The sequence below is a fragment of the Vanessa cardui genome, chromosome 15, assembly GCF_905220365.1.
Source record: "Vanessa cardui chromosome 15, ilVanCard2.1, whole genome shotgun sequence".
Taxonomy (NCBI): Eukaryota; Metazoa; Arthropoda; class Insecta; order Lepidoptera; family Nymphalidae; genus Vanessa; species Vanessa cardui.
In genome coordinates, this window is record NC_061137.1 from 4,151,089 (window position 1) to 4,272,984 (window position 121,896).

Sequence of the window (121,896 nt, forward strand, 5' to 3'; positions counted from 1 at the left end):
GACTTCAAACAGCTGTCATGAATATAACATTTTACACGCAGTAGAAGTGTGGAATGTTTTTGACTTCAAAAAATATTCTATACGTAACAAGCTATGTGCCCGCTAGGATTTCCTATTGGAACATTATTCAGAATCTATCTTAAACTTTAGGATCAATTTCCATATTTATAATAATAAAAGGAAGAACTATTTTACTTCTACTTACTATCAAATTTATATATTTGTGCTTTTAATATGACGTACTGATACTATTAATTATTACGGTAACAGCCTGTAAATTTCCCACTGCTGGGATAAGGTCAGGTTATTCCACCACGCTGCTCCAATTCGGGTTAGTGAATTCACTTGTGGCACAATTTCATTGAGCTAAGACATATGCAGATTTCTTCAAGATATTTCCTTCACCACCGAGCTTGAGACTAATTATAAAGACAAATTAAGCACAAATATGTTAGCACATATATTCAGTGGTGCTTGCCTGGATTTTAACCTGCAACCTTAAGTTGAGATATACGGGTTCTTACTGCTACGAAATTTTGTAAGTAAAATAATTATATTTTTCATTTCATATTAATAACATATACAAAGCAAAATTATACATATTATTATAAGGAGGTTGTATAAAACAAATACCGCTAGCTTTTGAATTTATGTTCACTCATTTACGTAAAACCTTCCTGCCGTTTTCTAATTAAATGACGTATATCTAAACGTCCGAAAAAATGAAATATTATAATGATAAAGTTGGAGGAAGATAGGTATATTTTATGAAAATTAACATTTTCACTTGAATGTACTATATTTCTATATACTTTACATATATAGCTAACAAACGGTGATCGTACATCAATTCTCGTTTTAAATTAACATTCATTCAAAAATACGCAGTTTATCTGAACGATACACCAGTGAAAGGCTTAATAGTCCAATCAGCATCAATATTAAAGGGTATCTGTTGTTTCGTTGGTATTAATCCACAATCACACACACACACACACACAAACACACATTTACACAGTTGTATATGAAGCTCTGTTTATAAAAAGAATGATTACTTTTAGACTATAGCAATAAATTCTAATTTTAGTTTTATCTGAAATTTTATGTGAATGTTCTAATTTTTCAATCAAAAAATATGTTCATAAAGAACGTATCTTCATAATTAAAAAGTCTATACTAATTGCTCTCTTTGTTTTATACGGGATATATTTGAATTACACTAGGATGAAATTGATACAATAGAAACTGAGTAAATAAAGGGTTTTGTCCATGTCATATGTGATAATTACATATTTATTGCTTGGCTTAATAATCACGAGAACATTAATTGAAAACACCTCGATAATAAACTGATATCGATATAATATGATATTAATATCATATGATTTTTATTATTCCATTATGTTAACGGTATGACACAGTATTTTTTCATCTGAATTTTAATGTTAAATTATTCATTAAAACCGCTACGAGCTGAGATGGCCCAGTGGTTAGAACGCATGATTGCGTATTCAAACCCAGGCAAGCACCACTATATATATATATATATGCTTAATTTGTTTTTTTAATTTATTTCGAGCTCGGCGGTGAATGAAAACATCGTGAGGAAACCTACATGTGTCTAATTTCATCGAAATTCTGCCACATATGCATTCTACCAACCCGCATTGGAACAGCATGGTGGTATATGTTTCAAACCATCTCCTTAATGGAAGACGAGGCCTTATCCCAGCAGTGGGAAATTGACTACTACTACTACTACTACTTACTACCGCTATGCAAGATTGATAAGTGATCTTAATATGAATATAATTGAATAAATTTCATTTCATTAGGTAATGACGTGTCACAGTGTATAAAAAAGGACTCCTTGAACGTCAATTGATGAAATTGAAGAAAGATTAGTGCAGATGCTGGAACTAATAAAATCGTTAAATCAATTTGACGTATGAATTATATTATAATTATAGTATAATCGGTGCGACAGATAATCTTAATCCTTTGACACCTAATTGTGTCTCTTTCATATAAAATGTTATATTGTTTTTATCAAAAAAATTATAATTTATGTGGCACAAGTAATGTTGATCACTACAATTTACTAAGCTAGCAAACAGTGAATCAATTAATTATAATTACGTATATATTCCATAATTATGTACTAATTTAAATACTTCATTATACTATTTGTTCTTGACTAATTAAATATAAAATTCGAATTATACGATATTTAATTAAGGAAATAGAGATCTAACGATGACATATAAATACCGTTCAGTATAATAAGAGGAAAAAGAATTACGCAACATTTTTAATTAAATAAAAAACGAATTAATTTCATTTTTTTGAAATGTTTGAATATGAAGTATGAGTAAGTATGGTATGGTTCTGGAGGTCATTTTGAAGCTGGATATGTATACGGATACATGAATTTAGAAAATTCTGGTACTGTTACGGATACGAAATTATTACGAATTATTGTTAGGAATAGCTTCGATTACGGATATTATATTATTTAGAAAGTCTAATAGGAAAAATTAAAAGATATTATTTTGACTCTATTTTTAGACTATTATACAGTATTATATAAATTCACAGAAAAAGCGCAGTTTTAAAATACAATACATTAAGAGAGTCAGTTGAGATAATAGAATAAATAAATTTCTATCGGCATTTGATAACGGTTTCGGAGCTCCATAACAATCCTTGCAATAAAGAATAAAATAAATAGACTAAATAGAGGAAATAATAACGATTAACGATGATGGTTATAAGATCAAAGTATATACATATATCAACTGCTACCAACTTTTCAATATTACTGACTACGAGCGGTAACGTGTCAATTGCTATATGTATTTGACATCACATTTTGAACATATTTTTTTTGATATATATAACTTGTACCTCGTACTTTAATATACATAATTTGTAGCTAACAGCCTTACAATTAATAGACATTTTACAAAGCGGGCCCTTCAACCTTGCATGACATTCTGTCAAATCATTTTCCGTTCATAGAGTAGAGTGCTAACTTTCGACGCAATTTGGAATGTAAAAAAATTCATATTGAGTTTTGGCTAGGCCACAAATTGAACAGCGCCGCTTAGTAAAAAGATTAGACTGCTGAATGGCTGAATAATCAAATGGCTTGCAAGAGATACTCCATATACTTTTCTATTAACACACACATTACTCTAAAAAAAAAAGTAAAACTAAAGCACTTGGGTTATGGAAAATCAGAAGTAAAGACGGTACCACAAACACCCAGACCCAAGACAACATAGAAAACTAATGGTAATCTACATCGGCTCGGCCGGGAATCGAACCCGGTACCTAGGAGTGGCGTACCCATGAAAACCGGTGTACACACCACTAGACCACGGAGGTCGAAAAATTTCTATTTCTATTATCATTAATGTATTTTATTAATTAATGATTGGTCATGGTTTGCCATCACAACGATTCACATCACTTTTTAGATCTGGGTCGTAAGTATTTTTTATGATGATCTGTGACGAGTCACTCGTCTCGACCAATACTATCAACATTTTATTAATTAACTCGGTCGAGTTGACTTGACCTCAAATAAAAAAAATATATATTTAAATATTTTTTTTAATCATACGTAACATAGCTTTGTGCATTGTAAATTCGCTTGTAAGAGCTCTTCAGAACTCCATCAGGTCGTGATAATTTCGTAATGAGGTCGTCGGAATGTTATTAAAACTACATTTCCATATTTATTTTCATTCCTCTTGTATCTTGCTTTTGTTACGACTTAAATATACTTAATTAAGACTTCGTTTCCAATTAATTATCTTCCGAGATAATTATTGTTTTTTTTTTATTATTTAAAGTAATGTAATATATATTAATGAACAGATTTCTAGTATTTTCTTATAATAAAGAGAATGAAAGAAAAAAATTGGATCGAGCAAACTTCAACGTAATGGTATCGATGTTTGTAATAATTAATTAATAATTTCACAAAGAGGAGTGGCGACTTATGAAGCCCTGGGTCCACTAGAGTATACATATCAATGAGCTCTTATCAAAATAAAATCTTATCAAGTGCAGACAACATTTTGATAAGTTAGTATGAATCAATTTTTGTATTGCTTTTAATTTGTTGTTTCTTTCTTGTTAGATTAATATGACATGTTGATTGACCACTTATATCATAAATCATAGATCCTATGAATCTATGGTCATTATTTATCAACCTACTACATAATACTGAGTTATTTATTTATTAACCTTACTTTAGCTAGGGCTTTGTGCGAGTTTCAATAGCGCCAAACAGTGATGTTTTGTATCAGAATTGTCGTGTTCCGATTTGAAGCACGACTACAACAGTGTACTACATAAATTCTTAGATTCCAAGTTTAATGGCACATTGGCCAAGTGAGAAATTTTTTATGATATTTATAAAAAAAATATATTTGTTAATTTTACTGAGGGAGCTAACATATATTTGCAGTGATTACTTACTATCACTTTTTACTACAAATTAATACAATGACATACCGGTACAAAGGTTTCAATGCAAAGAGTGTGTATATGGCTGCGATGGGTTTTTCGTGCCTTAAAAATCAGTACGATTTTATAACCTTGTATCTCTTCATGGTCTCAATAATAATAATACTAACGCTTCATACTTTTAGCGTGGTTTCCACCAGTATCCGCAAAATCTCAGACGGAGATTGTAAATAATATAATAATACTCCTAACTACAAACTTTATTTCGTAACAAAAAAAAATTACGAATAATTTCAAAGATATTTTTTTTAATCGTTTTATAAATTGGATTCCAAAATTCATGATAATAAGCTTAACTATATTCTTCGAAGGCATCAGGAAGAATATTGTTGGAAATACATTGTAATAAATTTTAATGTAACAAGCAAAATCTCTAGCGGTTGTCAACTACAACTTAACTAAAACCATATTTTTTTTAAGCGGATCAAACATACAGGAACACAAAATAATTCAATTAATTAATATACATTAAACTAAAAACTTTTTGCTCGGAGCTTCGATTAAGGTCATATAACAATGACGTCAGCGATGTAATGAATTTTTAAAAAGAGAATTAAACACGCCCATGGGAGTATGTTTTATTTCGTTTATGTTTATATTGTGTACCGCAGTCAGACGGGCCATCAAATATGCATGAACCGCGTTACGCATCCGAATGACAAATATTAAAGTGAAACTGAAGTCTGTACTTTGGTTTAAATTTTTAATGCTTTTTTAATTCGGTAGAAATTTAAAATACAGATAAAAAATAAATTTAAATTATGAAGTTTCCTTTTTATACTGTCAATGTGTCCACTGAGTTTTTTTTATAGCATTGATAAACGCTCTAGCAAATGGACGACGTGGTATGGTAATCGGTCTACAGTCCATCGCAATGCGCCACTTATGCCCGTAGTTATACTGACTTACTCATCCTTTAAGCCGGATTACTACAATATTAAATAATACTCTTTGGCGATAGCATATAAGTGGGTACCGAACCAGACGGGAATACACAAAGCCAAGTAAAATAATAATTAATTACGTGAGTCAAATTTGTCCAATTTCCTGGCAAACTCACCCAAATCAAAATACAATTATGGGAACTATTGGTGTTGAACCTTGAAATATTCTATTTTGGTGTTTACCCGCTTAAAAAAAGTCCTATCAAGTCTCGATATATATTTTATTACATGGCCAAAAAGGATAGGATTACGCTTTTTCTTCCTAGAAATCATTTATATAATCTATACATATAATAAAGTTGAAGTGTCGGTTTTTAACTTTAAAATAACCGCTTCTTACTTAAGGTACATATGCACGGCATTTTTACGATTTCTGTCTGTATGAATGTCTGTATGTTCGGACTAATCTGTATAATTGCTGGACCGATTTTAACAGGATTTTCAGATAGCTGATGTAATATGGAGTAACTTAAGCTACTTTATAATTAGTGTTAAATTGAAATATGCACGAAGTTGCAGGCACAAAATACTGATAAAAAGTACATCGATCTGGGACTAGACTAGACCGGAAGTGGTCTATTAATTCAGTTGTATCGAGGTAGTTAACCTCGATACAACTGAATTAAGTTATATCAATAATCCTCGAATCAATAGAAATGAAAACGTGATAGAATTATTGTATCGTGAAATTTAATTTACCGGAAAACTAAAAAATTGTTTCAACGCCCTCGTTCCACGTTTAAAGGTCAAACTTTCAATTCTTAACATTCCGGTAGAGTATAGCAGGCAAATACTAGCGAGGGAATAAATAAATCAGTATGTGGTACAAGTCTTCATAACATTTATCGATGTGATATAACATAGTTTATATTTATTTATTACTAGATATCAGACGCGGCTTCGCTAACGTTTTAGGGGATATTTGTCATGTGTTAGCCAAATAAGTAACTATGTCGGTCCTTAGAGTTCAAGTTTGCTTCTAAGCAAATTTCATCATTGGTTTGATAGTGAAAGAGCGAGACAGATAGACGGACAGAGTTACTTTTACATTTATGATATTTGTATTATTGAACATGTACATCCTGCAGGTATTTTGAATTTCGAAAGAATTTAATTTGTTTTTTTATTCGAAATTTTCGGTGGCCAGGACACGTAAACTGCATAATATAAAATATGCATTTTATATTGCATTTTCAAATCTACGTACTACTGATTTTTTATTCGCTTAATTGTTGTTTTAAATTTAATTCGGCGCTTAAGGAAAACATTCTAAGGAAATCTTGTATGGAATGTTGGTACGCGTAATAAAACGGGCCCCAAGTCCCAACTCTCCTCAAAAACAGGGAAACAACGGTGGAACATTTAGAGACACAACAAAACACAACAAAATAAATAAACACTGTTATTCCGCAAATTATTTGTGACTAATTCTGACACAAAATAAGAAGAGAGCAATAAAATAAACTTAAAGGGATGACATATGCTTTACTAGAAAAATTACACACAAAAATTTCTATTAAATCTAATTCTAAATTAGCATACCTTGAGTTCAAGAAAGTCGTATCCAGTAACTGAAGGTACTTACAGTAGTAAATCTCTCTCATAAAGTTAAGAATGAATCATTACTTTGCAGGAGAATTTTATAACTTTATAGTAATATATTACACTGCATATAAACTGGAATGTACTTTGTAACAGCTAACAGTAGTTTCTTTGAGTTTTTTTCGCCTTTAAACGGTGCCATTGTCTAGTGATTAAGTTGTAAAGCCGCAGATCAAAAGGCCCTGGACTCGGGTTTGATCAGTACAAAGAAGCGGGTTTTCTTCGCCTGAATTATTTCTGGTTGTAAGCAAATAGTAGATACACTTAGCAGACACTTGTGTACTATTGTTTGTTGTACACAATCAGCTAGACTCCATTGGGAATATTTATTGGAATGGAAAAATAAGTAAAGACAAGCTATGATCTACAAAATAAATTAACCTACGGTACCTTTAAGGTTGTTTCTTGTCAGTTCAATTATAAGTCTTAGCTAATACGACTAGGTTGATTTGCTTAAAAAAGTGAGAAATTTAAGTAATTATATATATAGATCAATATTACTATTGAGTATATATGATAATATGGATTAGTTCAACGCCCAAGTTCTACGCCTACTCTCAATCCGCCCACGCCTATCTTACAATTTTAATATAGACATAGTATTGGATTAGATTGGCTTGTCTGGAAAAGATGGCTAATTAGCCATAAGTCCGATCATTGTACAACACTTGAAATTACGTAACATTTGCATTTTTTTCTGTGTTTAATCCTAAGCTTTCTCTATTTCTGTTTGTGGTGTACAATAAAGCATATTTCATTCATTAAAACAATTTAATTAAATGATATCGCCTTTAACTTGTATCATACAACAGAAACATTCTACAGGCGTCAAAGAAAAATCGTAACAATTTATTAGGCGCGGCCGGCCCTGAAACGAATGGAGTGAAATTCGCTGTCCCGCATTAATGTCTATTTTTTACATGAATAGCTCGACTATAGTACGACACAACTTAGATGTAGCATCGACAAATTTAATAAAATTACTGCCGATTTATAAACCAATAGAAATAGCCCCCTATCGCGCCATTCAACGCTAAACGTCGCTATAGATTCTCACGTCAGTTCAACAGTGCATGTAAATGAGCGTGTCAAGTTGACGAATATAATATTAGGTCATATGATATAACATCTCATTTAATTTGTGTATCATATTCACATAAAAAATAAATATTGATAATTTGGGATAGTGTACTTAATTCGGATATGATCGGTTTTACGAATTTTGCCGATGCTACATGTAAGTTGTGTCGTACTACACTTAAGTGTTAAACTATTCCAAACAGTAGCTCACTTTGATTTGTGGACTTTTTACTGTTCTATATCCAAAAGTCACCCGCACTCTAATTAAAAAAATCAATGGACATATTCGTTGTAATTGTTGGCGAAATGTATGACTTACCGCACCCTGGGGTATCTTATTTGTCAGACAAACTTGGCGATTGCTGCCTATTGTTGTTTATAATAGGTTGGGGAAAAAGTTTCTTCGTATTTTATATGAAAATTCAAAAAGTTTTTTTTTATAGTTTATTTACATTTGACTAAAGTATGTAGGTGCCATTTTATTCCATAACTTTTTGCCATCTTGTTGGTAGTGACATGATCCCATTGCTGTAAAAATTTTGGGGCTTCTGATCGAAAAACTGCGACAAGTGGTTTTGGCAGTCCTCTCGTTATGTTAACCTGACACTGCCTAAGGAATTCTGCAGAGACCGAAACAGATGAAAATCTGAAGGTGCAAGGTCTCGTAATTTTTGTTGAGTGGCTAAAGATGTGTGAGGTCTAGCGTTGTCATGGTGAAAAATCACACCCCTTCTGTTGTTCAATTCTGGCCGCTTTCTCTCAATTTCTTGCTTCAGTCTCATCAATTGTTCGCAATACAGTTCTGAATCGATGGTCCTGCCGGGCGGTAACAGCTCATAATGAATGATGCCCTTCCAATCCCACCATACACACAGCATTACCTTGTTGCGAGTTAATCCGGGTTTTGCCACAGTCTGTGAAGCTTGACCGGCCTTTGACCACGATCTTTTTCGCACGTTCTTGTCGTATGTGATCCACTTTTCGTCTCCAGTTATCAGCTTCTTCAAAAATGGTTCGGTTTCATTACATCGTAATAAAGAATCACAAATGAGTACACGGTTCATTAGGTTTCTTTCAGTGAGTTCACGAGGCACCCATATATCGAGCTTTTTTGTGTACCCAGCTTTATTCAAATGAGTCAAAACCGTTTTGTGGTCAATTGCCAGTTCTTCAGCAACATCGTAACGACTAATATGCCGATCTTGTTCCACTTTTTCAAAAATGGCATCAATTTTGTCCGTAACAGGGCGACCAGAGCGAGATGCATCTTTGATATCAAAATTTCCGGCTTGAAAACGCTTAAACCAAACTTGCGCTACTCTCACAGATACTGCATTAGGTCCATAAAAATCACAAATTTTTTTCGCGGCTTGAGTTGCATTTTTACCTTTTTTATAGTAAAATTTTAAAATGTATCGAATTCCTTCTTTAGATTCACTCATTTTAACAACAATAAAAACAAATGAAAATCACACAAATTCCTGATTTGAATTTGGAAGTGCCTTCTTTAAAATTAAAACTTTTTAATGATACCAAAACCAGCCAGATACAAATGGTATAGCCAAAGAGATTTTATTACAACAAACTTTTTCCCCAACCTAATATTTAAAAACCTATCAAAAACTGAGCATTTATAGTCGCCTTTTTTTCATTATTTATTATAAAGTTTATGTACATTCAAATCACATCCAACATGACAACAGCTTGAAAATAAGACTTGTGACTTAAGCCATCTTTAGTCCAATGATATCTATAAGTTTTACAATTCAATTTATATTTCCGTAAACGTAATAAATCACGAATTTTACACTGATAATAATAAAAGGATCTTTTATAAAACAAACAAATTCATTAAAAAAAATTTTCCCTATATTTGATAATATTATTTGTAAGGAACAAGTGATGGTGTTTTCGTAAAATCATTACATTGTAATTACAATCAGAATAGCTCTTAAAATAACGTATAATTTTCCTTAGAATGTCTTGTACTTAGTTTATCATAGCAAACCTATTTCGTTTTCTTATCCGCTTCATGTCTAGAAATTTCCCTAGAGCTATTTTCGGCTTAGAATTTTATTTTATCAAAAGAAAAATAGTGAACAGTTGAGGGAGCTCCACACGAGCGTCGCCCGGGGCGCCGAGGCTTAAGGAACATGGTGTAGTTCACGGTCTTTTAGCAATAAAATTATTTTTATATGGAATTGAATATGAAGCCCCTTCGTCCCACCTCGCCTTCGAACTATTCACGATATTAAAATATCTCGGATGCCGGTTCTTCACTTATTTCTAAAGATGTATTTGAACACCATTATGAAAAATATTCAAAATATCATGCATGTACGAATAGTTTATTACTACAAATTAAAAAACAAAGTCCCCCGACCGCGACTGTCCGTCTGTACGTTCTCGATAAACACCAAAACTACTGACCGGATTTTCATGTGGATTCATAAGGGTTAGGTTAGGTATATAATTTAATAAGATTTTTGTGTAAATAAGTTGAAATAGAATAGTTTATTACTACAAATTATAAAACAAAGTCCCCCGACCGCGACTGTCCGTCTGTACGTTCTCGATAAACACCAAAACTACTGACCGGATTTTCATGTGGATTCATAAGGGTTAGGTTAGGTATATAATTTAATAAGATTTTTGTGTAAATAAGTTGAAATAGAATAGTTTATTACTACAAATTATAAAACAAAGTCCCCCGACCGCGACTGTCCGTCTGTACGTTCTCGATAAACACCAAAACTACTGAGCGGATTTTCATGTGGATTCATAAGGGTTAGGTTAGGTTAGGTATATAATTTAATAAGATTTTTGTGTAAATAAGTTGAAATAGAACGACATATGTTAAACATGTCGGAAGAAAGAAACAAAAAATGTAAATAAAAGGTAAAAATATCCACTTTGCCGAAGCCGAAACGGGCTGCTAGTTTCTATATTATGGCAAAAATGACACGAACTTTAAGTATCAAAATAACAATATACTTTTGCGATCGCTAGAACGGATTTGAATGGAAATTGCACTGAGAACAATCGGAAAAAAACTCTGTTTCATCAACAGCATATAATTATGATACAATACGATTAAATTTACGTATCCTGTGATAAAATTATATAATAATGTTGTCTTAAATTTTCGCGATTATTACACATTGTAATAAAACTAGTTTTAACGGATCTGTAGACTGGTACTGGTGGTAGGTCTACCCGTGACCACGAACGCTATAAAGTGCTCGAAACGTCGGGATGTTAAAAATAATTGATATACGCGATTCAAATCCGTTAAAACTATATACGTTTTATTTCAAATTACATAATAATATAAACTGATGGAATATTTTATTGCATCGACGTTTTGTCAAAAGTTACACATTATCAATATAACAGAGTAGTGTCAATAAGTACATAACCCACTTTCCTATCTATCCAGAATAAGAGACAAATCCTGAACAGTAAGCTGCTTTGCTAATTATCGGAACACAAACAAGAGCATCTGCCGCCAGCCGCTGTCGCACCCACGTCAAATCTTACACACCATAAATATGTCAATATATTTCAACGTAGCTTTAAGCACATACACAGAACTAACCAATCTATAAATTTATTTCAGTTATTAAATTGTCCCTGAAAGTATATTAATAATATTTTAAATTTTAAAAAGTTTTTATTTAATCCTATTGACGATGTTCTCCTATTAATAAATCTACAAAAATATACATTTGTTTTGCTTTTAATTAAACATAGTAAATGAATTCCACAAATCTAATGAGGTAAAATTTTACACACGTGGTTTGGTATAAATGACGGGAGGTAGACATTATTTTTTATTTAATTCAATATTAATATATAATACTCGGTGGTAGGGCTTTGTGCAAGCCCGCCTGGGTAGATACCACCCACTCATCAGTTATTCTATCACCAAATAACAGTACTCAGTATTGTTGTGTTCGGGTTTGAAGGGTGAGTGAGCCAGTGTAACTACAGGCACAAGGGACATAACATCTTAATTCCCAAGGTTGGTTGGCACATTGACGATGTAAGGAATAAATAGTTAATATTTCTTACAGCGTCATTGTCTATGGGTGATGGTGACCACTTACTATCAGGTCACATCAGGTGGCTCATGTGCTCGTCCGCCAATCTATACTATAAAAAAATATATTTAAATAGTAATTTGTGTAAGATGTTATTCAAAAATCACCCCTTGTAAATATTATGTCGAATATTTTATGTATTGAGAAAGGTTTTCAATAACAGTCTTTCCTGATTATAGGATTGAAATATATACTGGTGATATTATCTTAATGCTAAAATAATCAATATTGCTTATTATTTTCTTTATTTCAAGACACACAAACTTGAAATGAAATAAAGAGATGAGTTTACTTTCAAAGAATAGACCTCCAAATGTCTGTCAATTATCACCATCGTTTCCGGAATAGGGTAAAGACGGAGATCCATTTACGCTTTTTCATTGCGGGTACACAACATGTAACCAATTAAGTTCTGAGATAAATGAGCAATCTATACATACATGAGAATATATACGCGAACCCACAACAGTGGAGTACGATAGATAGTCTTTTGTTTAAACATTGAACACATTCAAACATTTTATTAGTATAGTTATCTCTTTCTTTCATTATTAATTTAACATTTGTAAGAAGATTACTCTTTATATCTTAATCATAAAATGTTGATAACTGACTAATATTGATAAGCCATTTTGATACTTATATTTTATTAATTTTAAAGTTAATACAGATAATATCGCATATCACATTCGGACATTTCAAACTTGGGTTTTGCAGTGAGTCCCAAGTTTCTTCATACCAACCCTTAAGCAATGTTTATAAGCCATACATTATGAAATGAAATGACATGAGTGGTATCAGCCTGGTTATTTAAATATTTTTTTTACTTTATTTTTATATGTCACATAATAATGAACCAATAATAGTTAGTAGTATATTTTGTTTGCGGTAGATTGATACATTCGCTATTCGCATTTCGTACACAAGCAATATTCAAACGTAACATCAGTTTCAGATAAATTAAAAAAAAAGTTTTTTTTTTAATTAAGAAACATTTCAAAAAAAAAATTTAATGTATATTAACTTTAAATAGATTTTTGATGCGTTCATTTTATTTCCTCTTTTCAATAATGAAACGTACGTAGTGTTAGTTGTCATTGACGAAATATCAAAAATCACAACAATATTCTCTTTGATACTGTGTAATATCTATTTTCAAGTTTTAACGAACACTGCTATTATACGTATTACATACAAGTACGTAAACTGATCACATTGTCAGGACGTGTTCTATGATTTGTGTTATCGATTTGATTGTGTTTCGTTTTGGTTATAGTTTGTTGGAGGTAAAATGTTTGTGCTTTCATTATCGAAGAAGAAAGCCGACCCAGTGGTCATAACGCGTGCGCCTTAACTCAGGATTGCGGGTTCAAACCCACTGCTAAATATTTATGTGAAGGAAAACATCGCGAGGAAACCTGCATGTGCCTAATTTCATGGAAATTCATATCATGCATATGTATCCGCCAACCCGCATTGGAACAGCGTGATAGAATGTGTTCCAAACCTTCTCAAAGGGAAAGGAGACCATTGCACAGAAGTGTGAAATTTACAGGGTGTTGGTGTTGTTGTTGAAGGTGAAATGTCTGTGCTTTTATTATCAAAGAACCCTTGCATGACCTTAATAATAACGGAGGCATATACCTAGGAAATACATAATTGTAAAATATACACATCTATAAAAATAATTTGGTAGATACCTCATTATATCGTTCACTTGACATGACATTATATATATTTAAAACAAAAAGTATTTACCAGTAAAATAATTAAATACTGTTCGTATTGTTTTCGTGATACATTACTGTTACGTAATAAAAGTACAACCTCGTATGCGACCTTGACGAGCATATCGTAAATATAAAAAATCGTCTGTTTGAACTACGACATAACAAGATAGAAAAAATATGCACATAAGCTTGTATAATAATTAAATTATTGAAATTGTCATTTTGATTATATTTTCCTAATTCGTTGTTAAAATGATGTCACATGTTCTGCAATAAAGATGAAACAACATTTTCTCAAAACAAACACAAAAAAGGTTACGTGTAAATAAATCCAAGTCCATTTAAACATCTAAATATTGCGCTTTATGCTTGCTTATGAGTTTTCATCTGTTTGAAGGTCAGCTATTAAGGCTATTTGCTAAATGCTCGAAATAAACCTTTATTTGCCGTCCTGAATGGACCGCTATTGGTCTGAATGAACATGCATGGCTATCTTAACTCGCTATCTCGATTCATAACTGTGAATACCCTGCGTCGGCTGACTTGCGTCTTTTAATGAGCTCGCATGTTGAAACAAGGTGATACAAAAGTTGAATACGGAAGGTCATCAATCTTTGCTAAAACCCATTTTCAGTATAAATTCGAACTTCGTTAATTTGCATTTCTTTAGTCTACTACTGGGAAAAGCCTTGTTAAATAAATACTAAATAGGTGTAAACTAGGTAAATATTCTCGGAATAATCAATGTCATATAAGCTCCATTAAAAAGAGTATTAAAAACATAAGCGTGAGAGTAAGAATAACATTAGATGTAATTAAAAACAATGCAATTAAGACGCACGCGTTATAACCACTGGGCCATCTCGGCTTTTTTCTTCGATAATGAAAGCACAAACATTTTACGTCCAACAAACTATAACCAAAACGAAACACAATCAAATCGATAACACAAATCATAGAACACGTCCTGACAATGTGATCAGTTTACGTACTTGTATGTAATACGTATAAAATAGGTGTCAACTAGGTAAATATTCTCAGAATAATCAATGTCATATCAACGCTCTATACAAAAAGTATTAAAAAAACATAAGCTTGAAAGTAAGAATAACATTAGATGTAATTAAGCTATCATTTTCATATTTAGAGATGTATGATAATACATGGATTGATGTCCTCCACAAGGTAGCGGAGAGGCTGCAGGATCATGTCGGTATAATGCATCCGCGGGCCTTTCTTTGCTCTGCTCCGCTCATGGCTAAATGGAGCTCTCATCAGAGGCGAAGGTTATCCTCCCCTCACCGCATCTCTCGCACTGTACGGGAGCACAAGGACTCCCCGTGGTCTATATTTATTGTCATTTTTACGCTTCAGGACTGTAAAACGTACCACAACCAACTCATGACTAATGTCTGTATAGGGATAGTAAGTAAATTAATATGAAACAACTAGGTATTTGCGTACTTTCGGTAGGACGCTGAACTGCATGCCGTGGCGGCTAATATCATGACGCTCTCTCCAACTGCTGCCCTCCCTTGTATGTACCTGGTGCGTTTGAAAAATCCTTAACACTTAATTCAACCCTAACCAAACGTTGTTTAAAAGAAGTTCTTAAAGCTATATTTTATTCGTTAGTATACAAAAGAGCATATTTGTGTTGTATTGTATTGTAAGCAACGTTTCCTGTTCCAGTACTGTATTTCGGTTTGAATAGGAAACGACCAAGTTTAATTACAGGTACAAATTACGTAGAAACTTAGATTCAATGGTTGCTAGTATATTTGCAATGTGACGAATAAGATTTACTTGCATTGCCAAAATGTATTGTTTGAAGGCCAATTATACACAATAAAGGACCTTTTCCAGAACTGAAAACTGCAAATTTTAAGATCAACTTTGATGTCATTCATGAACAGCATAATAATTTATGATTTCTAAAACAACGACAAAAAACGCCTTAAGGAAGTGATAAACTATACTAATACAAAAGGTAAAAAAAGGTTAATTTTAGTAATAAAAAAAATTGTTTATATAATGTATTGTATTCTTTATTACAATTCTTGAATATTAACATTAGAATTTTGTATATGTTAATGATTAGTATATATAGTAGTTAGAGAAAGAAAAGTCAGGCACATTGGCGCCGTAACGCGTTACGTAACGAAGAGGTTTACCTTCCCATAAGAAGTTATCACTTCAAAAATCGTTGCATATTACATACATTATATAATGAATCTATATAATGAACTGACAATTATCATCTCCTGTATATGTACAGCATCATATTAAGGGAAAAAAACCTGTGAACAAACAACGATATGACATTAATCCGTCCGAATTGGTCCAGCGGTTAGCATTGAGACCATTCATTTGTCTTCCCAACGGCTCTAACATTCTTTACGGCAATTGCCTATAGGTCTATAGATTTAAAGCCACAATCGAAATTCGAATATAGGCATAATTTATCATTTTTATAGAATACCCAAAGTGTATTAATTTTATATATCCCTACTACGGACACCTATAACGACTATTACGATAAAGAGAAAACTCATCACTATAAAATGTTTATTATTTCTTAAACATAAATAATTTAGAACATGTATTGACGATACAAAACGTTTAAGGTACAATACTTTGAAAGTTTTGTCTAAAATCTTGTGTAAACTTATTCAATATTTTCATAAATCTTCAAAGGTATTTACAAAAAGCCTTAGAACACAATGCCAAAACGATTTATGGAATTTAATCTTAAATCTTATGTTACATTAAATATCACAAAATATGTTTTACAATTCTAGATAACTTATTTAATCTTTCATAAATAACTTAAGACGTATTTGAAAACTTGGTATTCATATAAACGCTCACGCATTCATGCGTTGTAAATATTAAAGCTTAGAATTTAAAGAAAATATCTTCTAGTGTTTTGTGTAATAACATACCATATAACCTATATATATTATTCTATGAGCTGAGATGACCCAGTGGTTAGAACGCGTGCATCTTAACCGATGATAGCGGGTTCAAACCCAGGCAAGCACCACTATATATAATTATGTGCTTCATAATCATTCATCTTGTGCTCGGCGGTGAAGAAAACATCGTGAGGAAACCTGCATGTGTCTAATTTCATCGAAATTCTGCCACATGTGCATTCCACCAACCTGCATTGGAACAGAGTGGTGGAATATGTTCCAAGCCCTCTCTTTAATTGAAGAGGAGGCCTTATCCCAGCTGTGGTAAAGTTACAGGCTGTTACTCTACTTTACTTTTATATTATTCTACGGTTATATACCTTGACAATAAGTCTATATACAAAGGGAAAATATTGCCGGGTTTTACAATGCTATTAAAATATATGTTAAAACATCAGCAGTCTCCTTCCATCAGGAGTTATGTAACAAGCAGAGTGATTGTTATGTAAGGTCATCTAGGACGGGAATTTGAAACATTTTAATAATTTATATCCAAATTTCGAAGCGTGGAAATTATTTTAACACCAACAAAAACGGAAGTCTCACTCCAGTTCATAAGTTATTGTTATTGTAGTTAGTTTCATCTCAATGATCATACCTAGGTAATTCTCCCCTTCAGAAATAATGCCATTTCTTTTCTTTGTTTTATGACAGAAATACCAACTCATATTTCTGCATTTATATTATTGATAGGGATAATAAAATGTCAAATCCCAAAAGAACTGATAATGTTTTAGTAGTTCGCAATGTTTAGGAGATGTGCAATCCATAAAAACTGCTTAGAACGGACACACAAAAAATCAACTTATGTTAAGATATTAGTTCTTTTGTCGCGTTATTTTTCACCTATAAGTACGAGATTCTGAGATATGAAACGCTGAAAATGAAAATGACAGTGACATAGTGTTTACTTTATTAATCAAACTATATAAAAACTGAAAGTACATTAATTCTATTTGAATTTTATATTTTAAAGAACATTATCAACATTACATGTAAGAGGTTCAATGCTGGTAACATTAGTGCACGTTACGAAAAACCCAATGTAAATCGTAATGTAGATATCCTAAGTCGAAAATAACACATCGCGACTAGACAAATAGCGCGGCGGCCTTATAATAATAAAACTAAAGCCAGCTAAGCAAGGCACGGCCCGCAACTATAGAATTTCGATGTGCGTCAGCTCTAAAATAAATGCTAAAACTAATACTGCATTATTAAAACGTGGAAGGACAAATACAATATATTGTATTTTTATGTCGTTCCGTTCCGTTCGTTTAATTATTTTAATATACTTTAAAACTAATTGAAAATATTAGAAATATAAATACTTTTTTTGTTTGTAGTATATTTTTTAGTTTTTTATGGAAGGAACTTCCTCCAAATTAATAAACTGACATCGGTTATAGGCTGTTTTGAAGGGCATAACCTTTAAATATTATAAAAATTCTTATAGGTAATTTCGCATTTCACATACTAATTCATGATCATATTCTTTTTATTTGTACAGAATGCCAACTCTAGCTGAATTTCAAATCAAATCACATTCTACTATTTTAGTTTTTATAGACACAAAAAATACACCAAAAAATCGTTGAATGGTTAATTTGTTAAGAATAAATATACGGGAAATCGTCGCAATGGACGAATATATTTCGGGAAACGTCTAGAATTCCCGCGCGTCACTTTAAAAGGAAATAATGGTAACAGTTAACTTATTCAGATGTTTGCTTTCAACACTAAATACTGGACATAGTTTTAGAACATTTTTTAAAAATTATTAAACACATTTTATTCATTATAATGACTAATTTTGTATATTTATAAACATTATCAAAAACCTTTTTCTAAGCCTTTAAACCGCTTAACGCTTAAACATGTATGTTGTACGTCGAAAGACTTTTACGCGCTTATCATTTTTTATAAATTAAAGAATAATTTATTATATTTAACTATTTAATACAATAAAACTATTAGTATGTACTGCTGTGCCAATTTAGTTCAGTGGTAGAACTGGACCTAGTACACGGAAATCATAATCAGTGATAACGTGTTCAAACCCTTCAAAACATTTTTTTTTTTGTGTGCACGTATAATTAAATCTTAAATAAATAAATGTAATTACTTACCGATAAGAAACACACACCACAAACATATGCTAACAATAAAAAATATATAGACATCAGAGGTGGAGGAGACCTTCGTTGCTTTTCGGTTTACAGTAGTTAATAAGCTGGTAATGTTAGAATAGTAGCTTCTGTAAATTTCCAAAAATAATAAATTTAATTTAAAAAAAAAGGCACGGGCAACTTAGATCGCGTAGATGAATCGTAAAAAATAAATTAAAAAAATGTTTTCATGTGCCTTAATTTGTTTTTATAAATAATGCATAAAGTTTCATAAGGAAATTAGTATTTATCGAATGAAGTTCTGGTTCTATATTTATCTGGTTATGTAATTGTATCAATCTATAATAGTTTCTTAAGAGTGGAAATTCAAAGTTGTTTCTATTAATCTAAACAATATGACAAAACATGTAATATTTATATAAAAAACATCCTATATATAACGCTTTATCTGTCTTACTATATATAATAGTTGTACATTGTAAGTCACACACACTTAAAGCCGAAACACAAGGACACACAATATTTAATGTTACTATTGTATGGTACCTTAAAACACGAACATGCACAAATCCATACTTAAATTTACTAATATTATAAAAGGTTGGACGGACGTTTGTTAGTGGATTCCAGAACGGCTAAAACAATTTAAATGACCTACAAAGCTAGATAGATTAGATAGAATACTATAAGTATTAGATAGCAGTAGTTATTTTTGTATTCCAGATAAATAGACCTAAAGCCCAATACGCGATCGAGGCAGCGGAAACATATTCGAAAAGACATTCAAATATGAGTATATTCTGAAGTATAACTTGTTTAAAGAGAAAATGTTTGTAGTAAGCAGTGTTCCGCCTAGAGCATCCAGCCATACGTCCGCAAGCCGCGGTTGCCATTAGTTGCCGCTAAGAAGACGCGTGGGAATTCACGGAAACATTGTGATAAGTTTGTCTAGCGCAAGGAATCTTGCTTAATTAAATCTTTCGAGAACAACACTCGTGTAAATTAAATTTGTTTAATAACTATATGTTTTTCATAGTTGATAAAATAGTAATAACGTATAAACTTATACCAACGACCCGAGCCGGCTTCGCATACTGATACTAAATTTACTACAGTTTTTTTTTTTATTTATGACATCATATTAGAAACTTCTAAAATATCAGTGTTTCTTTACTATATTATCCATGTATCCAGTATAATAATACACAAAAAACTTCCTCTCGAATCACTCGAATCACTGGGCTATGGGCCACCTGATGGTAAGTGGTCACCATCATCCATAGACAATGACGCTGTAAGAAATATTAACATATTATAGTCCTTACATCATCAATGTGCCACCAATCTTGGGAACGAAGATGGTATGTCCCTTGTGCCTGTAGTTACATTGGCTCACTCACCCTTCAAACCGGAACACAACAATACTGAGTACTGTTATTTGGCGGTAGAATAACTGATGAGTGGGTTGTACCTACCCAGACGGGCTAGCACAAAGCCCTACCATCAAGAAATGTTGCGTTATTTAAAAGATCTAAGCTCATAGATAGGGACAGGCAGTGGCAAGCGAGGAGCAAGGTTTTTTTTTTATACAATGTTATGATAAATGAAAACATTAAATATTGTCTTATTAAAATAATAATGAACTTTTAAAAGAAAAAACGTCAAGAGGAAAATAATTTTATTAAATATTGTATAGAGCGGGGGGGCATTTAAGGCGACATGCGACATTATGACATTTTTATCTGCAGCCGCCGCAAGGAATCTTGCTTTTCATTAAATTATTATGTAGTTGTAACAATTTGCATAAAAACGTATTCAAAGTATTCAACACTAAGATTTATTATGTTTTTAATATAATTACATAACAAGCGTTATTCTTCTTTAATATTACGTTTCCAACTTTTAAATTAACAAAAATTTCACTCATCAGAATCTGTGAATAATTTACAATTTAAAGGCGTACCGTTATATTTATTAATTGTAATTTAATTTAATTGCATACAATTGCAAAATATGCAGTGTTTTCAATTTAATAGAGAACCGAAACTGTATTATGTTAAATATAAATCAACATTTTCCATTATATAAATTTATAATGCATCGATGTAACACCAGACCCCATTAATTTACCGATTCGTCCATTCAGACGTACATTGTCCGTCTGTCCGTTCGCTGTTGACAAAAAAACGCAATTTTCTCAAATACAATTGTAAGTAAATAACAGATTTCTAAGCATTTTGCTTCTGAAAAATTAATATTGTTTTCGGTTAAACAAACATTATTACGATTTTTATTAAATTACAAGAGAAATTAATCATGCCAAATAACAGTAAAATATTGAAACTTTAATAATTTTTTTGAAGAATCATCAAAAACATACGCTACCGCGAATTTATAGATTACTGAATCAATTTTCAATTTATATTTTAGTTATTCGTATCTATGTTAATTTCATATTTTTTTTTTCTTAAAAATATATGTAAATTTCAATTTACGTATGGGAAAATATCAGAAATTACAGTAAGAAAAAACAAAATTTTAATTTTGATAATTTTTTTTTGTGTTTGGTCGCAAACGAGCAGGAAGCTCACCTGATGGAAAGAATGAGTATCACCGCCCATGGACATCTGCAACATCGAGGGGCTTGCAGGTGAATTGCCGGCCTTTGAGGAAGGTTTACGCTCTTGTCTCGAAGGTTCCTACGTCGTATTGATTCCGAAAAACCGTCGGCGAAAGCTGGTCCCATAGAGTGATTGTGCGAGGCAGAAAGTGTTTTAATAATCAACCGTATACTGCAACCCGCATACTCTGATATTTATGATATCGCATGTTTTTGCAATAGGCAATTAAAATTATACATCTATGTTAATAATTACTTTAATTAGGACCTGTATTAAACTTTGTAATAAAAGTATTCTATTATGAAAACCATACAATATTTTTTATTATAATTAGTAATATAATTTTGACGCAAATTGCATTCATCCACAGATAGAGAAATAATTTAGATAATTGAACTTTCAATCGATATATCTCTACATATTGTTAATCAGTACACACGCAACGCATATCGCATAATCTATGGCATTGAATGTATTCGCTTAAATAACAAATTGTAACGTAGTTAAAACGTAATACACAACATAAATGAGTTAAATTAAGACATTTATTTCTCGCGTGTCACAATTTATGATAACGTGACACTAAACGGGCCCACTATTTACCTTTGCCAAGTTTGCATATTCATATGAAGTGCTTTGATGTTATCGCCAAGGTCAGGCTTATTTGCATAGAGGCCTGTTCGCAAAGGAACATTTCCGCTTGACCCACCTCAGTCGCTTTATTTGACGCTTTGAATAATTCTACACGCATTGATGTCTGAATGGAAACGTCTAGCTATCTTAACTGGACATCTGACTTCAGAGTGTTCGTGTTTTTCGTGTCCGTCTCGTTGAAAAGATTCATGTTTAAATGGGACTTCCATTTAAGTATGAATCCTTAGCCACTGTAGGTAGAGCTGTTATAGTGAATCTGAAGAAGACATATACTTAGATACCGTGTAAAGTTTAGTCTGCATGTTACATTTGTAAGGCTTTGTGCATACCATCCACTTGTCACTAATTTATTCTACCACTAAACAATATTACTTAGCATTGTTGTACTCCAGCTTAGGTAAAGGTGAGTGTACACAAGGTTCATAGTTCCAAGGTTTATGAACGTAACGTGGTAATGATTAATATAAAAACGATTAACTACTGAGTTTCTTACCGGTTCTTGTCGGTAGAATCTACATTCCGACCCGATGATTGCTTCACTTAATATACTTGTTAAATGACGATTCGAAAGTGCTATATATTTATATTGCTTATAGCCCCAATAGTGGTTCAAAGTCTTGTCCATCTATGTATTATAAATATAAAAAGAAAACAATCCTTATATCGTCACTATTTTCAAGTAACAAAATACGGACTATTTTTTTTTCTATAAATTTGGTTAAATTCTGAAAATTTTAAATTTTAATTCAATCGTTTAAAACCATTACAATAACTTAATATAAATATAATTATTACGTGTACAAAGAATATCTAATATGTAATAAATTTATTTGTTAAAATTACTTTGAAATTAATTAATTAATAATAATAATTAATATATTATTCTAGGACCGGCCTACTATGGGTACATTTATATAATATTATATTGTAATTACATGTCAATTTTCAGCACTTTAAACAAAACGAAACAATTAATTCATAAACTATATAAAATTTATTCCATGTACACCAAAAATAGAATCCTACCCTCTGAAGGATATTTCAAGTGTATCTGCAATATAATTATGAATATTTACAGGAAACCCAATAAGTAAGCCCCGTCGATCGAATTGAACGAAGGTAATGAATATGTAAAGTGGGAATTAGAAGCAGCAAATACGTTTCGAAGATTTTTTTGATAAATCACCTACTACATTAAAATCAAAATTAAAAATAACGCTGTTTGAACTGTTTGTACATTTTGTCAAAAGTTTAACATAGCCGAGATGGACAAGAGGATAGAATGCGTGCATCTTAACCGAAGGTTGCGTCTTCAAACCCAGGCAAGCACAACTGAATATTCTTGTGCTTAATTTGTGTATATTTTTCATTTCGTGCTCGGCGGTGAAGGAAAATATCGTAAGGAGACCTGCATTTGTCTAATTTCATAGAAATTCTGCCACATGTGTATTCCACCAACCCGCATTGGAACATATGGTGGAATATATTCCAAACCTTCTCCTCAAAAGGGACAGGAGGCCTTAGCCTAGCACTGGTAAAGTTACAAGCTGTTGTTATTTGCTGTTGTTTATAGCTTTAATATTTGAAATACTTCAGAAATAAGTTAATGAAAAAAATTAAATTAAGAATAATTGAAATTCCTTTAGTTTTATTTATATATTAAATCGTACCTACCAACTTAATGGCAAGGATGCTTTAATTATTTAAAATATAAATAATAAACGTTGGGAAAACATTTTAAAAGTTATGAAATAAAGTCTAATGGATCTGTGCATTCCACAGGGATCAAATTTAGACCCTTTTCTACTCATAACATGTATGTGCTTTTTTATGATTTGTTTTTTTAATATTAAAGGTATTTTTGATATTGTTGACCTTGTCATCACTAAGACAAAGTTGACTATATTTAGTATTTACGCGTTACATTACGTTTGGTTTTTGTAATAAATTTGTAATTATTTAGTAACGTAGTTTCTTCAGTGAAATGTATTTAATGGTCCGATATACTCTAGCTGTTATTTTAGGTTAATTTCATATGTTGTATCTCTTTGTTTGTAACGCTTGGCCCTTGGAGTAGTTTGTGCAAAAAGCTTCATTAAAAGTATAACGACTCGCCTTGTTGCCTCCACTGGTAACAGGAGGGCTGGTTCGTTTTTAGCTCAGAGGTTCGCAATTGCGATTCAATAGGGTATTGCTGCTAGCATTCTTGCCATCATTCCACGCAAGATTTATACAATAACTATTTTTATACAAAAGATATATTTAAGAACTAAATGTTAATAATTCTTATTATAACAAGATATAATTTGTATTATTTTTACTTTTAGAAATTTTTTAAAATTAACTTTCATACACTTGGTGGCAAAATATTGACAACAAATGTATGAAAGTTAATTTTGAAAACAACACAAAAGCCACGGAAAACCATTCTCAACTTTAGAACCAATTTTTTTTTTTATCTGTAACATAAATATATCAATTGCCTTTTGGTTATACAATTCTTCAACTAAAAACAATACAAAGTTCCTTGTATTTTTATATAATTTTAAGAGAGGTTAAACTAAATTATTTATATAGCAACAAACTATTGTAATAACGAGCCCCGTCTTTACTTTCCTAAGAATATTAGTTTCATAAATTCAGTTTGAGCGTGTCAAGGTGCTTCAAAACTACGATAATGTCAGACTTTATTAAAGAGGTCTCGTCACTATGTGCTGGCCGAGTGTTGCAAAGTTTTAATTAAAAACTTAACTTTCGCAACAAATGTTATAAATATTTATGCGCTATTAATTTCATCCCGAAAAGCTAAAGAAAACAGTAAGTACTAATTACTTACTTATGTATAATATATATAATTTGATGCTTGATCAAATACTATTATAAGGAAAATCGTGCTGTATTTTATTTACCGCATATTTCTTATAATATTTTATAGAATGCATTCATGAAAATATGACTTATATTGATGATATATTGGATTCAAAAATACATATACGTACATTAAAAACATAACTAATGATTTAAATTATTACATTAAATAATCTTAAAAATTAAGTTACCCATATTCTTTATATTCTATAGATAAAATGCATCAAATATTTTTTATGGAATAGAGTGGCGAACGAGCATATGGGCCACCATCACTTATAAACAATGACGCTGTAAGAAATATTAACCATTCCTCACATCGTCAATGCGCCACCAACCTTGGGAACTAAGACGTTATGTCCCTTGTGCCTGTAGTTACATTGGCTCACTCATCCTTCAAACCGGAAAACAACAATACTGTGTACTCTTGTTTAGCGGTAGAATATCTGATGAGTGGGTGGTACCAACCCAGGCGGGCTTGCACAATGCCCTACCACCGAGTATTTTATACTAGAGTTTAATGCAGGTCTTCTCGGTAGAATGGAAATACGAAGTAATTTCGAATAAGCACAATTATTTGATTAAATATAAGAGCACATGCAGTCTCGAATATTAAAATTATACAAACGTAAAGTAAATTTCATTAGCATATTAAATTAACATCTAAAGTATTAAATCTCCATAAACACTCAGTCATTTAATTAAGTAAGATTCTTGCAACGCTAGACAAACTTATCACGGTGTCTCTGTGAATTCCCGCGCGTCTCCTTAACGGCGACTAACAGTTACCGCAGCAACGCTTCTCTGATGTCTGCCTGAAATTCTAAACGACTGACATAATTTCCTTGTATTATTTTTAAATCAGATTACTTTCAGTATTCAATATAATTAAATTTTACTTTATATAAATATAGATCTGCACGTAGATTAACTATCATAAGCTTATGAATCTTTTTTTAAAATATTTTTTGTGAATACATATTGAATTTCAAGCGGAATATGTAACATACATATGTTTATAATATTTAATTAACATTCTGTTTTTTAAACATTAAAAAGAGTTTCTTGACGGTTCTTCTCGGTAAAATCTACTTGTCGAACCGGTGGAAGCTTCACATAATAAAGTTATTAAATGACGATTCAAAAGTGCTTGTAAAAGCCAACTTGAATAAAGTATTTTAATTTTATTTGATTTGAACATATGGAATCCTTAAAAACAGCCAAGCAAAATTTATTTGTATTTTATTTAACTCTTGGGCGTGAAAACATCATTTGAAAATCAGTATTTGTCGGATTAAATGATGCCTCATGTATCCACTAAGCTCCACATAGCAATTTATAGGTTCCGTATAAGTTCCGTAGCCTCTTTATGATAGGCGAAAGTGATTTCCTAACTGTGAAACATTCACACGAGTCATATGTCATGTCACTAATTCATTTTTGTTTCTTTCGTAATATAATATAAATCAAATCAATATTGTCAGTAGTTGTCAGTGGAAACGCTATCGCGCCAAAGTTTATGTTTTGGAAAATGAAGTTTAACTAACTTAACTTTAAACCCCATTTCCCGAAAGTGCCACTTCGGCGCTTTAGCGTATAATCTTCCACTGGTGATATGTATTACTAGTCTGATAATACAATATTGTCATAGATTTATTTACTAAGGTAAGTACACCTTTACGTGATTATTATTATCGGAGTGCATTAGTATGCGTAAGTGTAGTTCGTGCTTATAAGATATGTCAGTGTGCGTGAGGCGACTTAAAGTAAAGACGGCAACAAAAATACAAAATATAGTATATTTGCCAAGTTTATTTTATTTAACGTGTAAGGCAAGGATTGATGTGTGAAATATATGCATTATTCTTTTCACATTATCCAGCATGTACTGCAACATTTTCAACCGACTTCCAAAAGGAGGAGGTTATCAATTCGTCTGTATTTTTGTTTTTTTTTTTTTTTATGTTTGTTACCTCATAACTTTTTACTGGGTGGACCGATTTTGATATTTTTTTTTTTGTTTGAAAGGTAGTGCTTCCCGTGTTGTCCCATTTTTTTTATTTTTTTTTCCGATGATGGTATCCATGTGAAAACGACATAAGTCTTAAATTTGCATTATGTATATGCGCGACAAATAGGTGAATAACTGAAAATCACGTTAACCAATTTTGATAAGTATTTTTTTATTATAAAATATATACTTCAAGGGTAATTTGGTGAAAGTTTGGTAAGGTTCTGAGCACAGGATCCATGACAAAGTAACGGAACGGAAGGGAACGGAACAATTCTGAGGAGCACGTTAGCGATACTCGGTCGAATCTTTTATTTATAGGTTATTTGGATATTTGAGTCACCTTCCGTAATGTGGTTATGTTTATGTAATTATCATAGTCGAATATTATAATCAACTAGCTACCCACCCCGGCTTCGCACGGGTGCAATACTGATACTAAATATACTACAGAATTTGTTTATATACGACATCACATCGCAAACTTCTAAAATTATCAGTGTTTCTTTACTATATTGTTCATGTATTATATACACAAACCTTCCCCTTGAATCACACTATCTTTTAAAAAAAACCGCATCAAAATCCGTTGCGTAGATTTAAAGATATAGGGACAGAGAAAGCGACTTTGTTTTATACTATGTAGTGATGGAACTCCTATACGGCTCGCAGTTAGGGTGCGATATGGGGCAGAATTTCTTACTACCTTTAATCAAATTTTGTGTATGTGATGTGATGTCATATGATGTACGAAATATAGTTGGTCTTTTTCAAAGTTTTTTTGCTGAGTTCGATTACAGCTCTTTCGAGGGATCCTTGTAGTTTACGCCGCGTGACGTATTAAATCCGCATTTTCGAAAGTCTATTTTTGCTTTATTCGCAAGTTTCCTTTGAAATTGTCCTTGAAGTAGTTTCTGACTCATATAAACAGAACGCTTAATCTATCCATATTAAAAAAAATTAGTTAGTCAACATCAGCTTCACTTAAAATCAAAAAATAAATAAAATTTTAACAAAAAGAAAAACCGACTTCAAACAAAACACTATTTTAAAACAAATGAATATGCACGAAAAAGTAATAAAAATAATTGCGTATTCAACATATTTTTTAGAGTCTTCCTAAGTTAAATGAAATGAAAAATATTAGACTACTTAAAAGTCGATTAACGATTATATCATGTAGTTATAATTATTGTTATATTTGGAGTCGCTTCGCTGGGCATCAGTCGCAGAAAAATAAATTTTTAATTTTGTAATTAATTACTGATCATCAACAATGTACAAATAATAAATTAACAAATAAAGAAACATTCGAGATTTAATCAAATTATTAAAAATGATTTCATTTAATATTCCTCATCTATCGAGAACATCATTGAAGAAGATGAATTCTTCAATGATGTTCTCGATAGGTTGCAGATTGGTCATAACACCTATAAACTTATACTTATTGTTATATAGGTACGATGAAATTTTTAATTAAATTTCTATAGTCTGTAAAAGTTTGTATAAAACCAAAACGTCCTCTTTTATCAGTTTCTGTTGTATGTTATTAAATTTACAACCTTGTCAATACTTGCGAACGTACGTCAAAGCATCCTGAGCATATTCGTGCATATGTCTTGGACTTCCACTGTACGAAGATCTTTGTCCAATATCAGCAGCTACTTTATCTTACTTTATAGCGTACATGTCAACGATGAATTGTTAAAACAGTTGACGACATTTCAGAATATGTTTAGAATGACTATCAAAAAAATCCATATAACTAACTCTTCGATGTCACAGAGCCTGTCGTGAGAATATTTTGATGCAGTCCGAGATGATATCCATCTTCTGCTCGCATAAACATCATTGTCATACGATTGATGTGTTTCAGCGACACCTTGATTGTTTTTGTGTCGCTTAGTGACAACCATACCTCGTTTTGTAATTTCTGTACCGGCAACTACAGCTGTGTCTTCAGAAGCTACGGCAGCACTAAAACACCTTTCATGCTCTGAATTCAATGGCGTTCTATCTGCATTGATAATGACTTTGAATCATATGGTGTTTCACCTTCCAGAGCAGTTTTAAAATCTTTAACTAAACATTTATTTTCATAAAGCATAATCCTAATCCTAAATTTAGCGATGTTTTCTTGATTCGTTGTTTTGCTGAACATGCATTGAAGATCAATATTTTTCTACGTTGTCCATGAAATAAATTAATGGGGATTTTATTTAGATACTGGAAGAAGTGAACCAATCATATGATACACTTGAAACGTAGACGCGAAATTATTGTATTGTACAATATTTGTTGCTCCAAATGATGTCATTTCAAAGCAAGAATTGTAATTTCTGATATGCTTAAGGATATATTCAGACTCCTCAGTAGTTCGTAGATAAGCAGAGGTTCTGGTGGTTCAACCAGTTGTGGTAAATACATTTTGCCAGTGTAGTAGCACTATACCAACAGTTTACTTTAAACATCATAGCGTGAGAATATGGGCATCCTATATTCATTGAACCAATGATCACATCGTGATTTATTGAGATTGGTTCTAGTTCTTGACTTAGTCTATTTTAATCGTTGATCATCCAGTCGTTGGGCTCGCTCTTCAGGTTTTTCAGTATCTCTTGATGAAGATACTTGTTTGAAGATCTGGAACTTGATCATTACGTTGACTAACTGTTTTGGCAACTCTCAAAGTAGAAATTTGGATTCTATTTGTTTCTAAACGTATTTCTTGTTGGTGTGTTGTTTCCGTAGCTCTTTTGGATGACGCTGCGCATATATTGTTGATGTTCTGATCTTTTGTTTCTTCAATGGCATGGTGGTTTCTATTTATATCAATTATTTGATTCAATGATGATCAATGATTTTCATTTTTTATTTCATATTTTCTACTTATCGGTTGATCGGCATAGAAATGCATCGTGATACTTGTAAGGGCCATCTATTGGTTATTTTTAATGATACGGATGAAATAATCACTTTCTCCGTGAAAAAATACTTGTATGTACTTATTTTCGTGACAATCGGTTGAACGGTGTAGATATATTTATATCGCAGCGCTACCTGATGGCGAGTTACATCAATGGAGATGACATAATCTCTTTATTCATTTAATCTTAATGATCGATCAAATAGTTGCTAAGTTTATTGATGACACACACACAAACACTTCCACTTTGTATATAGATAGCCTATCATTTGCCCAATTTTTATAAAGATCGGTGCATCTGTTCTCGAGTTATAGCAGAACATACAGACAGCCAAAATGTCAAAAATGGTAAAAATTATGTCAGTCAATCATAAAATGAATACTTATAACGAATTTCAACAAAAGTAAGTATAGATTCAGTATTCACGTGCGATAGCTTTATTATTAGCGTATTTCATGCATTAGTTTGGTGTTTCTATACCGATTTCTATGTTTCTTTTTTATGGAATTGTTAATACTGTTAACTTTTTGAATTTGGGATGATTGAGAGTGTTATAAACGCAGGAATAGACAAATATAATCTCAGAAAGCTTCGAACTACTAAGCTGTTGGGAGTGATACGTGTTATTGTGAGTCAACCATAAAAGATAGACGAAGGCTGTCATGGGATATTTTTTATATAATTTTAAGGAGAACATTTCTGTAATACAATTTTTTTTTGTAGCTTTCACCCTTAAGGTTGTACACGCGACGGAAGCTTAAAATATGGAGTAACCTCTCCCGTTTTCCCGACATTTCCCTTCACTGCTCTGCTCTTATTGACTGTAGCGTAATGAAAAGTATACTATAACCAGCTCAGGAGAATGAAAAATAATTGTAACAAGTTTCGTTAAAATCCGTCGAGAAGTTTTTGTTTCTATAACGGTTATACGGACAGACAGACAGAGAGACAAAAATTTTACTGATTGCATTTTTGTCATCAGTATCGACCCCTGATCACCCCCTGATAGTTATTTTGGAAAAATATTTCATGTACAGAATTGTCTTCCCTACAGATTTATTATAAGTATAGATGAAGATTCTACCATCGTTATATAATTAATAATCAGTCTGGATTATTATTCTTTGCTTAATAAAATTTAAGCATGCCTTTCGTCCTATGATATCTTTAACGTATTTTTTCTTTTATAATAAATAAATAAGAAGCTGCACCGACTATAATATCATATATGTCTTATTTAGCTTCACAACTAACATTCAGCGCAGTTAATAAATAGCTATCCTTGTATGCTCTACAATTACATTCTCCGCATTCAGCTAGTTTTAGTCCTAATACTCTAGTACAGTGAAGCTAAAAATAATTATTGTGTTGTAAATTTAATCAGAATAAAAATATATAAAGTCTAGCAACAAAAACGCTATGTCTGTACCTTAAGCGAAGGTAGAGAGATGAACCTAATTTTGGTTTATAGTTCGTTTCGTGCTCGACAGTGAAAGAAAACATTGTAAATAATCATTTGTCGGGTAAAAATCTCCCACATATCGATCCACCAACCCTCATTGAATGAACGACAATCACAACGATGCTACATACAACCTCAATAATATATGGTGAATAAGGAAACATTTATTACAGAAAAAAAATTAATTACTCCTTAATTAGCTGACTGAAACCGTCATCATTCCGCAGAAGTTATAAAAAGTCGTCAAGATGATAAAAGAGCTCGGGTAATTTCAGTGAAAAAAACGTTACTTACAGCTCGGGTTGAAAGGGTCTAAGAAGGCGCTGAAAGCCGTTGATCCACTTGATCTCACTCCGGTCATGTCTGTTTGTCGTCACATCAGACTAATACAGTGATGGATTAATGCGCCTGCCTCGTCCCTGTTTGATAACAGGCGCCGCAGATCAAACATTCTCTTCCGTGTTGTCTTCGAATTTTAAAAACTGTATAATCAAGTTTCATACGTCTATATCTCGTTGAATCCGCCATTTTTTCTTTATAATTACTTGATGAATGAGCTTTGCACTTATCAGGTATTCTACCGGGAAAGTATTTATAATATACCTAAGAACTACGAGCGAAAGGGACAAAACATCTTCCCAATGTTGGTGGCGCATTGGCGATTTAAGACTTGTTAATATTTCTGTTAGGGCTAATGTCTGTGGGCGGTAATGACCACTTAACATAAGGCCCATTAGCCCGTTCGTCTACCTACTACGTAAGCCTCTTTCATTATTAATTGTAATTTAATTTGCAAGATTAACCTTTTATTAAAACATGATCATTAATTTATCAATTGATTCTTGTATGTAAACTTTTATATATATATATATAAGTGTAAGTATGAGTTGAAATACAGAAACATGTATGTTCAATGGGTAATAGCAAATATACTTAAATGTTACAATCTCCATGTCGGTGGAAACATTTGTTCTTCTGAGATGTTGTTTGTTTCTAAACGTATCAAATTAATATTTTATTAAATACACAAGAACAATTTTATTATTGACAGACGAAAATCAACCAGCATTTCGGAACTGTGACCCCACAAAGTAAAAGAAACTCGGCCAGATTTTTCTTAATGGTATTTGTTTTATGAAAATGTCTCAATGGAATGACATTATTCCATACGTTCTTTAGCACATATACGCTGAAAATAGTATTATATATAATAATTTAATTAAATATATAATAACCAACTTTAACATAACTAGGTTTTGAAGTACAAATCACAGGTTTTTTACATTTATAAGTTTTATTGTTGAAGAGTTTTAAAAAAAAATAACTATTAATAATATTTGAACATTAATAAGTATATCATTATTATTTTATGAGAGATAAAGAGATCATAAACTATAACTGTTCAAAAATCAAATCAATCTGTTCTTACTTGCTCGACGTCGCGTACACGTATAAGAAAAAACCTATAATTTAAAGCGTTCGCGTTTATAATATGAATAAGGATTATAACGCAGTAAAAGCCCGTAAACGTCGCGTAGAAAGGACACCCCTCCGCTTAGGGATAATTTGAATTGAAGCCACTCCGTATCACTGCAGGTTCGTGTTTGCATACGAGACTGAATTTTTGATGCACACAGTTTCCTACGAATACGAGATTAATTATAAACACAAATTAAGCACATTAAATATAATTTATTTTTAACATCTTCCCCCCGCCTCAATAGGCGCCGCAGGAACCAGGGGACCCTCAGTACCCTGGGAATTCCTCCTAAGTGTTGAAAGTCCGCATTGGCAGGCCGACTGTTTGGGCGGCACGGTATCGTGGCGCCCACCGAAAAGACGGAGAGGGTACCGCTGATTTTTTAGGGGGTATTCCGGTATACCTGGGCGCACTCGTCATCCAGGGCACCGGGGAGTCCCACATACCACCACTTCCATCACGTGGTAGGAAGCGCCTAAGGCGTTTTTCCATCGAGAAAAATAAAAAAGCGCTTGCATCATATTATACTAGCAAAGAAAAAACTTCAAGACTTTCGTAATTGACTGTACCAGTGTACTCGCTCATGGCGGCGGTCGAGCTCGCGTTTAGTAGAAATTTGTTTATTTCCGTTTGTTTGTTGAACGTTAAAACATTTTCAGTACCCTTTTAAATCTTTTTATTTTGTAACTTCTGTATCTACTTACTTTATAAATAATGTGTAAATATTGAATGTTTTGCCAAGGCAATGAAAGTATTAATGTACAAAATCTTATAACTTTACTCTATGCGAAGTAATCAACACAAAATCTATACTTCTATACTAAAAGTATAAATGTGAAAGTCTGTATATCGCTGTTTCACTACCAAACCACTGAACCGAATTTGATAACATTTGGTATGAAGTAAACTTAAACTGCAAGAAAGTATATAGGCTCCTTTTTTGCCTAACACATGACAATCAATCCCTAAAGTGCGAGGTTACAACTAGTTTCCTATAAATATTACAAAAAATTATTCAAATTTTATAACATATGCAAATGGCTTCTTGCAATTGAAAATAATTAATCATCACCGCTGATAAAGGTTCTCACTCACAATACAAAGTATTGTAGCGAGGCAATCGAATCAAGGCTAAGATGGTCGGTTTGTCTAATTGAATGATGCGATAAACTCCTATAGTCTCAAAGAAGACTACCTATCTATTATAGTGCACTACGCATGCGCAAAAGCCGAACTAATAAGGGGGACATGCAGAGGAAGCTCCTGATGGAAACAAGTTTTAAATAAAAACAAAAATTATAATGTATCTAAATTTTTAATGAAATCCTTATTGGACTTAAAGAACTTCATAACAGGCCCTTATAAATTCCGTTAAAGAACGGCCATTGAAAGCAATACACACAAAGGGGAGCCTAAGACGCATGTTATATGCATGTAAGGTAATGTTCTATGAGCAACAGCTGCAACGGTTGATTAACTCATAAATATGCAGTGTGTGTACCGAACGCGCCAACTCGTCTGAACAGTTTACGCCTAACATTTTACTAGATTTTTTGCCGATTGTATGCCTTGGAAAGTAAAGATGACTTGTATTACACTGCCATGAAAATAAGGAGAGCAAGACGCATATATTTTTTATATAGTTTGCATATAAAAAACATTTATTACTTTCTGTGCATTTTCTGGAATCTTTAATACCGGTTTCATTTAAAACGTATCTTCAAAATGGATATACTATTTCATCTTTTGTTACCGTTTTTTGTGAATAATAAATGCTTTTAAAAAAAAAACATCACTGCTTTATATTTACACCATATTACATATTAAAAAAGCCTCTGTCTTTACGTGATGAATCTAAAACCAGCCGAACAGTTTTCCAAACGGTTTCCACCTGTGGAAAGAGTGACTCATCAACTTAGATTTGGGTAAATTAACTGGTAAATTAATACATTACTATGATTGTAAATTGGACAAAAACATAACAGTACTTTCAATACCAGTAAAGGCTAGTTATTTAGCAAAAATAAACAATACTTTAGTATTAAAACCTCAATAAGGCGTTAATACTAAAGCGACAATCTCTTTATTGCTTTCGTTTATAACAGCGTCTTGAATAATCGTACATTACATTCTAGGATGTTACATTAATAGATTCATTTCAGAACCTCGCATTTGGTCCAAGTTTTTGTCAATCGATGCCTTCGCCAATTCCAGCGTCAGCTGCCCAAAGAAAGTGTCTAACAAGCATCTGTTGGAACGTTGCCACAAAACCAAGAAATACTTTAACATTTTTACTTACAAATAACAGTAAAAAATTTTTAGTTGATAACAATTTTGAACAAGAAAAAATAATTGTCTCCCAAACATAATGGGAGACTTGGTGGTGTAATTCTGTGCAATCTCAAATCGATAGGTATAATTACTATCCACTCATTTACATAAAGCAGCAATACTTGGTATTCGTATATGGCCCAGTCAATGACTATGTATGGTACCCACCTACCATTACTTCATATACTTCAACAACAACAACACCCCTGTAAATTTCCCACAGTTGGGCTAAGGCCTCCTCTCCCTTTTGAGGAGAACGTTCGGAATATGTTCCACCACGCTGTCCAATACGGGTTGGTGGAATACATATATGGCAGATTTTTTATGAAATTAGACATATGCGGGTTTCCTCACGATATTTTTCGCCGAGCACGAGATGAATTATAAATACAAATTAAGCACATGAATATTCAGTGGAGCTTGACTGGGTTTGAACCCGCAATCATCAGTTAAGATACACGCGTTCAAGCCATCGTCGCTCTTTATAATATACTTGCAAGTTAAAAAATGAATATTACGTCGCCAATGCACCATCATATCACACTGGCTCGCTCCCCCTTCGGTTGTTTAGGCAGGAATGACTGAACAGCAATACGGGTTTGAATGAATAACTAATATCAATAAAGTTAGTACATGTTATAATTCACCGCATTTACATTTAATTTTCAATAACCATGCTATCAATAAAAGCTGACGCTTATCTGAACGTTTACACGACCATTGTAATGTTTAAACTGACGGATATTTCATTAAATTTTAAATTATGTTAAGCCCTAATTGATATTTAGTTTCACATGTATACATTGTTTGACATACGCTGTTTGTATTCGAATGCAAATAAGATGTTAAGAGGTAAAGTAAATATTATTATTTAATTGGATATAAATTTTAACAAATAACATTTTAATACGAGTAACTGTTTGCAGTAATAATTTGTATAGTTTCATTGTTCCTGTTGAGGAATTGATATCGGATATGAAGTTTTTCTAGCATCCTTTATCATTTAAAATATAATGTTGATTGAGTTTATTTTATATGTTCTTAATATCTTTGAATGGTGTGATGGTTATATACATATTTATTTTTTTATTTTATGATATAGCTTGGCGGACGAGCATATGGGCGACCTGATGGTAAGTGGTCACCATCTTTACATCGTCAATGTGCCACTTGTTATGTCCCTTGTGCCTGTAGTTACACTGGCTCACTCACCCTTCAAACCGGAACACAACAATGCTGAGTATTGTTATTTGGCGGTAGAATAACTAATGAGTGGGTGGTACCTACCTAGACGGGCTTGCACCCTACCACCAAGTACCACATATATTTAAGGATTTATAACAAACATCAAAATGGAAAATTTGTATGTATGCTCATACAAGCTATTATATAGTAAGTCATTATACAGAATCTTTATATTTATTAATAGTCAAAGACAGACAGTTTAGTAGCATTTCCAACCAAACGAAATCACCTATTCTTATCAACAACGATATTATTTCTTTGTTTTTTTAATTCCTCTATTGACTTGCTTTAGCATCATGAACAAAAAATGAAAAATATCATATCATATTTTATAATGATTATAGTCCCATTACAGCTATTGAACGAACGTTAGTAAGTTTAAATGGTAGGTAAATATTACAATTTTAGAAAGAACATGCTATTGAGAATGAATGCCGAGAAACCGACTCCTTAAATGTATATATTTTTAATGATGATATGAATGTATGTCGAACGAATAATATGTATATAGAGGTACTTCTGGTATAATTGTAGGAACATAATTAAATGGAATAATATGCCATGTCATAGCAAATTAACTTCCATGAAAACGATTTTCATAATATATTTATGCATTGAAAAAAATATTCGGTAACTTTGATTTAATTTATTTACCGCACAGTTTTAATCCTTATCAAAATTAATTTCAATTACTGTTAACTAGTATCGCGTGTGGTCAAAATGCAACATATTTTTTTTATTATTTTGTGCGACAATATTATAAAATAGTATACCATAATATGGTACCTACTCCATCTATCGAATTTAATATTAATATATTTAATTCGTCTTCTTTTATAATAACTACTTCTAAAATGTCAGTTAATTTCCAATTTCGAGCCAAATACGATTAACTTGTGACCTTTTTAAAAGTTCAATAATTGTAATAATAAACATACCTACGTACAAAATATACTCTATCCATGTCCATGTAATATAAAATTTCGTAGCATCTAAATATAATCCAGTAAAATCGAAAAGCATTTACAACATATATCTAACTAAAGCTTTTATATGCGTAACAATGACTCTTGTAATTGTTATTGTAAACAATTATCCGAGACGACTCGCACGCCAACTATTGCACGTTAATGGTCCCATGCCAGAAACCTTTACACAAGTGCCAAAAACAACTTTTAACTCAATCGAAGCTTGAAATAATAAAGAAAAATACGGATACATTTTAATATATCAAATAATTAGTTTGAGCTCACGGCTTGGCTCGTAATTTGTAGGGGTGGGTTTTCAGGTATAAGGTTAAAAAGTAGCCTATGTCCTTCCTTAGAGATAAAACTTGCTTCATACGAAATTTCACCAAATTAAGTTAAGTGGTTTAACCGTGAAAAAGGTATAAGACAGACACACAACAAACACTGACAGAGTTACTTTAGCATTTATAACATAGTAAAGATAGTATCGACGATAACTTAATACTTATTTAATTTCTCTCTATTTAATAACCGAAAAGAAGCCTGTCTCCAACAGGTTTACGTTTAAATAACTATCCTTTACTTAATTTTTCCATTAAAATCATCCTAAATTACATTTGAACATTTTTCTAATTTATTTAGCCTACGCTATAAAAATAACCCTTTTATATAAAATTGGAACGAGATCGTAAAAGCTTTTACATAAAATATTTATCATAATCCCGTGTATTATATTTGAACCGGAAAAAATGCAATTGATCACCTCATAACGATTCTTATTAAGACGATTAATATAATTAAGCATAACTCTGTAACAGCATAATTAATTCATGTTTTTAAAATTAATCATTTAATAATAATAATAATAAGCCTTTATTTATTTCCTTGACTTAATCCTACTACATATTAAAGTAAGTATTCAAAATAATTATACAAAAAGTTGACCTATTCCTAATATAAAAAAGTTTAAAAAGTAATAGTAAAGTAATTTAATATTAAGTCATGGCCCCTCTAGGGTATAGGCCTCCTCCAACTGTTTCCAGTGTACTCTATCTCTTGCTGTATCCATCCAGTTGTCTCCTGCTACCTTTCGTAGGTCATCAGTCCAACGGTCTATAGGTCTGCCTCTAGCTCTCTTGCCTGTTGGACCTTTCCATATTGTGACGAGTTTCGTCCATCGTTCTTTCATCGTTCGTATCATGTGACCAGCCCATTTCCACTTTAACCGCAGTGCATGCGTTACCGCATTTATAACTTTGGTTTTGCGTCTTATAGCACTGCTTCTTTGTTTATCCTTGAGCTTTAGGCCTAGGATGCTTCTCTCCATTGAGCGCTGGCATGTACGTATTTTTGTTTTTGTGTATTTATTGCAGATCCAGGTCTGTGCTCCATATGTCAGGCATGGTAGTATACATGAGTCCATGATTTTCTTCTTAAGATGTAATGGAAGTTTTGATTTCAATGTTTCTTTCAGGCTCCAGAACTTTTTCCAAGACATATTAATTCTTCTGTCTAGTTCATCTTTATGCCGTGTGTTTTTAAATGAAATGAGCTTTCCTAAGTATATGTAGCTGTCGACATATTCGATTGGTGTTTGGTTTACTATTATGGGGGTTTGTATACTGTTTGTAGCTACTTTAGTCTTAGATGTGTTGAGTTGTAGACCAATGCTATTGCTAGAGTCACTTAGATCTTTAAGCATTACTTGCAGTTGTTTCGATGACGTCGAGAAAAGGACTATATCGTCGGCAAATCTTAAGTTGCTGAGAAACTTGCCGTTTATATTTATTCCTTTTCTTTCCCACTGTAAACCCTTCATTATATTTTGTAGGACAGCAATGAACAGTTTAGGTGAGAGTGGATCTCCTTGTTTCACACCTCTGCGAATATAAATTGTTGGTCCTAGTCTATCGAGCTTTACACGACTTGTGCTTTTTGCATATATGTTTTTAATTATATTTATGTATATATTTGGAATATTTTGGTTTTTCAGTGCCTGCCAAATGCTCTCATGTGATATAGAGTCAAATGCTTTCTCATAATCTACATACGCTAGGTAGAGCGGGGTCTTGAATTCTTGATATTTTTCCACTATTTGCTCTAGCGTATGGATATGGTCAATAGTTGAGAACCCGGGTCTGAATCCCGCCTGTTCTTTGGGTTGGTGTTTCTCTATATCTATTTCTATCCTTTTTTCTAGACACATTGCGAATAATTTATACATTGCTGGGAGTAGACTTATTGGACGGTAGTTGCCAATATCCGTTGGATCACCTTTCTTATACAAAAGAGTTATTCTTGATTCCGCCCATTTTTGGGGTATTTTTTGTGCTTCCAATATTTTATTGAACAATATGATTAGGTGCGGGATTAATATATGTTTTCCAATTTTTAAGGCTTCATTAGGAATATTGTCGAATCCCGGGCTCTTCTCGTTCTTTAATTTGTCAATTGTTTTTATTATTTCAGTAGCGTTAAAAAGTTGGACAGGACTATTTATTTCACAGTTATAACTCTGGCTCTCCTCTTGCATCAATGATTGTTCGTGGTTGTAGTTTTCATCATTGTACAAGTTTTTGTAGAAATCGGAGGCTATTTTTACTAGATCCTCACGTGTTTGTAAAGGTTTTGTAGTTGTATTTGACTGTAGGCTTGATATCCACTTTTTATCTCGGTTTAACTGTTTTTGTGCTCTTTTTTGACTTCCTGTTTTGAGGAGATTTTTCTCTATTATTTTTAACCTATAATCTTGGTAATCTTGTTTCAATTGTTTGTTTGTAGTTTTAAAGAGTGTAGATAGTTCCTGTCTTTGTTTCTGTGTCTTTCGTGATACATGCAATAGTTTTGATCGTTTTTTGATAAGTTCTTTCGTTTCATTTGATATTATATGTTGTTTCGGTTTTTCTGTAGTAATTTCGTTGCAACTTTGGTGAATACAAGTTTCTAACTTAAAGTAGAATGTCTCTATATTGTCAGCATCTTCCCAATGTATATTTTTTATTTTATTCGTTAGATTAGTTAAGTACTGTGTTTGGTTTTGTATGTCAGATAAGTAGGATGTGGCTCTACCAAAATTTGTTCTACATTTCTTTTGTTTTCTATTAATTTGTATCGTGGCTCTAACAAGTCGATGATCACTTGCGAAAGTGTTGTTATTTAAGATTTCTATATTTTGGAAAAGCTTAGGGTGGGTACTCATAATATAATCTATTTGGTTTCTTGTTTGTTTGTCTGGTGTGATCCATGTCCATAGGTTATTAATCTTCTTTTTGAATATAGAGTTGATTATAGTAAAGTTATTTTCAATTGCATATTGCACCAATCTGTCGCCTCTTTGGTTTCTAATGCCGTAGCAAAAGGGCCCGATGATAGAGTTTTCTTCATTTTTTCTTTGACCTATTTTGGCATTAAGATCACCCATAATTATTTCTTTTCCATTTGTAAGGCTTCTAGCATGATTTATTTGGTCATAGAAGGTATTTATCTCCTCTTCTGTTGCGTCTTGAGTGGGAGCGTAAACTTGTATGATGGCTAATTTTAAGTTTTCAAATTTAAGATTTAAAAGGCAAACTCTCTCGGATATTCCTATGTAGTTGTCTATATTCGTTTTGTATTTTATTTTAATTAAAAATCCAACTCCGTGTTGTCCTTTTGGTTTGCCTGTGTAGCAAAATATATAATTTTCATCTTCTATGATATCGTTTCCGCTTCGTCTTACTTCAGAGAGTCCAATGATGTCATGCTTGATATTAGTAAGGGAATATTTTAATAGTTCCATTTGTATGGGTTTTAATAGAGATCTAACGTTGTATGTACATATGTATATTTTTTGGTTTGTTGGAGGGTTGTAGTCTTTGTCTCCCGCGGTGACAAGCCGTGTTGGGAGGCTGAGAGAGGGAGGCGATAGTTGCTACTTCTCTTGATTTTGATTATCGCCTTGCATTGTGGTTGGGTTTTTCTTTTGATAGGAGAGAACAGGAGCTTTTATAAGATAGTTGTTCATGTTGTTAGTTTTATTAATCTTTTTTGGTTGGTTTGTACTTTGTTCTTTGTGTTTTCGAGTTTTTATTGTAGTTTCCGGTGATACAGATAAGTGTCTCTTTTTGTTTTGATATTCTTGTGGTACTTTGTGTTCATCTTGTTTTTTATCGTTATGATTATTTATTATAATAAGTTTGTCGTATTTGAGGAACGCTTTTCTCCCTTTTTTTCTCTCCTTCTCGGCTTCTAATTGTAATTTTTTCCGTTTTTTTAGGACATCCAGGGGGTAATCTTCTTTAATATAGTATGGCGTTGATTCTAGTTTTTTCTTATTTTGCTGTATTTTTATTTTTAATCCCATTGTTTGTAAAGTTACAATAATTGGTCTTATCTTATCCCCTTTTTTTCCTAGCCTTCTTACATATTCTATACAGTTATTGTCACACTGTATTTTTAAAGAATTTCTTATAATATCTAAAATGGTTTTCTCTAGGTTATGATAGCTTTTTTCGTTTTCTTCAACTCCAAAAAATATTAAGTTTTTCCTTCTGTTGAATCTTTCTAAATTGTCTATGGCAGCTTTTTGGTTTTCTATATTTTGTTCTATTTGTTCATTTTTTATTTCTAATTGTGTGATTTTGTCATTGACAGTATTAATTATAGTATTTATTAATTCTTCTTTCATGTTTTGCATGTCGACCTTGTTCTGTCTGACTTCTTCTTGTAGACTTATAAGTATATTCTTGATATCCTCCATATTTCACAGTAATAACAGTAATATAATTGAATAGCGCCCTCTTTGGGTGGTCTTCGGAGTGTTATCGATTGATAGTAAGGTTTTCTCTTGTCTATCAGGTTAAGCCAGTACCTTAGTATTTAGTTCTTCGTTAGTCGGATAGATGGCGTGAGTAGTTAAAATAAATAGATACTAGATGGCGTTGTTAGGCAGATTGGTCGATGACAAATACGTACGATGATTGTGCATATATTTTTTGAGGTTATTATTGTTTATTTGTTTTTTTTTTTTTTTTTTTTGAATTCTATTAAAATTCCACTAAATTTTGTTTTTTCACGGTTATTTAACAGCTTTTTAGTACTGAATTGTTCAGGGTTATTCTAAATTGTCCGTTATAGGCACTTCACCAGTTCATGTAATATTTTGTTGTTGTAGTCTTTTTCACTATTTTTTCAAGACACTTCACTTTAGATTGTGCGTTTCTTATTTCCACAGATTGTCTCACAGTTTATTTACATATTTTATGTACTTCTATAGCGAAAATTCACTTTTAACTATTTTTAAAACAATTAATTTTACGGAGTTGATGTTTACTATGACACAGTAGCGCCCTCTCTAAATTAATCATTTACCTGACCCTATTTATTAAATTAAGGACAGATAAAATAAACGATTCCTTTAATAACTACAATTAATTTAATTAATTAACATTCATTAAAATTTACGCGAACTGCCGGGTATTATTAAAACTAATTTCGATAAATTAATTTACAATTTTCATGATGAATGACTCAATTTAGTATGAATATAGTAAGTATAGTGGTTACAGTAAATCGTTTTATAACTATACATTTTTGCGGTGTCACTGCTATCATAGTTATGTATCGCTTTAAATGAGCCACGAACGTAAAAAGGCGGTGTGAATACGACAATGACATTCACAAAGATTTAAGTGGATAAGACTCCTACATTATGCAATTGGATCATCGTCATCATCAGCGGCCCATATTGTCCACTGCTGGACATAGGCCTCTCCAACTGCACGCCACTGTGGTATTTCTTCGGCTACTCGCATCCAGCTCCTGCCAGCCGTCTTGCGTAAATCGTCACTCCAACGTACAAATGGATACCTAATAAAAATGTGCAACTAATAAATATAGTGTTAAATAGCGTCTGCGATTGTATGAAATTGCTGTCCTATAGGATTTCTAAAGTGTACATATTAGTTTGGTGTTCTATGAGATGGACAACGACATCATAAACATCAACAGCCTGCTGATTTCCCACTGCTGAGGCCTCTTCTCCATTTGCGGAGAAGATTTTGGAACATATTCCACCACGCTGTTCCAATACACATGCGGCAGAATTTCTGTGAAATAAGATACATCTCTCCTCCTCAGGATGTTTTCCTTCACCACCGAGCACGAGATGAATTATAAACACAAATTAAGCACATGAATATTCAGTAGTGCTTGCCTGGGTTTGAACTAGCAATCATCGATTCACGCGTTCAAACCATAATGTCCGAAATCGTTTAGAAGGAAATCATCATACCAATACTCCATCCGACTCCAAATTTAACTCACTTTGACGAAACAAACCCACAATGTTTGCATTCCAAAAACATTCATATGATAATTCAATGTCTGCTATATTTTAAGATTATTTTAACAATACCTGTACAAAATTATGCATTGAATAATTTGGAAACTATAACACTAAGTATACGTAATAACGTAAACATTATGTATGTGTAACATTTCAAACCGAATCTCCTCTTGTATAGACAGAAATCATTGCAGCTTACATAAAATGATTAGGAAGCGCAGTTACTCGTAGTCTGGGACCGTTGCATAATTATTTGCCGTCAGTGGAACTAAAATCTCCACGAACATCTGACATTTGATGATGCAACGTCTTCGTAATAATTAAAAATTATAGATTTTTACAAATATTTTGTCGGTCACAGATACCTTATCGTAGAATCAGCTGTAGGGGTAGCCATTGGCGTTTTATACGAATAACATTTGTTACCTTATTTTAATTGAAACCTATCGATCGAATTACAAACATTTTCAAAACATATTTTGCCAAATGTGCGCAAGCACTTTTAAATCGTCGTTTTACATGGTTTATTTTAAGATTAATCTGCCACGGATTCTGAATATTGATTCTACTTAGTAAAAGCCGAGGAGAAACACAGTACTTACCGTATTACATACAAAAACAATTTACTCAGAGTTTTAAAAACTATTTAATAACCAGACTCCTCTACATTTCCTTCACATTACAATATGCCTCATTTTTATTCTTTTAGCATAACTTTTTAACATAGCGATGTCCAAATATTACGAAAACTGCCCCAGGTAGGACATACTAACTTTGACAAGCCAAAACCTTGATGTAACATTTTATCGACTTCATGTTATGATGTTTAAAAAAATACGTATCAAACTTTGTTGGAAGATGTTGTTGTTTTTATATGTTTTATACTTAGTACTGTGTTTCCTGCGAGATTAGATAGGATATAATAATTTAATTGTATTTTATACATGCAATAAATTGGTTAATATATTGGTAAATTTAATTTATTTCCACATTTCTCAATTTTTATTCCGAACCGTTGATAACTTATAACTAATCTTGTATAACGACCAGTCTAAAGTGCTTGTAAGAGCTACTTTAATAAAGAATACTTTGATTGAATTTTCCAGACTAAATTACTTAGTTTGAAGTGCAGCAAATATTATTTAAATACGAATATCACTTCTCGTATTAGGTACTGGAAAGCACTTCGAATCTGTCAATTCGCAAGTCAATTTGCAAAGAAGCCGACGCGACGGTCGGAATGTTATCTAGACACCATAGCCGGCAATGAATGTTAACTATTTTCTAAATATAACTTTCATCTAAACTTTAATATGGTTTCACAAACAAACTTGTACGGTAGTGTCGACCACAATTGTCTTCGAATATGTTTACTTCGGTACCGTAAGTTGCATTTGCAGTACTTCAAACTTTATACGAGCATCGCGGTTACCCTATATAGAGACTGATCAATAAAAACAATATCTATTTCTTCGTTTTAATCTATCTATTTATTCTTTTCTCATGTACTAGCTAACCGCCTCGACTGTGTACGATTGCAATGCTGATACTAAATATACTACATGATGTGCACAGTTTTTCATTCTTTCTCTAGTATATTATGCATGTTTTTTACGTATAAATATCTCTTGAATCTAACTATCTACTAATGCAGCTTCAAATTTCGTTGTGTATTTTAAAGATCTAAGCCTAGATAGGGACAGACAGCGGTAAGTGACTTCGCTTTATACTATGTAATGATTAGCCTTGTATTTTTATTTAATAATTTATTTATTATACAAAGGAAGCAGAACTCAAATTTTATCTTCAACTTAATGATTAATATATTGTTATAGCATTGAAACTACCACAGCTTTTTGATATATTTGCCAATGCAGTAAAGTTTAACTATCTATAAAACTTTTTCGACAATAACAAATAGATCAAAATTATATTCATATTCTTAGTTTGTCACAATTTATAGGCTGCACAGGAACAATACACAATTTGCACAATATTGGATTATATTTGTGAATTACAGATGTGGAATAGAAAATAGAAAAATAAATCCGTGTGCGGTTCGGGACGTCCGACAGAAGTAATAACTTTAACTCAATACAATTTAAGTAAATACATGAGGAGGGATAGAGAGACAGCCTGCCTATCACTAAGAGAAAGAGAAGTCAGAGAGACTGGCGCCGTAATGCGTTACGAAACGAAGAGGTTTACCCTCCAATAAGAAGTTATTACTTCAAAAATGAATGCCTATATATTTTTGCATCTTTCACTATATATGTATATGCGATTTAAATAACATTTATCTTATTTATAAATATCATCCTGGGCCCTAAGATGTTGACACTATAATTTACTAGAAAAGGTTATCTTGATAATAAGATTTTAATGTAATATTTTGTAGACCGCAATAGATTAAATAGATTGTCTCGTAAATTTTAGTATATAAAAAAATATATTGTATACTGTTATTTGTATTCTGTATTGTTATAACCATAAATAAATAATTACTAGTATATTGCTCCATATTTATATTTAACAAATAATTGAAAAATTACAATATAATTAACTTAATTACATATATACTGAAAAAAAACTGCAAGAGCGCATTGATTATGATTTAAATGGGAAGACTCTTACTACAATTTAAGAGACAAATCCCGTAAATATTAAATGAAGAGAATTAAATATGCACAAAATTTACAAAACGATTTCCCTAGTCGCTCACTATCAAAACTCGTGCACGCAAAAACTCCTTTTGGCAACGCTATGCAGGTGAAAAGTTGTAGAAAACTAAGGCAACCGTAACGCAAATTTATATATCATGTACAAAGCACCGCCTTTTGCCTGTAAGCGCTTTGTTGAAATGCCCGCGTATATAACAAAGTGAACCAGTATGAGTATTACGGGCGCGTAGTCAATTAACTGGTAACAAACATTTCGCACAATATATTTAATGAACTGAATGAAACAAATAAAAACTTCGTAACGGTCGCCATTTTTTTTGCGAATATTTTCGATAAGTTTAACTACATAACAAACAAATTAGACTTCGAGGAAAGTTCTGTGGTAATTTTATGATGCTGAAGGTCTTCTAACATTAAAACTTTGTATTAAATAAAAGTTTATAAATTAAGATAAATTATTTTTCATAAAGAAATATGTGTACGTATTTATTATTTTGTTTATTTATTAAATTTTCTGATTACACATTGAATAATGAAAGATTCAAAATCAAAAATCAAAGTATACTTAATTCAAGTGGGCTTTTACAAGCACTTTTGAATCGTCATTTAACAATTAGGTGAAGCTACCACCGGTTCGGAAAGTAGATTCTACCGAGAAGAACCGGCAAGAAAATCAGTAGTTACTCTTTTTCGACTTTTAAAAAAATACAGTCATGTTAATTAATACAATTATTTAAATTAATATATCCTGCCTGGAAGTCAAAAGGTATTAACTCCACGCTTTCTTATCATCTACAAAATCCTATATCGAGTAATACGCCCTTTTCACCAATGTATTTTTTATAAACGTCTTATCTTTTGAAAAACCGGATATCGTCAAAATTAAATTAAAAATAGATGCGCAAATTGATTCCTAATTAAAAATAGTACTTGAATACATACAAATAAGTAATTACACTAAAATAATATACTTATATGCAATAGCATTATAATTTATATTCCGTGAAACGTAATTTTTTTTTCAAAGCATATATAATAATCACAATTTAAATTTAAAACAAAATAAACATTGTAATATAAGGGTAGTATAAAGCTGTCGATATCGAGCGACTTGACTGACGGTGTAGCGAGTAACTTCAACGGGTAATTTTCATGTCACTGCACGAGCATCATAAAAATTCACTCGCACTATTTTTCATAATGCGCCACAAGAATAATAACTTTCAAAGTAGCCAAGACTTATAGCAGACACATATGATGTGTATAATTTGACATCTCACCTGGGTTATAACATTAATATATATATATAAAACTACTCAGTTTCTTGGAACTGGTCGTAGCTTCACTTAATTGTTAAATGACGATTCAAAAGTGCTTGTAAAAGTCCACTTCAATAAAGTCTAGTTTGATTTTGATTTTTTTTTAATGACTGATTCATCATCGCCAAACGTTTAAAGTTAGGGCTTTGAAAATAGATGAAAACGATCGTTTCATCGAATAGATACCCACTAAGGAAGGAAATTTGGAAATTATATCCCTAAATGGATGAAATAGGGTTTAGAATTTAAGGTTTTATAATCAATGTCCACGCGAGCAGAACCCCGGATAACAGCGAGTCATCCGCAAACCACATACTTTCGAAAAATGGTTTTGTACCATTGAAGTTCAACTAGTACCGCACGCTTTATTGGTCAAATGACACCGATTTTTACGACATAATTTCCACAGCAAAGCAAGAAAATCGAGAGGTGAAATGTTACATATAATGTCGAAGAGAGTAAAATTAATTTAAGCTTGGCATTTGTATATTTTTGTAGATAAAATTCCGTGCAAATCATACACAGCGAATCTGTCAGGGCGTTAGATTTACGAGTACTAACGTAGTCTCCCTCTAATTTATGAGAGAAAACTTTCTTCGTGCGTAAATAACACTGAAGTGAATTACTAAATACAGGCTTTGTGGGATTTAGCGAGTTTTGGTTTAACATGCCAACCTATTTGCTTGATTAGTTGAAAGCGAATACTTTGAACAATCTTTGTACGAAACATACGTATATTAGTAAGAAAATGTTTTGTACAAGTGGATTTAAAATAGAATTAAATCATAACGATTTAAAAATATTACTATATATTTCTTATTATTCATTTAAAAGGCATTCTAATAAATGTGTCCCCTAATGATAAATTGCCACCCCTAAAATATCTTCCAAATAGTCAATGCTTTACCCACCATGAAAAGTAATACAGATTACTATAGAAAATACATTGGGCGGTAGGTTCCTAATTAGCGGCCGTCTACAGGGCCCTACCACCATTTTTTTAAAATAAAATTAATGCGGGCTACAATACATTTTCAAATAATTAATTTATTCCTTAAAAATCTCCCTTACATATAATATATATAAATACGTAACATTTCAATACAATTTATATTTGCTACCTCGTCGTATATTTGGATGCTTGCAAATCTACACAAAACGGATCAATTAATTGTTCTAATTGAAATAAATCTAAACAATTTCATCATAAGCTGTACATTCAATCAAAATTAAACATGAAAGATCATTATTATTTCAATAATTATAAACTGTAATCCGTATATAAATATGGAAATTAATACTAATTTATTAATTCGTTATTTATATGACTACTATAAACATATATATAAATGTTCATGAAACATAAAATCTGCATATATTCATAGCATTACGTTACAAAATCCAATGCTTTTAGGCGTATATTTATCTCGTTTCTATATGGATACAAAGAGGTTTAATACACTAATAAAACAATTATCATAATAGAAACTAAAGTGTAATGACAGCTAGTAACAGTTATTCAGAATGTCAAGCAATTACGGGACCTAGTCAATTAAATATATGAAATTGATAGCATTATTAAAACACCATCTTCCTTAAAGGCTCTTCATGGAAAGGTGATGGAAACATCGTGAGGAAACTACCAAGTGTCAAATTTCATAGAAATTCTACCACATGCGTATTTCATCAAACCGCATTGTAATTGCGTGATGGAATATGTTCCAAACATTCTCATTGAAGGGAGAGATTGAACCCAGCAGTGGGAAATTTACAGGCTGTAATTGATTCTTTTTATCTATTGAGCTTTTGGTACATTCGCTCCATCGAGTTATTTCGCTTCAATAAGCTCGTAACGTATCGCGTTCCAAATCAGAATATGCTTATGTATTGCAATAATTTTACAATTCATTATTATCAAAGTGTGATTGTGTGTGACGTTTCCATGAGCGTATTATAATTGTCGTGTGTATGACGTTATTGTTGACTAATCAGGTTTCTCATTAATTGTCAGCGATGTAATTTCTCTATTCTGTACGATGATGAAAATTACTGTTTCCGAAACATGTCGAGCATTCCACGATAAATAGTGAAAGTTATATTTTATAATAAAGAGGAGATTTTTTGTTTACAGTTTTGACATGCTTTTAATATTATATGTATATTATAACAGATAACTCCAAATACTATGGCTATATTAATCTATTAGAAACGATTTTTCAACCGACTTCAAAAAGGAGGAGGTTATCAATTCGTCTGTTTTTTTTATATGTTTGATACCTCATAACTTTTAACTGCTAGTGCTTCCCGTGTGGTCCCATTTTACTTCAGTCCAATTGTGATGATGGCATCCATATGTAAATACTAACTACGTTATATAATCGTAAATCGACTTTTAAGTAGTCTAATATTTTTCATTTCATTTTACTTAGGAGGACTCTAAAAAATATTTTGAATACGCATTTATTTTTATTACTTTTTAGTGTATATTCATTTGTCTTTAAATAGTGTTTTATTTGAAGTCGGCTTTTCTTTTTGATATTTTTTTTATTTATTTGACTGCCTATATGGGGCAATGAATGAGACAGTTTTTTAGTTCAAATCCCCGGTCGGACCGATGAAATGTTATTACCCGGAGTCTGTAAGATGGATGTGTGTACATCTCATGTCTCGGAAAGTACGTAAAGTGCGTCCCGCACCTAAACTCCTTCCGGTTTGTGTCGGATTTCGCAACAAATTATGAGAATAAGGAGTGTATCTGTATTGAGGCAAACGTTTGTGAACTATAACATGACCCACGTAGTTGGCTTGTTTTTCTCTCCCTAAATCGATCAAGACGACATCTACTACATCTACTTTTTAGGGTTCCGTAGCCAAATGGCAAAAAACGGAACCCTTATAGATTCGTCATAGCTATCTGACGTACCGTCTGTATGTCACAGCCACTTTTTCCTGAACTATAAGACATAAATCGTAAAGCTCATTTTACCTTTCACTCAATCAACTCAAATATAAAAAATAAAATAAAACATTTAATTTCATTAACATAATACTTATCACTTGCTGCGACGGAACCCTTCATGGGCGAATCCAACTCGCACTTCGCGGCTTGTTTTCTATAGCACTTTCTTTTTTAAAACATATATCATAACACAGAAATAAATACGTACACAATGTTATACTTTTTTCTTTTACTATACCTACCTACTTACAAGTAAACACAGCTTCTTTGTTAAGCATGTCATTTTCACAAATATCTCATACAATATATACAAATCATGTCAGTTATAATAAAACAAGGTACGTTCAATCTAGTAGTAGAATTGCAAGCGAGTATCATCCCACCAATGCTGAAATATATCAATTTCGGAACCTATAACAATCTAGCTTCCTAAAACAAATAAACCGAGTCATGTGAACGCTTGGCTTAAAGAGTTTTATTCCATTTTTAAACACAAGCCACAGATTCACATAACAAAGATATATTCACGGTTTGAATTGTGTAACATGTGTTTTATTAAAAAAAATATCTTCACTAATGTGATTTATAGATTAATAAATAAAACGCTTATAAAAATAATCAAAAGCGAATTAATTACTTAACCACTGTAAATATACTATTAATGTATTCACGGCTCTTTCAGAAGATTAAAATAAATAAAATACATGTTTGTACTGAAAAAGTAAACAAAGGATTGTTTAAAAATTACTTTTCGTATTGGTGTTTTGTATTTTCGTTTTAATTACTGAAGTAATTGCTACGTGTTCTGAGTGCTAGACCATAGACTAAATGAACGAAAAGAAATAGAGAATGCATTTAATTAATATAAAGCAAAGAAGTCTTGTTGGTAGTAGGTGATGTGCCTAGAATTTTTATTTAAAAAAAAAAAATCATTCAAGTTTTAAATCGATTTTCAAAATTAAAGTTAGTTTAAAATATTGTAAATAATCATGTAAACAATTTAATTGGTTATAAAATGTCTTTGTTTTTCTTTTAACCAAAAGGTAAAATTATATAATTTGTTGTTCAAACATTTTAGTATTAAATCTATATTAATTATTATAAATGTTAAAGTACTTCTGTCTGTAGCTCTTTCACGACCAAACCAATGAACCGAATTTGATGAAATTTGGTATGAAGCAAACTTGGACTTCAAAGAAGGACATAGGCTACGTTTTTTGCCTTACACATGACAACCAACCCCTAAAAAGCGAGCGAAACCACAGGCGACAACTAGTTAAAATCATATGGTATTTCAATAGAATTTATGCTTTTCTCGAAGGAAAATCGAAATCAAACACAAATTCTTTACACATTTTCAAAGTTAATGTTTAGTTCGTTGCTCTGTAGTCCCAACTAATTGACCGGACCGCGAGAAGAATTCCATTATTCGAAACAACAAGAACTCCTAATGGAAATTAGCTCCCCTAGCTAATTGCCGTGAATAAATTTAACATAAATCAACGGTGTTATAAAAATATGATTCATGACGTGGTGATACCCGAAACAACTACAAGAACGATGAACGCTAAAATTATACGAGATGGTATTAATTTAAATATCATTCACTGCACTCGACCTAGATTAAAACAAGCTTATGTATACTACAATGTTTTTACATTAATAAATATTTAATATATTATTAGGATTACGTAACGCTGATGACAAATCGGAACCCTCATTGGATTACTCTTGTAGCTTGTTCCGTGATCATTTTATATACTAAATAAACATTAAAATTTTTATTATATTTTATTTTATTACTCAATGACAAAAAATATTTTTACTTTATATAACGTTATAATAAATATGAATTTATTTACGTAAGAGAGTTAAAATTATGGTCTTCACTATATACAAATAGAAATTAAAAATAGTTACCGTACAAATGATGACTGCGTGCAATGGTGGCAAGAATACTAGCAGTATCACACAATTGAATCGCAATGCCGTTCTTCTGGGCAAAGTAATAATTATACCTCCTATGACCACCGGAGGCAATAACATGATTTTATACAATGTACGAAACTGTATTTTGTTTACCATTAAATCTAAACTACAGAAACCGATTTGCAACGGAACCCTCTGAATGCGACTTCAATACAAGCATGACCGTTTTTTTATTAAAATCCTTAAGATTCATAAAATTACTTTAAGCTGATGTCATAAAAAGCATACTTAAAATAGATCTCTTACAGAATATATTATGAAGTAAAAATGTTTAAATTCAATAAATTAAACATTATACCTAACTTAATAATCCTTCCTGTTTTTGATCTTAGAAATATTAGTCTTATAATGGCAGGAGCAGCAAAGATAAACCAACCTTAGATATATGTACATATTCGATGCGATTTGCTAAAAGCTCGAATATATTATGTACCAACAGCTCATGATTTATATAATAACTTTGTTTAGTATACAAACACAGTTCCATTAATAAATTGAAATCCTTTAATTCTATTTTAGTATCCGGTTGAAATTAATGATTGTAACCGTACTTACAGCTTCTTTATAATTTTTCCAAATAATTATAAATAAATAGGAAGACTCGGTATACTATATGTCAGATATATAACATAAGCTTACTATTCAATCCATATAACAAAACAATAGAAAGAATCTCTTGCTGATAAGTTTAACTTCAATTATATTTTTTATGGTATAGGTGGATGAGCAAAATGGGACACCTGATGGTAAGTGGTCAGCACCGCTCACCGACAAAGACACTGTAAGAAATATTAACCATACCTTTTATCACCAATGAGCTACCAACCTTGGAAACTAAGATGTTATGTCCCTTGTGCTTGTAGTCTCACTGGCACAACACTGTAATGCTGAATGCTATTGATTGGCGGTAGAATATTCGATGAGTGAACAATACCTACCCAGACGGTATTGCAAGTAATTATTAAATCGTGTTGAATTGTTTTATAATTGCATGCCCTTAAAGTTATTAATAGTCATCCATAATAGGCACAGCTTAATCAAATTAGGATAATGATAAATGACAATATTACAGAAGCAACTGAATTATATAGTAATCCACGTTATATGTAAAGCTTAGCCAGGTAGCTGAGGCGACAGGCGGCAAATTAGTCAACCTAAGTTAGCTCTAGCCGGCGCTGATGAACTATGGACAAGACGAACGGATATATCGAATTATACTAATACTATGTAACGCGTTCCGGCGTTATATATCCTTACTAGTAGGCGCCTGCGGCTTCGTTTGCGTTTTAGGGATTGGTTATCATCCGTTAGGCAATAAAAGTAGCCCATGTCTTTTCTTGGACTTCAAGTTTGCTTCATACCAAATTTCATCAACTTCGTTACACCGGTTTGGTCATGAAACAGCGACAGACAGACAGATAAACAGAGCTATTTTCACATTTATGATATTAGTATACTATAGATTATCTTGAATTTATTTTCTCGGTAGAATCTACTTTCCGAAACGGTGGTAAAAACACTTAATATATTTGTTAAATAATAAATCAAAACTGCTTGTAAAAGCCTATTCGAATAAAGTATATTTAGTTTCTTTTTTTAAATCGAATTAAATATTCTTTATTATATTAAAATAAGCTTCTCAATCGCCTCTTTTTAAAATTACATTAATATAGCAAACACCAATACATAAACTAAATTCTACTGTGACTGTTACGGGTTACAGTAGATATTAGTATAGACGAAAATCCATACTATAAGTCATTTTAAATCTTGATATTTTATATGGATTGTATGCAAGTATAATAATCTAATGTTATAAATAAGAATCATTTATTTGCTTGTTTTGTATTCGTTGTTAAGCCATTCGATTGTGACGTAGCTTTGGTGATTTGTGAATGACTGTCCAAAAGTGCTTGTAAAAGCCTACTTGAATAAAGTTTATTTTGATTTTGTTTTTTACCATGCATATTATCAATATTATATATAACATATGTAAAACGTTACGCTTTCGGCCCCGTGTGTTATAGTCCGTCATAGTGTCATATTAAATATACATACACTAATATTATAAATGCGAAAGTAGTTTTTTCTGTATTTTTGTCTGTTAATCTGTTGCTCGTTTACGGCCAAGCTACTGTACCGAATAAGAATGAAATTGACGTAAAGCAAGCTTGACTTCCTAACGTATCTTACATCTTACAAATAACTCCTTAAGCAAAGCCATTGACAATAATAAGTACCCAATAATGGATAACTAATATTTATCAAATCTGAAGTACCTATAGATCTTAAAATAAACTATTGCCTTACAAATTCCTTTTTCAAAGCAATTTTTTTAATAAGGAATGTTTCTTTATTTGCCTTTTTTCAAATTATCGTTTTTCAAGTTATCACCGCCCATGGACATCTGCAACACCGGGGGTTTGCAGGTGCGTTGCCGGCTTTAAGCAAGGAAGGAAGGAGGAGGCCTGCCGACCGGAAGGAGTACGCTCTTTTCTTGAAGGTTTCCAAATCGTATCGGTTCGGAAAAACCGCCCACGGAAGGTGGTTCCACAGAGTGGTTGTGCAAGTTGTGGATTTTCGAACATCAGGGTAGTTTCGAAGAAAGGCTAGCGAAAATTCTGTCATCTACTGGTTAGTGATTTAAAGAGTCAATCCGTATGAACATCAATAGAGTGATTGGATGTTTTTTCGGATGGATATGATGCAACTACTGATGGTTTCACTACCAGACAGAAGGGCAAACCACACCTTGCTCGCACAATATTAATAGAATAATCCAATCACGCCTCTTTCAGCAAAAAATAAATATAATCTCCACTTATTTTTTAACCGACTTCAAAAAAGGAAGAGATTATCAATTCGTCGGAATCTTTTTTTTATGTATGTTCCCCAATTTCTCGAAGACGCGTGGACCGATTTTAAAAATTCTTTTTTTCGGACGACTTTGAGTGAAAAACAAAATGTAGAAATAATTACATACGATCAGCCGATTTCAACAATACGTGTTTAAATCAAATGATTTTATTACTTTTTTAGCGATCACTTTGAAGTCGGTGCTATTTTATAATTATAAATTTAATTATTTTAATTATTAATTTAATTTATATTTTATTGGTGAAAAGATTCATCCATTTAGTTTTGTTAAAACAAAATCTTACCCTTTCACATCTTGCTGTGTCTCCTCGAATTTCTCAGTTTTCTCGCAGAACTCTGGTAATAACGCAGCGTTATAATTAAAAGAGATAGTAACAAAACTTTCTTCATACATTTCACAAGAAATTTAATTCAAACTTGCATTAATTCTGATAAAACTTTATTCCAGAAAGAGACTGACTGTCATGAAGAAGATGGCTGCATAACGTGATTAATCAAATTGATAAACTTAAATTATATGTATGATCTTTTACTTTTTTTCATCGTCATAATTACCACCTTAATTATTAAAAATTAAATAATAAACCAAGTCCTTGCATTTCGTTTTGCTTGTTGTAAAAGTTTTAAAAGAACTAACGTATTTTGTTGCATTTTTGAATGACTTTAAAATTTCGTTTTTATTTTATTACACATTGAAATCAATTAAAAGACAAAATTGATTGAAAATTACCCACTGCTGAGCTAAGGCCTCCTCTCCCATTAAGAAGAGGCTTTGAAAATTCTTCGGAAGTATAAAATAAATATATATTATACATAAAGTCGTTTACCGCTGCCTGGTCCTATTTATGCTTAGATCTTTAAAATTACGCAACGGATTTTCATGCAGCTTTTTTTAACAGATAGAGTAATTCGCGTAGATAGTTTTTTTTATATTGTTTCCAGTATGGTGTCGTAAATAAACTGTATTGCACCCATGCGAAGTCGGAGAGGGTCGCTAGTAATATATAACTGAATGTATATTTTACTTTTAATCCTGGTACGGTTTTGTGCAAACCATTTATTCATTTGTATTTAATCAATCGAGATGCACCAATGACAATTGACGTAGACAGTTAATTATCGACTAATTCATACACAAACGAAATCTTTGACATCGTGTTTCGACAAATTGATAAAGGCTTCATTTAAACGAATGAGAAATTCGAAATTGCTTCGACAATTGCCGATAGGACTTTGTCTAATCCCCAGTTAGTTTACAGTCAAACAGTAACATATTAGAGAGCTGTATTTCGGTCTGAAGAGTGAGCAAAACCGATGTATTTACAGACGTAAAGAACATTACGTATCAGATTGTGTAAACAGTTGATTGCACTTTTGACTATTACATTGTGTACTGGCTGAAAATATTCAACCATTAGACGAAAATAAATACGGTTCATTGTTTACTTAACATGTATTATTTATAAACGTTGTTATTATCATACATCCATATTTTCTATCTGAGTGTCGAAAACTAAAAATAAGCATACTTTACACAGCTTTCTGAACGCACTCGTAAACGTCAAACATGGCCGCCCGTTGAATGACGTAATCATTGAATTTCACGGATTTAATATCGAAATATCTCGATAATACGAATTTTACGGATATGTGTTGTCGACTAAAAATAATTATTTTTTAACGATCCGAACGAACGAATTAAGGATAGATTTCGATCGAGATTTTCGTAGACCTGCACTAAATTATACAAACATACCGAGATTTGATGTGCAGAACTATTAAATATCTCATTTTTTTAGTTATCACGCATAAATATTTGCTTGACTTTACACAAAGCCGATCAAAATACATGGAAAATTATCAAAGGATAAACATAAATAGGGAAATACGCCAGAAATTGTTTTAGATTGAATATTCACAAGCTAAATACCAATTTTCTTAACACGTCAAGTTTCCAATTCGGATGCAAATGACGCAATGCATATCTATATGTAAATGGCCTGTGATTACGTTTAGAGGATGTCACATTGGCGTTACTTACAAGCTATTAAGGCCGCACAATGGTTGTGCGGTTTTCCTATTAAGCGCCAAAGCGTTCATAGTTCAGCTTAAGAACAATAGTGTGATTATAAATATATAAACATTACCTAAATATATTAAGAATGCTAATACGCACTTGAAGAAAATTAATCTTTCCTTTTAAATAAATAATAAATATGAGACAACATCACATACATTACTCTGATCCCAATGTAAGTAGCTGAAGCACTTGTGTTATGGAAATCAGAAGTAACGACGGTACCACAAACACCCAGACTCAAGAAAACATAGAAAACTAATGGTAAGCTACATTGACTCGGCCGGGAATCGAACACGGGACCTCGGAGTGGCGTACCCATGAAAATTGGTACACACCACTCGACCACGGGGGTCGTCAAATATATGTTAATGTATAAGTTTGAGAAAATTTATTTTCTATTAAGGAAAAACATTCCATCACAGTAAAAGTTTTGTCAGTATTCGTGTCAGAATTTCTTTCTATTCATGTAGATATTTTCTCACGAGGAATGCATTTCTATCTGACGTGGTCTTTATCTTGAATTGAACCCACAGTACATATGCATGATTTTCGTCGGAATAGGAAATTTTCAATGGATACATCAGGCCTCTGCGGAAAAATTGAATTATGTGGATATTTTACCAGCTCCTTGGACCGCTGTCTTCAGAGTGCTTGTGTTATTGTTTTCAACACCCCTTCCACACTACATTACCAGGAACTCAGAGTGTTATGGACATGCATTGGCTGTTATACAATAAATAATAATAAATAGCAGATTTTATGAAACTATATTCGTAACTTGAAATGTATATGTATACTGGTCGTTCTCTAACAACGCTAATTGTTGTAAATACGCACACTACGTAACAGTACCATACGTTTTGATTTTAATGTGTAAGTAAGTTAACTTTTAGTTTAATGTAAACTGATTTTAAATGTATGTTGCACTAAGTAAATTTACTGTATATATTCGATTTACATGTAATAATTGTCTTCGTTTTCGTAATGCATATCGCAGGACACTATTTTTGTTCATACCTGAGAAGATACGTTTTAAAGTGCGTCAATTTATCCTGTAGGAAGATATCTACGTAACTTTAAACATTTTCAATGTAAATTTTTATATTCTATTTGAGAATGCTCCTATTAGACATTCGATCAAATTAGTTGCTGTAAGTTTTTCTTTATTTTATAGAAGACTTTATTTTATTATTTATATCAGAACTGAACTTTATTCGCGCGCTATTTCTAAACAGCTGAATCGTGAAAATTGTACAGACAAAAATAGTGAAAAAAAATTCCGACTCGACTAAATAAAAACGAAAAACCACGCGAAAAAGTGACCTGTCGAAAATTCGGTAGTATTTTTTTTTCATCGACATACTTTTAACATTTTTTTAAAAATAGTTTTGCTATTTTATATAATTTTAAATTTAGAAAGTCAGTAAATCTGTCTGTCGGTTCATTCAGAGTCAAACCACTGAAACCAAAAAACATTGAATATATCCAGTGTTTGTGTGGATACATCTTAATTTTTTTACAAGCTTTTTACAAGTTTTTTACAAGCCCAACTTTTAAATCGCACAAGTAACTAATATTTCTTCTCAAAAAATCGTATTAATGTTGACGAAATTACATTAAAAAAAAAGCCGTATCAGCATCGGTGACATAACAGTCTAATTCAACAAAGGTCAATGAATTCTGTTGTTACGTACATTTAATACTAATAATAACATAAATTAATCAATCAATTTATTTAACGCTTAGCTTACATAACGTTACACAAACTATATTAGTAATTTACAAATTTTAGATATAATTAAGAAACTACCCTTAAAGCACTCAAACGTGTGTGTATAAAGCAGTCAGGATGACGTTGTAGCTATCCCGCACCCCGCGCATCAGCGATGCAACCCGTTTTCGCATAAATTGTCTGTGTGCGTTTTGGGTACACGCACATATACACAACTGAAGCACAACAGTGTCGGTGGAGGCTCAACATCAACCGGAAATCATTATTACAGCACTCGGAACGCCTAACAAGTCTTCTGCGTATAATTAACCCAAAAGCGCCACGTGTATACTGTATAGACTAACAAATCAGTAATTCTTATTAATTCAATTAAGTTTATCTTTATTAAAATTATTCATCGAATTCCTCACATTGAATGCGGGAAATCAATGCTGTTTCAATCTGTAATGCAAAATGCCTCGAGTATTACTACTACATACGTACTCGTAAATACTAAGCCAAATCCTTTGACTACGCCCTTATGTCTGGATTGCGCAGGATGTTTAAACAAAGCTTAAATCCTGCAGTTCTCTGTGTTGTATTTGATCAGTCAAAAGGCATCCTGAACGGGAAATGTTGTGTTGTCAATTTCGGCTTAGAAAGATTATGTACACAGGATTTTAAATTGGAATCGTAGAAAACATTTAATTGGGACGTTGGAAAATTTTTCAATTTCTATATTTAAGATGCAATCATTAGCGTAACGTGAGACACTTATACTCTTTTAAAGTACAAAAAGCCGAGATAGCCAAGTTGATACATGCATTAAATCTGATGATTGCGGGTTCAAACCCAGTCAACCAGGTACCACTGTTTTTTCATCGGTGGTGAATTAAAACATCGTAAGTAAACCTGCATATGCCTGTTTCAATGAAACACTACCATATGTGTATCATCCAACCCACATCGGAGCAACGTGATGAACTAACCCCAAAACTTTCTTCTCAAAAGATAAAGGGGCCTTAGCCCAGCAATAGGACATTTACAGGTTATTACTTTACACAAAGAGAAATAAAACATCCAATTAATTATCTAGTTACATTTTTCCATGATTTTTCACGGGGTCATTCCCAGAATAAGGCGGTTGCTATGACAATTAATTACCTTCTTAGTTTATTTCTAACGAGCTGAACTCACGCACTCGGATTGGAATCGTTGACTAAGATTCTTATAATTACTTTAATAATATATAACCTATGTTACTTCATCTATATTATATTATTATAACGAATGTGAAAGTAACTCTATATGTCTGTCTGTCTGTCGCTATTTCACGACCATACAATTGAACCGAATTTGATGAAATTTAGTATGAAGCAAACTTGTAATCGAAGATAGGATATAAAGTAGTTTTTTGCCTAACATACGACAACCGACACCACAGTCGAAGCCGCGGACGAAGCCGCTGTCGACTACTACTAGTGTATATGAATGATTACAATCGTTTCAGTAGTTTATCGATTATCATAAAAGAAATCCTTATTTGAATATCACTTTAAATAGATCAAATACCTACTGTAGCGATACAATTTCATATAAGTAAATATAATGAGAAAAAAATGAATCCAAAAACGAAACAACAAGTACACAAACATAAACGTCGGTCGTAAAAGCTAATTTGCGAATAAATTCGTGATTTACAGCAGCAGCTTACTTAATACCCGCGTTGGATCCCATTACTGCTACTAAATACGATGACGCTCGCGTATTTACATTTTTTAATGGAAATATATTCAATCTCGGGCGAACAAATGTGCAACATCGACAGAGGAAATTAGCTCTTATTTTCTCGTTAGAAACATTTTTTTTATTTTCGCCTTTCTGAAGTCTGTAGCAACATCTTTCAGTACAACTTTTTTAATAAATCGTGAACAGAAAAGTTTCACTATACATCATAACATCTCTAGTTATAAACTTATTCCACTCAGGATTTAATCTTAATAACATTTGAAATTCGACGTTAACAAGAATAACTTCGATCTTATTTCTTTAGAATAATAAGAGGAGGAATTAGCTTTACAAATCAAAATATTTAACGTCGCGTTAAAATTCCATCTTGTTTTAATATATCGTCAATTAATCACTTAATTTATCGCAGTTACGTCAATTAGATGCTATAAAGGCTTGTAATTGACAGCTATTGATGCAATGTGATGTCGATTTCCAATATCTATTAAATGAAAGGAATGTTTTATTCAGACGACAACGATACGACGTCACCGTAACCAAATAGTTTCCAAACAGATAAACCTTCGTGGTTAAAAACTTTTTGCGAAAAATCCCCAAAGGGTTAATTGTAGAATTTATACACGATATTAATTCAATCAAATAATAACAATAAATAAGTATTTATTTATCAATATTTAATTTATATATTTTTTAAGATGTTTATAATTGAAAAAAATAGTGTGTAGTTATTTAAAAAAAAATAGATTCGAAATTTAAACAAAAACATATCGTAACGTCGTAGTGTTCAATTTATCGTTATCTGTAATGAAACACCCTCAAACGATGAAGACCTCTAGACATGGTTGGATTAAGCTAATTTGAAATTAAAGTGTCAATCAACTGAACCATTACTACACAATATTAAATATCGATTAAACAAGATAAGAACTTATTTGCTCTCCGATAATATGTACTCGAACCAAGTCCAGTGTTGTGGGTAGCGTAGGTACCGGATTCAAATTCAGTATTCCATAAATAAAAGTTATTGGTATTTTCTTTGAAGGAGTTACACTCGACTCTCCAGTCTCTACAAAATCACGTAAAGTTATTAGTCGCTTAGAAATATTATCTAAGAAGCTTTATATTTATCGAAGAACACGAGCGGGAAATTTCAAAAATGAGATATGCGACATTAATTATAATAATTATAAAAAATATAGGATACAAGTATCAAAATGGCGTATCACTCACGAAGTCTATTCTTACAGTCGCACCGCTGTGCATCTCTCAGTAGTCATAACTATAAAATAAGAAAGCTTTATAATACCCTACGCTTTAAAGACCTTATTTGTAATCTTTATTTATCGTTTATTTGAATACTAATTTCTCTCTGTCTATCATTATTGATTTGACATCCGAAAGAAGAAGACAGCATAGTTTCACAAATCACCGCTTAAGCAACACTAATAGTTAAAGCTGTTAACGCTTAATCGAACACATTTCCGAAGAGACTGCCGTCAGTGCAATTGTGCTGAAACCTAATTCAAATGATGAGTATATACAAATACAATCAACTTATATGTCTATATCCACTATTATCCAATCAATTATATGCATCTGTCGCATGCAGTAAATTGTTCAATAAACCGTATATATATTCCAATTAACTGCAGGAGCTTCACGGTGCATTGGAGGCTACGGACTAATTTAAAGCAGTATCTCTTCAATCTTTGTCGACCATCGACACCTGGACAAAAGCCGATTTGGCCGAACGCCCGGCCCGCTCTTTAATCCCTAAAGAAGAATTTCGGGTACAGGCCGTTAGTAATTGCCAATGTAAGAATTTAAAATTCATTTTATTTGCGTTTCGTATCTTATAGGACGTTTGCGCTGGACACGAATAAGTACTGCTAACTTTAACGGCTCCAGACAAATCTCAAGTGTATTGTTAGTTTTAATCGTTTACGCTTGTGTTTATTAAAGAGAATTTATAATTTCTAAAAGTTTATCCAATCTGATATAGGCAACATATTTACTAAAGCAAGCCCGTGAGTGTATTTTTAAATTTAAAAAAATCTAATTTTTTTTGTTTTATTATACGATACTACTGGTGAGAGATGATTGTCAGATATACGATTAAAAAATCTTTAAAACTTGCAGGTTTACTCATGATGTAAACATAATACTCTGAATAAGAGCACAGAAAACTCTTTGCTGACCAGATTTTGGCCAGACACTACAGTTTTTTTTCCAAACGAAAGCCTAAGAGCCATGCAGTACCCCAGCATGGGGGGAAACAGTGAATGCGTATTTGAAAACGATCCCGAAGCCTCTCTGAACCGTGTCGAATACGTCCATCACAGGAATTTTAGTAGGTACAAATCCCAGGTGACGAGGGTTCGGGTATTATCCAACGATTTCCACTGTGTCTACAAAGGGTACCTATGCTTAGTTAATTACCATCGATTAATCCGATCGCAGTAACCCAAATATTTTCGATATGTTCTTAAAAGCGAATAATGGAGTAAATCGTCTAAAAAGGAATTTAAATTAAGAATACATTTTATCAATATATGCGATTACATAATAATCAAAAACGGTAATGTTAATGTGGATTTATTTTGTCTTTTCGTCGTCGGATGACGGCTAAACTGCTCGAATGATTGTAATGAAATTTAACATAGAAATACAAAAGAAACTGGATACGGAAATTGTATATATAAGAATTAATATTATAATAGTACAGATATAACTTCGAGAAAAAATAGATTCAAACGAATAAAGTACCTTGAACACAGTGGCGGATTTGCCAATAGGCTAAGTAGGATGGAGCCTAGGGCGGCAGATTTAGAGGGGCGGCAAATTTAGCCCAATTTTTATTTATCTTACAGAAATAAACATCATTATATGTACATTACGTCCGATGTAATGAGGACGAGAACACAAATCATAAAGTTGCAATTTCAGAATAAATGTAATGAATACGATTGTAAACTGAACTAAAGTATTGAATTCCAGAAGGCAATTGGGGCGGCAAAAATTGAATAGCCTACTAGCGGCAATTTTGTAAATACGGGAACATAATTGTTACACAGCATAACCATAAGCAAAAAAGGTTGTTTTGTAAAAAAAATGATTGTAAATCTTTACTATAATTTTATAAATAGATTCCGCAGCACATAATACCAAATTAGAGATCAGGTAAAATAAGATAAAACTACAAACTTTGTTTCATAATTTACATTTATTTTGTTTTATAATAAGTTTCAGTCTGCTGACGTTTCATACAGTCGTTAAATCATTTCATAATCCTTAATCATATACAGTCAATTATAAAGTAATTTTACAAAAAAAAATATTTTTTGTATATAGTCTGTGACTCTTAAAAAATATGCGAAATCCAAATAAGTTTGAAATAAAATTTTATTTTTACGAAGGAATTTCAAATTATAACAGTAAATAAATATACTAATACCGTTTTAGTAAATATTTTGTTGAACAGATATAACTTTCAATATAGGAAATATCAATAAGTCATTATTATGTGTTTCGAATAAAAAATATTGTGATCGATTTGCAAGAAGTTAACCAAACTGTATACAAATTACAAGTATCAACAGCAACTCTAATTTTCATCAAGAAAATAATTATCTATGAATGACATAAGTATCATCATATAATGTTATGTTGTTATGTTATGTTGTTATCATATAATGTTTATCAAAGAAATTAAATTAAAAAAAAAAGTTTTAAGTTAAGTTTTATATCTATGGCAGTATCACTTCTATTCAAGCTGAATGAAGTTAATAAAAGTTTTAAATTAAAACGACACTTCCATAACATGATACGGCCGAAGCAAACAGTATTTATATTAAATGCAACTACAACGAATGTTTTGCGTCACACGTTTTTATATCGTAAAATAAAACGAAAACACGAAAGTCGGTCACTGTAAATAAATCCAATCTCACAACCATAAAAAAGATAATTTCATTTGATTTATAAAATAAAAATAAATTAAACCTACATAAATTAAAAAAAAACTGACGGAAATTCGTATTATTTTGATCGTGTTATTTACGTCAATAGTATTTTAAGTACGACGCCGAATATTTAGTCGAATAATTTCTAAACGTACACGAAATTCTAGGCACCTTATTCTATATGCGATTTGAATTCGTGTATCCTATTCGAAATTTTTAAAATTGGAATAGATTCTAAAATTTTCAAATAATTATTGCTTGATTATTTTTACATCGAATTCAACGAAGCTGCAAAATGCATATATTACAAAAAAGGTTATATATAATTCTTCACTGTTTTTACGTAAAATACGTTTCACATTTTATGTTTTTTCTGCCTAATAACATTTGCAATTAAATCAGAATTTTACAATTACAATTAGTATTATCATAATTAAATGTCTTCATAAATACAACCAAAAGTGAAAAAAATACAATAATACCAGAGCAAAAACATGGAAAAATTTTCACCACATTAAATAATACAACAATATTTGTGTAAGTTTATACTATCGCGTCATGAAAGATTTTCCCACAATACTATTTTACATCTATATATAAATTATTCAATTAAATGGGAATGCAACTTAAGAGTGTAATCAGATCTTTACAATTAATAAGCGCTTATACAAAATTAAAATTGATAATTCGTTAAAAGTGGCCTGAAGAACTTTTAGTGATTTGCCTTTTTATTCCATTAAAAAAATCAATGAATAACTGACGAAAAATATGTAGCAAATTTGACATTTCTGTGACACTCCTGTAATGTTTTGTTTATACATTAAGAAGAGATAGATAATATTGCCAGCTTTAAATAATTATTACATTCTAGTAACGATAACTTTTAATCGTTCGATGATAAGGCCACTCTTGATTTAAACATTCATACAGTAATTTCGATACAATTCATGTTAATTAGTCAAACTCTCAGTTCTAAACAACTTAATTATAATTAAAACCTAAAACCTAATAAAAGCAAATAAATGCTGAAACACCGAATCCACACACCTCACGTAAAACATACACTAAAGAAGCAATAAATATATTTTTGTACTCTCGAGAGTCCACGCACTTTACGCGATCGTTATCACAATATAATTTTGAAGATATCCGTGTAAAACTACCATAACGGTAGGATTATTAAACTAGCGAATTAGAAATTCATTTGACAGTTCTTTTTGTAATATTTATAGTCCACTTTTAATTGAGCTCGTTTTACACATACTGTCTCGTAGAAGGTCCGTTTTTCCTTGGATGTGGTAAAGTGTCGTCGCTACTGGTTGTGTTGCCGCAGTTGTTGTTATGAAGGAACGACATTTCTACTCCACCATCACCGCCCTTCGAACAAGTTCCATATTTAAAATATTTTTAATTCTAGTAAGTCACAAGAGTCGCGCTTTTTGAGCGTAGAGTTGTCCAAAGCAATTTTTTATCATAAATATTTAAATATTAATAAGCTTAAGCTTAAGAACATTAAGCCGTGATAGCACAGTGGTTAGAATGCTTATCTTGACCGACGATTGCGGGTTCATACCTACAAGGAAAACATCGTGAGGAAACCTGCATATGTCTAATTTCATATAAATTCTGCCAAATTCCAAGTGCCAATTCTGTTGAATATGTTCCAAACCAGCAGTGCGAAATTTACCGAATGTTCTTGTTATTGAAAGAACATTATCAACAAACATTTATAAGTATATAATCCTCCTTGTTTAAAAACAATAATACTAATGCGTGTATATAAACTTCTCAAAAAGATTCATTTTAATGTCCTATAAAAATGAAAGTACCTCTCCATGCATAGGGTTTGCTGTAATGGTGATGGGCACTTTCGCTGGCAGGTAGCCGTTAGCACCGCCCTCCGGCGAGCCTTTCTCTTCTGAAAATTAATGTGTACATTAAGATTGACTCGTGATAGCCCATCTAAGATGTTTTATCTTTTATAAATCAATAAATGCTTTAATTATATGAATAAGTGACCCTTTATATTACATGTAAATAAAAGCGCAGTAAAAAATTATATATAAGTTCTAGAGTATTTTTCAAAATAATCTTTTGTTTAATTCGTCGAGACAATTCTACAAATGTACTTTTAATGAGGATGAGTTGAATTTTATAAAAGTAATGACTTTTTAGTTCTCTGAACACTTTGGGGATAATAATATGATCGCCTCCAAGCTATTACGAATAAAAAAAAATGTTTACAGTGCAAAAGTTGTAATTATAAATTATGAGATCAAAAATCTGGTGATTTTCGCCAATTCTTCTTAGACCCGCAATATATTTAGTATTCATTACAATTTATTTAATATTAAGTGTTATTTTAATATTTTATACATATTTTGGAAAACATAAAAGACTGCAATGTTTTATACAGTCATTTTTAGTAATATTATTCTTATTAACACTTAAAACAGCAAAACATTATATATTTACTTTACTAGTTAATGGTAACCTCATAAATGATAAGTTATACACGAAACGAGATATATTTTAACTTGCAACATTCTATGCTTGTTTAAATATTAAAATTCCCAAGTTAACTGCAATATGTGGAGTGGAAGGCTCATTGATATTCAGTATAAATAAAATTTGCGTATTTTGTGTTCGGGAAGAATCCTGGAATTATAGTCCCACTATCAGAATTGGACGTATTATAACTTAATAAATAGCGATTATATATTTCATGCTTCGAAAACTAAAGGAGTATTTTGAGTAATTATTACTTCAATTGTAATGTAATGGATGTTTGAATTTAAATCCGACGGAAGTAAAACCTCGTGCGGAAACCTGCATGAAATTTTATCATCCAAATTTGTATTGGGATGATTTCATAATGTCAAATATAATGGGCCCTAATCAATGACAATGAGATTTAGCGCAGATAATTATATTAACTTTCTTGATTAATCATTTATAAGAAAAATTTAATTTAATAGCAAGTTTTCAAAACAAATAGTTTGACGAGTTAAAAGAAATAATAAATAATATTTTAAGAAACAAGGCCTAATAATGCCTTGATGATTTCAATCTTGTATGAAAATCCCGAAATATAAAACACTTTCGTCATCTACGTTATCTCTTTACAATAACACGCCGAACAATAATATATTTTTACGTTTAATTTAAAAAATAAACTAAGAGTTATCTAAGACGTAAATTAAACGTCGACAAAGCTGAAATCCGGTAGAGTGTATCCTACTAAATGAAAAGGACTTCACAGACTTTAACGGCCAGTTGCCTGAATGATGCGAACATTCCCTGGAAGATTTTTTGCTAGTGCTAGTCCTCTTCCTCCATACAAATGGTGGCAATCACGTATTCCATAGACGAATGCGTTAAAAAATCGTTAGTGGGATTTTACGAAAATCACGAATTGATATGGGCTCTCTCATACTTCTGGATATACACGTCTTTTGAAGTAAAACCATGTATTCATCGATAGATATCACATAGTCAGTTCTAAATCCTAAAGTAAACAAAAGAATAAATGTCGATCAGATATACTAATTGAGTAATATATTTTTTTTTTTTTTCAAAAAGCCAGCTACGTACATATGTCCGTCTCATATCGAAATTAAAACACCATTTTAATAAGTAGGTAGTATTGTATTTGTAATGTACAATGCTATACATTTTTGAGACAGAACGTCTGTATCCGTGCTAGTATAAACTCTATAACACAGGCACCTTCCTCTTAGTAAAAAAAGAGTAAAGTAACAGCCAGTACATATCCTACTACTGAGATAAGGCCTCCTCTTCCATTAAGGAGAGGGTTTGGAATATATTCCACCACGCTTTTCCAATGCGGGTTGGTGCAATGCACATATGGCAGAATTTCGATGAAATTCGACACATGTAGGTTTCCTCCAGATGTTTTCCTTCACCGCTGAGCACGAGATGAATTATAAACACAAATATATAAGCACTTGTATATAGTGGTGCTTGCTTAGATTTGAACCCGCAATCATCGGCTAAGATGCACGCGTTCTAACCACTGGGCCATCTCAGCTCTTCCTTCCTCTTATCGTTCATTAACAATTTGCTACGCTTTGTAAAGATTAAGCTTAGTATTAAAACTTAATTCACCATAGATACTTAAACTTATTATAATCTATATTTGCCAGAAATGGGTACGTGTTGTGTGCGTGTGAGTGTGTGAGGTGTAAATTGCCTCGGCATGTGATGCTTTGGTAATAAAATTCAATCTGAGCGTTAGTTTTGACGTAAAATACGTAGACAGAAATAGCCACAGACCAAATGTGTGAAACATGATATAGGAAATCAAACATACTCGTAAAAACAAAATAAAAACATTTAATATGTCAGACGCGATTTCGAATGTCTTTATAGTACACTAGCGACGGGCCCCGGCTTCACACGGGTACTTGATATGTATCGTTATGTTATGACCAAATTACATAAAATCATTATAAATTGTAGCCTTTGTGTTATTCTGATGTAAAACCTATATTACTGTAAAATTTCATCAAAATCCGTTCAGCAGTATTTTCACGAAAGGGTAACAAACATGCATACATCTATCCTTACAAACTTTATAATATTAGTAGGATTTGGGGTAGGCGGGATATCAAACGTCGTGAGGTTAACTGCCTAAATCTATAACGAATTAAAGAAACGTTATTAATTATTATTAATTTTATCTCCAAATCTTCCTTTAACACGGAAGATTTACACATAAGCGTTCTGTACTATTCATTAACCAATTATAACATAATTATATGATACCGTCTTATTTCATTTTAATATAAAATGGTACATAAAAGACTTTTCTTCTTTCAAATAGCTTGAAGCAGTGAATGTAGTAGCGAGCACTAAACAATAGAAGTCAAGACAGAGGGGTCAAAAGCTATAAGAGCGATACTTTCGCGTATAAACTGTTGACCTCATTACTCGAAACTTGACACTTTATGGCGTCTATTTTCGTTAATTTTACGAGCGGAATGACTCTATGAGATTTTTCTTTTGATATCTCTATTTTAGTGATGTAATTAAATATCATAAAGAAATTATTTTAATATTTATGTGCATGAAAAAAAAACCTTTTTTTATCTAAAATTAATGTATACCTACTATATATTTTATATCGTTATAACAATTTATAAAAAGATATACATATATTCTATATAGGTTCTGTAAATGAAGATCTGAAAAACTATTTGTAAACCGATTCCAGCGATTGCATAAAAATTGTAAAGTGCTGCCGCGTGTAAGCGAAGCAATTTTTTTACAGTGGAAAATGAAAACCTACTCGTAACACTTAAACGTACACAAAACACGTCCGTTACGCCTCCAATCGTTCGTTTATCGAAACACATTCGTTCTTCCGGACGTTTATTACTCCCTGTATCGGTCGTTCATTTATTCATTCATTCGCTCCTCGCTTTACCGGTTATGAAATTCCAATATGGGCGAAGATTAATAATTGACACAAAAGGTATAGGCGTACTAAAGTGATATACAGGATTTAAACGAGAGAGTTATGGATGGGATAAAGCAGATACATACGAAATCCAATTCAAACGCTAATAAAGTTACGATGAATGGAAGCATGGCATTTATCTGGCTTTCCCTTCCCGTAAATTCAATACAAAAAACATTCGTGCATTTGCAGAAATTATAAACGATTGACTTGAAATACAAAACGCGGATTTGTAACAATTATTAAAAAAAAACTCCTTAATTGATATTATTGTATTCGATTAAGCGATAAAATTTATGTATGCGACATGACCATTCTTAATGAATATTTGTTTCTTTTTAAAATCAAATTTATTCCTCATTGTTACGTCACGGAATTAAAGTTATATATAAACTTACACAACAAACAAGTTTCCATTTATTGAGCGGAACATGAGCCAACTGTACCCTCCCGGTCTAATTTCCTTAGAAACAACTATATGAATGGTCGTGGAAAGCACTTCCCACTATAATCACAGTTCTTATCCCAAACAAACAATCCTATCCTAGCTTCAGTAAACAAGAGTCCACCGAAGCGACAGCGCCTAGGAACTTATATTTTTATTAGCATTTACAATCTGCTACTGAAAATGTTTTTATACAAACAGGAAACCGTGCAAGGAAAAGTTTCGTGTGTTAAAACCGTCACGACATGATGCGAGCGAAATGTTTATTTTTAGCCGCACAAACGTGGGAATGAAGTTTACAAGTGTAGTTGTGGGTGACAACAGTGCCAGAAGTGTTTCTGCGAAGCACCCAATTAGGCGAGCGTTAGTCGCGGCGCGATAACACTATGTTTAATTTCATGAATTTTATGTCTGGCGCAGACATTACATTGTTTGAGAGTATTCCTCTACGTATTCGGGCAGTCGCAATCAATACGCCGATTATAATCTTAGTCTCGCTAGATCGATTATTACAGCGATCATTTTTAACAATTACGTTTATAACTGGTAATTCGTAAAAAGAAAGGTATGTTACTTATAGGCACAGTATATAACAAGAAGTATACTCGTAAAATGGAAACGTTATGAGTAATTGACAAGAGAGGGTCACTTATCTAGTTTCTAAGCAAAACAATAGGTAAATATAAATAAATAAATAATAAATATGAGACATCACATACATTACTCTGATCCCAATGTAAGTAGCAAGTAGCTGCAGCACTTGTGTTATGGAAATCAGAAGTAACGATACCACAAACACCCAGACCAAAGACAACATAGAAAACTAATGGTAATCTACATCGAATCGGCCGGGAATCGAACCCGGGACCTCAGAGTGGCGTACCCATGAAAACCGGTGTACACACCACTCGACCACGGCGGTCGACAATATTCTTAGTTGACTTTTTTTTTTTTTTCTTTATTTAAAGAGTTTATTCGTTAAGACGAATATGCCACTCTGTAAAATTAACATTAGAGTAATTAAAGTTAAGTTACTTAATACTACTTATGATGTTACATTGTTCTTCCTATTACTAAGACCGACCTTAACTAATTTTATTAATTGAGAAGCTTTTTCTGTATCGGGTTCCGCTAAAATTGTATTTAAGTATCCCACACATGATTTTAATTGAGATACAAATGACATATTTTGTCTATAGTCCTCGTTCCGGGCACATTCCACGTTGCAAGCCGTACAATTCGGGGAATTAACTTTTCTCATTAAAAATGCGAACTTATTCAAGGGAATCTTCGATGTGCAAATGTCGTCAACATTCGAATTTCAAATTTCAAATTCGAATGGCACGAATCGCTGTTGGACTTAAGTGCACAGATAAACACTCACTGGGCGTGGGGCGTCGCGCGCGTCGGCACAGCAGCAGCGTGGCGGCCAGCAGCAGCAGCAGCGCCGCCACGCCCGCCGCGCCGCCCGCCGTCACCAGCGCCGGCGGCCCGCGCTCCTCCCCCTTCGGCGCCGCCTCCGTGCTGCTGCTCGCCGCGCCCGCTGCGCGCTGCGTCTTCGCGATCTGGCACACGTCACAATACATGGAATTACGAACTAGTCATAAATGTATATAGAGCCGAGATGGCCCAGTGGTTAGAACGCGTGCATCTTAACCGATGATTGCGGGTTCAAACCCAGGCAAGCACCGCTGTTTCATGTGCTTAATTTGTCTTTATAATTCATCTCGTGCTCAGCGGTGAAGGAAAACATCGTGAGGAAACCTGCATGTGACAAATTTCATAGAAATTCTGCCACATCTGTATTCCACCAACCCGCATTGGAACAGCGTGGTGGAATATGTTCCAAACCTTCTCCTCAAAGGGAGAGGAGGCCTTTAGCCGAGCAGTGGGAATTTACAGGCTGTTGTTGTTGCATAAATGTAATAGTTTTTTTTTATGGTATAGGTTGGTGGACGAGCAGATGGGCCACCTGATGGTAAGTGGTCACCATCACCCATAGACAATGACGCTGTAAGAAATATTAACTATTCCTTACATCGTCAATGTGCCATCAACCTTGGGAACTAAGTTGTTATGTCCCTTGTGCCTGCAGTTACACTAGCTCACTCACCCTTCAAACCGGAACACAACAATACTGAGTACTGTTATTTGGCGGTAGAATAACTGATGAGTGGGTGGTACCTACCCAGACGGGCTTGCACAAAGCCCTACCACCAAGAAAGAGTTTAACAATACGATGCATTTTAAGGAGGCAATAATGCTACACATATTGGTCACATCCAAACGTAAACCCGGGTTCATATCGACGTGTCGACCTTTATGTACTCGTAGCGCGACGGCTCGCACGCCATTTAACTTTATCAAACAATACTCGCTTTTGTTGTCTCGCACACAGAGAATCAACTGCGCGTGTATTAATTTGGATTTAGATTGCAAATCATTTCTTTTTAATTATATTATTATTGAGTGTTCTGTATTTTTTTTTTGAGTATTAAGGTCCTTCAATTGATATTATTTAATATATATGAAGTTCTCGTCTGGAATTTGGATAAGAAAATCATCGAACGAATTTTAACACTAACAGATTTTCCTATCGAAATTAAATTCTGATAAATTACGCATAATTTTTAACGTACATTATGAACGTAACGTACATAATATGAAATAATAAACATTCGATTTACATATTAAATTAATTAAGAAACAACACCATGAAAACTCATAGGCTGAATATAACGTATACATACACATAGAGGTTTCATTTTTATAACAAAAATGTACAGAAATATAAAGAACAATGAAACATACCGACAAATATTGGTTTTAATAGTAGTCTTACTTAGTATATCGAAAACTAAGTTTAACAGAAACGTATTTACCCTAATTATTTATTATCTGCGTAACATCGCTCCGCTGCGGTGCCGAGAACAAGCAGAGAGGTTTCAATTTCAATAACCTCAAACACATCGTGCAGTCCCCTAATTGTGCGTCTTCTAAAGTGTTTCATACGCTACGGTTATAAGTTCTTTGAACTTTTGTTCAATAAAGCCATGCTAAATGTTCAACAAGAAAATTAAGATCCCTTTGAAAACAATATATCACAAAATTAAAATGTTAGCGGTCAGAGATTACAGGTTGCCAGTATCAGTCGGAAAAATACTTATTCTATTTGATCTCATTGAATCAAAATATTGATTACAGAAAAATATTTTAATTATATCGGTCAAACTATGAATTTCTAAAAATATAAGAATCTTGAAAAATTTTGGACAAGTATCGCATACTCAGTATAACGCCACTCAACGTTAACGTAAGGACGTTGGAGAAGATAAATATCGTGCTTTGCTCTATCTCTCACTCTCAAAATGCTAATACACATCCTTGCTTTTAGATTCGATTCAAATGATTTAGATCTGTAAGGAAAATTTTACATTACTAAGATAATGAAACGACTGATCGAATACAAACTGTATTATGTAAAAATCATTTTAAAGTTACCATAGATCTTCACTTGCAGATAATATAAGACATCGCATATTTGTCATAATTTTTAATATTCGAAAATGGAACGCATGTAAACGCGCATCGGAGCTGCAACTGACCTCAAGTTACCCTAGAGCTTAACTTGCAGATAATATAAGACATCGCATATTTGTCATAATTTTTAATATTCGAAAATGGAACGCATGTAAACGCGCATCGGATTTGCAACTGACCAGGATGGCAGACATCGCAAATTTGTCATAATTTTTAATATTCGAAAATGGAACGCATGTAAACGCGCATCGGATTTGCAACTGACCAGGATGGCGCTGAAGTCGGAGGGCGCCTGCGCCGAGTAGGCCTGCAGCTTGAGCTCGTAGGCGGTGTCGGGCGCCAGGTGCGCGAGCTGCAGGCCGCGCGCCGCGCCGCGCGCCGTCACCTTCTCGTACGCGCCGGCCGACGACACGGCGCGGTAGTACACGTAGAAGCCCTCCGCTTGCACGCCCTGCCCGTGCGCCGACCACTGCGCACACGCAATCGTTACATTCGCCACACTCTATCTTGACTTGCAATGCTAGCTCTAGACGAGCAGGCTGCCTTTCAAGTTTTTACCAAAACTAAACGAACTATTAGTTCTTAAGCTCCCAGCTGCTTACCGACTACCAAGCGTTTGGAAGCTGACGAGCAGATGAACTAAAACAGCAATCTCAATTTTATTGATAAAAAAAAGGACAGATCGTTCACTTGGTTTGATTAATTTGTTTTGAATGATTTTGTGCAATTATAAGAATAATTAAAATTGAATGGTTGACATCGCCTTTCCTCGTTCAGTAACGAATTAACGAACTATGTAGCAAAAAATCTGTGATCTAGTTCGCGTAGTTCATCTGTTCGAACTAGTTCGTTCGCGAACAACATTACAGTCGAGTCTCGATCTCAGTGCGGAACGGAACTCAAAATACTATTTTTTTTATGTTATAGGTACGCGGACGAGCATATGGGCCACCTGATGGGAAGTGGTCACCATCAGCCATAGGCAATGACGCTGTAAGAAATATTAACTCTTACTTACATCGTCAATGTGTCACCAACCTTGGGAACTAAGATGTTATGTCCCTTGTGCCTGTAGTTACACTGGCCCACTCACCCTTCAAACCGGAACACAACAATACTGAGTACTGTTATTTGGCGGTAGAATAACTGATGAGTGGGTGGTACCTACCCAGACGGGCTTGCACAAAGCCCTACCACCAAGTAATAAAATTTTACTCATTACTTAATATTTAATTAGATGAGCTAACCATTAAAAATCATGTATCAGTATATATATTAACATCGCAAATCTAAAGTTGGATTGTGTATATTATAAACTGATTACACATAGTAAATAACCTACATACATACCAAAAATATTCAATATACGAAGCATTGAAAATAAATATTTTTCAACAAACAAAGATCAAAGTATATTGTAGCAAAACACATTGCGAAATATAAAACTTACCGTCCAATTTATCTGTATGCTGTGGGGTGACAATGCAATAGCTTTATCGAGGACCGGAGCCCTCGGGCTCTGAAAACCGCCACGTTGTAAATAGAACTTGCCACTACTCCTGCCAAGTTTGTTGTCTTGGTTTGAATACACTGCCGCTATACGGAACCTAGGAATTAAATAATATTAATAATCAACAAACACATGTAAAAATTTTGTTTCGTTGAATAGATTAAGAATAAAAACTTAATGTAATTAAAGAATCATTTATTATTATGGCACCTATTAGAATATAGTCTGTAACGAAACGTTGCTAACCTAAGTCCTCCTTTACTTTTGAGGACATTTTGACAGATTTTCATACAATATGCACACACAGCATGATTTGGATAACACAATGATTACCAGCTTAGAATCCAAAATCTTTGGTTAAGCGTGTTCTGACCACTGAGTCGGATCTAATCTATAGCATCTACATATACATAGTAGAACATATATTAGTAGATGCAAATTTAATCATACACCAGTCCGAACATTACACCGCATTTGGGATTCAGCTGCACTATGAGATACAATTATGTTAATTACTACCAATAATTAGACAAATGATGAAAAAATATTAATGCATATTTTGTATTTCTAATTTCAAAATTAAATTGGTGTAAAATTCGTACAATATTACAGCTCCCAATTATCACTATAAGTTGAAATTTATAAAGATGCTTCAAGTCAATCGGACCTAGTTTCGGGTATCTCGTGATGAGTGGATTCGCTTATTAATTATGCCTATATTCAGGAAACATTTCTACGTTATAGGTTGGCGAATGAGCATATGGACATTATAAGTGGTCACCACCGCCCATAGACAATGGCACTGTTTCTACATTATTCACTCTTTACATTATTGTGAATATTTAAATCAATTTGGTAAAACAATTTAAAGATCTAATTATTTTCTATATTAATGGTTACTAATTGTTTTCCGCTAATATAAACCAGCAGAAATTTGATTATCGACAACAAATAGGTCTACTATCTCTATTCGAAAACAAATCTATTTACTTTCCCTGCATTGTGGTTTAGCAATTACTAAATCGTAATTAAAATTTCAGACTAACTAACAATAAACTAAAATAGTATTTTTTTAAATAAACTCATAATAGAATGTTGTTTGTTGTGTATTAAATTAATTGAAGGCAGTTTTTTTTAATTATGAATATAGGTTTGTGTAGGCTGGCTCGTATGTTGATTTATAAATAGATAGAGACAAAAGATATCTTTTTCTCCACTGTTTGTCAAACGATTACCTTGTTTGCTATTTACAAAATAGGAAAATTAGGGGTAATTTTTTTTGTAATACACAAATTGAAAAATTTCTTTCAAATTTCCAATTATATTTATGGTCGAATCTGTACCATAAATTACGCGAGTTTTGTAAATTAATCGGAAATAGATTTTAGCAAATTGCCACTGATTATCTGCGTCACATTTGACATCAGTCTTCATATATGAAGACTGATGTCAAATGTGTAGATTTCCAACTACATATATCCAATTACCAAACACAGAATAATGACACGGCGTATTTTGATAAAATGTATAAATATTAGAATATGAAATCATAAGTTCTGGACAGGATTAGACCTTCCTATCTATATTATAAAAAGAAAATAGCTTTAGCGATTTCGGTCTTTTTTTGTATCTAAATAAGACTAGGCTAGAGTATAAATAAATGTCTTTTCAGAAAAAAAGAACTTCTTTTAGAATCAGTCGTTCAAGTATATTATAGTGGATCGCTCGGGTACGTCATAATATATAATTTACAATGACCATCTATTTATGTACATGCCTGCACATACAAATCGCTCATAGATTACCTTCCAAATATAATGTAGCACTCAAAATCTAATGACTTTTATCTTGAAAACTATAAACCAGTTGTAACTGAATTTGTTAAACTAGGAGCCAAAATACTTACTTGTAATATTTATCAGGAGTAAGCCCGTCAATCTCGAAAGAGTGTATGTGAGCGGGAATGTCATTATTTTCGGTATGCCACTGGATGTTTGACGAATTCGTCACTTCTCTATACTGAACCTAAAATTAGTATATAACTTTAAATAAATACAAACATTTGTAAAGATGGTTGAAAAGTATTTAAAGCTATTTGGGCAAAAGATCTTAAATAAAGAAATTAATGTTTGCTTAGCCCTAAGTATAAAGATATTCAGAATATTCACGATAGAACTATATGCTAACAATATAATTGATTACATTACAAACATAAACAGCCTGTACATTTCATAATGCTGCGCCAAGGCCACCTCTCCCTTAGAGGAGAAGTTTTGGAACATATTCCAACACGCTATTCCATTGCGAGTTGGTGGAATACACATGTGGCAGAATTTCAATGTCATTTGACAAATGCAGGTTTCCTTCACCATCGAGCACGAGATGAATTATAAACACAAATTAAAAACATGAATATTCAGTAGTGCTTGCTGGGTTTGAACCCGCAATCTTCGGTTAAGATGCACGCGATCTAACCACTGGCCCATAACGGCTCATTAATATTATTCAGGCCAGCAGTGGGAACTTATGCTGATTATAATTACTCAATGAGAGATCATAAGATAGATATTTAATTAAACAGCTGATCACTTAGATAGGGAAGATTTGCAAGAGACAACAGAAAAAAATCACTTACTTTATAGAACTGTATCGGAAGACCGTGGTTGTCATGAGACCAAGATACCATCACGCTCTCGTCGGACAGACGGGTTACGTTGGGTCGAGATGGAGGGATCAGAACCGCTGTAACAAGATTGAATCTTAGGCAAATTTTCAATTGAATTAAATCCTTAACCTCAATTATTAATAAATTCCGAACCGGTGGTAGATTTTTGACTTAAACTTAGACTTTAATGTTTTACAAAATGAACTCAATTTATTTCAATTTTTGAAGATCTTTCTTTGATGTTATTTGTAGTTGAAAAACGTAATGTAGTCGATTTTAATCTCGGTTTCCTAATTTACTTCGATTATACAAATAAATTAGTTTTCTTCAGTTTAGCAAATGACTTATATCCTCGCCCGTTCGGATATTTACAATCATTGGAGAAACGTAGTGGAATAATCTCGAATTTTCATTAGGTGAAGAGTAGGCCTTTGACCGAGAGTAGTTTATTTATAGTATACTTCTACTTTTTTTATAAAAAGAAAGGAGATCTTACTTAAAATATTCTATATTCAAAAAAAATTTTGAAAATCGAATTCAGCTTTTGTAAGTGGATTAAAATGGTTATTTAATTCTTTCATAATCATTACCACAGTCTAAACTAGGAAGCCGGAACATTACCGCCAAGTCTGGAATCCCGGTTAAAATACTAGACAGGAATTGTCTTAAAGGCATAACAAAGTGCAACTCGTTCTGGTTACAATGTGTTGGGTAAGTTAAATTAGTTTTTGCGTTATTCAAGAAATAGTAACTCTTGTGGAATAAAAATAAAATACCTTTGTGTTTTCTTGGATTTTTCCTATTATGTCTCTTTGGCGGCTGGGGCGGTATGTGCATCGTCTTTGGAGTCTCCGCTGAATAATCCTGGAATTTTCATAAAATTAAAATACAAATCCAATTATCGTTAGCCAAAAAAAAATCCCAACTTCGAATGGTTGCAATGCGGATACTAAATATACTGCAGGATGTCTTAAAATGTCCACAGTTTTTCAGCCATTCTCTACTACATTGTAATATAAACCTTCCTCTTTAATCAATTTACGTATTAAAAGAAACCGCTTCAAAATCCGTTGTATAGTTTTAAAGATCTAAGCGTATATAGAGACAGACAGCGTTAAGCGACTTTGTTTTTTTTATGTTATAGGTTGACGGACGAGCATATGGGCCACCTGATGGTAAGTGGTCACCAACACCCATAGACAATGACGCTGTAAGAAATATTAACTATTCCTTACACCGTCAATATGCCACCAACCTTAGGAACTAAGATGATATGTCCCTTGTGCCTGTTACACTGGCTCACCCTTCAAACCGAAACACAACAATACTGAGTACTGTTATTTGGCGGAAGAATAACTGATGAGTGGGTGGTACCTACCCAGACGGGCTTGCACAAAGTGTTGTTTAATACTATGTAGTGATAATTGAAAAACAATCGATAGTAGACCTGGTCGGAGATTTGCACGGGCACGACGGTGAGCAGTGCGGCGTCGTACGCGCAGCCCAGCGCATTACACGCAAAGCACTGCACGATGCCAGCGTGCCGCTTCTGCGCGCGCTCGATCACAAGCTCCGACTCTGCGCGCACAACAAGGTAAGCCGCAAAGCGACACACAAAAACGTTAGGCTGATAATTAAACTCAATAAATCAATCGTTAAACCGGCCCCGCTAGCAATTTCAAAGTTTCAATGTTCGATTCGTTTCATTGTCGTATTTGCCGCCAGCGAAAACTACGTTTATTAACAGTTCTCAAAAAAGGAGGAGGTTATCAATTCGATCGTATTTTTTTATGTTTTTTTTACGTCGAAACTCCGTCATTGGTGAACTGATTCGGTGAATTATTTTTAGTTTGTAATTAATTAAAGTTTTTGTTCAAATTTTATATTACTACCGTGACATTCAGATTATCAATAAATCAATGTAATAACATAAAATATTTTTAAATAACAACATTTGATAATATTTTACTTTAAACCTATTTCAACAAAATATAAAGTTAGAATAAAATAGTGTATACAAAAAAAGAATAAATTTAGTAGAAACTACTAAATTTTTGATAATAAACCTCAACCTTTATACTGGAATACAAGAATATTGAGTACAAATTTTTTAGCGGTAGAATATCTGATGAGTTGGTGGTACCATCCCAGACGAACCACCAACAAATAAACATTTTTCCATTTATAATATTAGTTACAAAATTACGATTGAATATTCCTCTTGAAATTTCCTAATCAAATGTGAAGTTTTTACTAAGTATCATAATTATTAAGTTTCAAACCATTAACTGAAGCTAAAATGCAGGTTAAATTGAGGTCAGAGAAAAAGTCTCTAATTATGAACAAGGATAGAGAAAGGAAGAAAGAGCTCCGTGTCGGAGTCAGCTTTAAATAACTTCTTTAAAGTTACTTGAGCTAGCACTTTTGAAGTTAGTTCATTGTCGTAAACAATACAAGGAGTTAATAATTACAGTTGAATTTGATTAGCGTTCATTTCGTTTTGTTCAAGACTTTATTATTTTAAGCATTTTTAATATGAGGCTACTAAGAAGTTTATATTAAAAGTTGAAACGTACAAAGATGTATTCCTTTTTTAAATCCAGATACATTCACAAGCAGCAGAAAGCAAAACAAGTAATCAAAGTTACATAATTATCGACTTCAAGTTTAAGAAAATTATAGAGAAGATACTAAAAACTACTACAAATATTTGACAACAACAACAACAACAACAACAGCCTGTAAATTCCAACTGCTGGGTTAAAGGCCTCCTCTCCCTTTGAGGAGAAGGTTTGGAACATATTCCACCACGCTGTTGCGGGTTGGTGGAATACACATGTGGCAGAATTTCTATGAAATTTGTCACATGCAGGTTTCCTCACGATGTTTTCCTTTACCGCTGAGCACGAGATGAATTATAAAGACAAATTAAGCACATGAATCAGCGGTGCTTGCCTGGGTTTGAACCCGCAATCGTCGGTTAAGATACACGCGTTCTAACCACTGGGCCATCTCGACTCAAATATTTGACGTTTTATAAATATAAAATAAATATGAGACAATATCACACACATTACTCTGATCCCAATGTGTGTAGTTGAAGCACTTATGTTATGGAAATCAGAAGTAACGACGGTACCACAAACACCCAGACCCAAGACAACATAGAAAACTAATGGTAATCTACATCAACTCGGCCGGGGATCGAACCCGGGACCTCAGAGTGTACCCATGAAAACCGGTGTACACACCACTCGACCACGGAGGTCGTAAGCCGAATCAATTCCATTTAATGAAAACAATAACATGGAAGGTAAGATTTTATTCGACTCAGCTATTACTATTGCATATATATTTATTTATAGTACGGCGCAACCTAGATGTAACATCGGCAAAATTCGTTAAACCGATCAAATCCGAATTAAGTACGCTATCTCAAATTATCAATATTTATTTCTTACGTGAATATGATCTTTACACAAACGTAATAACTCGTAACACCATACGACTAAATTCGCCAATTTAACACGTAAACATGGTTGAACTGACGCGAGAATCTATAGCGATGAATAGCGTGCGATAGGGAGCTTTCTATTGGTTATGTGAATCGACAGTAATCGGTTTCATTGCACTCCGATGCTACATCTAAGTTGTGTCGTACTATACGTATCCAATTATGCTGAACCCTGTTACAAATTACCTGTCGCTTTAATATCTTTTCCGGTTTTAATCAGCTCAGCGTTAAGGACCCAATGGACGGTGGGCGGCGGTTGTCCGTGAGGGATCCCACATGTGATTCGGGCTTCGGAACCCTCGCTTGCATTCGCGCTGCCGGCGGCGCCCTCCCAGTGCGGCGGTTGGAGAGCTATAACTTTCCATAGTCGACGAATACCGTTCGCCGAGCAGGAGTATATGCCCTAAGGAATAAGACTCAGGTATACAACATATTCAGCAAAACGATAAATTTAAGATAGCAAGAACGCTTCATATTTCGTTTAGAAACCTTAATATTATTTTGCGACCGAAGTTAATATTATTAGTAACTAGCTCTGCTCGCGACCTTGTACGCGTTTTTTAACAAACAATAATATTATTGTAGCCTAAGTTACTCCTTATTATATCAGTTAAGTGCCAGTGAAAGTTCGGTCAAAATCGCTCCAGCCGTTCCAAAGATTAGCCGGAACGAACAGACAGACAGACAAACAAAAATTGTAAAAAATGTTATTATGGTATATGTACCCTGTTTACATATGCATTGAGTTAAAAAGGGCTATTGTAATATTACAAACAGACACTCTAATTTTATTATATGTATAGATAGGATTAAATAATAAAACTTTATAATAACCTCGTGTTCATTACTAAACTGTTCCACGACTAGACTGTGCGAATTTCCAGGAATAATATCAGTGCCTTTACTCCACTCGATCCGAGGTGGTGGCGTTCCCACGAGTCCGCACCACAATCTCATTGAATCGTCTGGTGCAACTGGCACGGTGAGCACGCCTTCTTTATCCACTGTACCTACATATTCTGGTGACTCGAGAAATCTGTTGAACAAAAGTCATGAAATCAAATTAACAATGAGCTAAAAGTACCGCTTCTTGTGTTATGTAAAGAGGAACAACAATAGCCTGTAAATTCTCACTGCTGGGCTAAAGGCCTACTCTCCCTTTGAGGAGAAGGTTTGGAACATATTCCACCACGCTGTTCCAATGCAGGTTGGTGGAATACACATGTGGCAGAATTTCTATGAAATTTGTCACATGCAGGTTTCCTCACGATGTTTTCCTTCACCTCCGAGTACGAGACGAATTATTAAGACAAATTAAGCACATGAATCAGCGATGCTTGCCTGGGTTTGAACCCGCAATCATCGGTTAAGATGTACGCGTTCTAACCACTGGGCCATCTCGATTCGAAGAGGAACAATCACAAAAAAATCATCGACTTTATAAAATTCAAATCGATTTACATACAAGACCATGTGACTCTGACATTTTTATATAAAAGGCGTTTGATATGTTAGTAAATCTTCTTCGTTCTTTGCTTTCAGCGTTAATCTTAAAACTTACCGGAGTCCATCATGACCTTCGTGCTGCACTTTCAGATAAGTCCTCTCAGGTAAATCAACGGTTTGATCGCTGATGTCATTTGTAGCCGTACATCCATACGTACCACTGTCTTCTATTGTAGCGTTATTTATAACAAGAACGCCATTAGGAGTTTCTATTGACTTTCTCGCACCCTGAAATTATCGCTTAGACGTTTAAACTCTATATATCTATATAAAAAAAACTCTTTTGAAGGCAAGTGACGTGATTGTCTGATGGTTATAATAAAAATCCCAATCATTTCATTTTATTTCTCGTTACAATCTTATTTCCAAACTAAATATTATTACTAAATTGGTCAACAGTAAATGCCACAAATGAAAGTTTAGAAAACTTATATTACAAATAGAAAAATGAACAACCCTTGAAAAAAAAGCGTCAGAGTTTTAATACTTTTTCATCCTTGAATGTGGATTCACAACACGCTTATGTTATTTTATCTGACAAGTGTAGCCTAACACACTAAATTGCCTTTCAACGCTGAGCACAAAATTAATTTTAAATTAAACAGATTGAATCTTGTTAGGATTTTAGTCTATAACCTTCAAACCACTGGGCTTGGTTTTTATTTGAACGATGCACAAATTTAATTTAAAAAATAAACATAGAGCTCAGCTCGGAGTAGTAGTTTAAACTTTATCAAACAAGTGAATCGGCACACAATTTTACCATCCTCTTAAGACTAACAACTTTTGAGTTACCGTTTTAGTGTAATATATTAAGTTTACTAACCGCTGATGTTTCCTTCCACCAACTCAACCGTGCTGGCGGTTCAGAAAGCGGTTCCTTACAATGCAACACCACTGTGTTGTGGAGAGGAGCAGTGATAACTCGTCTCTCTTGAGTATTCTTGCGGAGATCAATCTTTGCAATTGAAAGTCGTGCAGGAATTGACACTAAAATTATTGATCCATACCATACTATGCACTGAAAATAATATTTATTATAAATATAAACCACTACAATAAAACCACTACAATAATATGAAACCTTATTCAATAACATTTTATTGGAGTATATGATTCAGCTTCATTTAAATTTTCTTTAGGCAATGATAACATTATTAAAAAATAATATTGAAAGAAGACGGTATTCAATTACATGTATGTATTAAATACTAGGTAATACAAACACCGCATGCGTTACAATGCCTCTTTTTAAATTTTTATTAGATACATATACTACGATTTGAAGTCTATTGACCTCAAATTAATTTACCAATTTTTTTTTTTAAATGTATCTTACATTACGTGATAATAATATATTATCTGTGGTTAATCGCTACAAAAAAAAATCATTTTAAAAACTGTCCGAGTCTTTAACCACATTCGAGTAAAATTGAACAAAGGAATCGTTTTTGTATTCAATGAAAAACGTAGGTGATGAACCCAATGAGTGATTAAGGAACGTCATTATTTCTTGTCCAACTAATTTAAGCTCTTATTAATTGTTGTCTATAGGAATTCGCGATAATTCGCGATAAATATCCTCGAAAGCTGAGCATCAATTTCAGCATTCTTTTATCTTACATTCACTCGATACTATTGAATCTCATTCCCGGAATACTTCGACGAATCCATTGTAGCCAAAATGTGGTCAGATTGATTGGCTTCTGGTTAAATATATTCATTAAATAAATGAAAAACATTTGGTATTCAGTCACATTAGCAAGTGAATGAAGTTCTTTTAATGATTTGAACGTCTGTATTTACTATTGTATTCTGCGTTCTTCGAAACATCTTACTTATTTAACAGGCGATATGTAATTACTTTAAAGTTTGCTTCATAATTAATATAATATGTATAACAATATAATTTTTCTCTAAACTATGTAATCACAATCTATAATAAAAAATTGAATAATCTTCTGCATAAATGCTCTTAAATAAAACCTTCTTTGAAGATCAATGATTAGTTGCGAAATCTTCAACCTTTCTTACCTGATACAAAGCAGTGGGCGTGTCCTCTTTAATCTGCACGACGAGACGTGTAGATACGCTGTCCTTGTCATTGGTGCCAGCAACATTATTCCAATCTGTCCATAAGTCATTGTCAGGTCGCCACCTCCAGGCTAAGCGCTCCCCAGGTACTCTTACAGCACACTCGAACGTGACTTCATCGCCGACTGGTGCTGTCACCGATTCCGGATATTTCGTGAATTCCATCTCGATTTCTGTGAATTATAAATATAATAGTTGAATCAGCAGAATTTTGTTTTCATTCGTCAAATAGACCATTGAGAACATTACTTGATTTAATAACGCATTATTTCACTTTTATAGTATTTGGATATTAATTATTATGAAACCCTATTTATACAGTTTTTGCTTTACTACATAAGGTGTGGCTGTTAAGGGAATCCCGGCAGATGTAAACGTCGAAATTGATGGTCATTAGAAAAAATTGAGTCAAGAATTAAAATTTTCTTAGACAATAATAGTATACAAGAAGGAGGAGATAAGAGCTTCATACCGTTTGCGAACACGGCATAAGTTTTGGTCTTAGCCCCATGGGACGTCAATACATGTTTCAAAATATTTTTATATTTAATAAATACAACGCCCTGAATACATTTTAATGTATAGCATATAATTTTATAATGATAAAAAATCATTCAAAAGAATCTCAAAAGAATCATAAAAAGTGTTTCGGATATACAAAAACATAACGTTCAATAATCAATGCCGACGTTATTAAAACCACATATTCAGCTTCAATACACTCAACCTAGAAACCAGATTAAAAAGCTCTATTTAATATTCAACTGCTTATAAACTTCCAAATGCATGTTGACGAGTTTTTACCCGAACATTATTACGTAATCCAAGACCAAATCAGGCAGTGTAGCAAGTTAAATGGATGAAATAAAAATAATCGAGCATTTTTTATCAACATTCCACCTATCATGTAGCGACTAACGAATAAAAGAACGTACCTTGACGTCCTTGAAACATTATTATCCACACATTTTGATCTTGAAACGTGAATGACGCATCCAATCTGACTTGATTAATATTGTGCTTTATGTGCATAAATCCTAAAACTGAATCTTAAAATCAAGACCAGTAAGTTCAATTTCAGTCGACACTATCACTGAATGCTTGTATGTAGCATTTTGAATGTGGGCTGTGAAATTATCAGATATTTTTTACGTAGCAATAAACGTTCGAAGAATTTAAAACATTTATAAATATCTCCTCAATGAATGCGACATGCAAAATCTATTTATAACGTCGAGGAAATTACGTTAAATTATTCGTAAAACCACTGCTGGTAAACATGGAAAATTTAATGAACAGTACGCCATAGAGCTTAAGTTGTAATATGCCTTGTGTCCTTAATTCTACAGGATAATATCTTTACGAAAGAAGACAAAATAAATAATTAAGGAGGGGTCTTATAATGAAATGTTGATTTCTTTATGATTGCTGCCTTTTGCCTTATTCCATTTAAGACTTTATCGTTTCTCCGTAAGCTAACATTTAAACAGCTGAACGCACATTTGATTGTCCAATGTTAATAATTGGTCAAATTTTATTGAATAAATCATACTTTATTCTTACTTGCCCGGCTTCCCACGAGTAGACTAAGGGTGTACATAAAACGTTTATATCGCAATAAATAATAATTATTACTCTATTTGTTTAAGCGGCGCGATAGTAAAGCATCCCAGTCAGCGTGATTTTTCCCGCCATCAACAGTCATATTTCAACCAATTTACAAACAACCTCAATCAATTATATACTTCACTCAGCCATTGGTGAAAAGCGTATGAAAGTCCGTACGGAATTTTTGAATTCCGCGGCATACTATGCTTTATGATATGTAGGTAGATAGATAGATAGATTGTATATAAAGGAGTTAAAGTCAGATTGCACACAATAACTTTATTTGAGCTTAAGCCAAATTCCACGAAAATAAAGTCGTCCTTCTCTCGAGAGAGCAACAATTTGTTTCTTAACTACTTTTCGGTTTAAATTGCTCATCTTATCTCTGATCTTGTACAAAAAAAATTATTCCAATTCACGTAATTTTCTTTTACGCAATTAAGACAATTGTATATTAATGTTTGTTTCTCAATTTGAGTATGAAACGACGGTATAATGGATTGAGTGGATTGAAAAAACGAAGCAGACGCCGGACCCTACGCAATAAAAACAAACATTAAAGATAGCAGACGTCAATTTATCAACTTTAAAGCTTATTTTATTTACAAGATACATTTTGCATTTACAGCCGAGATAAAAAATCATCTGTCGTAATAATTACGATCTTCTATCTTGCATTAGCAATCTAGACTATTAAAATATACATCGTAGAAAATTACTTTTATAAGTTTTATGAACTAGAATATTTTTATATTATGGCCGTAATTTATGATTTGACATGTTGGAATTATATTGTTCGACCTTTGTCTTATATTGTAGATATTTTAAGAGTGTGTGTGACAGTGTCAAAAGTATACACACGAAATGTTCGCGAATTCGCACGTGACATTGGCGAAATAATCTGTGCCCCAGTACAAATAAAAACAAAATTATTATAAAACAAATATTCGCCAATATCTTTAACTAACATGACGTTAATAACAAAGTAAGGAATACCTGACACAAACAAACAGTTAAAAATGGCTGAATATTATCTTAAAGGACGTTAAAAAGGTTATTATTTAGTGTTCACAGTCTATTTTACATTACTTCGTCTTATTGCCATCGCTGGTGATATGGGCTGGTTATTTTTTTGTCCAGAGGTTCGGAACTGCGTTTCAACGGGGAAATGCTACTTGCATTCTTTCCACCATTTTATGAGGTTATGATTAGAACAGTAATTATTTATTTATTTTTTTGTATATAGTTACACCTTAGTGTAAATACATTAAGTTAATTCCAGGTTATGATTCAAGGACATACCAGCACCAAATTAATATGCATAATAGTCAAAAATGCATTCAAAAACGACATTTAAATAAAGTTTACGTAAGTAATAGTTGCTATATTTTTCTTCCAACTGCGAGAAAGATATAGCAACATTTTATTTTCAAATCAATTTGAAAATTACAGGCAACAATCATCACCATTATGGATTATTCCGAGGTGATTTATGATCACAGATTACTTTATTGAAACAAGTAAAACGTCCAATTATTATTAATACAATTATTAATACCCTCTCTACGAGCTATTTATTATAAATCAATGTGTATCTGAACATAGAGATACTTTTAACCATTGGGAAAAAAGTTTAAACCTTAATTGGTCAATAGTTAAAAACATCACTTCTCCTAATAGAAAACATAATGACGAGTTACTGTGAAATTGGTGTGTACACAAAACACACACAAACACACACCCATAAGGGCTACCGAGTTCCCGGTTCGATTGACCGGTTTTAAGTTTTGAGATCCGCACGACGACAAAATCTGTTGTTCTGGAACTAAATCAATATTTAAAATAGCATTTTTTGTAATAAAATATACTGAGCTTTCAATTGTATTCTTTATTATTATCTCAATATCATTATGTAAAAGTAAATTCCAAAGATTCCACAAAGGTTGTACTGTGTAATTCTAATAAACTCAAACATGTATCTTTGATACTTTTCACAAATAGACGATGCAGGGAAAACTTGAAGCAACATTTTTAAAACAAATAATTTACAACACACTTGCTAGTCGAATTCAAACAAGTTTTAAAAAAGACCAACAAGTAGTACGTATCTCTTCATATTTATCTCCGGAACCCGCTACTGGATTAGTGCTTTTTATTTAACCGACAATAAACGAGCTGTCAATGTGTGCGTGTCTACCTGCCGCATCCGCCGGGAGCAAGCGTCACGGACCAATTCAAAAATAAAGAAATACAAAAAAACACTACACAAATTTACCACTTATGTCGCATTACAATGCCGCTTTACTTACTAACAAGCTGGGACGCGTCCGGATTTACGCGACAATGGATAACGAATAATTTGTAAGTCACGCCATGAGATAGTTATCGGATGAAATGGGTCGCTTTGGAGAGACAGGACCCATCAATTTGTTGGAATTAAAAATGTAGATAATTCTACTGGCAATTAATTTTAATGGGTTAACAAATCGAGATCATCTAAATAACTGCTAATACTTAAACTTGAAGATGGAAATTCGTAAAACAAGCAGCTTTTTGAAGAATTGGGTAAATTTCTCATAAATTACGTGTCACCTTAACATTAATTTCTCCAAATATAATCCAGATAAATTATAGCAAATTTCTATTTCGTAACTAGTCCTTGAACCGCTTCATCCCTATTTAACTACAAATGTTCTTTATTTTAGCAATCCGGATAACTGTCTTTCCCCCGAAGGGCTTTCACAATTATTTTTGGAATTTTGCACAACACTACATTTTAGTACAAATTTACAGTTTAAAAACTTTATTTTAAAAAAAAACTTATTCATTATTTAATATAAAATCAATTATATATTTATTTCACGTTCTTTATGTTTAATATGAAGCTTTCTATCTATCTACACACATACGGATTTCTTTGCAATTAATTTACAAGTCTGTGGTGTCCGTAGTCACCACAAATTTGTCGCGTTATGGATTCTTCCAAGAACAGCCGGAAATAAATTCAGTAGCCATTCTTTAAATTTGTTTTTAATACATTTATTATACGTGTGTGTGGTGTGTGTCAATGTAGCATTTCCCCCATATAATTGACTAATAGTCGCCCTCGGCTTCGCTTGCGTTTAAAGGTGATGGTTGTCATGTGGTAGGCAAAAAAGAACCTACGTCCTTTCTTGGAATAAGTTAATAATAGGAAGTTAAGTTTGCTTAATATCATATCTCATCAAATCCTGTTCAGCGGTTTGGTCGTAAAAGAGGGACAGACAGACAGACATAAAGAGTTTCACATTTATAATTTTGAATATAGATTCAATTTTTTCATTACAATCTATAGTAATAAATACACTGTTATACGTAATACTTTGTCTTTGTTCTTAAACTTGTCTTTGCTGCGTATTTTGCCGCTTTTGATTCTCAGTTCTCAACCCTGTGAGGTAAGATTCGGAATCTGGCCAATAAATAGCCATGTGGGTTTTTCTTTAGTAACAACTACTTGGAAACGGGCACACCCTTATCTTTTTTTACCGTGTCGGATTTTCCGTCCGATCAGATTATTAATGTAAGAAAATAGAGAGTTCATATGAGTTAACTCTAATTTGTCCTGCACAGTTGGAAAGTCTTCTTTAACAATGACCTCTGTGACCTGTACGAAAATTCAACGAGAGGACTACGTAATTTTAATTTTAATGAAGTATATTAATTGTATCAATACGAATGTATTATTACAATATTTTCAATGGTCACTTATGAGCTCTTCGCCTTTTGTTTTCGACCGATTTTATAAATATTAATAGCCGCATAATGGTATTGAATTTCTATAAGATTCAATTTTATACCAATAATATTCAATTTAAATAAATATTGTAAAATGAGTGAATTCAAAAATGCTCGTATAGTTTTTATTTTTATTTTGGAATGCCCAGGATTTTATCATTTAACGGTCTTCATTCGAATCAAATCTTGATATAAAGTAGCATGAATTTATGAAAGCTAATTCCAATCACTAAGAAAATTTATCTTCAGACTTTAATTTATAATACAACACATTATTTACCATTATCTTAATCAATGGTAATGAGAAAACTCGTATCAAGTAATGAAATATTCAGTTCAGTTTCGAAACAGCTAGTTTCTTCTGTATCTAATCTTCATTTAAGGTTTTTAAATATGGAATGGAGAGATTCGTGAAAATAATGTATAGCAGAAAACAATTGACTACATTAGTAACATTTAAGTGTTTTATGTGTGAAGATTTTGAACTTTAGTTTATTCAATTAATAAATGAATGCAAAATGTGTTTGATATTGTTTTCGAACTTTCAATGTTCTTTTTACTAATAATCATAATTTTATAGTAACAACTGAGTGTCATGCCAATTCTGCTCGGTATAATAACGATGTTAGTTTATTTACTACGGCAACACTGAGAACTTGTGACAACTATCTAATACCTAATTATCTAACTTACCCGCTAGGATTGGGACGACGATCACGAAAATCAGATGTATCAGCAGTGTCCACCCCATCTTGATCTCTGAAACAATGGAAAACTGTTTATAATTAAATATACTTAAATAAGACATATTTTGTAATGCCTAACTGAAAGAACTACTAAATTAATATACATAACAGAAGATGCACCTCGTTTCATAAAGGTTTATGATATCATTATATAAATAGCGCGCTTCGCAATTTCACTCGATTTGGCATATTGACGAGGAAAGGTTGAATTTCAGGTACTTGTTATTTTTAATTGAATCATTGAATACATATGTAAATAGTGAATAAAATTTACAAAACGAGCGAATATGAGTCGAGATAACACGGTGTCTATAATACTTCAAAGGGAACTACAATGAATTTTAATAAGAAAAAAATCTTCTATTTGTACCTATCAAGTAACCACTTAGCAGCTAGCTCGTTACAATGGGCTCCAAAAGTTATTTTCGAAAGGAAGGGAAGACTCAGAGAGAGTCACAAACCTTCTCCTCGAAACTAAAGGAGGAGTCAGACTGACAATTAATAACTGTTGCTTTAGCACAAAGATATATATTAGGAAATTTTTATTCTTATCCAGTTCATTAGATTTTTAAACTAAAGCGAAGAGCTATCAACAAAAGTCTCCCAGTCTGCGAGTCTCCCAGGTACCAGTAATGAATTGGATTGAACTAGCTCAGAATGACAGAGATTTATATAACGAATACATCTCTGTATTAGATAATAAATATAACTATTATTTAGCAGATTGTACCTGACGGTCAACCCTTTGGTTTATTCAGTTTATATCAATATTATTAAATGCTCTTAGTTCTAATTTTAGTTAAGTAATCATATTTAATCACTGGTTTTTTGATCTTGCAATATTTTATTTTATCTGCCTTAATATTTAAAACGTATTATGTATTTTTTTTAAATATTTTAATTGTTTTTCCATCTGTCTATTGCTCTTTCAAAGCCAAACTACTGAATCGAATTAATTAAAATTTTGAATAAAGCATGAGACATAGTTTATTTTTAGGCGAAACACATGACAACCAAGTATTAACGGGAACGAAGCCGCAAGTGACAACTGGTACTCTTATTAAAGAACTAAATAGACCAGCCAACTCCATTACTAACACTATGATGGACGCACTCTCTATTATTTGATTATCGATATAGCATTAACAGCAATCTGACAAGAAGGATGAAAGATTGGAATCAAAGATGAACCATAGCAATTGAATATACGGTAGGAGTGCCAATGTCCTAATTCCATTTTAAAACCTGACCCATATTTGTCAGAATCAGCCGCATAAGCTAAGCAGCGAGACCTGATGTATATGTAAATATATATTGAAATGCAAATTGTCGTTATCTTTCGAAATGGGGACAAATCGCTAATCTTTGAATAAACACCTAATCCAAGGCACGGATTTCAGCTACTTTCCAATAAATATTAATGTATCGGGTAATCGATTCCGAGTGTAAAGTGCTTAGTTGTGTCTAATAAATTGATTATTTACAGCAGTCTACAATCTTAAACGTAGAAAGCTCTTGAAAGTCATCGTCTCACGTTTATTTTGATAGCATCTTAATGCATTTCGCAGTGAGCACAGATTGTAGAGATCAATAAATATTTATTGAAATATTTACAACTTATAGCCTTGATAGGAAACATATACAACCTTCTTGATTATAAATTTATTTTGATTATAGTAATGGCCAGTATATTATTGGAAAGTGTTCGAAATATTTTACAACAAAATAAAAAATGTAAATTATTTAAATATGTGTTGTCGACTTGTCGTAAAGTTAAATTATAGTCATCCTTTTTAACTTTAGTATGATTTTTGGAATTAAAGCCATTGTTTAATTCCTTTTAATAAACAAAAATATAACGCTATAGCTTGATACTACAGTAGCGTGATGTACCTAGGGGAAGTCCGGGCATAGCGAACAGGCCAGGCAAAGCGAATACTCCCCACTACTAGCAAACTTCGGCCGCGATTCTGTCCGCCATGCGCAGGGACACCCACCCGGTACCCCTCAGTCCTGTACCAATCGAACTAACGAGCGGCCGCGTCTAATTTCGCATTAAATTTAAAAAATCGAAAAAGTGCACAATTGTTACAACATTTCATGGTAAGTAATTTGTTTATAACTATTAGTATATGTTTAGAATGATTATGAGTCGATTGTGTCCTTGAAGTGAATGTATTCAAGTAAAAATACTGAATGATTCGTTCGGTAATTCTTACTGTGTTCGGTTTTAGGTTAGATTCCGGGCAAAGTGATTTGGGCATAGCGGATACTATATTCGCTTTGCCCGTTGCCTATTCGATTTGCCCTAGTAGAAGTTGAGTGTGACTAAGTAGTATTTATATCTTCAATTGTTTCAGATGGTTTATAAATATAAACGAAAAACAGATCAAGCTCAGTGGAGTGAAGATACAATGATGATTGCTGTGGCAGAATGCAAGTCTGGGGCTCCAGTGAAAACGACAGCTACAAAATATGGCTTACCTTATGCTACACTTTATCGGCATGTGAAAAGTGGTAGTTCATCTGCTCAGCTTGGCCGATTTCGCAAAGTATTTACTGACGCACAAGAAGCCGATCTTCAAGAATATTTAAGAGAGATGGACAGTGTTTTTTATGGATTGACTCGTGAAGATTTCAAAAAATTAGTCTATGTTTACGCAAAGAAAAATAATCTTGCACGTCCACCAAGTTGGGACAAAAATGAGAAAGCAGGAGATGACTGGTTAGTTGGTTTTTTGGGTAGAAATCCATCCATTTGCCTCAGAGTTCCAGAAGCGACTTCAGTTGCCAGGGTTAAAGGCTTTAATCGTCCTCAAGTCGAACGGTTCTACGAGCTGCTGTCGGAACAGGTAGAAAAACACAAGATCGATGGTAGCAGGATATACAATGTCGATGAAACCGGGATACAAACGTCAACAAATAAGCCACCTAAGGTTCTTTCTACTAAGGGTAAGAAGCAGGTAGGGGTCATTGCTAGCACGGAACGAGGACAAACCACAACAATTGTGTGTTGCTGCAATGCATCTGGATCATTTATACCACCATTCATGATATTTGCACGCAAAAGGATGCAAGATCGCCTGTTGGATGGTTCTCCTCCAGAAACACAAGGAACTTGCTCTCCATCTGGGTGGATTAATGGAGAAATATTTTTGGAATGGATCAGGTTTTTTACTTACCATGTACGACCCACTGCAGAGAGTAAGGTTTTACTAATATTGGATAATCATGAAAGCCACAAATTTTATCCTGCCCTGGAGTATGCAAGTCAAAACCATGTAATTCTCTTGTCCCTACCCCCTCACACATCAAACAAGTTACAACCTTTGGATGTTGCCGTATATGGCCCCCTAAAAATATTCTTTGAACAAGAAATAAACCGATTCCAAAAGGCGCATCCAGGAAGGATTGTCAACCAATATGACGTGGCGAGATTGTTCACTCCTGCATATCTGAAATGTGCTACTGCCAACAATGCTGTCAAAGGTTTTCAAACACCCGGTTTATGGCCAATAAATAAAGATGTGTTCGGAGAAGAAGACTACGCACCGTCTTCAACAAGCCTCTGTGATCGTAATGTCGCTAATCAAGATGATGGTCTTCAAACGTTAGCTAATCAAGATAATTCCGAACTCCCTTCGACATCTAGAAAAAGAGCTCAACACGAGGCGGTTGAAACCAACCAATCTGTGACTTTACATGAGGTGGATGATGAAACATCAACTGAAGTTGATAAATCTTCAGGTCCAAACAGTGAACCGCCAGCTCGTCAGGAAGTAAGTTTGGAATCAAACATTCAAGGATCATCAAGAGGTCCTTCCACATCAAACTTGGTAGCATTCGAAATGGCTGTTGATGCAGAAAGATCCTCAACACTAAGTCTTAGAAAGTTTAGAAAAGAAAATAAGACTTCAAACAGTTCTAAAGTGTCTATGCCAGAATTAGACAAAGCAACATTGGTTCCTTCAACGCCTGAAAAAATTGGACCTGAAAAAGATGATTCTACTAAAGATGAAGATGTGGTTTTGAAACGGGACTGTGCCTTGCCTACAGAGATCATATCTTTGCCTGAATTTATTGATTCTACCACAACGTCAATTGTAGATCTCAATGAGCTAGACCCACTTCAAAGCATGATGGATGAAGAAAATGATTCCTGCATGGAAAAAGGTACAGAACCATCTGCTTCTGCAATTTATTTCAGCCCCAAAGAGATTAAACCCCTTCCAACACCATGTGTGCCAATGAGTACCCGCAAGCGAAAGATACAAAAGTCAGAAGTTCTTACGAGCACTCCAGTGAAAGAGGAACAAAAAGTTAAGTTTACAAAAATGAATACAACTGTATTAAAAAATTTAAACAAAGATTTAGATAAAAAACCAAAAACCAAAAATATAACAAAGAAAAATACCAAAAATTATAAAGTTAAGAAAGCTCAGAAAGAAGATACTAATATAAAATATACTTGTTATTTTTGTGGAGAAGATTATACAGAAATAAACGGACAACCAATAGATGATTGGATCCAATGTAGCTCCTGTAGCCAATGGAGTCATGAAAAATGTACGGCTTATGAAGGAATAGGCTTATTTATTTGTGACAACTGTACTGATTAGTTTTATTGTAGAAAAATTACTTGTGTTCACTTTGCCCTATCATCTTATCCACTTTACCCGGTGGGTTGGGCAAAGCGGATAGATCTCCTAATTTCATATTATTAATAATTTTGACTAAAGTATTAATGTTACGTATTTCTGTTGATTATATTGAAAACTTTAATAAATACTGATTTCTATAAACAAATAATTTTATTTCTATGTCAACTATTTCTGTTTCTACAACACTTCAAACATTAAGGTGTTCACTTTGCCCGGACTTCCCCTACTATGCCAGAAAACATTACGTAGAGTAGAGTGAATTTGAAGAAATCACTGAGTTCAAACACAGGAAAATATCACTAAATACTTTGTATTTAATTTGTTTTTATCCCAAAAATCACGAAAGGTTTTATCGTGATTTTCGCTTAAGGAAAAATCTTGAGGAAACCTTCTAAGCATTGGATTTAATGCCACACATGTATTGAGGAGCTATTAAAGTTTTTTTTATGTTATAAGCAGGCGAACGGGAAAATGGAGCAACTGAAGGTAAGTGGTCACCACTTATAAATACTTGCGCCTTAAGAAACATTCATTATTCCTTGCATAGCTAATATCTATAAAAACATGCTCTTCAAAGCGTTATACAAAAATACTAAACATTTGGCGGTACAATATATGAATTAGTTATATTATGCGCTGTGGTTACTCGAATTGTTTGTAAAAATTCCTGCCTCTTTAGGAAAGTTTCTACAATATTTACCACAAAACCCTTAAAGTAAAAAAATTATAGATCAATATTTAGTTGAAAGCGTATTAGTTGTTCAATATTCCTTCGCGACCGAAGTCGAGAAGAAAGTTTTCTTTATATAAAATCTGACACATTTCCAATACTGCCATGAAAATGTATTTTTAAACGAGTTTCATTTTTGACACGTTTTAAATATAAGTTCTATACGACATATATTTATGACTAGTTCTATAGACCACGAATGACAAAATTATTATACATGGCTGTTCAATGATATAGTTTGGTTACTGGAATTGTTTCAATTTTTTTTAAATAAAGTGGTTTAAAAAACGTTTTTCGCAACTCTACTCCTATGTAAAGTTTATTCTATAAACAGACTCTCATCGGACACAATCAGTTACACAAATTAAACACGTCAAAATTCAGTTATGCCCAAATCTTCTGTTAATATTAATGGGATGACACGTTTGCCATAAATAAAAGGATTATTTAAAAGAAAAACTTATTAATTCAAATATCGAACGGGAAACATAAAAACGCAATCTGCTTCATTTATGGAATCGTAAAATATCAACTAAATGAACGATATCCATTTCATGTAGGCTTAACCACGATCATTTTTATTTTGCTCAACGTTTCGACAGAATTGCATCTGCCATACCTGCCATGGTCATGATCGATTTTGTCGAAACGCCTGACAAAATAAATGTAAAAATTTTGATCGAGGTTGAAATTCTTCATATAAAATACAAAATGAGTAATAAAGTAACAAAAGGAGTAATATCTGTCTTAAATATGTTTGCAAGTCAAGCTCTCCTTAATATTTTATCCCATAGATATTATTATTGATAACGTTATTTCCAGTAAATTACTGACAAGTATTTTTAAAATAAATATTAAAAAATAAAACTAAACACGACAAAATTGTTATAACGCATTATACAACGCAATATATAACGCATAATATATAAAAAAAAATATCTTTTGTTATTGGTCAAACCAAACGGAAAGAAGGAAGAAACATTTTGAATCTGGACATTTTAACATCAGAGTAATCAGACGTTACGAATCAATGGTTGCTTTACATTTAATTTAATATTATTCAAAATAAAAAAGTGCTTATTTGGATATTTATAATTTGAAAAAAAAATAATAGAACGAATTAAAATCATTGTTCTTTCTTAATTTTACTTTTCTAACAAATACTAAAATACTTATTAAAGTGATATAATAGTTTTTTATTTGCACTCTTAAATCATATTACAAATGTAAATTTATATAGGAACAAGAAATCTAAAGCTGTATTTATGAAGTAGCACACATATACATTGAAGCGGATAATATATTTAGCACCAATTAATATAATTTAGTACTAAGCCTTATTTGTAATGCCATTACGATCTATTATAAAGCATTATTAAATATTAGGTTTAATTTAGACCATTTTAATATAAACATTAGCACGTCTGACCGCAGTTTTAAATTAGTACTAAATCATATTCATACAATTATCATATGTTCCACTAATTGAATGCTTTATTAATTTATCGTTGTATTGTTTACGTTAAATGATAATTTACGAATAATCAGTAATTTATTAAGTATAAGGGTTTTCTGAATGTGTGCGCGTGGTTTGTGTTTATGTGTGCGTGTGTGTAAATCCAACATGACTATTTTTACATGAACGTTCTTTTTTAATATTGTTTGTTTTTTTTTTAATATCAATGATCTTCTTAACGTATATCGCCTACGACAGCCTTAATAGAACGGACTACAAAATCTGTAGACATGTTATTATAGAACACAATTGTATTGTCTATTTGACAGGGTGTACCTATGGTTCAATGGGATGGTAATCCAACACGAAACAGACTGAGATCAGGAATAGGCATTTACTTATTTGAAGGGGTACAGAAGTGTTAAGCATTTCCAGTTTAAAACATCATGAAGTTCTGCTGAGTATGAATATAACCCCGAAATCTCAAACATTTATTTTAAAATTTAGTTACAAATAATAACAAATAAAACGAAATATTACTAATAATGCATTTAGTAATAAACGGAAGTACATTATTAATTGTCAATAGAAAAATGATTTAAAATTGTGGCTTAGAGTGTTACACAGCTGTGTTTCGCAAAAAGCCGTATTTTAAACTATATATCATACAAGTTGGACACTAATATACGGGGCAATAAAGAAGAAATTGCCGCCCAAGTTATTTACTGCTAATAGTTCGTTGCATTAATCGATGTTATCTTGATCGTCTTAGATTGAAACACCGAACACGATGCTAAATTAATTTGTATTAAAACATTGATAAATTAAAATTTACTTTATTAGATACTGTAATAAATTATATTAATAACTGTTATTATAAGTTTTATATATGAAAATATTTTCAAATTTCGCTTTTTTATGACAAAACTTTAAAGGACTTAATTATAACAATTTAACGTTATGTTATATATTAATTATAGATATATATTTCTTTTTATTTTATACCCTGCTGTGTAGTATATTTAGTAATAATAAATAGAATATATAACAATAAAATTGTAGTTAGGACATTTTTTTTAAGTAAAGCTAAAGACAACAATTATAGGCATTTTTACATAATGTATGTCTGAGTCGGATAAAAGTACATAAACGTAATAATAAACATGCAATAGTGTATAATAAACGAGATACATTTTAAACCGATATTAATTAAAAGATAAACGTATTTCTCATAAAAAAAATATTGCAATACTATCCAAATGAAAAGGAATACATTAACGGGCCAAATAACCCGACATTTTCAACGTAGTAAACTTCAAACCAATTGCAAATAAAGGGTGCAATTAGCTATTTTCAAAATACAAAAGCCAAAGGCAACTACGCCGGACCGAATTTAAAATTCCGTGTGGAGTTTGTATCCAGACAAGAAATAAGATGAGAAAAGCTTACCGAAGCGTAACGGCAAATGTTCTATACAAACAACTCTTATTCCTGTTTGTCATTTTATTGAAACTTTCAATCGTATTTAATTAATAAAACTAAATAAGGACTATTGCTTTATAATAACTCATTAATAATTACAACTATACAATAATCTTAACCGTGATCCTTATTATGCCTTCCAAACATTTAAGTTACAAAAAAAGGAATAATTTTTGTTTTACTTTAAATAAGTGTATCTTGACAGCATCATAATCGTAAAATTCTATAAATATTTATTTGACAGAATAAAGAATAATTATACTATTATATAAGGCAATATTAAATTGAAATCATAACAATTAAAATATTTTTTATTTAACGTAATATTTTTTTACAAACAATAATAAGCACTAACGAATAAATCATTCATTTATATTTGTAGTTTCAGATTTAAATTCCGATATTCAATCATCTGTTTCCACATACCCGATATCGACCACTCAACACAATGGAGAGAATGAATGGTTCATTCTGGTTAGCGGGCATTAGGAAATTGAGCAATTTATTTCATATCTGATGTCTAGTAGTTCAGTTTAACAATTTAGCTTGTTACATATCAGGAGCGAAGTCGGGAACATATAACCGGTATTTGTGCAGGAGCACTTTTTAATTACTAACTTTTCAGAACAACTTGTCGGACCACTGAACGTGCTATGTATATTAAAACCTATGTAGTATTTAAGCTTCTATCGCTACATTGTATAATGCTTCTTGTGTATATAATAGCTTAGGTACTCCTTCATACATTTTCTTCACGATATTAAAAGTAAAGAGTTATGAACGAATATCTTAGCTGTTATTTGTTGATATGAGTTAGCGATTGAATCGTTAATATCAGATACAATAACTAATTTGTCTTTCGAAATTGCTATTGCATTAGTTCTGATACTGTTATAATTATGATATTGATAGTCCAGTGGTACTAACGCATCAATCTTAACCGATGATTACGGGTTCAAATCCAGACAAGCACCACTGAATATTCATGTGCTTAATTTGTGTTTATAATTTATTTCATGCTCAGCGGAGAAGGATTAATTGGTAGAAATTCTGCCACACGTATATTCCACCAACCCGCATTTGAACAGCATGGTATATGTTCCAAACCTCCCTCAAAGCGAGAGGAGGCACTAACCCAGCAGTGGTTTGTTTTGAAATTCAAAGGCTGTTGTTGTTGTATCTTCATAATCGGTTTCATTTTTAATAATGATATAATTATATGTTAACAAAATAATATGTTAATATAATCTAAACAACACGAGAACATCTTTATTTAATAAGCGTTAAATGAATTTGCCGAGCAATATGAAACACGCGTTCGTGAATGATAATTGTGTTCTAATCGTTTCCCGATTCGGTTTTGTACATTCATTCATAAAAACCTTTTTTAAACGAAACCTCATTGTTTATTATTCAACAATCATTACCGCGTTCTGTAATAAAACAATTAAATATTCCTGTCACGATCCACGGCTTCGAACGTAATTCACGCTCATATTGACGTATCCTCGCTAATCCTAACAGTTTAGGCACGGCTTAATTTAATGCATCCTTGAACAAATACTGAGTCACACTTGCGTCGGATGCGTACTTTATAAGGTGATCGGATGTTTTTATTGGGTGACAACTCAAATACTGAATATGTAGTGAGTCCTTACAGTGATAACCGACAAAATTGAAATGTCGTACGACATTTGTTTATAATTGGCAATCGTATTGACAAGTTGATGTGCGTAGATATAAAATAAATTCCGTACAATATCCAGTAATAGTGATTGCGATTCAGTAGAATCAAACGTGTCTTGATTGTAAATTACTATCATGCATCGTATTTTACCCTTGACTTATAAAAGCTCGTGCTATTGTATTAGATACAATAATGCCTTCAATTATTGTACCCACTAAACGTAAGTTCCTAACTTATCAATACGAGGGCTGATATATTGAATAGCATAATTACAGGCTGCGGTATTGTCAAATTTACGTTTAATTTACATAAATAATGCTCGGTAACTGTACATAACCTATTTATGAATGGACATAACTCTATTATAATAAGTGTTCTAAGGATAAACTTTAATGTTACGAATATCATTAATAGTAATAGATTAATTAAAACGTAAATTATACGTCCCTATCGAGGGCAGGAAACTTCATTTATGTCCGACTTTTAAACCAACTTGTAGCACACATCATTAATATTTAGTGCGGCACAGCACCTGCAGCTGACGTGCGATTGAAAAATTTGTAAAACGTTATCTATCTTTCGTGGTTAAGAATGTAATGATTAATGAAAGTTGCATGATTGACGGCAAACTATTTTTATCTTTATATGAGTAACTAGCGACCCGATCGCTTCACACGGGTGGACATTTTTATATATATATATATATATATATATATATATATATATATATATATATATATATATATATATATATACATATTGTTACTTTTACCGACATGTTTCTATTTCAAGTTATTTACACAAAAACCTTAAAAAATTATATAAGTACCTAAACCTTCCTTATGAATCTGTTAGTGACAACCGCATGAAGATCCGTTCAGTAGTTTTGGAATTTATCGCGAACATACAGACAGACAGACGCGGTCTTGAGAATTTGTTTTATTATATGTACTAACATGTATTTCATTATATAATCTATAATGTTTTAAAACGGTGAAGTGTATCAGCCTTAAAAAGCAATAAGGCCAAAAAAGCATGTCAGTTGTATAAAAGCCAACATTTGTAGGTTATACCCAATCTATTCCTTCTCAGACGGCGCCTGGTAGAATACGCTCCAAATTTTCTCATCAAGAAAGAAATAGAAGCCTTGATCTATAAGACTCTACTTTTACTCTATGGTTAATTTCATTTATATTATATTAACTTTTTATGCTGGTAGTTGAATACATATTTCTAGCTAAAATATAATATGCGAAATGACAATACATTCTGCTTGACCACAACGCGTATAATAGTTGCAGTGTTAAACAATGATAAATACATGCATGCAAAACAGATCATACAGTAATCAAACAATAGTGCATATGATAGAGGAATCGCATTACGTATCTAAAATTAGGACCGAGTTAATCAGTATTCGGTATAAATATGCATCTCGGTATTACAACTGGTATGTTTTAATTAAAATGTTATTTACGCAAACAATAAACAATAATAGATATGGATAAGTTAAAGCTACATATATTGTAGTACGAAATTTCTCCATTAATGTTCGAATTTAAATTCATTTGCACAAAGCATAAACATTAGAGAGGAATGTATTAATGATTTGTTATTTAAAGTCAAAGTGTATACAAAATTACATATCAGTGAAATCCTATTTAATCTTGAATATCTGGTAAAATAGTCTGTAACAACATTTTCATTTAATTGTTGATAGTAATATTAACCAAGTCAAATAAAAATCCTTTATTCGATATACTCCTGGTAGTATTAAAGTCATTTATTGATTTTCGAATTAAATAATATCACGAGGTCGTAAAACGAAAATATCCTGACCTGAGAAGAACCGATGGGAAAAAATGGATTTTGTTGTCAATTTGTGATTATTACATAAATAATATTTACATAAATTTACATAAATTTCAACTAAATCCTTGGCTTCGCTCGCTTGGACGTCAACTTATTATAAAAATTCAACATCTTTGTGCTATTTTAACGTTCAGGTTATTTTTTAATAATAATGCATATTTAGGTTAATTATTAGTATGCAGCGTTAATCCTATATACGGCATTACTTCTGACATCACTAACATGACTAAAATCATATGTGAAAAGTGACTGAAATATACCAGGCGTATTTAAAAACAAGAGATAGGTAGCCTTTTCTTTAATGCCGCAGAGCTTAGTCTACTCACCAATCTGTTAATAATTTTCCTATTGCACGTTGGAATCAACACTTGAGCCAATAAATTCATCTTTTTCGCAGTGGAATCTTTCAGAAGAGTACGACTCCTAGAGTGCCATAGTTAAAGCTAAGTTATATGGAATTTTTGCTTACTAAAACCCCTATGATGGCAGTCATCAACCCCCGTAAGCCTCGCTAGTGCGTCTGACAGCGTCAGCCCCATTCCGACTGCTTTAATTCTCGGGGCCGTTTAAATTGGTAAGATTCCCCGTTAATAAGCATGTACGTCAAAGAAATCATTATATTATGATTTTGGAGGACTTGGCGTTTCAGACATTGCTTTATATATATAATATGCATTAAATAGGTTATTTGAAAAAGATATCAATTTAATGTTAGATAAACTTATATTATATTAAAAAAAATGTGTAATAATTGAAAAATCCTATTTCGATTAAGTGCAAAGATTTTTTTAAATAATTTATAGTTTCTCTGTGTACTGAGATATATTCAAATGTGCTAAACATGTGAATATATTTTTTAGTACAAATGATATCATATTTTGTGTACGCATCTTAGGACGTAAATATTTTACTCATTCATATAATTTCCGTTAGTACGTTTAATCATTTCATTGCACAACAGCCAGTTTTATCGATACAATTTAAACATAAAATACCATTGTAAGTACACCCGTAATTAAAAACGAATTAATTTCAACGGCTCTATTGTTCCTGCCGTAATCTATCGTTTTTTAAACTGTACAATCTCCATGTGATAACCCTATAAACTTCTATTAAGATGTCCGTTTTATAATGGTTTATAATCCTCTCTAAACAATTGTATGTGCCCGCATATAATGAACCTTTGAAAATCCTACTTAATATTTCTTAGTTAAGTTGGCATAAAAGAAAACGGTTGAAAGCATTTTAAATTCCTTTAGATGTGACATTAATAATGGTCTCATTGTTCTTAAGAATATCAAAAGACTCTCTTTTTATCTATTTGAACTTTGATGATTCATTCCTTTGACGTCTGAATGTTAACAGATTTTTCAATTAAAAAAAAAGTGATGATTAAATTTCAATAGGAAAAACTTAACCAATACGTATTTGTATATATTAAAAGTAAAGTAACAGCCTGTTCATTTCCCACTGCTGAGATAAGGCCTCTTCTTCCATTAAGGAGAGGGTTTGGAACATATTCCACCACGCTGTTCCAACGCGGGTTGGTGGAATGCACATGTGGCAGAATTTCAATGAAAGGAGACACATGCAGGTTTCCTCGCGATGTTTTCCTTCACCGCCGAGCACGAGATGAATTATAAACACAAATTAAGCACATATATATGTATATAGTGGTGCTTGCCTGGGTTTGAACCCGCAATCATCGGTTAAGATGCACGCGTTCTAACCACTGGACCTCAATCTCAGCTCTATAAATATATATAATATATATATATTTTTTTAATGAAATTCACAAAGGATAGGAAGTTAGTTGCCAATAAGTCTAAGTGGTTGCAGGTCTCATATGTTCGAGATATCATCCCCGTTTCAATTGATCAAATCAACTCGCTTGATTGAAAGTAAATTGAAACTTGCAAACAGTCCCAACAAATGAGCTTCAACGTTCAATATTGACTGTCTGTCATCTTCATTTAAATGTTCTTACAGCGTATATGTATTTGTGAATAAGCTACCACATACATTACGTTAATAAAAAAGGGCACAAAGATAATATTAAAAAAATAATGTTCTAAATTTAATAACTAATTTTAGCTGTGTTTTGTTTAAGTTAGTCTTAAATATGTCATTACGTTTTAAATCATCACCTTAATAAAAGGTTAAATAGAACAGAGAAATCAATGACGGTATTAAAAAAATAAAGTTCCAAAATTTAAAAACTTTTTCAAATTTAAGTTATACTGTAATATGGCATTTTGTGTTGAATCATATAAATAATATTTGTTTTTACACTACGATATGACAAATACCTAAATATTGATTCTAACTGATTATTTTCTGACTAGTTTTGTGCCGCATCCGGTTTCTGAAATAGCTTATTAATACCGAGAACACGAAACTGAGAATATTAACTCGCGGATCGCTTTCGGGTATAACGGCACTAAGTTTACTTTTCAAATAAATAGTAAGAACTAAATTCGCAACATTGTTAACGGAACGTGCCTTAAAGATGTTTAGTTTAAAAACAATGGAAACATAGTACTTTAACGAGAGCTTGAAATCGAACCGTTCGTACCTAATTAACCACAACCCCGGCTCATTTTAATTCCTTTCGAAAACATACGATGTAAATGCTTTCATTGAGCTAATTTTGTAACGTTAAAAAAGCCAAATCGAGCAGCTGGAACGCGTGCGTCTGACCAACCGTCTTCTTAATAAAAGAAAGCCTTAGCCCATGGGTGGGACTTATATAGGGTGTAACTATTTTACTTTAAAAGAACTAGTATACAGTGATACAAGTAAATATAGAGTAGCATCAATTTATATAGGCATAAGTAGAGAAACTGATTGGGTTTGGGACCAGATGTTTATCGGTCACCAGTTGTCATAGACATACGCACATGCCAGTTCTGTTTTTGCAGTATGTGTGATCAGTGAGTGGTACCCAGACAGGCTTGCAAAGAACTTAACAACCGAGTAACAGACACAGGTGCACTCCATATTTATACTTACAATCGAACACTTCGATGGAACTGCAATTGGGTACAATATATGCCCGATATCATATCGCTATATGATTATAGGGATATCGAGTGAAGGAACAATTCCACGTAATATAAAAAATAATTACTATTATAATAAGCAAGTACAGTAATACGTACTTACCTATTATATAACCAACGGCCGGTATGGGGTTGACAACCGGACCTAGGAACCTCTTAGTCTCAATATATATAAACTAAAGATATTTAACCGTAGATGGCAGTTATATATAAAAAATACTATGATATTAGATCTAATCTGCTCCCAGTTCATTTATTTTATGAATACATATGTTAATCAAAAAAAAACTTTGCAGTTATCTAATTATTCTATACAATTATTATAAATGCGGCGGTAGCTCTGTCTATCTATCTATTGCTCTTTCACTGTACAGAATATAATTGGTTTGAAGTAAGCTTAAACTCCAAGGAAAGAAATAGTCTACTTCTTTATACATAAGAACTGACGAGCAACTCCTAAAACGCAAGCAAAGCCACACACGTCGATAACTAGTAGCATAATAATGTAATAAATGTAAAATTTAAAATTACAACAGTAAAATTAAAATCCCGGTCCTCGTTGAACATAATAGCAATCATCGATCAACACGTAACTCCTCCAGCCGGAACTGTGCGGCCCGGATACGGTCGCTGACACGTAGATCGTGTATCAAAGTAAACCGCTTTGAAAACATTATTGATTTACAATAACGATAAGTGCTGAAATTAAAGTAATAGCGTGTGCGGAAATTTTTGGATGAATATAAATAATTTTATCGTTATGGAAACAATGGAATCGATATTAATGACTAGAAAGAAAAACAGAAGCAGACTGGAAAATATGTAACCAGATAAAAGTGGCCACCACCGTCCATCGACTTTGGCACTGTAAGAATTATTAAATCCTTTACAAATTCAATGCGTCACCAACCTTCGGAACTAAGCTATTCTATTCCTTGTTATTTCTTCTTATCAGGGGCGTAGCTATCAATTATACGGGGCCCCCGGGATACGAGGGCCCCAAACGCACGTTAGTAACAGACAGATGACATATGACAGACACATAAATAATTATGATGATGACAGACAGATAGATAATTATGGTAAATAAATATTTAATTCTAATTTCATGCAATTTTTTTTGTGAGAAATCTTTACTCTTCCTCAAGGCCCCCAAACAATCTTCTAAGTTCTATACATGGCCCCGTCAAGGCACGCTACTGTTCTGCTTCTTATATTAAGAAGATTCAGTCATTGTCTCATAAATAATTACGGTAGTTGCAATATTTATATGATATTCAGAGGTAAGGACGGTTAAGGATCAAATGGGGCAGAATACCATCCATTTCGAGTCAAGGATTGTAAGATGAATTGAAAACACAAATTAAACAAATGACAATTCAATGATGCTAAAGTCTTTGTTTAAGATACACTGACCCAAGCATTGCCAGCGATCATTACAAATCTAGTTTTTTTTTTTTGTTTCATGACGTTACTTGGTTTAAGTATATTTAGTAGGACTTTATGTCTTCCCAAGGTTGGGAGTACTAGCTATGTAAGTAATAGTTGACGATTATGAACAATTAACATCAGACGAAGAATTTGTCTGCTCGCCGACATACATAAAAAGTTAAATCAATATCATATGATGCAAGATATTTCACATATTCCCAAGTCTGAGCGAACTTACTAGCCAATAATAGCATTAGCATAAGCATTATACCTACTGAAGGCTTTTCGCCTTTCGTACCCGATACTTAAAGAAATACTTATTTTATATATACATATGCTATTTTACATAAAAAATATACTATCAAGTGTTACGTTACAGGTTTAACCTTTTAGGATAAAAATACCAGTTATCGGATCATAGGCTTTATTTAAGTACGTAAGTTACTGTCAATATAAGCCCACGTTTAAAGGAAGCACGCGGTATAAACAATGTGTGAATGTGTGTGATAATTACATTTACACAGCGACCACTAACTGACGAATATACATTTGTCCACAGTAAAATGCTTAAAGTAACGTTTAAAAACAAACACGTATTTACATATTGAATTGAGTAAAGTCTACATTTATTTGCTGTGCTAATATATGTGCAGTCTAAACCTCTTAGTCTAGGATTTGATATATTATGTGTATTAGTAATTCGTCCCGGTATTGCACGGGTAGAATAAAGGTCTAATCAAATTGTTTATATCGTAATACGAACAAAAATCAATCTAGGCGGCGCAAAACAGTAAGCCTCCCAGTTGAAATAATTCTTTAACGTCGTTATATTTCTGCTAATTTACACTAAATCTTTCATTAATTTTACCCAAACTCTCACAAGAAAAGCGAATTCGGTGAGTAGACTTTGTTTTATTTAATGAATTTCACTATTTTGTAACAAGTGTTGCATTGCCTTTAAATTTGTTTACAAACAATTTACCCATCCTTCTTACGCGCCACTTATACATTGACGGTACTATATCAGAAAATGTCACGCAAATGTCAACAAGATTTCAACTAAATAGGGTGAATTGTACATACAATTGTATATATACCAACTATACATAGATAATTGTATATAGTAAGAGTAATGTACGTCTAAGTCGTTATGATGCGTTGATACATTATAAAACTCGATGGTACAACACTCAGGAACGTAGCAATAACCAAAACTAATCTGGCTAACAGTTCGGGTATTTCGTTAATGAGAAAACGCACATGAAAGAGGCATACGAAATCAAAAATTAACCGCGCAGCACTTTTTGTTAAGAAGGCGACCTTTTATATCCAACGAATATTTTTTTGCATGTTCAGTGATTACTCAAAAACGGCGAAAACTATTTAGATTGTTATTTAAACTATTGTCTAAAATCTGTTCTGTCTGACGTATAATATACCGTATTTATTAATAATATGGAGAAACCATATAGATCTTTGGTCAATCGAGTATTTTGAACCGAAATTGATTCGATGATTTCTTAGTTATTATTAGTGCAGTTCTCATTAACGTACATACACTCTCCCGCACGCCAATTCTCAATAACCAGTTGCCCAATATTTTTAACACAATATGAATTAGGAGTAGCACTTGCCTGAGAAAACAAAAATTAATAGATTCATGAACGTACTAGCTGTCGCTTGGGGCTTCACTCGCGGTTTATTGTACTGGTTGTCATGTGCTAGTTAAAAAAACATAGTCTTCCTTAAAGCTTAAGTTTGCTTCACACCAATTTTCATCAAATTTGGTTTATTGGTTTAGTCATAAAAGAGGTACAGACAGACAGACTTACTTTTACAATTATTATATTTTAATATATAATATAGATTCAACATACTGAGTATACTTTACAACAATCAGCTTGAACCAAAAAAGCGATCGATCGATATATGCGGCTAGCCTCGTATGTAAATGTATAAAAAGTTTAATAGTCTTCAAGGGCTTGGGATTGACAGTTTTGAAGATGATATAAAACCTTTTAAGAAAAAACGATTTTATATCTGTTTATATTACAGTTAGTTAATTTCTATATTAAATAATAATACTAGTTTAAACCGGCGAATTTTATTTGATGTTTCCTTTCCGTACTGGTTCACATAATGTTGTCTTAAATTTTCGCGATACTAGCTTTCAACTGGGTCTTCGAAAGACTGGCTGATTTGGCTGGTGTTACGAATCTTTATCCTTATCTGTACCCCAGAAAACTCGTATGTAAAATTTAAAATGGTCGATTAAGCAGTTGACGCGTTTAAACGTGACGAATTAACCAAATATATTAACTTCTGCTATTATAATATCAGTTAGAATTGACTAATGATTCTATATGAATATTATGAAAAGTTTACATTGTCGAATAATTATTTTGTTAAATCATTGCTTCTAAATTCTTTATTGAAACTACCCTCACATATAAGTTTACTATAACACGCAAACTTAATATGGTTTCGTAATTAGTCCATTTAGAGCACAAGGCCTGTAGTTTTAGCTTGCTACAACAATTCCGCAGTAAAACTTGTGCTAATTTTACCAAGAACAGCAACAAAATACGGACCTGTGTAACAATACGCTCACGTATTTTAAATTTAACGGCGTACTTTTGCTCACTACCGGTCTTTTCAAATTCAGAATATAACAGATGTAAAATTCTCGAAAACTTCATATTGACCGGAATGGTTGTGAAGAAACGTGGACCGAAACTCGGTTATAGGAAAATGGTTGTGAATTTCATTTTCTTTGTCTATACTGACTGCTGTATAGTTCAGTTGAATTTAATTCCAGTAAGAAATGTTACTGTGGTGTGTGTTGATAATTGTGAAGCCGATTATTTAAAAAGTTATTCTAAAATATTATGATTTAACAAACCTTATTCTTGACAGTTACTTTTTAAATTATTGGAGAACAACTATTTCATAATGAAGGTGTAAAATGTTGAAATAGTTCCAAACGATGCACAATTTAAAAGAAAAACAATGAGAAGTAGTAGTCGGAAGCAAATTTTGGAGATAGGTTTTTTAATATGATTTTCTTTTTAATAATCGATTATTTTTTATCTATTGAACTTTTGCTACATTAGCTCCATCAAAAATAAGTAAGGCACGGCGAAGACATTACATTGGCGTTTAAGACTCGAGACATTAGCCTAAAAACTTCCCTAAATATTCGAAGGTCTTCACGGAGGCTGCCATGTCGATGTTACGGTATATTAAACAGAAACGCTACAAACCCTCGTCTCCATTCACAGAAAAAACATTAGTGAAAAATAATTCATGAACTGCCCGATAAAGTTTTTCTTCAAACTGAAATCGGCTTTACTTATACGGAAAGAGCATTAAGTACTTTGGCGATTATTTTGAATAAAAGTCCCAAAACGTAAATGGTATCTACATTTATCATTCATTTTGTATAAAACTTTATGTACGTTATTCAATTTTAGTCCAATGGCTAAACGAAAAGCATTATGAAGCTAAGCAGCCAAAAAATAATGAATAAATATTTACCACCTTTTAATTTCTATGTGATTTGTATTTTAATCATTTTACGAACTAATTTTCATTTATTTTCGTTCTTTATGTTTTGATAACAGTTGATAATTTAATATTAAACCGTGTGAACCGTTTATATTAGAATGGAAATAAATTAGAAATCTCTACGAATATCTAAGTCGCCTTCTTACTGATATTATTTTGTACTATTAAAGACGAGGGTAAAGATGCCTGGTCATTTACCAGGCATCTTTACCTTTGTTTGAACATTAACTCGTTACCTATTTGGATACTATTTCATTATTCATTTTGTGTTTTCTATCAATACAACTATTAGTAGTTACTAGTATTTCATAGAAAATAATGTTCTTAAAATGGAATAAAATATCGCGAGTGTCAAGCACTTTCACGCACACTTAGATAATGAAATTGACAAGTTTCCAGTAGTGCGTCTTTTTATTTAGATGTATAAATAAATAAAATATAAAATTTATGATTATCTCATCTCATCTCACTCATCTATATATTAAACTAATAATATATTAATATGTAATGTATTATATTACTCACATGCTAATTAATCGTTCTATTTGTAATAACTTTTTGTAATTATATTATAATAAAAATAAAATAAAAGGATGTAAAGGAAATACAATTACAAGCTGTTTTTTGTTGAGTTATCAAGATTTTAAATATTCATACACTTAAAAAATAAATGTAAGTTTATTTAGCTCGTAGTTTTTATTTATTTCCTATAAACGTACACACAAAAACTTTCCTCAAGGTATAGTTCTCCGTCGAATGTGAAATTAATAAATATACACTTTGACAGACTTTGAAATACCGAAACGCTAATTTGTATGTAGTGAAAAAAAGTTCTTCTATTCTAACTAAATATTCCTGGCGAACTTTTAAAAATAATATTTAGCCGTTTTGCGACCTACCACGACGCAATTATCAGTATCATTAGCCTCTTCAGCTCTACCTCGCTTCCCATTTACAGAATCCGACCACTTTCGACTTTTCCTGGTTTAAAGAGGCCACCATGAAATAGGAAGTTACGAAAATTCTTCGGCGTATAAGCAATAGAGTTGAAAATACGCCACGCGTTCTAATATTAGAGAAGATTTTTTTCCCGCAGCACGTGCTTAAGTGTCATCCACACGTGCATGCCAGCTTTGAAGAGTTATGAAAACTCGCCTTATTGGCGGTACGAAATCGTAACGTGTGAATCAATTAATTCGAATAGGCAGGTTTTGAATAAACATGAATACTAACCGCCGGAATTTTGTAAGCATTTAGGATTTAATATACATTTAACATGATAAATATAAACTAAATTTTCTTCTTTAAACTAAACCATGCAATCGTTCGTCTCAAAAACAATCCAAGAATTTATTTATATAATTAACTACATAGTATAAATTAATAATATAATACTTTACTTATGTTCACATTAAAAGTATAAAACGTTTCATTTTGATCGTCTAAATCTCATTTTAATACAATAATATTTAGCGAGAACTAGAAAAACTTGCCTATCTTTTAATAGTAGTAGGATATATAATATTAGAACTCACTTTATATCCCCAAGCTTAACTTCAGCATGTACTAATGTGCTAAGGTATAAAGTGTCTAATTAATAGCACTAGATGAGGACATCTGATATCGTCGACAGACATCATTCTTAAGAAAGGCGGTCTCCGATTTATCATGGATACAGGACCATAGATCCTATGGGATATCTTTATTAATAATCTTCTATTACCAGTTTTTAAACATACTTGCAACATTAATATATATTATGCACGTTATGCGGCTAGCAGGTCCTTGACATTTCCACTGTGAATTTTAATAATTATATTTCATTAGATGATACACAAGTTCAACAAATAAAAGTACAACGTCAACTTCGATAAAATAATGTGTAACTAAACTGTAACGTAATTTTGTATAATGGATTTAATTTTATATGTATAAAACATATGATGATATAAAGCAAATTTCCCTGAGCACGTTTAAAAATAACACTAATGTATATTAATATTATAAATGTGAAAGTAAACCTGTCTGTCTGTCCGTCGCTCTTTCACGACCAAAACGCTGACCAGAATTTGATGATATTTGGTATGATGATATATATATTGGATGCACAGTTGATCTCCATGAAAGGACATAGGCTACTTTTTTGTCTAAGACATGAGAACCAAGACCCTAGAAGACGGAAGCCGAGGACGACTACTAGTATTTTATATATTCATAACTGTATGATCTCAGTCAGATAAATAACCTAAATTTGAAATTACATTTAAAACGTTAACATGTAGTTTTTTATTATCTCAATTAAATAATCAAGTAACGTCATATAAACATCATAACGATAATTGCGTCACGTTTTTTACAAATATGTTATATCTTAATGTAACATCAAATAACTACAAATTACACAGCAGTTACAAATACATGTATGTTGTATTTAATTAGTCTTAATTGTTGTAATAATATGCCTAGAGATATAAAAACTAGCGATAAAGATTTCACATTCTATAAACGTTTATAAATTAAGTACCGAACCGGTTTCGGCCAGCATCTTGGTATCGTGGGTACTACAGACTCACTACCGACAATGATTCTTCAGCCCAGCAACAGCTTGTAATGTTGTATACCGATTTGAATTGGGAGTTCATGTATTTAGAGGTACAAGGAATATTATATTTTATATATAATTCGTTGGTGACGCAGTGTCACTTCCATTTAACCAATACCTTTGATTGATCAGAGTTTTGGTAATCAATTCGAAACGCTGATAATGTATAACTAAGCATGTAGTAATATCCTTAGTTACGCAATTAACCTGGAAAGCATTGAAAGGTCCATAACTTTTCGATTTGACGTTAAAAATAATAAAAAAAAAATCGAGTGCTTTTTCTAACATATTAAGTAATAGCGTGTCGAAATCAATTTGTATACCAAAACTCAGATCAATTGGAATTATACCTGCTATGGTGAATACTTACTATCAATCGGTTGGCTCATTTGTTTTCCTTAAATAAATTGAAAAGATTATATAATGGTCGTTTTGAATTTAAAAATATTTTCACCGCGATATACATAAGCCTTTTTTTATTTAGCATATGTAAGCGAACTGGCAAATGTGCTAGGTGATGATAAATGGTTACGAATGCGATTTGCGCCGTTAGAAATGTTTGCGATTCCTTGCATCGCCAATGCTTAACCAACCTTTGGAACTGAGGTGTGATGTTCCTTGTACTTGTACTGGCTCATTTAAAACAACACAACAATTCGACTTATTGCTCTTTAACGGAAGAATTTATGACAAGTTCATGGTACCTACCCAGATGGGTTTGCACAAAGCCCAAACACCTTGTTAAAACATATACACAAGTATTTCGCTACTTGGACGAAAGTACAATAAATTGTTATTAAAATAAGTAACCAATTACACGAAAAGTCTGTTCTCATTAAACTGCCATCGAATTATATATTCAGGAAACTTAAACTTCGAAGCTATCGTATATCTTTATATTGCTCGCAGGTGCGGTGCAAACAGCAACAGGGATTATTATAACAATTTATCGGCTGTTCTCCAGTTATTACCAGATTAATTGAAATATACGGAGCTATAGCGTACAATTAGCAGCAAACATTTCAACAATTACCATTGATTCAATTATACCAACGAATGTTTTATTTTCAGAGCAGTGGATTGCTGCTTTTTGCATACAGAATACCTCATTAAGAGGTTTATTGATAAATTTTGCTGATTTCATCTTTAATTATTTCAGTTACCCGAATAAATTAAAACGTTAACAATTGTCTTGGAATTACTCTTTTCGAAATAATTTGTAATTTAAATTTTGTGTAAAATGAACGATTATTCCGTTGTAGGTAACTTAATCATATTAAATTTAACGAATTTAAAAATAGAACATCTATATAAAACAAATTCATTACGATGGTATCATATGAGAAGTTTGAAACGTATCATATTAAAAACTTACGATATTTTGATCTCTCAAATCACTTTTTTGAGCTATAAAAAATGTTTTAAAATAGCTTTAGTCTATTTGATATGAAACATGAATATCGCGGTATAAATATAGATACGAAATAGTGTATCTATAATACAGCAGTGTCGAATGAATCAATAAAAAATGTATTTGCCATACATTGCTTGTTTACGTTGAAGTTGACTGGGTATTCAAAAATGATTTTTAATAAAGACATTATTAAAATGTCTGTCTTCCCTATGAGAAGTGAAAAAAAACAACGAATAAACTTGAAGGTATTTGACACTAAATGAATCTGAATTATCGCTAAAGATTTTATAATGCACAAAAATAACTACGAAAATAAAATATCATAAGTCTCAACACAAAAGTTTCGGTCAATATTTTTTTCTTTTCCTTACAGCTTGCATCATCAATTTTGAATATAGTCTCATTATTATTGCAATTTTTTCCATGGAAGAGGTCTATGTCTCACAAATCACGTAGGCATCTTCTTATCAACATTTAATATGTTATAAATAATCTTAGTGTACATAACAGATCACAAACTTAAGCACTTCGCTATTATTAACAAAACAATTAAGAAAAACCCGCATATTTATATTTAGAAAAAAAAAACATTTTGGCTTTCACATCCTTACCGATATAAAAATACTATAAAGACGTTGTGAGCCCTTGATTATATTATTATATGAGGATAGGATTTTTTCCACAATTCCACGCAGTTTTGTGATAAAAAGTCAATTTTCTCTCAACAAATTCTTCGGTTTTATGACCAAAATTTCTATGTTTTAAAATGCGGTCGGTGAAATATTAAAACTGAGGTCAACATTATTACTACATCTAGATCGGCTAACGCTTCTTTCAATGCATCGTTTATGGACGAATGAAATCAGTCGATATCGACTTACATATTTCTGATCCAGCCGGCAACAAATAAGCTGGAATGTTGTGTATGAATACTTTCATTTAGAATTTTACATTTCCAATTTTGGGATGTAACAGAACATTTCGCACGATATTCCATTGTTTGTTAACCACGAATGTTTTGAATGATCAGTCAAATTAAGTCACACAACTCTCGACAATGTTTACCAAACAATAGAGTCCATAACTGAGAGCAGGTATTAGCGGAACTGAAATGTTTACTGTATACTTGTTTCGTAATTTATCGCCTGGACGCGTTCCGAAAATGTTTGGAAAACAAAGAATAGCCGGATGCTTTCAGCGTTTTGTTCAATATTATATGTTTATTTACTAAATTGAGAAGCAATAACTTTGAATTTTTTTTATTATATACGGTGATATACGTGTACACTCAAAACTCGTACTTCTTTCAATCGTATTTAATTCCAAAATTATTTTAAAATATCGAATATACCGAATTGAAATCACGGTCCATTCGCGAACGTTGTAAGGTCACTCGCGCATAAGATAACAATGCGTCTTTAATATGCTATTCCGAAGTTGACATATTATTCCACTTTGTATGACGAACATAATGTCTGACTAAAATACATTAAATTTAACCTTTAATAAAATCCAAATCTAACATTGTGATACGACCATTTAAAGGCTACTGTATCTCGTTTGTTTATTTTAACACACATACGAGATGAGTTTTTTTGAGTAGGAATTTTTATTAAATTGACTCAATTTAAACACCAATACAAAACTATTCGTTGAAGTTTATGTCGCGCTTAAACTTTCAAACGCTATTGCAGCTATTACTTTGTAATACAATACAAACTGTATTATGTCACGGCAATGTTTTGTGTACAAAGATGTTATGCTTGAACTTGACACAGCGTATGTAAATGTGTAACTTTGCTGCTAAGGAAATTCTCGGTCGTTTTCACATTGAGTGTCTGCACACAATTTATCAAATAGAACTTTTTTTTCTTATTTCACTCAGAAAATACACGCACATTAATAATTCATGAGCTCTTTTTGGAACGATCATTTAGATATCTCGTGAGTCGCGAGTTTTTTTTTAATATTTTTATTTGTATAACAATATCATGATTTAAGTAAGATTTTCATTATATAGTTGGCTATATATATTATAGGATTGGCTCTAAATTAGACAGAGATTTTATCAGTTTAATTGAAACTTTTTAAATACTCACTATCACTATAAATAAATATCTACTACAGATTGTATGATCAAAATGTTTTCATCAAAACATCACAAATATTTTAATCCTATATTTTCGTTATTTAAAGTGAACTAAAAGCTCCGTATAAATGAAGTTTTTTTTTTTATAAACCCTGTATGATTTTAGATAAATCCTAGGTTTTAAACCTATGACAATTCTAAATCGAAATATTAAAAGTTAAAATTAATATTAAAAAAATATAACATATTTACTAAATAAATAATGTTAATTAGGTTTGCTGATGCACGATTGAAATATTTGTACAATACTTATATTAGAACTTGTTATAGATCATTTTTAGTTTTGAAAAAAAATAAACAAAATAATCTTAATGCTTTCAACATTTTTAAATGATAAGTATGAATCAATAAAAAAATGAATAATCTTCTGTGATAAAAAGTTCATTGTATCGATTGCTTTTATATTAATAAGGTTAACGTCTCAACTGAAATTTAACCCTATTCGTGACCTGATGGCAGTCTGTTGTTACAAAACAATCGATTATCGGTGTAATTGTATTGATTCAGTAGTTTCGGGCCCACGAGCAAGGTGCGCCTGAGACGAACACGGTGCACTGCATTCTTCCAAGAGGGACGGAAGGGATTCGGTTGCATTCTTACTTATTCTTACCGCTTTTACTGGAAAAATCCACTAAAATGACAAAATCCACTTAACACATATTTTTTTTAGTCCTCTTCGTACTATTTTCAAACACACACGAAATATTCTCTTTTGTTTTACATCACTACCGAAAAAAATTGGTACATGACTGACAAAACACACAAGCGAATGACTGGGGTATAACAAGTAAACTGGATTCATTTGACTTGTCCGTCCGACGCGGAATGCTATTGTTGTATCTCTTTCCCTCTTAAGCCGGGAACGATTTTGTCTCGCTCGTTTAGAGAAAGGCGCCAATGCTCGGGCGCCGACTTCTTCCTCCGGGATGGTATTCAACAAAACAAAAGCTCTATTGAAACAAGTTACTGGTAATGGAGCTTGTGGCCTCAGGTGGCTGTCAAGAAAACATGATTTTTAAGTCTGTAACAAACGAGTATATCATAAGCGTATTTAATAATATACAATTTACAAATGCTATAACAATTCAACTTGATTTTTCTAACGAATTAGATACACAAATCATCAGTGAATTATTTAATTTCATTTATTTTTTTAAATAAGCATAATTCATTATATTTAATACTTTCGTCTAAAGTGGCACTGACAATGGCCTATTTGATTAGGATTTCGGGAGCATACTTTCCAAGATAATTTAAATTTATATACCTATGTATCTAATCACGTTACAAAAACATACACAATATTATTTTAATATTACATTCTTTGAAACATTCAAGTAACTTTTTAATATTACATAAGCCAGTTATTCTCTTAATACTTTAAATTTGGCGGTTAATGTGTTTTTGAAATAAATAGATAATAATCGTATAAACATTTATCGTATAACTTTAATATTAATGCGTTTATTAAAAGCTGCGTTTTATTATCTGCATATTCATATCAACTAATCGACTCAATGAAAAATATAACAAAAACCACCTGTAAACGTAATCATCGTTTCACTGTAATAAAAGTCAGCATTTATTTTATGGCTGCGTAGGAGCATATCTGATCCTCGTATATCTATAAAAAAAAACAATTAAAAATAGTGGATGTCTAGATACGTTACGAATGAACGTTCTTAAAGAATATAATAATCTGTTTGTTTCACTCTATAAAATACACCTGTTTCTAGTTTAATGGCTATTATTTGGATTATTGAATAGATGTCACTTTTAAATGATGGAGAATGATCAATCAAAAATATACTTTACTTTATACATATGTCTGCAACATTAATCCACAGTAATGAATGTGAAAAATAAAATGGTACACAGAACTGACTTTCCAGCAATTATAATTTATGTTAATTAAGAAATAGAGTTACGATAAAATAATATATATAAATAAACATATAGTAAATAACTTACATTTATACTACCTACTAGTATAAATGCGAAAGTCACTATATTTGTCTACCTGTGTGTTTGTTGCCCTTTACTACCGAAAACCGAATTTTACAGATATTGATGAAGGGCAGAGGCTACCTTTTACAGCTAACGATCAACACCTGCAAAGCGAGCGAAGTCGCAGGGAACAAATAATACTGAATATACATTGAAGGCATTCTGACATACAACGTATAGGCTAAACTATAAGATTTAAATCTTAACATTTGTGGAAGACGATATTTTATAATTTAGAGAGCCTGAAATAAAGGTTCTGTCCTTAAAAGATGCAAGGGATCTTCAACATCATTCAATCGTTCCATTAAAAATGACAATCTTTATAACAAACTAAGACAAATCCAATATCCATCTATAAGTCGGGAGACAACTTAGCGAACAATATAAAAATACCTAATTTCTATCTAGAAATTTATTGCATAATTATAAGAATGCCTATTTTTTTTAACAATCAGTATAATATAATTTCGCCATTTAATGACAAATCCGTATTAAAATTGTAATAAATAAATGAAAATAGCTACAATAACTACAATAGATGTGTAATCTTCGTTTTAAAACGCACGGTGCAATAATCTTCATCAGACGTCAACTTCCGACGTCATTTTTCTGTTGTGCATTGCATTGTAACACATCATTTCTGGATCTATTATTTTTTATCATATGAGATTTATCACAGAATCTCACAGGCATTCCACCTAGCAAAAAATGAACGGAAACATTAATGTTCAGACTAAGACCTGTATTATTATCACACTAAATCACTAGTCGCTTATATCTCTTTATACGTACTCTATATACGTATTTATTATTACTAAAGGGCATCCGGCATTGAATAAACGTAGCCTTTTAGCGTACTGTTAAATATCTCGATAGTAAAGAAATATTAAGATTGTCAAATCTGGGCCGGATAATCCGTTAAACAATGTACGCACCTACCTATCTACCTTGGACCCTGCATGAATTTGGGACTTAGGAATATTAAACCGTTAAAAAAAGGAAGTTTTTGAAGGTTATTACTTGAATTTTTTTACTTTTTTTTAACGAAATTGTTGAAACGAATTATTATTCTTAGTTAAATAAAGTATATTTTAATTATATCAAAAGCACACCGAATTATTTACAAAATTTCGTTATAGTAGAAAAATGTATTTTAAGACGGCAGAAAAGGGCTGAGTCAGGAGTAGTGCATTGCTTGGGGCCCAACATGGTTAATACGGCCCTGCTTCGAATAGATAGTTAGTACTTTTATTAACTACTTAGGTATATATAAATTCAGTACCATCCCAAATTTCATATGATTTGCTTTTAACTCAGCTCTATTGAAAACTACTAAGAGTTAATGATTATCTTTATTAGTAATACAACACTATTACACTTCACTACTTCTTTCCACTTTCACTTTTCTTCCAAAATTCCGAAAACAGTTTCGTCGAAGTTCAAAACGCCATGTTGTCGTAAATCCATAGTGAATATCATAGATTAACCAAGTTCTCGACCAATAATATCGCGGGAATCTGTTGTCTTGTTGTTACTTACTCCTCTTGTCATTGGAAAAGATT

General features: G+C 32.4%; 1 protein-coding gene across 1 annotated transcript; it reads right to left on the reverse strand.

The window, feature by feature from the left end:
• Nucleotides 1-66,151: 66,151 nt before the first annotated feature.
• Nucleotides 66,152-119,133, reverse strand: LOC124535633 (interference hedgehog-like). The gene is made up of 16 exons (XM_047111908.1): nucleotides 118,938-119,133; nucleotides 92,162-92,227; nucleotides 86,027-86,259; nucleotides 84,819-85,013; nucleotides 84,048-84,220; nucleotides 83,321-83,522; nucleotides 82,673-82,889; nucleotides 80,420-80,550; nucleotides 79,749-79,836; nucleotides 78,943-79,049; nucleotides 78,214-78,332; nucleotides 76,248-76,404; nucleotides 75,063-75,266; nucleotides 72,642-72,822; nucleotides 67,160-67,248; nucleotides 66,152-66,707 (listed from the first exon to the last, which is right to left on the reverse strand). Exons 2-16 carry the CDS (start codon nucleotides 92,217-92,219, stop codon nucleotides 66,585-66,587), a joined length of 2,277 nt encoding a protein of 758 aa, XP_046967864.1. The 5' UTR covers nucleotides 92,220-92,227; nucleotides 118,938-119,133; the 3' UTR covers nucleotides 66,152-66,584.
• Nucleotides 119,134-121,896: the final 2,763 nt, after the last annotated feature.

Excerpts from the sequence above, each read along its gene's own strand:
- LOC124535633 (XM_047111908.1), bottom strand. The coding sequence starts at position 92,219 with ATGGGGTGGACACTGCTGATACATCTGATTTTCGTGATCGTCGTCCCA. Across the intron at positions 85,014-86,026 it reads CGCCCACTGCTTTGTATCAG|TGCATAGTATGGTATGGATC; the intron begins GTAAGAAAGGTT and ends TATTATTTTCAG. Across the intron at positions 78,333-78,942 it reads TTCCGATACAGTTCTATAAA|GTTCAGTATAGAGAAGTGAC; the intron begins GTAAGTGATTTT and ends TACTAATTTTAG.